Source organism: Talpa occidentalis, unplaced genomic scaffold (genome assembly GCF_014898055.3).
Source record: "Talpa occidentalis isolate TD23 unplaced genomic scaffold, MPIMG_talOcc4v2.1, whole genome shotgun sequence".
Lineage (NCBI taxonomy): Eukaryota > Metazoa > Chordata > Mammalia > Eulipotyphla > Talpidae > Talpa > Talpa occidentalis.
This window is the reverse complement of record NW_026555331.1, coordinates 6,828,584-6,963,792: the sequence shown is the minus strand read 5'-3', so window position 1 is coordinate 6,963,792 and position 135,209 is coordinate 6,828,584. Positions and strand designations below refer to the sequence as shown.

The 135,209-nt window shown below is 49.7% G+C and overlaps 3 long non-coding RNA genes across 4 annotated transcripts; all 3 read left to right on the top strand.

Annotated features, from left to right (window-relative positions):
* The first annotated feature begins 43,252 nt into the window (after window positions 1-43,252).
* LOC129145258 (uncharacterized) lies at window positions 43,253-82,238 on the top strand. The gene is made up of 3 exons (XR_008550505.1): window positions 43,253-43,492; window positions 67,600-67,684; window positions 82,130-82,238. It is a non-coding gene; the product is annotated as an uncharacterized LOC129145258 (long non-coding RNA).
* LOC119237071 (uncharacterized) lies at window positions 44,411-46,736 on the top strand. 2 transcript variants are annotated; one of them, XR_008550504.1, is made up of 4 exons: window positions 44,411-44,937; window positions 45,134-45,288; window positions 45,383-45,555; window positions 46,374-46,736. It is a non-coding gene; the product is annotated as an uncharacterized LOC119237071 (long non-coding RNA). The 2 variants fall into 2 exon arrangements; XR_005123193.2 differs by lacking the exon at window positions 46,374-46,736 and having other exon boundaries at window positions 45,383-46,026.
* Window positions 82,239-99,424: 17,186 nt separating the features above from the next.
* LOC119243732 (uncharacterized) lies at window positions 99,425-102,684 on the top strand. Its single transcript, XR_005124913.2, has 3 exons — window positions 99,425-100,167; window positions 101,136-101,293; window positions 102,274-102,684. It is a non-coding gene; the product is annotated as an uncharacterized LOC119243732 (long non-coding RNA).
* The last annotated feature ends 32,525 nt before the right edge of the window (window positions 102,685-135,209 follow it).

Below are 135,209 nucleotides of genomic sequence, written 5' to 3'. Positions count from 1 at the left end.
TGCGATACTGACCCTGTCCTCTCAGTGTGTGGTGGGCGTGTGAGGGATAGAGAACCTGCCCTTTTGGTTCAAAGGTTTTGTTCTCAGGAGAATGGACAATTGGGCTGGATGTAGGGAAGCCCATGAGGTCACAGGATTCATGCATGATACTATAACTGAACAGACTCTTTAGGCTGTTTTCCTTGCATAGGAGTTGCTAGATTTAGTAAACAAAATTAAGGGACATCCAGTTAAATCTGAATTTCAGATCAACCTGAATAATGTTCATTGATAAGCAGCAATCACCATGCAATATTTGGGAAACTTGTCCTGAAAAATTACTCACTGTTGATCTGAAATTCAAATTTAGCTGAGCATCCTGCACTTAATCTAGCAACTCTACAGAAAAGAGTAACTGAATTTCACTCAAATACTCATGACCAATGTCTTTGGTAGATTGCATTATTTATTCAAAAGTCTCCCCTTTTGGTGGCCTTTCTTGCAAGAAGTGTGTTCTTCCTGCACCACTGGCAGCAGGCCTGGTCCCATGTTATGTCTTGATTTGATCAATTTAAAGTACGTGAACTTGAGATTTGGGACTTCTTGCAACAGGCAGACATTTCAAGTGCCACCATGTGATTCTCCTTTTTTTTTTTTGTGCCCATGCTGCTGGTGTGCCCAGGGAGCGGGGTCCTTCAGCCTGGGTCCTGGAATACAGGAACACTGGGCAAGGCTGCTCTGATCCTGCAGGGGTAGGAACACAAACAAGAAATACACCTTCGTTGTTGGAAACCATGGGTTTGGAAGTTAATACTGCAACACGGTTAGTCTAAGCCGACTTACACAACAAATCTATGTATGTGTGTGTGTGTTGTTTGTGGGTGTCTGCATCTGGGTGGTTTAAAAAATCATGTGATCGTTGGGCCTCCCTGGTGGTGCTGGGGTTAAGTCTCAGCACTATCAAGCTATCGCCAGTCACTCTGGCATGAGTTCGATCCCCAGCCAGGGAGCTGACCCACATGGCGCAGCAGACCTCTCCTGTCTCACCACTGCTCCCCTCAGCAGTGTATTTCAGTAGATCTGCCTGGTCTGCTTCCTACTTTGTCTCTCACCCTCTGCACCTCTGACTTACACCCCAGTTCTTGTAGGCATAAATAAATAAAATAAATCTTTTTAGAAAAATCATGTGATCATTTGTAGCAGCAGGAAGGCACAGGGCAGGATCTCTATGATTGGAGCAGATGGGTGAAGGAGGAGTCCTGGAGCCCGCAGTGGCTTCTTCAGGCTTTTGAGTTTATGAGGTACATGGCAGGGCGGGGGTGCCGGGAGTTGCCTGTGGTCCCTCTCGGCCTCCGGCCTCTGGGCTCTCTGGTGTTCTCTCATGGGGTCCCTGCTGTCTCTGAGTCTCTGCTGCACCCACCACTACTACTCTTGCTCTCCTCTGGTCTTATAAGCCCCCTCTCAGCCCAGATGCGCCCACCTACGCATGCCCACGACCCACTCCGGGTACCAGCCCTCAGGCATGCATGCAAGACTGCAGATCTATCATCAATGCCAATGGCAGGAGGGCAGAAAAGCCTGACCATCATTTACCCTACATTGCTTTACGCCAGTTTCTTCATCTCTACGTGGGGATGCTGCTACCATCTTCACCTGCTCCGCTGGGTTGTTTAGGTCAAATGAGACAGGAGCAAAGTCTTCGTGTTACGAGAACCCCCTCCAGCGGTGCAGTGAGAGCACCTTGCTTCTCTCACGGTCACGCCAGTCCCTCGTATTGATTGAGCTCTTATGTTCCGGGCATGATTCTAAGTACTTTCCATCGGTAACTCATGTAAGAAACTAGTTGAAATCTAATAAAAGCAATAAAACATATTCCTCGGTTAGGTGAGAAGTGTTAATTAGCTGGGAGTGCAGGTACAAAATGGCTTTATTTTTCCAATAGTCACTGCTACCCTTGTTCTTGGATCTCCATGGCAACCCAGTGACGATCCCATAACTTTTCAGTTGTTTTTGGTGAACAGAACAGTTGCCTGCGGTCCCTCTGTGTAACGACATCAACCTCCACCTCTCCGCCAGCACAGGTGAGTCAGTGACACGGTGCCCTCCAGGGCAGCGGGCAGGTCAGGTCTCTCCTCCACTTCCCGCGTGGGGGTTGGGGGGCGCAGCAGGCGAGACAGGTGCTCCCGTACTTGCTGCTCATGGCACAGCTGCTGGCCCCTTGGGTGGAGGGACTGTTGCCTAGTTTGCTGGGCTTGATGAGCCAGGGGCACCTCCCTTGGACCCTCTGACCAGGAGCTGACTTGAGCTCTGTAGGGTAAGTGAAAATTATCAGGATGTTCCACCCTCCTGCATTAGCATTAACAACAGACCCCTGTGGTCCTATGTGTATGCCTGGCGGGTACCTGGAGGAGGGTGTGGGCATGCATGACAGGGTGCACCTGGGCTGAGAGACTGGGCTTATAAGGGCTGCGTCACTGGGCTGCCTGCAGTAGTAGAATGAGAGCAGAACCAGCAGAGCAGCAAAGCAGCAGCAGAGACCACGAGAGACCACACCAGAGAGCAAGGGAAGAGTGAAACTCGCTGGGGGCTGGGAGGCCTGCCAGCCTCCTGCCCCCTCCCCCTTCCCCCTGCCTGCCGTGTACCTGGTCGCCACACTACACATGGTGTAAAAAGCTCAATAAAAGCCTGAAAAGCCACCGAGGGCTCCAGGACTCTCCTTTACCCGTCTGCCCAGATCACAGAGAACCTGCTCTGTGTCTTGCTGGCGCTACAAACTCCCACCAGGAGAGCCGGTGATGTTCCTCTGAGGCCTGCACCTCCTCTCCTGTACTGCCCTCAGCCCTGGGGGCTGACACCACTGCTCTGGAAATCCTTTCCCCTGGGGGCTGACACCACTGCTCTGGAAATCCTTTCCCCAGGCAGCCAACCCCAGGGCTGAAAATCCTGTGAGGCGTTTGGAATTGCAAGCCCAGGGACTGCGCTGGCCCTCTCCATGCTGCTCTCCCCCTTGTTCGCCAGCGCCAGGACATAATCAAGGCCCCAGCCTGCAGGTGAGCGGCATGTGGGGGAGTTTGGGGGAGGCAGGCAAGGGAACATCCTTGGGGCTTTTCCCTTGATTGGAGGGAAGGAAAGCACTGACCAGCCCCATCCCCTTTTATGCGCTCCCTCTAGGAGTCTCCCTTTCCGCCTGGCCCTCCTCTCATTTTGTCTGAGAGGGGAGATGCTGCTCCTGCTGACCTGACTACTCCGCAAGGGTGGGGGTGGGCGTGGGGGCAAACCTAAAGAAATCTCCTTGCTGCAGGTCTCAGCTTAGAAAGGGGCGTGCTAAGGACCTGAGCGGGAAACAACAGATCCCACTTGTCGCTAGAACCCTGTCCCTGGAGTTGCAACCGTCTTCAAAACAATTCCATTCTAGCTTGAAAACTTTATGGATCAATTTCTGAAAAGCTTTTTTTCAAATCGGGGGAGGTAGATGTCAATTAAATTAATTTCAAGTTCTAGATTTTATTTTTTAAAAGCTTTTTTCAATTACTTTCCATGACCTTTCATCATGAATTTTGGAGACGCTTATGTAAAGGCACCTGTCTCCATCTCAATGTCATTGTGGTCATGGTCTCCTTGTTTGGAATGTCTGGAGTGATTATTCTTGCAATGGAAACTTGGTAATAGACAGCGTGGCTATCTACGATGACCTGCTGGCCTGTCTAGATGTGCACTCCTATGCTTTTCTATATAAATTGAGTAAATAATTTCAAGACCTAACTTTTAATGTCAGCTTGTTTATATGTATTTTAAAAAGACATCCTACGTTATTCCAACAACAAAATTGTTATGACCTCAATATGAAACTGCACAGAACGCTGCACTGCATGGGCTGGCTGGCTAGGGTGCTTGTCTATGCAAGGAGGCGGGGGGGTGGGGGGGGGCCTGGGACCTGGCAGTCATCTTATCTACCACATAGCGAGATGCCCCTTGGAGAATGAAGCCAAGGAAAACCAAGACAACGTCCTGATAGTAGCAGGGAGCCCCCAAATCAAGTGTAGAGAAAACCAAATGAGGACAAGCAGGGCTGAGGGAGCAGGGAGGCTCCACAGAACTCCCGGGTCTGGCCAAGTCTGAAATTATCGCATCCTACTTTTCCCACTAACCAAGTTATCTGAGGGATACATTCCCCTTGCTCTCTTGTTTTGGCTTTAACTAGTTTGATTTGGAATTCTATCACTTACAACTAAAAGCAGTCTCCGTGATAAACTGCATCGCAGGGTTATTGGCAGGGTCGATGGAGGTTGTACACAGAAAGCACTTAGCAAAGTTCTTGGCATATAATAAAAGTTCAATAAATAGAATTTTTTATAAAGTCTTGTTATGAGCTGAGGGTAGCTCTTATAATTAACATGGGTCAGAGAACAGGCAAGAAGCCAAGAAATCTCAGTGAAAAGGTTCAATGTTAATAACTTCTGTGAGTGGAAAGACCCTGGTTGCATCTGTGTGGTGCAGTGGGAAGTGCTTGGGTTGTGGAATCAGCTTGACTTGAGTTTGAACTCTGCCCCGCCACTTGGTGAGCTGAGTGGCGATGGGGAAAATTGAGTAACACATCTGGACTTTGGTCTTCTCTACAAAATAGGAATAATATTAGCCCCTTGTAACAGTGTAGATGCCACAGGACGGGGACCCACGCTTCTCACCTAGATGCTCAAGAAATGCTGGCATCTCCTCTCCTACGTCTTGCTCCCACCACCACTGCTTGCTGGCCCCTTCTTGCAGAATATAGCTTTACCTGTCAAGGCAGGCTCTAGGGTCTCTTGCCAAATGAGGAGACCCTCTTTGTTTCTGAAAGTCAGGAAATTTCCTGGAATTGGAAAGGGGTTTCCTTTCCACCCAAGGTGCCTTCTAAGGAGTAGTTCGTATTTACTCAGTATTTATTATTTTGCTAGGATTCAGACAAATGAGAAAACTTGATTTGCTTCAGAAAACAAAAGAGAATCACAACAACAAATAGTCGAGCCCATTTGTCCTGGGTACCCAGTACCCTGCTGCGACTCCAGCTCTGCCTCTGCAGTAGGTCCTGGGTAAAGTGTCATAACCAACTCAGAGCAGCCCCACTGAGGACGCCTGTTGTCTGAGAATGGCCATTCACCTAAACTGGTAGAAGAAAACCAAATTAAAGGCTTTATCTACATGTCTGTATTCTGACATACTCCATGCTAGGGGCAAAGATTGTGCTCCTTTGCAGGTCATGGAAGACCAAGCACAAGGTTTGAACACTGTTGGCTGCCATCTGGGGGCACTGAGGTCCACTGACCTTGGGATGAGTCAGGTGCTGAGGACAATAGCCCAGAGAACTTGTATCTGCGATGACGTCTTGGACTCATATTGGACCGGGACCTTACCCTGGCTCTGGTTGCACAGTGAGGTGGTGGATTTCCTTATTTGGACTCTAGTCTTTCCATCCATAGACACTGCTCAGTCACAAGAGGGGAACAGTGCCGTAGGGTGGGGTCTACCAAGCCAACCAAGGTCACAGCCCCGAATTCCAGCCACGTGGTTCATCTCCTGCTTCTACCTTTTGCTAGCTGTGGGACGTTGGGAAACCCAGCCCCTCTCTGCTTCAGTTTCTGCACCTGAAAAACAGCGTTAGTGATCGAGCTTAGCTCACAGAGCTGCTGAGGGAATATATCTGCCCAGCACACACAGGACAGTGCCCGGCACGTACTAAGTCTCAATAAAATCTGGTTCATTATGACAATTACCTCCAGAGGCAAAGAGCATCGCAGCATTTCCAGCGTGATTCTGAACCTGGTCTCAGTTCTCCTCAAGCCCGTCCTCGCCCCTGTGTCTCTCTGTTGCTCTGGGTTTTGCTCTTTCCCGTTACTGAACTTCCCCAGTTCTCTCGTTCTTCTAAGGAGCCATAATTGGCATTGATTTATGGCATTGTTTGCCATATTTTAAAATGTATCATTTTACATTTCTTCTTTTTAATTTAAGAAGTCAGAGAGTAGAACATTTTATATATCCTGCAATAAAAGGAGAGCATTTTGATTTGCTTTTTATATCTCCCCATTCCATTTCATCTGCTTGGCTTTGATCCAGTGTTCCACTCTGTCAAGATCATTTTAAATCTTGACACTGTCAGTTACTGGCTTTGCCATTCTTCCTGGCTTTATATCATCTGCCTTTTAAACCTTCACCAACTCCTTGACAAAGCCTGCAATTTAAGACTACTCTATCAGCGATCAGGTTAGGTGCAGAGGCTGGGAAGCTACATCAGCACCTCTCAAACTTAAGTGAGCCTAAGAACCATCTGGAGAGCTTCTTAAAACAGCTTCCTGGGCCCCAGAGATCCTGATTTCAGTAGCTCTGTGGAGGGTACTGGGATTTGCATGTCTAACAAGTTCCCAGGTAGGGCAGAGTAGGGGGGGCCCTAAGTATTAGCAGCTTCATCAAATTCATCGTTTATTTTTCTCTTGCATTGAAGAAGTCACAGGCAGGTGGCTCCGGGCTGGCACTAAGGTGTCAGAACCTAGACTCCCTCACTCTCTCCTTCCTGCTGATGTAGCATGTGATTTCCTATTCCAAAATGGTTGCCTGAGCTCCAGTCATTGTCCACATTCACAGTTATGAAAAGGTTCCCTTCACTAAATTTTTAAAGACAAGTCCCAGCAGTTGTACCTGGCGCTGCCACCTACACCTGCTTGGGGAGCACTTTGTTCCACAGCCAAATCATAGCGGCTGCCAAGAAACCCAGAAAACATCATTTTAATTTGGGAATGCCTAGTTAAACATCAGGTTTTATGACCCCATTAGAAAATTCATACTGATTTTTGGTGTATTTGTGACCGACCTTTTTCCCAGCTCTCCAGCTACAGGTTTGCAATTGTAACCCCATGACGTGTTGGGTAGTTAATACCAAATCTGACTTTCCAGGTCTGCTATCCCTGGGTGTCAGCCTTCTGGGGATGCTACACAGACGGGGGCGCTTCCCATAGGTCATTGATCCTATTAGATCAGAGCCCCACCTGATGACCTCAGTTAACCTTAATTGTCTCCTTACAGATTGCACGCCCAAATGCAAGCACACAGGGGGTTTGGGCTTCAACAGAATGATTTTTTTTGGGGGGGGTTACTGTTCAGTCCATGGCATCCCCCAGAGGTAATGAATATTTTTTTCATTTTAGGCTTCAGGAATTCCAGGTTCAGAGTGCTCCAAAGTAACAAAATGGTTCATATTAGGCCCACCAAAGCCCAGGTGTCTCCCAAGGCATCACTCTGCACCACAGAACTGTGCCTTGTGTCTGTCAACTGCTGCTGCAGAGCTTCCAGCTGCAGAAGTCTCCAAGCCCAGGCATCCATTTTGCCCCAAGTCTGCGCACCAGCCGGGCACTGGCTGACCCAGGCTGACCCAGCCTCTGCACTGCAGCCCCGGCCAGGGCTTGCTCCACAAGCATCTCTCACCTCCTTGGACTCACGGGCTGTCAGGGGACAGCTACGCGAGCTGGAGGCAGAGCTTACCCAGCCGCGCAGGCACAACTCAGCTCCTGCTTTCAGTGGGGTGTTTCTAGTCAGGGCCAAAGGTGGTCACATGGGTGAGAACAAGGAGTATCTTCGAGTGTATTCTAATCTGCCCCAAGCCCTTAGGCAGATGCATTAGAGTGGAAAGAGTAGTAGACTGAGAACATGGAGTTCTGAGTTCTGGTCCCTGATCTGTTTCTTAATGACTTGGTCAAATTACCCATCCTTTCTAGATTGCTAAAGTCTGTTCAGGCTTTGACTTAAGAAGCCATGGCTTAAGAAAATAAAGCAGTGCTTCTCAGACTTCTAATCTCCTCTCAATGTAGCTTAGTCTTTACTTATTGGAACAAAAATGCACACACAGCCCAGGAGCCCCTTCAAAATTGTTGGGCTAATATTCACGACTCTGTTAATGATCAACTGGAGTTTTGCTCAGCTGGTCCTGCTGGTCCCTGTGCAGGAGGCTCGGGAAGAAATCAAGCCACTGAGAAGCCACGGATGCTGTGGGCTTCTACTCACAGGGCCAAGTGCAGGCTGCACCTCTGCTTACACAGGTGAGCTGCAATTTTGGTGATGTATGATCATGCTTCTGAGTGCATGGGTAAACACACCATAGTTTATTTTGCAGAATTAATGAAGTCTGATTAATATCCCCACCCCCAGCAGATTCTATTCTGAGAAATGGAGCAAGACTGCCAACCTTTTGTGGCCTGGGGGTCACCTGGAAGCCTCACAACCCATGCATCTTCTTAATCCTGTGTATCTTAGGGTAGCTATCTAGTCACTAGAGCAGATGGCCACTGACCAAGGAGAGACTCTTCTAACAACACCGTGTGCAATGAATGACAGATGCCTTAGTTAACTGAGCCATCACCACGTGTTGATTGCTCTACTTGGCCCTCCACATGTACTATCCCCATGACTGGAAGCAGCAAATATTTTTGATTTAGAGAGCTACCATTCACATTCTAGTCTCAGGATGTGCCAGCTGTATGACTTAGGATGTGTAGCATGATCTTGGGTGTACAGCATGACTTTGGATGGGTAGCATGGGCATTGTTGGTGTCCCCCTCACGATGCCACCCCATAACCCTTCTGCCCACTCATGTTCTACAGTGTGGACATTTCCAGCGTGCTGACCTCCCGCATCTGGGTAGGAGAGAGAAATGTGTTAGCAGCAACTTTTATTGAAAATAAACTTCCTGGGTGACTCTGAGCTGCAGACTGAAACCCTCAACCTATACCTGACACTGGGGTTAAAGCATTGGAGGTTAAGCTCAGCTCAGAATGGAGGGTTGCCATTCCCAAAATACACAAATGAAGGGGAAGAGGTTTAGGACATATTGGAAGGAGCGTGGCGATAACAACCTGAAAACTTGAATGGAGTCCTGACTCTGCTGATTGAAATTGTGTGATAGCAGGAAAGTCTCTTAAATTTTTGAGCCTCAGGCTCCTCACCTGTAAAATAGGTCATGATAACGCCAGTCCTGCCTTTTGCACAGTCTTCTTATAGTGATCCTATGAGATAAAAGCTGTCAGTGAATAACACTCCATTTTACAGATGGAGAAACTGAGGCCAAACATGTAATGCCAACCTCACCTGGTTCCTCTGTTCCCCACATGCTCTGCTCCAGTCACTCTGGCTTTTGGTCCTCCCCTTAAAGAAACCATGCCCATCCCTACCTCAGGGCCTTTGCACGTGTTACATCTTCCTAGAACATCCTTCCCTGACATCTTCAAACACAGGGCTAGATGAGCCCTAAGTGGGGTGAGAAAGCAATGTTCCTGTTGAAAGAGTGTGAGCAAAGGGGCAGAGGAATGATGTACAGACTCGCCCCAGGATAGTAGACAGGCTAGAGTGTGGACCACACACTGAAGAGTGTCTGGAGGAGGCCAATGCTCAGGGTATTCTTGAAATAAGGAATCAAGGAAGGAGCATTTAGCTTTTACTCTTTAGCTATTAGCTCCAGCAAAGAAATCTAAGCTACAGGGGACCCTGAATGCTGATTGTACGTCAATTACAGACTGTAAGCCACTGACATTCAGAGGTCAGGTACATAATGCAGACAGGTAAGGACCTAGGATTAGGCTGACTGTGCCAAGAAGAAAAGGTTGGCAGGCAACTTCATTCATAATTGTTGTTTCCATTGAGAACATAATTGTTAATTTAGCTATGTTTAACATCGTGCCAGCCCACGTTTATGCTCCTTAAATTTGGTGCAAACGGTGCTTGTCTTCACAGAAAAGATAGCAACTGTAGTGCTCAGAAGTCACCCTGCATAGGGCCTCATGTGTATCTGCATTTTCAGTAGAATTCATTAAAAAGTTATTTTGTGAGGTTTTTTTTTTTTCAGTATTTAATCAAATCAAGAATGTTAGCATTAACATTTCACTCATTTTTAAAAATATTTAGTATCATGCAAGGTGACACAGCTAGGAGTTAGAATTTTAGATCCCCTACTTACTGGCTGAGTGACCTTGAGCTAATTATTTTATCTTAATGAGACTCAGTTTCTTCATCTAAAAAGCAGGGTGAGGGCCTCCCCGGTGGTGCAGCGGTTGAACGCTGGGTTGTGAAGCTGCCCGCAGCCTTTGTATCGGCGGTTCGATCCCCGGCTGCCGGCGAGGGTCCCACATGGCGCGCAGACCTCTCCTGCCATCCGCAGCTCCCCTCAGCAGTGTACTTCGTCAGTCTGCCTGCTCTGCTCCCTGCTCTGACTCCGTGAATTCTCTCACCCTCCCGTGCTTCTGACTGTACCCAGTGCTTGTATAAATAAATAAATCTTTGGAAAAAAAAAAAGCAGGGTGAATAAAATCTACCACATAAGGGTGTCACAGTGTTTCAAAGAGCTAACGCCCTTGGAAATCTAAGAGCAGAGCACGTGTGTCTGAACACAGTGGAGAAATGAGGCCTGTGCCCTCAGTGCAGGGGACTGTTGCCTTCTGTCTACTGCAGTGGGATGTGCATGAGTAGCAGTCACACTGCACTCCCGTAGCCAGCCTTTGGCTGCCATGTTCTTGAACTGTGCCCCCCCCCACCCTAAGGTGGCAATGGAGAGTGGCCCCCTAGCCCCAACTGTGTCACTAGCCCTTCTCTGGGATTTCATACTTATTCTGGGGTGGAAAATGGACTTACTCCAGGCTGTAGATCACTTATAATTTGATTTGTGTGTGTGTTTTAATAAGAGTCTCATATATACACTTTGAAAGTAGGAAGGACTCTTTGGCCCCTGCAGCACCTCTTTTCCTCCCTGAGGGGGTGATGTGCTTTTATTGACCCTGAAGTGCTGTTTATGCTGAGCTAGCTACTGGGTGGATTCTCTTTATTGAAGGGTATAGACTGGATCTCAAGTTCCTCTTTCCTACTTCCTTCTTTCCCCTGGGGGCTGGTTGGGTAAGCTGAGTCGTGCTTGACCCCTGTGAGAGCTTACTCTTCCCTTGTCATCTGGCTTCCTCCATGGCCAGCACGGTGTAATGGAATTTTCTGCAATCATGAGGATGCTCTACATCTGCACTGCCTAATCGGGCAGCTGCTAGTTGTGTGTGGCTGTTAAGCACTTCAAATGTAGCTAGAATGACTGAAGGATTGACTTTATTTTATCTAATTTTCATTAATTTAAGTTTAACATTAACTATCCCCATGTAGCTAATAGTTACTGTATTGGACAGCACAGCTTAACAATAGAAAAGGCTGACAGGCAATTTCATATATTTTATTGCTTTCATTTAGAAAACCAGTATACATTAAGCGAGGTTCAACATAGTGACAGCCCCACGGTTTCATTCTTTAAATGTGGAAGAGACAATGGGAAAAAGCAAAATTTGGATATGGATTTTTTTGGGATGAGGAGGCTACACTTCATTTCTGGTCTAACTTGTGTCTTTTAATTCATCTTCGTAGAGATTGCTGAATTCAGGAATTCAGGTGTTGGCTGCTGGCCCAGTTAATGCAGACAGGTGTTTGATGTCCTGCAGGCTGATGTTTCCTGCAGCTTTTTCAGGAGCTCTGCAGTGAGGAGGGGTGATTGGTGGGGTAAGATTCAGGTACTTGGTGACCCAAAAGACTGCATTTGTAACTCCACCCCAATACCAGCACAGGTCACAGCATGAGCTAGATGGTGGCACCCCGTAACAACTGTGACTCTATTAAAACACTTGGGACAAAGTGGGTGAGAATGAAGTACTGGTCCAGTGGGGGTTGGACGCTGTCTGTATTTGGGGTAGAGGGACTGGGGTGTCTTGAGCCTGTTGAGCGTGTGTCTCCAGCTAAGGTACTCCAATTTACCCATGGGCAATTCTCCAGAGAAGGTTACAGGTATGAAGTGTCCATCACATCCGCTCCACCTGCCTCCCAATTTGTACGCCCCTTATCTTCAATTACCTTTGCCAATGTTGACATAAACACTTTCACTAGATGCCATTTCTTTCCTTACCAATAGTTACTTTCTAGTGTGTTCATTCTTTATCAAAAATGGTTAACACTCTTTGACTTCCCCGCCAGAGCAGGGATATTGTTTGTATTTTCTACCTCTGTGTTGTTAATATGCAGAAATGTGATTTGCAAGAGGAGTTCCATGAGGAAACTTGGTGTTCCTGACTCCTGATGCTCAGGTGTTTGGTGTTGAACAGACCCGAGGTCCAGTCTTGGCTGTGCTGCTAACTAGCTGAGATTGGCCAAGAACTGGACTCTCCCAAGTCTGTTTCCTGACCTGTAGCATGCAGGTGATTGACAGCTACCCATTGTCTTGGATATGTTGTCTTTCCATTTTCATTTGTTTTAAAATATTTCTTAAATTTCCCTCTTGATTTGTTCTTTGATCCTTTGGTTATCCGGAAGTGTGTGTTTAATTCCAGCATATTTGTTTTCTAGCTTTCCTTCTTTATTGATTTATAGTTTCATATGATTGTGATTGGAAAAGATCTTAAAGTTGCTAGGACTTGCTTTGTGATGTATCATATCATCTGTCCTAGAGAATGTTCCATGTGCATTAGATGAATGTGTGCTCTGTAACCCTAGATGGAATCTTCTTTATATGACTGTTAGGTCCATTTGGTTTAAAGTTGGGTCAAGTCCAATGGTTCCTTGTTCATTTTCTGTCTAGAGGATCTATCCATTGCTGAAAGTGGGTTGTTTTCTGATTCTTCCTTTAGATCTGTGAGTACTGCTTAATATACTTAGGTGCACCAATGTTGGGTGCACATATATTTATGATTGCTGTATCTTCTTGATGAATTGACTCAGTATTATATAATGACTTTTTTGTCTCTTGTTACCATTTTTGACTTAAAGTTTATCTTGTCTTATGTAAACGTAGCTATCTCTGCTCTCTTTGATTTTTTACTAGCATGGAATATCATTTTCCATTCTTCACATTGAGACTGTATGTGTCCTTACAGAAGAAATAAGTATTTTGTAGTTGACATATATATATAAAATGGATCTTATTTTTTTATGCATCCAGACACTTTATAGCTTTTGACTGAACAATTCATCCTTCTACATTTACAGTAATTATTGATAGGTAAGGATTTAACTAATGCCTTCTTATTATATTTTTTTGTGGGGGACTGTTTTATAGTTCTCTTATTCTTTTCTGCCTTATTTGTGATTTGCTGATTCTCCATAGAAAAAGGGAATGAAAGAGGTTTGCTTTCATCCCCTTCTCTTTATCTTTTGTGACTCTACTGTTGGTTTTTGTTTTGTGGTAATCATGAGGCTTACATAAAATATCTTATAGTTACAACAGTCTATTTATGTTGCTAGCAATTTAACTTTGCACACATACAAAAACTCTTAAAGGGAATTTATGTAAATATACTCAAATGCCTTACATTACCTAAATGGAACTGTTTTGATAGTTGCAAACACTCAGCCGTGTCTTATAAAGGAACTGGTTGCTTAATTTGAGAGACCAGGAGAGAGTTAGGTGGCTGAGGGTTTGAAGGCAGGGCTGCCAAAATTCCATTCTGCTGTGGATGATAAATAGCCCTTTTGTTGACTGATGGTTTTCTTTTACACAAGAGATAAAGCATTTTTCAGGGCAGGGCCTATGTTTTCCAATTTTGCACCTAAACACCCAGCACAGTGCATGGGTAAAGTGAGATATTTAATTTTATGTTGGTAAGTCACTTAATGTTTGTAGATGAATTAGACAAGTTGGTTTGTGTGTGCTCTATCACTACTGTTTTCATGTTGTTAGGCAGGGGTTCTCATCCTAAAGGAACATTAGACTCTCAAGGGAACTTTCAAAAATACCAGACCTTCTGACTCAGTCTAGGAAAGAACCTACCCATGGCAGTGGTGATCTCTACTGGTGAGGAGGAAAATGTAGGGTTAGGATGAGTCAATGAACTGGATTCTATTTCATGTTCTGTCACCAATTTGCTGTGTGATTTGGGCAAGTTATTCTCTTGATTTGGGTCTTGACTTACTCCTCTGTAAAACATGAGTATTGGACTCATGTTTTTAGAACAGTCAGCTTTAATCGTTTTATATCAAGAAGCTATTAAGATAACTGATCCCATATAACCCAATTCCCAGATACCCATTCCTAGTTATCTACCCAAATGACACAAAACCAGTAAATCAAAGGGAAACTTGCACTCCCATGTTTATTGCAGCACTGTTTGTAGTATCCAAGACATGGAAAGAACCTAAATATCCGGGTGAGTGGATCAAGAAGATGTGGTCTAAATACACAATGGAATACTATTCAGCGATCAAAAAAGATAAACTCATGCCATTTGTGGCAACATTGATGGATTTGGAAGGGATGATGCCAAGCAAAATTAATCAGGAGAAAGATGTATACTAGATGGGATTATTGATGTGTGGAATACAGAGAAACCAAACAAAGGGTCTGATAAAGCCGACCTTAACTAAGGCTTGAAAGTCTACAGAACTGAGGAATCCAGAGGTGCGGGTGAATGGGGGAGGGGCAAGAGCAAAGTGGGAGGGAGAATGATGGACTTTGGTGGTGGGCGCACTATTGCAACAATACCTGAAAGGGGGGAGCCTCTACAAAAGACATTGATGTAAACCAATATTACTTCAATAAAATATTAAAAAAAAATACTGATCTTCTCTCTAGGAAGATACCTGTGCATTTTTTTTTTAAATATTTATTTATTTATTTGTACAAGCACTGGGTACAGTCAGAAGCACGGGAGGGTGAGAGAATTCACCAGAGCCAGAGCGGGGAGCAGAGCAGGCAGAAGGACCGAAGTACACTGCTGAGGGGAGCAGCGGGCGGCAGGAGAGTTCTGCACGCCATGTGGGACCCTCCTCCAGAGGCCGGGGAGCAGCCGGGGATCAAACAGGTGCTGCAGAGGCCGCGGGCAGCTTTGCAACCCAGTGCTCAACCACTGCGCCACCGGGGAGGCCCTACCTGTGCATATTACATAAAAGTTACATGCCGCTTTCAGGAATTCATGAAATCTCTTGTACTAGTCAGGATTCTTTCAGTTGCAAGTGATAGGGACCTAGCTCTAGCTGGCTCTGTCAAGGCAGTGTAATCATGCATGGTCCTCAAAATTTCTGGAGAAGATATAGATTTGGACCTTCTTTATCGAGGCACCCAAAAGTGCCACCCAGAGCCCGTTTCTATCCTTTGAAGTTCTTTTTGTGTTGTGGACTTTTTTTTTTTACAAGAAGGTCTCCCCAAGTGATGGCAAATATGTCCAGCAGGAGCACAGTCTGACGTTTTTTTGCAAACCAGTTGAGCACAACTAACAGAAAAAGAAGAACTTATTCTCATGATTCTCAAGTCCAGCCTGGGCTTGAGGCCATCTCCATGGATAGAGGGATGGAGCTGGGGCTGGACACAGGTCACTGTAAATGGAGCGGGTGGGCCCTGCCTGAACCATGTGGAGAGTAGAATGGGAATGACTTCCCAAAAGAAAATTAGAGTATTGTTGTCATAAAGTAGACACTGGGGAGGCAGCAAAGACCACAGAAATCCATTTCACATTTGAAGTCTGCATGTCTATAGAACCACTAGCGACCCTGGCTCCAGGCTGATGACTTCTAGTCTCATGAGCCCTAGGTCTCTCAGCTCTGATAGTCTACGATGATGGATAACACATGGCTCTTATGAGTCCTGTTTTGAGAGGTATGTATGTGTGTATTTATAATATACATGTATGTACCCATGTATGTTTATATATGTGTGTGTGAAAGGTTGTTGATTGCTTCCCTTGTTTAATTATATATTTTGTTCACATTTTTTGGTGAAGTCAGTCTCTTAACCCCATTATTTTGGCAATAAAGTAAGGTAAGGAGGTTTGGGAACTTGCAAAACCACAGAAACGGAAAAAGTGTACAAACTTGGGGTTTGAATCCCAGCCTCCCAAATCGAGCACAATGCCACTTCTATGAAAATACTGTCTGACGACTTGTACTATGTGCTTTTTCTGTTTTGAAAGATGTGTCGTATGGAGTCCTGGTTTACTCAAAGGAACAATTCCTTCTCCATCATGTAGGCAGAATTGTTTTCCTCATGTCAATGGCTTTGTACTCTACCACCTAAAGAAATGGGGTAGTTTTGTTTAAGTTGACCCTTTATTTAAGAAAATAATACATCCAGTAATTTTTACCTATCTCTTGGGTCTCTACTTAGCGAGGTCATATTACCTCCTTACTTATCCAGGAAGTGAGCTTCAGCCCTGGGGACATGCCTGCAATTAAGGAGTGTGACAATTAAGGCCCCTGAAAACGCTGGGTGTTTCAAGATGAAGGCCATTATTAGTTTTGGCATGCTGGAGTATCTTGGGATTCCTGAAATGCTAAGACCAGGATAAGCGACCTATCTTTTAAAAAAAGAGTATAATTTCAAAGGCCGTGATCCAGGCTGGAGAAAAAGAATGTGCTTTTTGTCTGAACTACCATGTCAGTTAGCTATTTAATCGAGGACCTCTAATGATGATCTAATGGAATAAATAAAAAGATTCACTGCTTAAAGTGCCAAAGATTTATGGCTTAGCTTCCACAGATATTTGGAGGATAAGTCTGAAGATAAGCCAAACATGGCTTCTTAATGTGTGCAGAAATTTTGCTGAAGGCAAAGAATAAAGTGAATGATCTGGAAAAAATGCATTAACTAACTTTATTTGATTGTATTTCAGGGTAAAGTACAGGCAGATAACACTGAAGACTTCTCTAAATAGGTTCTCTCAGCCCACGTCACAATTCCAATACTCATTTATCTTTGAAGTCCTCAGAGCACTTGAAGTTTCTCATCCACACTATTTCTCTAACAACTCACCCACCTTCTCTCCACCCAGGGCTAGATTGGAGACTCAGCGCTGATACCTAGCAGACTGAGTCAATAAATCTTTGTTACCATCTTGTGAAATTTCCTTCAAGCCTTGGTTTTAGGCATTTTAATTATTGAGATATTATTACATAATTTTGCCCCTGTCTTTCTCACCTACACAAGTTCTTTATTTCTCCATATTCCCGAAAGATCCTTTGTAGACTCCATTTTATTTTATTTTAAAAAATTTATTTATTTATTTAATATTTTTTTACATCATTCTTCATTTTTGTACAATGTATGCTTTCTCATCTCGGCTATAGTCCCCGTGAAATTCCCACCCCCCATTCATCCGTGCACCATCACCATGGTCCCTTGTGCTCTTCCCTCTCCTGTTTTGATCCTACTCCCTTCTGCCCGCCCCTCCCTCCCCAGCAGAATGTCTCTGGTGTATAGTTGCCTGTTGATTTTGAAGCCAGAAAGAAAAAGAAAAATACTGGATTGTTTCACTTATAGGAGGAATGTAGAGGATCCAAATAAGGGATCAGGAAAAAAAAGGAATTATAATAACGTAGACTCCATTTTAAACGACTGCATGTTATACCTTTGTACGGACACTATGACTTTCGTGTCCCTTCCTCTGCTGTCAGAGGAGTTTCAACCCGGCAGCCACATGGCTGGGTTCATGCTGGTAGTTGCAGGGAGGGTGACTGGAGAAGGACGAGGGCAGAAGGGACAATGGTGACTGAGAAGTACTTTTTTAAAAAAATTTAATTTTATATATTTTTTACATCATTTTTCATTTTTGCACAATGGATGCATTTTCATCTTGGTTATATTCCCCATGCAATTCCCACCCCCCTTATTTTGACCCTAATCCCTGCTCCCCACCCCTTCCCCCGCCCCCCAGTACTTTCATCAGATGATGCGTGTAGTGGAGTCAGCAGCATTGCTCGAGAGGACCCTTAAGATGGTTTAGTTCACTCCCCCACTTTATGGTGGAGAACTCAGAGACCCAGACCCAGACATGCCGTGCCCTGGGCCCGCGGCTCTCAATCCAGTGCTCTTTCTCTTCTAGACCAGCTTGTAGCTACACCATGCAGAGCTTGAATGTGGTCTGAAAGCCCCTCCCGGGAATGTTTCATTAAGAAATAGTGCTCTGGTCTTGAAACACATTTGATAGCTCATTTTTATAAATTGTCAGTGTGATTAGCGATTACTGGCTGCTGGCTGGAAATAATTTCCTGCCTACCCAAACAAAGTAAATTAAGGGGAACAAATGATGTAACCCTGTTTTAAAAAAAGCCATTGAAATGTTCTGTGAGAGGAAGCTATTATTATCCCAGACTTATAAATGGGAAGATGAGAATAGAGAGGCTGGAAACTTGTCCAAGGAAACCAGCCCAAATTAGAACTCAGAATTCCTGATGACCACCCAAGGTCAAGAACTCTGCTGGCACTTGGCTGCACCGGCTCTCGGGAGGCCGAGTGAAACAGGACATAATTAGGGATAAAATTCCCATGCTTTCTCCTGCTCTCTGACCCCGGCCGCAAAGCTCTTGCCAAGTTCCCTGGCGGCAGCCTCAGTCTTCTGACCCTCATGCAGTCGGAGGGATGAAGCAGAAACAATGGCTGCTTGCTCTCACACGGCCTCCCAGGGGTGCCCCCCCGCCCGGCCCCCGGAAGTGGCATCACTGCTCAGATGTCCCACTTGGGAAGGGGGAAGAGCACTCGTTTCCTGCCCGGCTGAGCCATCCAAGAATTACATTTCCAAAGACATTGCAGGGCTCTTGGTGGCAGGTGGTAGGACGCCAGGTCACAGGAGCTGAGGCAAAGGAGACATTTACAGCAAGACTCAGAGTCAGCAGTTTAGTGGCCTGCGAAAGTGAGGGTCATAGGAAGGATGCTCCTGATGCTCACTCTGCTGATGACGATGGTTATGATGCTAACATTAACACTAATACCAGTACTAGCACCAGCACTAACATTAATACCAATACTAGTACTAACTACCATTACTAACACTAACACCCACACTAATACTACTGTGAGCATTAACGCTAATCCCAATACTAGTATTATCACCAGTACTAATACCAGTACTGATGCTAGTAATACTTGCTTATACCCCCTGCTAGAGAGGCTTTGTGTGGCCTATCTCATTAGGGGAGAGAAGCATAGAGTTGTTCTAAGGCATTGGCTCATGTGATTGTGGAGACTGGCACGACTGGCATCTGTAGGGCAGTCTGTCCATTTGGAGACCCAAAGAAGAGTTTATGTTACAGTTTGGGCCCAGCGACCCTCTCGAGTCTCTCATTCCTGGCACATCTTTTCGCTCACTCAGCCTTCAACTGATTGAGCGAGGCCCACCTGCATTAGGGAGGGTGATCTGCTTTACTCAAGGTCTACTGATTAAACTATTTGTTTTAAAACGATTATTTATTTATACAAGAACCAGGGTACAGGCCAGATGTGCGGGAGAGTGAGAGGATTCACCAGAGACAGAGCAGGGAACAGAGCACGTAGACTGACGACATACACTGCTGAGGGGAGCAGCGGGCGAGACAGGAGAGGTCTGCTGCGCCATGTGGGACGCTTGCTGGCCGTCCGGAATGGAACCGACGCTGGAGTCTGCAGACGGCTTCACAGTGCGGCGCTCAACCGCCTGAGCCACCAGGGGAGGCCCCTGATTTAAGTATTGATTACATCTGAAAAACACATTCACAGCAACATCTGGACTAGTGTTTGGGTTCCATGGCTGAGCCATGTTCATGTGTAAAATGGCCCATCGTGGGGCCTCCCCAGTGGCACAGCGGTTGAGTGCTGGGTTGCGAAGCCTCTGCAGTGCCAGTTCGATCCCTGGCCACCGGCGAGGGTCCCACATGGTGCTCAGACCTCTCTTGCCGCCCGCTGCTCCCCTCAGCAGTGTACTTTGTTGGTCTGCCTGTTCTACTCTCCCCTCTGGCTCTGGTGAATTCTCTCACCCTCCCGCACTTCTGACTGTACCCAGTGCTTGTTTAAATAAATAAATAAATAAATAAATAAATAAATAAATAAATAAATCTTTAAATAAATAAATAAATAAAATGGCCCATCGTGTGCTCCAACACAGTGCCTGAGTCTGAGGGGCCTCTGCCTTCTGGGGACTGAATGCAGCACCCTGCACAGCTAATGCTCAGGACATGTGGGTGAATAAATAGTCAAGTTCTAGCTCTCCCAGGATGACATTGGGGAAGCAAGGGAAGAGAGAATGTTATGGTTCAATCCAGAAGATGGATGTGGGCCCAAGAGACCTGGGGAATCATGGAAGAGCCATGGGCTAGGGAGAGGACTTGCAGGGATGTGCTGGGACATGGCAAAGAGTGACCTCCCCACGACCTTGGAGGTGTGTCTCGTTGGACAGCCCCGGTGGGGATCCACACCAGCCAAGATACTGCTGAGTGGGGCTGGAGTGGGAGTGTCCTAATCTGCTGCTGTCTCCATGCTGTTCCCAGCAACCAACAGGCTGTGTGCCTGGGAGGGTGGTCTCACTGGGCTCAGGCCCTGCTTGTGCGGACAGGTCACACGCTGGTTGGCTGTTGGAAGGTCTAGCCTGTGATCGGTTGGTAGATCCAGGTGAATTAAAAAACATACTTTAAATAAACACACACACACACACACACACACGACTTTACTGAAAAATTGACGACTCTGGGCCTGGCTTCACTTGGTACAACTGGGGACACAGGGACACTGCTGCCCATGAAGCTCCCCTTCTCTCTCCCTTCTCCCCAACACGGAGGCTGGAGTCAGCCACCAGTCAACACTGAGCTTGCACAGCTGTTGTTCTCTCTTCTGCACAACCCACCAGGCCTTGGGGCCCCTGGGCCTTGCTCTAGATCCCCTGAGGCCTTTAACACTGATGCCAACATGTCCCCTGCGCAGCCCCACCGGTATCAGGCACAGAGCTGGGAAGTCTTCCAGGGAGGCAGCACTCCAAGATCCCTCAGGAAAATGCTGAACAGGTTCCATGTGGAGTGCACGCAAGGTGGAGCCAGCACAAGAGAGGAAGGAGCCCCAGCTCCAAGTAGCAGCAGCACTGAAATAATTTTCTCCCATCGTCTGACTGCCTGAGAGTCCTTATGTGACATGCTGTTAAATATATACCTCCGCATTTACAGCATTTGGGAAAATTTCATTTATTTCCCCAGATGGTTCAAATACCTGGGCTGGACTCTTGCACATAATCACATCCACCCCTCACAGGAGGATGCCCAGGATGGAGCCTCACGACCTGCGCCAGGTCACCTTTGAGGTCCACTCCTGCTCAAAGTCTGTAGTAGAGTGTGCAGTACATTTCCAAAGAAGCTTTTCTAGGATTCTGTTGGTGGGTGATAGAAACCCTACTTGAAATATACTAGGCACAATGGAAATTTCACTGGCAGGAGCTTTGATCATATCTTATGGAAAATACTTTGGGGTAAAGAATTAGAAGATACAGTCCTTGGTCTCAAGGAACGCAGGAACATTCCCCAGGATGAGGGGAGCCTATAAGAAAATATATTACGTTTGTTTTTGGCTTGAAAAACAGACTCTGGAGCTGGGAGCCGCTGGTTCCTCCTGGACAGGCTTAGCAGACAGGGTGAAGTCTGTCTCTGCCTCCTTAGAGAGGGGAGCACCTCCATTCTTGTGGGGTCATGCTGGGGTTTTGGAATGAGCATGGTGTGGGTGAGTGCTCACCATGTCCCCACACTGGAGGGCGACCAAATGGCCAAGTCCACTGTTATTCTAAGAGCCACCAGGCGGTTCTGGAATTGGGGAAGTTTCAGAAAGGACACGGATTTCAGCTGGGCCTTGGAAGCTGGGGTGCATGAGGGTAGACGTCAGCAGGATGGAGTCACTCCCCAGGAGGGTGCAGCGTGTGCAGGGGTTGGGGCAGAAGTGAGCACTCTGTGTTCAGGGAGGCTGCCTGGCTGGAGAGGAGAGGTCACACGGGGGCAGCTGGATAGAACAGCACCGGCCCTCGTGACAACTGGTTAGAATTGCGCTGTAATCCTCTCTGAAATGCCCCCACCTTGCCAAGTGGAAATTGGCATCCTTGTCTCTGCCCAGAGACTGTTTTCTCCCTTGCTTGCTCACAAGAAGGCCTGGGCAGTGGAGACATGTATCACCCTCATTGTCTGCCAAATCTCCAATTAAGAGATTGCATACCTGGCATTTCTGTGAGCTGGCCTCAGGGTGCACCCTGGGGTGCGGAAGGGACAGCCAGCTCAGGGGGCAAGTTCAGGGGGCACAGAGCACAGAGCGGCAGGACTGGGAGCTCCCCCTGATTTGGGATGGGTTTCTCTGCCCCTCTGCAGACAGAAGGGACTGCAATACCAGACAGGGATTTAGCCACCCCAAGTCCCAGAATATTTTGCCTGGAAGAGTCCACCAAATACACACCCAATTTTCACCGTAGCAAGTGTAGTGCAGCTCCCGTTTCAAACCTCCGTGGGGGATTCGCTGCCTCCACGGCGGCCCTTTCTTCTCTTGAAAGTTCAGCAAGTTGCAAGCTTTTCCTTACATTGAATTGTGGGCCCGCCCTTGCCATTATCCCGTACCGGCTTTTGTTTCATTTTTATATTTTTCATAGTTATGAGGATAGATAACATTAGCTTAATGGTTCTTAACAGAGTCTAAAATCTAGGAAGGGAGAGGCCTAGTCAGCATGGAATGGTTGAGAGAGGAAGCTTGAGTGAGAGCCAGGTCTGCCTCACAGGTGCACTGAACCCTTCTTTTGAGGGGTCCCCTGGAGACAGGACCAAGAGGAAGAAGATCAGTCAAGTCAAGGGCAGGTGGGAGACCTGCTGAGGATGGGTCTTCCTTGGTTGCCTTCCCACAGCCCCCCTTTATAACCACCCTCTTGATTTTTATTCTCTGGAGGCAAAGATGTGCTCCCTCTTGCCCATGACAGCTTCTCTTTCCTTCCATGGATTAAATAAGACACGGCGTGTGCAAGGCGGCCATGTCTAATGGAAAGAGGCATCCTGAATGACAGTTATATTGACAGCCATGCCCTGAAATACACACCTAACGAGGTGCCCTGTAGGGTAAGGTAAAAAATATCAGGCTTTATCTGCTCTCCCACCATCAGGATAGATGACGGAACCCTGTGGTCCCGAATGCATGCCTGATGGCGGCACCTGGAGTAGGGTGTGGGCATGCGTAGATGGGATTCACCTGGGCTGAGAGACGGAGCTTATAAGGGCGGCATCATGTGGATGCCAACAGAACCACGAGAGAAGCAGAGAGAACGCGAGAGAACACCGGAGAGCCCAGATAGAGTGAAGACTCGTTGGGAGGCCTGCCAGGCTCCTGGCCCCCCAGCACCCTGCCTGCCGTGTACCTGGTAAATCCAAATAAAAGCCTGAAAAGCCACTGAGGGCTCCGGGACTCTCTCCTCCTTTACCCCGTCTGCTCGGGTCATAGAGATCCTGCACTGTGCCCTTCCTGCCACTACATGCCCCCACCCCAATCTGACCACCTACCGAACTTGACAGGTAGGACCAGTGGCCATTGCTGCTTCCCTGTCTTGGCTTTCCTTGTGGGAAGCTGTGGCTCCAGCAGGCACACGGCAGCTTCTCTATGATCCAGGCAGACAGGTAAAGGAGAGTCCTAGAGTGGCTTTTTCAGGCTTTTCTTGAGCTTTTTACATCATTTGTAGTGTGGCGACCAGGTCCACAGCAGGCAGGAGGGCCAGGGCCCGGGAGGTGGGCAGGCCGCACAGCCCCCAGCCAGTCTTCACTCTTCTGGGCTCTCTGGTGTTCTCTCGTGGTGTCCCTGCTGTCTTTGCTTCTGCTACCTTCTCGCTGCTTCTTTGCTGCTTCTTCCACTGCTGGCGTCCCGGTGACGCCGCCCTCATGTGCCCAGTCTCCCAGCCCAGGTGTGCTCACTTACGCATGCCCACACCCTACTCCAGGGGTCGTCATCAGGCAGGCGTGCAAGCCCACAGGTGTCTATCATTAATACTAATGGCGGGAGGGTGGGAAATCCAGATAATTTTCACTTACCCTACAGACGCCTTCACTGAGCTCCCTGCGCTGGGGGCTACACCCAGCCCTTCTGTGGGTCATTTGAGTCAACATCTGGAGGAAGGAGATGCTTATGGGTCCTTTATGGCCAAAGAAGCTGAGGACAGAGCCTGGAGAGACCTGCCCCACGTGCACAGGTACAAAGTGCCAGCGTCCTTGTGAGCCCCAGCCCACCCTGGTGCCTGGAGATGCTGCCAACCCAGTGTCTTCCAGCGAACCAGTGTTGGTTTTGGGGGATTAACTAGAAGGAGGTGGGACTAGAAAATAGATCGGAGGCAGTTGTGAAAAGCCTCCTATTTCATGGCTTCCCTTTGGCTGAGTCCTCCCGGCCTGGGCCGGCTGGCCGCGTTTGCAGGAACAGCGGCACGATGTTGCGCAGTTAAGGATGACGCAGCAGTAGCAGGAGTGGTGCGGGGACAGAGGGTGCAGAGAGGCCCCGGAGGCTGCTCAGGCTGCCCGGGCAGGAGGTAGGCCACGGGCAGGGCACTGGGCGCCTGGCAGCAGGCGACCTTCACAGCAGTCCTGGGAGGTGAGATGAGAAACGGCCTCTAGTTCTCACTGTTCCAGCAAGAACCTGCTGAGCCCGAAGACGGTGGCCTCCGAGGGTGGCACCTGCAGCATCAGCCCTCTGGGGACCTTTTCAGAAAGGCAGATCCCCGAGTCCACCCACTCGCAGTCAGAGGCCCCCGGGCAGGGCCCAGGCAGTTGTAACACATCTTCCTCATGGCAGCTGGGGGCTCAGGTGTGAGAGCTTTGGGTCTGAGGTCAGTGTCTTCTTCACTGAGGAGAGGTCACTTGGCCTCACCTCCACCTCCAGGGTGGGGACATCCAGTGTCCCAGAGGCCCCGGGGAGGTGCTGGAAGCAACTCTGCAGTCGGGACTGACTCAGTGCCCCGTGCGTGCCCCGCCTGAGGGCCAGGTTTCAGAGTCTGCCCTCAAGGATTTTTATGTTTTCATGTATAAAAAGTTTATCTTTTCATTCAACAAACTTTCTTCAAGTACCTGTTGCGGGACCTTCACTCTGCTGTGTGCAAGACACAGCAGACGAGGATAGGGAGCCGTCTTCAGTGTCTGAATTCTGGGAGGAGGCGCTGGAAAGTAAAGATGAACAAATAAATAATGTACAAGCAGTGTTTGAGACTATGAGGATGGAGCAGGGTCAAAGGTCAGAGGGTATCTGGTCTGTAGAAGGCAGAGGTGGATAAAGAGAAACCTGGGCTGAGATCTAAAAGACCAGCCAGGTCTGCAAAAAGCTAGGAATGGCGTCCAGAGAGGGAGGTTTGCGCTGCATGTGGGAGGTGGGGGGGAGGGGGACGGTAAGCAGGGACTGTGGGGGAGACAGGGGTGCAGGGTGTGGGCTCAGGATCCCAGCTGGGGGTCCTGGATGGAGTCTGTAGGACCCACAGGGGTGTGGATTAGCCCTAGGCTGGCCAGGCCCCACCTGTGACCTCAGGACCTGGAAATCACAGGATCTCATTGACCCCAAGATTCAAAGAACCTGTGGATTTTTTCAATTCAAGCTCAGCCTCCAGGAAACCTGTTTCTTTCTGTCTTTGTCACGTGCTCTCAAAGGAAGAGACCAGGGGAGGGCGCTTCCCTAAGAGGAAGCTGGAGGCCTGTCCAGGTCTCCACAAGCATCTCCAGCCCCAAGAAACCAGGGTTTGGCTGAATCAACTAGGGTCTAAGCCTAGAGGTCCAATTTCACAGACGCCTTGAGGCCTGGGGAGCAGAAGGGCTTTCCACAGCCACCCATGGGAGGCGGCTGGTCTGACCAGCTTCTCGCCTTCGTCTTCTCATGCTGGACACGAAATTATGGAATGGCTCTAAACTCCCCCTTTCTACTCTGCTGTGTGATAGGGGGCTGGGCTCTGCCACTACACTGTTCTGACAACCTGCTCTGTGTTATGGTCTTGGGTGGGGCGTTAAGGCGAGACCAGGAAGATGGAGGAGGAAGCAGGGCTTTCTCAGCCCGCTTCCAGGTTCCCAGACCCTGCAGCTTCTCCCCATTGCCACTCCAGGGGTCACCTTGGCTGTGGGGGCAATTGTCCTGCACCTGGATCAGCCTCATTGTGCCCCCAGCCAAGACCCTGTGCCGGCTGGCCTGAGGTCCTTCCTGGAACAATTGTGTTCTAGCTACACGGGGCCCCTCCACAAGGCTCCTAAGTCTCAACAAGCCCAACTCTCTTTTTGTCCCAGCTCTTTCCAGTGATTTCTCAGTCTCCCCTTTTACCTTTCCAGTTCTTCCATCTTTGGCCAACAATTCTTCAACCAACTTCTCTCTGTTACAAGAAACTGCAGGGGTTCCTGTCTCCTGCTGGAGCCGGCCAGCATGCTATTCTTCAGTTTCAAATATAGTTTGAAAAGCCCCTTTCTCCTCTGGTTGTCATTCCAAACTAGTGCAGCAGCGTTTGTTAATGTTATCAGGGAAACTGAGGCCTCAGCCATGCCTCCAGGGGCCCTCAAGCGGTAGGTGGTAGGGCCTGACCATGACCTCAGATGCCTGCCACCAAGGGCACTGCTGCTCCTTCCAAAGAATCCCTGCTGGTGCTCATTACCAGGAAAAATCCAGGATTTCTACCTTGTCTTTTGAAGTTGAGGCTATTATGTTTCCATAACGACCATTATAAAACCCGTGCTTGGAAAAATATATTTGCTGGAATAAAAAGGCAAGAACTAGAATTTGTTAGTAAATCCCCATAAGTTCCAAAAGGAATAAGAAATCTCAATAAAATAGGGTTATTATGAGATGCTTATACTACTAAAAGGAATCTTCCGTGAAAATGATGTAGTTTCTTGTTCTTTTCTATATTTCATTTTATCGGTTGTATGCTTTACAGCAAGTATTTTAGTTGTACATTTTTCTATGTCTTGTATTTATGAGCTTTGTATGTCTTGTATTTATGAGCTTTGAAGTGTAGAAAGAAAAATGGGTATTTTTCCATCATATCCTAACTTGAGTTTTCTGTTGCAATGATTGTAATCTTTACATTGATTAACCATTTGAAAATTGTTAGAATAATGTGGCAAGTACTTACATAGTATTTACAAGGCCAGAAATTGTTGTATTTTACTTATGATAATAACCACGAGAACCCTAAGACAGTATGGTAGCTCTTTGCATTGGTGTTAGCAAGGCACAGGGAGGTCCGGCTCACACAGCTGCTAACTGTTAGAGCAAGGCCTTGAACCCGTGCTCTCAGCTAGCACATGGCCCCTATTTCCAAGCTCGCTCCACTTTGGAATCTGCAGGTTATGTATGATTTCTCAGAAATGAGGAGAGAAGCGGACTAACATGCGCAGAGCAGGCAGTCGAGGTGGTGTGCTGTTTCTTGGGCTGAGTGCTGCTGGCATGGGTGCAGCTCCCAGTATTGGGGACTGTGATGGTCTGGGAGTGTCAGTGGCCCCAGGTGTTCACACCTTTCTGCAGCCCACTCTTTGGGGATGCTTCCCCAGGTGGACTCTTGGAATGTCCAGGTCTGAGACTGCTGGCTTAGATTCCACGTGCTGAGGGGTCCCTGTAACATCCGCAGCCCAAAACAACACCCACTCATCATGATCTCACAGCTCTGGATCGGGAGTCTGCCTGTGGCTCTGATGGTCCTTTTGCGAGGGTCCCACGAGCTGCAGTTAAGTCGCTGGCCACCTGTCTTATGTAGCTCAGATTCCCCTTCTGTGCTCCCAAGGTTGTCAGGATGTAGCTCCTTAGGCCTGTAGGTGTGAGGTCTCTGCTTTCCAGCTGGCTGTCAACTGGGGCCTCTCTCAGCAACTAGAAGTCACTCATGATTCCTGGGGTGTGACCCTCTTACAAGACAGCTTGTATCTTCATGGTCAGAAGGAGGCTCCTTCTCTCCAGTCTGCTCAAAACAGCACAGTGCAGTGACATGCCCTGACGCCAATGGAGAATGACCGTGCCGCTCGGGCCATAGTCTGGGGCCGGGAGCAAGGCCCAGGTCCACTGGCATCAAGGGCAGGGGCCACACAGGGCTCAACTTAAAATCCGGTTGACCACACTTGGCTGATGGGACAGCAGCCAGCTTGACACAGGCAGACGTGGGAAAAGCGCTTGCATGATTGTCCTGGGCTGGGCTCTTGGAGGGAGGGGAGAGCCATGTGAAAAATGCCGAATCATCCCAATGGAAGCGTCGACCAGGGTAGAGCCTGCCCAGCTGTGACCCGGGAAGAGCCCAGTCAACACGAGCAGCCCTGCCCACTGACCTGCAGCTGCCAACATGCATGAGCACGCCCAGGGCTGCCAGCTGGCCATGAGCTCACGAGCAGCAATAAGTGCTTGTTGATTTTAACGGCAAGGTTAGGTGATCTGTTGGGTGAGCACCGCGTGTTAATAGATAACAGAGTTACCCACTCTTTGCCAAGCACCATGTTGGTTTTTCCATGCATGCTTTCTCATTTGCTTCTCAAAACAGCCCTTCAGGATGGTTTTGGTCTAGTTTATATTTTCAAAATTGATGTGGGTGAGCAAAGGACACAAAAACATTGATTCAAAAAAAACTTGTTCCCCCAATGTTTATTGCAGCACTATTTATAATAGGTAAAACCTGGAAACAACCCAAATGCCCAAAAATAGATGACTGGATCAAGATGTGGTCTATACACACCATGGAGTACTATTCAGCCATCAAAAAGATAAACTCATGCCATTCGCAGCAACGTGGATGGAGCTAGAAGGAATCATGCTCAATGAAAAAAGCCAGAAGGGAAAAGAAAAATATCGGATGGGTTCACTTATAGCAGGAATACAGGGGAACCAAATAAGACATCAGTGTAAAAAATAACAGCACAGAACACAACAAAGCAAAAACAGACAATTATAAACCAGAGACACCCTGCCGGGGAGGAGCAGAGAGAGGGGTCAGAGGGAGGAGGGAGGAGCACAGGGGACTGTGGTGATGGGGACTGCACCTGGGGGGAGCAAACATTGTTTAAAAATGAACAATGATGTAAAAAAAAAAAAGGTTAAAAAATTAATGTGGCGGAGGCTCTCAAGGCAGTGATCGCCAAAGACCAACAAGCACATGTGAAGATGGTCAACGCCGCCGCTCAAGGGAAGCAAAGCCACCCGGGGTGCCACCGCCCGCCCCTGCACGTGGCAACAACCAGAAAACTAGACAATAACAAGTGTTGGCAGGAATGAGAGGAAACCGGAGCGTTTGTGCACTGATGTGGGCATGTAGGATGGGGCAGCTGCACGCAGGGCGGCGATTCTGTAAAAAGTGAGATGGAGCCGGCATAGGAGCGAGTGCACCCGCTGGTGGGCATGGACCCCCGAGCTCGGAAAGGGACGCTAAGAAACATTTTCTGCCTCTGTTTACACCAGCATCAGTCACGGCAGCCAGGAGCTGGGGCCCACCAAGTGCTCGGCTGCAGGTGAATAGACAAACAGGATGAGGTTTAAGCAAACACACGTGCTGTTCAGCCTGGAGAAGGGGGGGCGTCCATGACATGTGTGACATTCTGGGTGAATGGAATTGAGGGTGCGTTGAGAGTTGCTACCACAAGAGTGAGCCCTGGGGACACCCCTCAGGCCAAGTGAAACAAGCCAGTTATCTAAAGGACAGATGCTGTGCGGTCCCGCTGTGAGAGGCGCCGGGACTCCTCGCATCCTCAGAGGCTGGATGCAGAACGTGGGGCCAGGGTGGGGGTGGGGCGCAATGGGGAGCGGGTGTATCATGAGTATAGACTTATATTGCAAGATGGAAAAAGGTTCTGGAAATAGCTTAAGAAGGTGACACAACAATGTGAAAGTCCTTCATACCCGGACATGCACGGAACAGCGGTGCAGACAGTAAATGTGATGTGTATTTTATCACAGATTTTAAAAAAGGGTTATGATTCTTGCCTTGTCTTTTTGAAAAGAAAAATTCTCCTGCCAAATCCTGCCTCTTTTCCCAGATAGCCACCTGCAGGGTAAATGAAGTTGGTCAGGCTCTTACACCATTGGCCTCTGTGGGCCATCACTGCGGCCTTTTCTTGTTGACATAGTGGGTGCGCACCTGCCGGACCATGGACACCTGAGCGTGGGTGTGTGCGCATGTGCAAGTGGGCACACCTGCGCCTGAAGGTCGGGGCTTTAAGGGCAGCGTTACTCAGAGACAGGGGAATGGCTACGAGAGGAGTGATGGCTCCAAGAGGACGAGGCCACCAGAGAAAGCCCAGAGAAGAGTAAAGGGTCACAGGGGCGTCAAGTTGCTGCCTCCCCACTGGCTGGTTGCCCTGTATACTAGTAAAACACAATGGGGATAATGCCAAAGGTTCCCAAATTCTCTTTCAAGTTGCTGATGGTGACCCTACCTGGCCCGGGCTGGCTGCAAAACACCATTTTTCCCAGTGGGTCCTTCTGTGTATCGTGGTTAATATTTTGTCAGTGACACCCTTTCTCTAAGGGGAGACGATGTCCTCGAGCACACAGACCCTGAGTCGGCCTGCTGGGCGCAGAGCTGGGCCCACCAACAGGACGTGCCGTCTTGGCAACGTGGTTTCGCTTCCTGGAGCTGCAGGTGCCTCCTTTGGCCAAATCAAGGTAATCCTAGCACCAACCTCCTGGCATTGCTGTGAGGAGGGAGGGAGCGCACATGCGGGAATACTGGGCACAGTGGCAGCAAGAAGCAGCCCCCGGGAGAAGTCAGCTGCTGTTGGAACCTGATAAAAGGTCCCACCTACCGAGTGAGCCCAGGAAACACCATGGAGACTCGTCCTTATGCAGAACACGAAGAACACAACTAAGAATGTTGGCAACTGAAAACACAGCATATGGTTTCATACCTATTGTGTAGTCGTAAGAACAAAGGATGTATTCTTTTCCTTTGGGTTGGTTTTCAGAAAGAAGGGAAAATTGTCCACAAAGTCTGGGCACCGTGAAAGTGCGTCACAGTGCAAAGGTTTCCACTGTCGAGTGGCTGAATCGGTGTCAGGGGAACAGGGCAAGGCCCTGGGTCCCTGCCCTGCTCCCCTCTGGGGCCCGGGACCTTCCTCTGATACGTGATGGCTCGTATCGTGAGCTCTCGCTCAGAACAGGAGGACTGTGAGGGTGGCCTGTGTCGGGCTCGCCCGCGCCTGGCAGGAGAGGCTCTCCTGAGCACCCGCAGGATCGACTCCACCCGGCCGAGAGCACTTGGGGGACATTCTCCCTAAGAATGCGGAAAGAAGTTTACTCTTGAGAACACAACTTTTTTTTCTTCAGAGTCATTTAGTCATGCACACAAGAGCTGGGGTGCAGGCCCGAGGTGAGGATGGTGAGAGGATTCCCCAGAGACAGAGTGGGGAGCGGAACAGGCAGATTGACCGAGGGGAGCAGGGGGTGAGACAGGAGAGGTCTGCTGCGCCATGTGGGATGCTCCCTGGCCGGCTGGGGATTGAACTCGTGCTGCAGAGGCTGCGGACAGCTTCATAGTGTGCGTCCTAGCCCCAAGCACCACCAGGGAGGCCCCTCCATGATTTCCTCTTATTCGCTTAAGGAAAGCAGGCCCTCCAATAACATTGTTACAATGCCGTTTAATTCAACCATGATTACAATCCCAGCCACCATGGAAGGGAAGGACCTTACTCCAGGATGCTCTTTCCTTCAAAGTCGTTCTGCTTAAAGTCGCATTTCCAAGAACCTGTGGATGACCCTGGGGACTCAGCGCATTTCTGTGTGAGAATCTCCTCTAGGTAACCTGAGCCAGGCAGGTTTCACCTGCGCCAGGTGTGGGTCTCCTGAACAGGGAGATGGCGGCTGAAGAGCGGTTGGGGACAGCAGGCCGGGAAGCCCCCCGTGTGGCGGTGGTTCTGCCTTCCTCCGCGGAGAACCCCGAGTGGAGGCTCAGAGACACCGAGCACAGCAGCCAGGCCGTTTCCTCTGTGCCTCCGGGAACATGACTGATCTGCACAACAGAGAACAGATGTGGTTTGGCCAGGGTCTGTTCCAGGGGTCCAGAACATGGAAGGGGCAACCGCCACTCCCTGAACCCTCCCAACTCAATTTGTCAAAGAGGGAGCTCCCTGGAGGTCAGGGTGATGTGCCCAAGTTCATGCAACAGTGAAGTGGCAGGGCTGGCATCCAGATGCCAGGCTCCTGGAGCAGCTGCACTTCTGGGTCACAGCCTCTGGGAAACCCCCCCCCCCATGTGAGTCCCATGCTTGGCGTGTGCAAGGCCCCATCAGAGCTGGCACGAGGAGGGGCCCTGGCAGGCCTCCTGGGTTGCTCTGTTCACCCTCATGAGGACTGTAAACGCCACCCCAGGTGCCACTCCCGGTCTTGCAGCTGCAGCAGCACTTGGCTTTCTTCCTCCACCAACTGGGAATAGTCACCTCTGGAAGTCATTTGATCACTTCTGTTCACAACTCGCTCAAGAAGCTTTGCTGCTGAGTTCCAAGTTTTCCATCCAAACAACTATATAAGTAGAGAGGTCCCTGATTCCAGCCAAACCCTAAATTGCCACACTCCTTCCCCAAGGACAGAAAGCGAATGTGTCTGCACTGAGGCTGGGTTGCAGGGATGAGTCAAGTTCGGCGGAGGCGCCGATTGCTTTGGGGAGCAGGACGGTACTTGGCTTCATTCTCTTGTTCTTCGTGGCTCTGGGGACACTTGGGGTTTACTGCTCATGATAAGCCTCGGCAGAGGGGATTTGGGCCTCACCATTTCCCCCCTCATGTAGGTCCAGTGGATTCAGGTCAGTCCCAGAAACACTCACTGCCCACTGTGTCCAAGCCCTGAGGCAGGCGGCAGGGCACCTGGAGTAGGGTGTGAGCATACATAGGTAGGTACCCCTGGGCTGAGACTGGGCTTATAAGGGCGGTGTCACGGGTCTTCCCTGGGGCGGGCACTCTCCTAGCCCAGGGTAGGGCCCAACATCCTAGCCCAGACATCAGAGCCGGTAGGTTCCAGGGACCTGGCAAATCTGGGTCCCGCCCCCCCACCCGCCTGTGCCTTCAGGCGCTTTTCTCAGCCTTGCTGTGCTCCAGATGCGATGAACCCAACACGCCTGCAGAGGTGAAGTCAAGGGCATTTAGTGTCCTGTGGATGGGAAAATCCCTGAAGTCCTGATTCTGGCGGTCTGCAGAGTAACTGTGGGTTCTGTCGCCCCAGGGGAAACGCCTGGTGATTCTGCAGGAGGGGGTCATGCTGTGTTAGTCCTTGGGAAGCTCCCTGCGGGGGGGCTGTCTGGCCGCCTGTAGGGGCAGGAAGGGATGGGGCAGGATCTCTATGATCGGGCAGGTGGGTGAGGGAGAGTCCTGGAGCCCTCCGTGGCTTTTGCAGGCTTGTATTGGGATTTCCCAGGTGCACGGCAGGCACGGCAGGGGCTCTGTGCCCTCAGCGAGGCTTCACTCTTTCTGGGCTCTCTGGTGTTCTTTCTCTGCGGCTGGTTGTAGGGTAAAGAAAATGTCAGGCTTTTCTGCCCTCCTGCCATCAGGATAGATGATGGATCCTTGTCCTGAATGCATGCCTGATGGCGGGCACCTGGAATAGGGTGTGGGCCTAGGTAGATGGGATTCAGCTGAGCTAAGACTGTGCTTTTAAGGGCGGCGTCACGGGGACGCCAGCAGCAGTAGAAGCAGCAGCAGCAGCAGCAGCAGCAGCAGCAGCAGCAGCAGCAGCAGCAGCAGCAGCAGCAGCAGCAGCAGCAGCAGTAGTAGAAGGCCTCCCAGCCCCCCAGCCAGCACCCCTGCCTGCCATATGCCTGGTGAACCCCAATAAAAAACCTGCAAAACCACTGAGGACTCTGACTCCTCCTTTACCCGGTCTGCATGGGATCAGAAAACCTGCACTGTGTCCTGTCCTGCCCTTACACTGGTGCTCTCGCTCTCTCTCGCTCTCTTGTGGTTCTTTCGCTCTGCTGTTCCTTTGGCGTCCTCGTGACACCGCCCTTCTAAGCCCAGCCTCAGCCCAGGTGTACACACCTCCGCATGCCCACACCAGGTGCCTGCCATCAGGCACGCGTTCAGGAACGCAGGGATCCCTCATCAATCCTGACGGTGGGAGGGCAGAAAAGCCTGAATACTTTTACCTTACCCTACCCCGCCTTTGGCAGGTGTGCGCCTTTGGTCGGGGGACGAGAGGGTGGCACGTGGCCTGGACAGTGTCCCTGTGGGAGTGCCCAGTCCAGCCCTGGGGCCACCCCGACACCTGCAGGTGCTCGCAGCTCCTGTCCCACTCTGGAGGCGGTGGTCCGAATACTCATTTGTGGGGCCTGACGCAGTCCAGCACTGGGTCCATGATGGGCTGCAGGAGGGGTGTCTAGGGGCTCTCTTTGTCCCTCTTTGCTCGGCTCGGCTCCTCTGGTTCTAGGGATGGTTTCTTTCCTCTCTCTGGGGAGCGCAGGGCTGGCAAGGGGTGGGAGGGGCGGGTGGTGCAGGATGGCCTGGAGCACAGACAGTTTCCCTTGGACACCAGCAGTTGGAGGGACACACATGCCATTCCCCTTGGAGACAGCTTTTCCTGGGGCCTCTGATGAGGTGATGCTCTTCACTTGGGGGGTGGAGCAGAGAGCATCTGGGGAAAGGCAGGGGTGCATTTTAATTCCTTGCAGAGCTGTGGCTCCTGCAACCCAGCTCAAGCCCTGCCTTGTGAAGAGGCTCCTGAGAACGAGCAGGCTCCTTGCAAATGAGCAGCTGGTGGGTCAGTTCCAGGGAGGGGAGACAGGCAAGGCCAAGCAGGAACCAATCCCCGTCCAGCTGAAAGGGGGCCCCCGAGGTCCCCTGAGTGCGTTAGGGAGCCACTGTGAGCAGGGGCAGGCTCAGACGACGTGGACATGAGGCCATTCGCCGATCTAGTCCCTGTGCTGGTCACTCAGCTGGATGAGATGCCCCGAGGAAGGAGCTGGTTGTCCCTGCACATTGAGCCCTAAAGCAGGACAGGGCGGCCTGCTGGTCAGAGCCCAGCCCAGGGCTATCGATAGCGATTCCATCCATTCACTTTTCTTCACCCAGCACATGTTTTGGGGGCACTGACCGTGGGGCAGGCACTTAGCTAGACGCTGAGGACACAAGTAGTTACTGTCTACATCAGGGTGTTCCGCTTTGAGGGTGACAGGGAGAGGCTGACCCCGCAGTGGCCGGCAAAGGCTCCACCCCCAACAGGACACAGGTCAGTCCGAGTCCACTGGTTCTTCGCAACATGCACCTGAGACAAATTAGAGAACAAGAGCTCATTTCTGGCTACTGAGAAATCTCAAAACAACACAAACACTTGGCATTCAGTGTAAAGCATCTCAGTGGAGCCACTAAGTTTGGCTGCTTGTGGGGACTCAGAAAAGATGGTTCTGGAAAATGAGCCAAAACTTTTGGGGAGGAGAGGAGTTGGGGGGAGCCTGTGGGGGTGGGGAGGGGCCGCAGGCTGCGGGGCCTGGGTGTCCGGCTCTCTGAGGGGGGGCAGGAGGCAGGGAGGGCAGGAGAGGAAACGTGGGGAACTCCTGCAGCCCCTGCATGGATGGCCCCCACTTCAGCCAAGACACTTTCATAAACAGGGTCGCCAGGGTCACCCCGAACTAGCCCAGTGCCCAGAAGCTAGAAACTCCAAGGACCTTGCAGCCCACAGCCGGGAAGAGAAAACAAGCCCGAAGCACAGCTGTCTTCCAGACACCCGCGCGTGCTCCACTGCCCTCCGGCGGCCAAGGCCAGGTGCAGCCCCAGGTCCCAACAAGCCCTCCCACTGGGCTCTGCTCACTTGGTAATAAACAGATTTATTGCTCGGCACTTCCCGTACCTGCCTTTCCCGGACTTGGCAGACGTCGTCTCACTGTGACGTTCTCGTTCTCCAAACATCCACCCGCAAATAACTGCTGCCTGCCCGTCCACCCGCCTTCCGCCACCCGCCGGGACCCACGCCCTGCTGGACGCTCAGCCCTGCCTCTCTGTCTTCCCAGGCGCCCCACCAGCTCCAGGGGGCGGCGGCGTGTTTAATAGAGAGGAAGGACATCATGAGAACAAAACCCAAGGGGCCACATGCACTGTCAGGGGCTGGTGGGCGCAGCACGCACGCTCGCCTCTGCGGACACTGGTGGAGGAGCCGTGCGGAGCGGAGGTGACAGCCAGTCTAGCAGTCTGTGGTAGGGGCAGCTCTCCCGCCGCCTGCAACAGGTCTTTGGGCCTGGGATTGTGGTGATAACACCACCGCCCCCTCTGTGTGGGGGGCAGATGAACCTGGTAAGGTGGTGAGTCCTGCACCCCCGCCTGACATCCAGGGGTTACAACCCGCCCCTGAGCCAGGCCGAGGGGGACAGCAGGGGAGGAAGGTGTCAGGCTGAGCTCTCAGCTCACCACGGGCCTTAGATCCAACCTGAACACACTGACTGTCCAAACACGTCAGACAGCGGGGGCCAGTGGCACAGGACCTGGGTACCGCACAGGGCTGGGATGGAGCTGGCCCCCCTGCTGACTGCTGCTCTGTCAGTCCTTGTGCCCACTGAGGTCCCTGTTGGTTAGCTTACTGGCCAGCTAGTGACCGCAATGTCCCCAGACCACAAGCCTCACAGACTGTGCCAGCGGGCTCTGTGTGTGACGGGGTACACCTTCGACGCCCCTGCTCTCAGTTCGTGACTCTGCCTTAGCCTTCACTTTCTACTCACACCAGACCTCAAGGTCAGTGGGAGGTGAGTGCTTGGAGCCTGCACGCTGGGTCTTTCCTGGGCCCACAGAGAGTGTGTGAGTGAGTGAGTGAGTGTGTGTGTGTGTGTGTGTGTGTGTGTGTGTGTGTGTGTGTGGTCTTCTGGAACCCCAGGAGCATGCTGGAAGTTGCAAACTCCTCTATCATCTCTCCCTCTGCTTTTCCTTACACTATGTGGCCACTTGCTGTGCCCACCGCTCCCACAGCTGGCAGGTTGGACAGTTGCACTCACAGTTTCCCACCAATGCCCCAGGACAAAGGCCGCTCCCCTGGGTGTGCTGAGTCCAGTTCCGCGAACACAGCCTGCAAATGGGGTTTCCAGCAAACTGCCTGATGGCCAATTCAGCAGCGCTTAGAGAAGGAGGCTTTGGGGACTGCAGCAGCCCTGCCCCCGCCAGGCTGCCGGTCCTCACTGTGATTTCAGCTGTTGGTGCTCAAGCCTGCAGTGGGGCTGGGAGGGAAGGTTTGGAATAAGGCAAGTTAAAATGCCACATGCCTCCCACCACCACTTCTTCTCCCCTTAAACAGAGATTCAGTCTTTTTAAAAAAAAAAAAAAACAAAAAGCAAAAAACAAATGTTTCCCAGGCTGTTGTGAGCCTGTGTGTTTCATTTCCAGATTTTGGAATTCATTGATTTTTGACAGTGTTTACCAATTTCTTGTTGCTTTTACGGAGGAGCAGATTTCTGCCCTTCTCACTGATGTCACCCTCCCAGTAATTCCTAGGAACAACCGATTTAATGCTTTTGCATCATGTCTGCTGGGGCAACTCCCCCAATCTTTGCCTGCTTTGCCAGAAACCCACCAGCCTCAGGCCAGGAAGTTTCTTGATGCAAATCAAGAGAAAGGGCATGGGGTCACCTGGGGCAAGAGGCACTTAGAAGCTATTCTCTGTTTTGCAGCCCTCCCTCTTTTTCCAAATCCATGGTGAAATTGTAATGGGTGTGGAGCTCAAATACATTTCATTTAAATTTCAAAAGATTTGAGCACGAAGGATCAGCAGCTGCCTGGAATCTGCAGCCAGGCTTGGGTGTGCATGCACGATGAGAAATGGACTCTTCTCTGGAATATCTCTGCGTTCAGTGGAGAAATAAAAGGATGTGATTAAGGTAGATGAGGCGAGGGGCCCGACAGTGACATCTTGAAATTGTAGAGGCCCTTGATGCTGGCTGTGGCAGGGCAGCACCCAGGCCCCTTCCACCTTGTGCCTTCCTCTTCCACGAGCCCCTCTGGTCCTCTCCACTCAGTGTGGAAGTGGGGGGGACATTAGTGGGTTTGCTCTGAAGGGGTGCAGCTCATCGGCGCTCCCCCCGCCCACCCTGGCCTCATCATGAGCATGCATGTAACGACGTGTGGTTTACCTTTGTGCAAACACAGGGAGCACAGTAGTGGGGCACATTGCAGCCCCTGTTCCTTGAGTCTGGTCAGCTGTGAGGCAGCTAGGAAGCACAAGTGTGCAGGCAGGACCCACAAGTGGTGCTGAGTGCAGGGACTTCCCGTCAAGAGCTCTGGGGGGTTCCCTGGAGCCACCATCCCCTCAACTCAGCTTCGCAGCTCTGGCCTTGTGATGAAGAAGGGGGTAGAGTTGGGCACAGCTGAGCCTGGGCATCATCTTCCCGGGGGAATTGAGTCCTCCCCGAGCTTTCGAGGCTTCCAGGACTGAGCAATGTCAAAGCCCCCTCAAGGGCAGGCATCCCTCATTTCATTGCGTGTTGCTTTATTGTGCTCTGCAGATACTGTGCTTTTTACAAGACCCTCCACCAGCAAAAAGATTATGATTTGCTGAAGGCGCAGATGATGGTGTGCTTTTCTGGGCAATAAAGTATTTTTTATTTAAGATATGTACTTTTTTTTTTTAGATATAAAGTTTCTGCACATTTAATGGCCCGCAGTAGAGTGTAAACAGAACTTTTATGTGCCCTGGGAAACCGAGCATCCCGGCGACTCGTTGATTCTGGTATCTTCTGGGCTGTGGTGTCTGGCTGAGCCTGCTGTCTCCGAGGGCACCTGTGTCTCATCAGTCCGGACTCTCTGGACTGAAATATAACAGGTGCTTATCCGTCAGCATATAGTCAGGAGGGAAAAGAAACCGCAGTCCCTACGAACAGGGCCCATTGATGTAGAGACGTCCTTGCTGTAACAGGGATCAGAGAGTGTGTGGTGTTGATTGGAGCAAAGTAAGGGGTCATGGAGGACACAGAAGAGGTGATGCGAGGAGCAGCCGTCACCCCAGGGCAGAGAGAGCACCCAAGGGAGATCCCCCCAGGTTGAGACTTTGGTCTGTGCCGGACAAGGCTGCGGCTGCTGAATGGACAAGCTGCGGTGATGTCATGCCAACAGCACTTACTAGAAATGTGTCCTCGGGAGCTTGTAAGCAATCTGCTCTCCATGGGGGTCAGGAAAGTTGTTCAGACGGCAGTGTCACCAGGAAGCCTACAATATCAGCAGGGCGAGGTGCGGGGGGCCACAGGGAAGGTGCTAGCCACCGTGCCCCCCGTTGGACACTGGGGTAGTCACCTGGGTGCAGAGCTGTGCCCCAGGATGCTGGCGGCCCAAGGGCTGGAACCCGGACAAAAGGTGCCGCCTCCTGTATGTCTCTCCCCCGCCCTCTCCTGGCAAGCTTCAGCATTGCCTCACCCGGCGCAGGAAGAACGTTGGAAGGAAGAACATTGGACGTGGTCCTTGCTGAAACTGTAATGGGTGGGGAGCTCAGATGGATTTCATCTGAATTTTAAAAGATGGCGAGGAAGGCAGGAGCCTGGGATGCGCAAAGGATCGTCCACTGCCTGGCCTCTGCAGCCAGGGCTTGGGTGTCCTCGCACGATGAGACATGGACTCTTCTCTGGAATATCTCTGAGCTCAGTGGAGAAGTAAAGAGATGTGATTAAGGAAGGTGAGGCGCGCGGCCTAACATTTCACGGAGCCAGTAATAAAAAATAAATCTGGAGTCAATAATGGAAAATTGGCACGGCTGCCAGTGGGGACTTTTGGACCGCGGGTAAGGCTGGATCCAGGGACAGCCCAGAAGACACAGTAGCAGTGTAAACCAGGCAGCTGTTGGCAGCTCCGGGTGGATGTAGAAAGACGGACTTCTCTTATCTGCAGGGAGCTTGCTGGGCTGTGCCCCGCTTCTGAGCAACAAACGAGGCTTTGTCAGCTGGGGTCACCTGCTTGTACCTTGACTGAGACTATAGGAGAAGGGGAGGAGCCCCAACAGCCACGTAACTGCTTGGCTTTCCACACAGGAGCCTCCCTAGCCCACTGCACCCACACTGCCCACTTCATTTGGCACCGCCTCTTGCCCTTGGGGCCTTGAGGTCTCACACCCCATGTCTGATCCAGCAGGAAATCCGCCTGGCTGTGCTTCTGATGCCACCACCCCCCTCCGCCACCACCTCTGGCTTAGATGCTTGTGCCAGATCCAGCCAGCTCCTGCCCGGCCTTGGCCCTCCCTCCCCATCTATTCTTAGCACCTCTTTTCCAGCCTTCCTGTAAATTGTGACTCAGACACACCCTGGGCTGTGCACATTCCTGAGGCTGCCGCCTTCCCCAGAGCAGGGCCCTCATCACCCTGGGCCTGCTGACCTGGCCGCACCGTCTCACTTCGCGCCCCTGCGCTCCCTCTCCCTCTGCCCTTCCAGCCTCGCTGGCCTCCTCGCTGTTTCTTTTGTTCCTGTCTCCCCCTCCCTTGCTCCCCTACCCACAACCCAGTGTTGTGGCTGGAGGGTCCTTGTGCTTCTTATGATTCCAAATGCCCTTTGGCAATAACTGTCAGGAAAGGAAATTTTGAGAAAAACAGAAGCTTATTACTCACAAGACCTGACAACGACACCTCCTGCCTGGTGCACGGTGAGGTCACGGGCAGAGTGGGGGAGAGCAGGGGCTTGGAGGTCCTGCTTTTATTGGGGTCAAGGATCAGGGATCTAGGGTTTCATGAGCTGCCTCTTTATTGGTGAATTTAAAACCTAAGAGTGGGGATTTCAGAGCAGGGTGCGAGGGAGAGAAAAGAAAACAAATCAAGGGTCTCCGTGGTCATGTAACTCAACGAGGACCCTTACAGCAGAGGCGCTCGGCCTGGCCCCGCAGCGAGTCGTGTGGCTGGTCACGTGTGTGTCTGCCCTGGCCCTCTGCAGTAGAGGCTTGGGGCCTGACAACTTAAGCCAGGCGCTTGCATTCCGAGAAGAAAAGCCAGCAGCCAGGGTGTGCTGCGCACCATTCCTCAGAACTGCCGGCGCGCCTCCCTCCCCAGGACCTTTGCCCCAGCTGTTTCATGTGCCAGGAACACCCCTTCCCGAGTCTCCCTGCAGATACCACTGCTCAGGGAGGCCAGCGCGGCCGTCCCTCAGAACACTGCAGCCCTCCCTGATGCCCCGTCCACCCTGACAACCCTCTGTTTCCCCTTGGCACTTAGAATATTCTAAAATAATTCACTTATTTACTGTTTTTTTATAAGCATAGCTCCCACTAGACTCTTAGCTCCACAGGAGAGGAATTTTTATCTGCTCTGTTCCTGGCTCTGTCTTCAGAATCTAGAATCTGCCCGGGGCATGGCACTCCCATGCACACGTCTGCCGGATGAAGGCATGGCTCGGAATAGGCGGGGTGAGGAGCTGGGTGGGGGGACACAATTCATTCCATCTAATGCAGTGCATCCTTGCCCCAGCCCTGGACAGCAGAGTTTTCAAAGTGGTGGCTCAGCACCATCTTTAGTAGGGATGCAACCCACAAAAGTTAGTGCAAACTAGAGTTTCTACCATTGGAAATGGCCCCAAGACCATAACAAATGCTCTCAATCCGTTTCTGTGCCGCTCGTCCTAGGCTTCCATCTCCCAGGGCAGTGGGCCCGCGTGGTGGGGTGATTCGGACCTTCATCTCCACGGCACTGGGGCCTTCAGTTGTCTTTGTCCGGACTTAGTTGTTGGAATTGCTGCAGCTACTCTTGGTCTCTGAGGTGTGCTTGGTCTCTGCATATGCTTCCTCACTCACCCCAACCCTACACTGGAATCCCTGAAGTGTGACTACCTTCCTCCATTATATGGCAAACCTAGTTCCTCATGACGATTGGCATCATTCACACCCACCCCCAAATCCCCCCACCCCCATCAATAAGAAAGAAACTACGGTCACTGCATTCCTGGCCCAAATGGCTTCTCAGGTAATACGGCCTGGATCCTTACCACCAGGAGCTCACGCTTCTGGCCGTCACGCCAAGCCCTTCTCAAGCTGTGGCTGCTCCATGTGCACATTTAGAATCAAAAATTCCTTTAGGAAGCACCAAGAAAATCCACGTGGATAACTAGGTTTCATGGCTAATCACTCCTGCCAGGATCCTGTCTCCTTTCCTTGTCTAATTGAAGGATTTCTAATTGAAATGACAGGGCGGCAGACAAGTCACACACGTAGTAGGGTTCTTATTGCGTGGTACAAGCATCCCCTTGGAAAGCCTGGACCTCTGAATCCACAGACCTCGGAACTGTGCAAACAGGAAGCACCCCCAGAGGTTACTGGGTGTGATGGTCAACTAGGTCACAGAATTTTACCCCTTAGTTCTGGGACTCGTGGACTGGAGACCCCATTACATAATGATTGTTGGGCTAGAGCACACAGCGCCTTCCGGGAGCTGGAACCCCATCCTCACGGGTTCTCGCTTCAAGCTGCCGTCTAAGTTGTCCCTCAAAATAGGCTGGCCCATTGGTCAGTCAGCCCAGAAACTTCAGGGTCAGCCAGGTGACTGCTGGAAGTTTTGATCATAACCGCCCATTTCAGCAACCCAAGCAGATATTGCTTAATATCCATCCTCTTAATGTGAGATAAAATCTTGGTAAAGTCTCTGACTTGGGTCCACTCCCTCCTGGACCGCCGTGGTTCCGGGAGTGGCTACTGACTCTCCATTCTGAAAGCAGAGCTGGAAGGTGAGTCTTGTGATGACCAAGGGGATTTTAAATTTCCCAAGGGACTGTTTGGTGGAACAGGCGAACAGACTTAATCACCACATTTGCCACTATTCCAAATTGGCTTTAAAAATTCACAGTTTGGGTTTAAAAACTTACAGTTTGGGCATTGGTTTCATGAGAGAGAAATCCGTTCTCCTCTTTGTCCTTAGTAATAGATTTTCCAGTTTTTATCTGGGCATGTGAGCGCCAATGGGAGAAAAACATTCAAGGCCTCCTTCTTTGCAGTAAGTTTGGCCAATAAAATGTTAAGAAGCATTATCGAAGACTTGTGGGAAGCAAAGTTAAAGTGAGCACATTACCTTTTATCCCTTGCTTCTACCTTCCTTTTGGATCAATGCAAGTATAAATGGCTGGTGTTCCAGCAGCTCTTTTGCCATCATGAGGCAAACTTGGTAATCAAAGTCACACATAACAGAATATCCAGGTAGAAAGAGCAGAGTCTCTGTTACCACAGAGCATCATATTCAGCCTGGGTTAAATATTCAAGATTTCTTGAATATGTAAGAGAATTCTTATTTTTAAGTCACTTCTAATTTGGATTTCCATGTTTCTCATCCTAAATAAGACTGCTTCCTTTTTGTTTGCCCATAAGCTCAGCTGGTTTCTTGACAATTCTCTACTTGGTTAATGCTGATGATTTCTTCAAGGCCCAGCTCAGCTCTCACCTCCTCCATGCAGACTTCATTGATAGCTTCCAGTTACCTTCTCTGTCCCTGCTCTCTAAACTTAAGGCTAAGCTAGGCCACATTTCCCCCCTTAAAATTCCCACAGCACCACATAATAGCTTCTATTACGTGCTGTTATTGCATCCTATGCTACATCACTTGACACACAAATGAACTCATGTTTGCATGTTTCTTTCAACTGTGAGGGTCATTGTTCATTCACTGGTGTGGTGCTCAGTACCTGGTACATAGTAGGTTTTTGAAATGTTTGTTGAATTGACTTCTTATCAGACACAAGCATGATGGAGCCATGGAGCGATGGTACCCAGACCTGGTGGATCTCACGCTCGCCTTCCCTGTGATCCTTGCTGACAGGTACCTGGGACTCAGGCTGGTGGCACCTCCTGGGAGCTCTGCCTGCTCCCAGATCTTCCTGGGCACAGTTGAGGTTTCACAGCATATTCTTACTGGACTGCAAGGTGGGTGCAAAGTAAGGAAAGACAGAGTCTTAGTGCCAGAGAAAAGCCACCTGCAGATCTGCAGGGACCTCCACCCTGCACAGCCTTTCTCCTCCTGTCCATCTGCCCTTGAACAAATGGCTTCAAACCCAGGAGCTTTGAAAATTAGGAGATGTGTGCACCCCGCCTTTGTCTTTCTCGCTCTTTCAATGCTAAGAATAGTCTATTTTCCCTCCAAAATGCCTTTGGTCTCTCTCCTAGTCTGTCCTTCCTCTGGGCCCCAGAGGAGTCACCCTAGAGCTGAGACCAAAGCACAAATCCTTGCTTTCTGTTGCCACCCAACTAACTTCACAGGCTGAGGATGCTCCCCGGAGACTGGCCTGCCTATGTGTCTGTAATCGTGTGGGGCTGGGATGCTATGTTGCCCACCTGCCACCCAATGCCCACCTCCTACCCGGCCCCCACCTGCCTTGTCAGCCTGCAGGATTGCCACTGGAGCCTGTCAGATGTATCGAGGGCTCCAGATTCTCTTTTCTGTCTGCCCCAACCAACAATGAGCCTGCCTGGTCTGGTGTGGCTGCACCCCAGCTTCCTAAGTGGATTTTGCACCTTCTCTCATTGTTTTTAAAGATTTATTTATGCATAGAAGAACTGGGGTGTGGTTTATCCCCTGGAAATAGACTTGTACCATGTTGCCCCAGCATGGCCTCGTGCTGTGGCTCTCCTGGGGGCCTTCCTGCCAGGAGACCCCTTTGCAGCCACTGAGTGTGTTGAGAAGTTCCAGCAACACTGACTCTCCAAAAGGAACATCTGGGAATTCATGGGCCCTTTTGTTCCCAGGAGGCCCCTTTGGCCCCACGACAACTGTGCACTTTCTCCCAGCCTTGTCTGCAGAGAGGGACAACCTTTGTGAGGTCACAGAGCACAGGGCCCTGGCGCCTCCTGCAGGGAAGCAGGTGCATTGCACAGCAGGGACACACAAGGGACCTTTTGCAGAACAAAGTGGGTTTGCTTCAAGCTGGGACCTGATTCCACCTTGACCATGAAGCAAGACTACTTTTTAAGATCTAGCCTCTCTCTTCACAATCAACAGCAGGACTTCTCGAACCTTCAAGTATCTATGAATTCCCTGGGAGTCCTGTTCAGATTCTGATTCAGTCGGCAGAGGCAGGGGCCTGGGATCCTGCATTTCTAACACACCCCCAGGTGATATCTTTGTTGCTTTCCTAGGACCAGACTTTGGCAACCATGGTCTCTGGCCCCAGTCCTTAGTATCTGCCAGGTGGCAAACAGTAGGTGATGGGTAAATTTTTGCTGACTGGATTAAATAATTCATCCTGACTACAATGTTGACAACAGAAACCATGGATTGAGCTCTTTGTATCTGACAAGCACTGCGGGTGTCTACAGCAGAGATGCACCTCGTGCTCTGTATCCCTCGCCGACTCACAGATGAGCTATTCTGAGTATGTTGTGGGTGCTTGAATATTTTTCTTATTTTATTGAGGGGTTGCACTTACCTTTATGTCAGTGCTATAAAGCACAGATTTCCAAGTGATTAAGAATGTCGAGATCACGGACTCTGAGCTGGGTGTTTGGAGGGACACCAGGGAGCCGGGGTACCCCACAGCTTTGTGCAGCCTGCTGCTGTGTCCAATGCAGGGTACCTTCTGCGAGAATGAGTCTGCAGACCTCACCAGACTGTGTGTGTGACCTCAGAAGAGAGGGGAACAGATGCTTTAGACAAAGACGATGGTCTCTGTGGAGGATTATCCTGATGGATTTAATTTACTTTTCAGAATTTCCAGAGGATGGAGGTAATTTTGAACATGTGGCAGAACTGCTAGAGATTTGTGATGATTATGAATGGTTGAGGTTCTGGGATTGTGATTTCTCTCTCTGGCTTCTCAGTTCCTGCTTGAATTCTCTGAGCTACATTTGAGCCAAGGCCCATGTCTTCTTGGCCAGCGGGCCTGTGAACTTGGCTGTCCCTACGGCACATAACAGGACGTGCCAGTGGAGCAGGAATGCTGGCCTGGGCTGCAGGGGGCCTCTCCAGAATTCCACTTCCCACCAAGAGAGAGGTGGGTGCTGCAGGATGATCTAAGATGAAGGTGTCATCTTCTAGTTTGGCCACTAGGCCGCGCTCTTGGTCTGCAGTCGGGGTCCTCCATCTGCTCGGTGCCAGCGCTTCATTCAAAAGGATGATGGCTACCAACTTACAAAGTATAAAGTCACACCAAAATGATCAATAGTGAACGGGATGGGGCAGATGATTAGCTGCATCCCGACTCCCCTGTGTCTGCAGGATTGACAGCACCGTGCCCACGCTGCACACTCACATTCACCCCGAGAAGCCACAGGTTGCCAGCTCTTTCAGAGGGATCTGCCTTCCTCCTGCAAAGCTTTCTCGCTACTTAGCATAAGGCGGATGGAAAATGATCCCTCTAGGTACAGATTTCCAGCCCCAATTTAGTTTGGCAACATTAGACTGTGCAACTCACAAGAGCTTCCCCGGGGCATGAGCAGGAAGTTCTAAGTGTGTGGGCTGCAGGGGAGACAGAACCCGGCGCGTCCCTGCCAGGCTGGGGAGCAGGTGAAAACCCTCCCAAGGCTGCTCCCACGCCCCGGCCTCTTGCCTTCCTTGGGTCCCTGCTCCAAATTCGTGCCTGCAGGTGGCTGCAAGACATAATGAAGGCGCCCTGGAGGCTAGGCAGGGCATGAGGGTTCCACCTGGTGCTGGTTTTGCCAAGCTCTTGGCTGTGTGATTTGGACCAGTTGCTTCCTGCCCTGTGCTCCCTCTATAAAAGGGGCGCAGTATTACCTGCTCCAATAGGGCGTGGGGTTCGTGAATTGCCACGTGCTCTGTCAGTGGGAGGTGGTCAGAGGAACCCACTTCTAGGTCTTAAATTGCTACTTGGCTTGCGGCAAACGTCTCAACCTCTCCTGGCCTTGAATTGCTGTCTGTAAAAGAGAAGTCTGGATGAATGATGAGACGATGCTTGTGGGAGTTCCATTCTGCTCATCTCCTTCTGGAAGATGCCCCCTGCCTGTGCTGCTCACCTGTACAGACCTGGCCTGGGCCATCGGCAGGGAAACCAGGGGATTGTGGGAGCAGGTACACGGATGGGCATCAGGAAGGTACCTGCATTATTCCTCTCACCCCATTTGCCTGTGCCAGGGTGTGTGGGGGAGACCTTCTTTTCCTGGCCCATTGGTTACGGTTGCAGTTCAGAGACCATCTACCTCCCTGCCCTGCCTTCTCCAACGTCCCAGGCAAGGTCAAGTCCCCTGGTTCTGTGCTTGCTCTTGGCCTCAAATCACAAAAATAACATGGCTCACACCTTTGTGGTTTTTTCTTTTTACTTGTTTGTCTTTGAATTGAGCCTTATTTTCCCCTATTCTTCTTCCTCTTTCAGCTTGTTCCAGATGAAATTTACTTTCTATTGGGTGACGAGTATGTGTCTTTTTCACTGTCACAAAGCAGATGCCTGTCATGGGAGAGCCGAGCATTTCTGCACTCAGAGCCTGGCATGCGGTGATCTCTTGGGTAGAGATCTGTAGAGAATGAATGAATGAATGAATGGATGGATGGATGAGACGTCCCTAATAATGGGATTTCAGTCTTCCTGGCAGCGTGTGGATGAGGATGGATTTTGTGAAATGATAGGATGCGGCTTCCTCTACCAACACAAATGAAAATAATCTTTTTTCTGCTGCCCAAACAATTGATGTCAAGGTCACACATTTGCAATCCCAGCCTCAGTCTTATCGTTCTCTTTTTTGGCATTGTGTGTGTTGTAGTATAGACTTTGTGTTTGCTTTTATTTTCCTTGAAGGTTAAACTTTAGCTTTTTTCTGTCTATAAAGATGTTTTAAAAATCCCATCTTGAAGCTTTAAAGGGTTTTCTCCTAGTAGCTAGATAAAGATATATAAAATCTACCCACCTTACAAATGAAAATGATTGCTACACATCCAAAAAGTTATCTGCATCAGATAATAACAGCCAGCTGGAGTCTTTCTTTAAACACTCACTTCAGGAATTTACCTGAAAAGGCAGATTCCTTAGAGACCCAGCGGTAGGAGCGTCTAGGAACAGGGCAGGGACTCCTTTGTACAGGAGGCAGCCACAAGGCCATCGGCCTCAGCCTGGTTTGGCAGGGAGGGAGTCTGAAGCTTCATGTGTTTAGCACTTGCCAATTCATGGACTGGCCGCCAATCAGGGTTGATTCTGAACTTGCAGGCTGTCCACCCCTCCCCCATGATGCGGTCCCCCCACGAGGACCTTTGTGGAGACTTTGTGGAACTCTAGCTTGATGCAAACGCTGACTGCGTCTGTGTCTCAGACCATCTACCCCTCCTCGTGGGTGGCTGAGTCCAGCCTGCCTGTGTGGTCACGGAGGTGACGAGCCAGGACGGGGGTCAGGCAGCTGGGGATGCTCTCCACCTGGGCTGCCTTGTTGTCAGGGTCCTTGCGGGCCCCTCAGTCAGGGAATTGAGGCTGATGCTAAATGGCTTATAGGGTAAGGAAAAATGTCAGGCTTTTCTGCCCTCCTGCCATCAGGATAGATGATGGATCCTTGCGGTCCTGAATGCATGCCTGATGGCGGCACCTGGAACAGGGTGTGGGCCTAGGTAGATGGGATTCACATGGGCTAAGACTGGGCTTTTTTAAGGGTGGTGTCACAGGGACACCAGCAGAAGCCTAAGGAGAAGCCGAAAGAGAAGCCGAGAGAAGGCCGGAGAGCCCAGAGAGTGAAAACTTGCTGGGGGCTGGGAGGCCTGCCAGCCTCCCGGCCCTCCAGCCTCCTGGCCCCCCAGCACCCCTGCCTACCAGATGCCTGGTGAGCCCCAATAAAAGACCTGCAAAAGCCACTAAGGACTCTGACTCCTCCTTTAGCCAGTCTGCATGGGATCCTAGAAAACCTGCACTGTGGTCAGTCCTGCCTTTACATGGCTCAATTGCTCTTGGACCCTAAGAGCACACACAAAAACGAAAACTTCCTTAGTTTGTGAGGTCTGCGCTCACACACAAAGCAGGTGCCAGAAGACAAGCTTGCCTGCTGGGCAAGGAGTGGGGGCTCAGTTTTTAACCTTAGGAATGATACCCGGACATGGCCCTGTAACACTTCCCATATTGTGTTGCCTTGCTGAGGACATGAGTTCCCTCCAGGGACTAGCCGCGCAGGTGCCTTCAGTCCCTGAACACCGCCCTCCAGGAGCACTTTGGCCCTGTCCCCAGCTGGATTTGGGTTCTTCCGGGCCCAGAAACGTCTCTGGCTATGCTGCCTTTGGCCTGAGTTAAACGCCCCATCTTTTTCTTAATTCCTCTTGGCTGACTCGTGACGTCGGCAACGTCTCAGCACATAGAAGTCAACTCTCGGACGCTGCGGATACCGGGAAATGTCTTGATTTTGCTCCTTCACCGGGACGGATTCTGACAGTGTTCTGACTCCAGTTTCTTGGTGGGCGACCTTTTCTCCCCTTCCTTAGCTGATGCCCATCGGCTCTGATAACGGCGTCTTGGCTTGGGTCTGTAGTGACATGGTGGCCTTTCCTGCTGCCGATGCAGAGGCTCTGAGATGCCGAGCATGGAAAGTGCCCTGTTGTTCCTCTGCCCGCCTGGGGCAGTGTGGGTGTCAGTGTTCCTGTACTTTCTGCAGACTGGCCACCGCACGCGGCATCTTTGCTCCCTGACATATATGTATATTGTGAAATCCCCTCAACCCACTAACAGGTCTTTGCCAACACTTTCCTAGGGTCCCAGATGTGGGCTTCCCACAAGCAGAACTGATTCACCCTTGTGACGTTGTGGATTGTGTCTAATTTTGACGCTGTCCGTGAGGATGTGATATGCGTGTGTGTAAATCTCCGTGCACAGCTCAGAGGGTTTCCTTACATTCCGCCCAGTGTGTCACAGGTGGATCTCATTTGGGAAAAGTGATGTGGCCTGGTCTGCTTTCATATTCTTTTTCTCCCTGAGGGAGGTTGAGGCTGGAACCCTATTTTACCTGTAACGGAGCGTGACTGCCAGGGAACATTTGGTTTCCTTTGCCCACACGCAGAGTACAGAAATTCCCTTCCTGCAAATCACTTTTGCTGAAGGGAGGCTTTCTCACGCATGCCAGATGATGTCATCTCCAGGCCCAGCTGTCCACAGAAGCCCGACGCCTTGGAAGTCACGATTTCCCAATCCCTCTTTGAGTTTCTAATGCAACAAAGAAAAATCCACTCACCTTTCTCTTCTTTGCCACAAGTTCTGAACACTCAGAAAGCCCCGATACTTTCCGGATTCTGCTCAGCAAGCACAAGCACCACCTTAATGGTTGGCGGGTTTTCCTCATTAGAGCATTTTTATGTCGAGAAACACACCTGCCACCCCCTTCTCCTCTGCATGGTTTTAGAGCCGGCCTTGTGTTTCCTCCTTATGAGTAAATGGTCTTTTAGTGTCTTCATGGTCAAGGTCACAGATGTTTCAGGGAAGATCTGGGTCCCCATCCCTGGCCTTCTAGGCCCACCTGGAGCTGAGTGTACTGGGGAATGAAGCTGGAGTGTTTCCAGAATGAAGCTGGAGTGTTTCTGTGCATTTTTGCACAGAAAACAGAAAAAATACATCATGACTTTTCCGACAACCCAGTATGTTGGTGCAACTGTGTCTGGAAAATGGGCCCCCTCGCCGCCCTTCGGGTTTCTCTTGACTCCGACTCCACCTATCTGGTAACTGTTATCGACATGGGGGCTTCTCATTGCTAGTTGAGCCCCCACGGCTTGCTTCTGGCAACAGCACCTGATTCCCATTTGGGAAAGCTGCTTCCCCAGGATGAGACAAACCTGCAAGGAGGTCAGAGGTCAGAGATGGGCTGGAGGTTTAGCCAATCAATTAAGAATTTGAGCCTTGAGTGAAGTCACAGGAAGCAGAAAAGATGGTGTGAGGATGTAGACGTGCAATGGGAAGCCGCGGGTGACGGACGCTGTTCCTCCCATGGGGTCCGGCGCCCAGACACCCTCCTTGTTCTGTCTTTCGAGGCCTGGCTATTGAGCTTTGTCTTTGATTCCTGGAGCTTCCCCACATCCTTATATTCTTCCACCAGATTCATTTTTGCTGAAGGTAACCAGGGCTACTTTCTGCTGCTTGCGGGTAGGAAGTCTTGCCAGCACCATTAGTTTGAATTTGCTAGTAAATGCTAGTGCACGAGCACCCTTAGACTGGATCAGCTGCCTTTAACTAGGAATCTAACAACCAGGGGTTGAAGCAGAGCAGCGAGAAGTTGTGCCAAGTGGAGCAGAACCATTCTTTGTGGATCCACTGCGGTGAGAAGGAGGCCAGAGGAGTAGGCTTGAATCTCTGCTGTGCTGTGTTGCTTAACAAGTTACCTCACTTCTCTGAGCTCAGAATTTCTTGGCATAAAAGCTCATTGGATCTTCATGAGATATATATTCAGGGAGTTCAGGAATTTCATCTTATTCTCCGCTGTAGCATCACAGTGGCTCGTAATAGCTTCCATAAGTAGAGGTCACATGTAGGAATCCGTGGACAATTAACTCCCTTGTGAAGCTACCAGATGATAACCCCTCTCCACCAGCAACTGTCTCTGTTTTGTCTGTCTCCAGCCCTCAGCTCTGTGACTGACCCAGTTCTGGCCTCCATCCTGGTTCTGGTCTCTTGGCCATAAACCTTAGCCCTGGGCCCTTCCATCTCCCTGCAAAGGTGCAGAGGGCCAGACAGCTGGAAGCAATGCCTTCCACCCACCTGCCTCCCCTAACTCACCGCACTCCCTTAGCCAGCCTGCTTCTAGCCCTGAACAGGGTCCCACCTGGAATGATACTTCTGGAAACCTTCTCAGCAGAAGGCAAGACTGCCCTGGGTCAGGGCTGTGTCAGATCACAGACACGCTGGACTGGTACAGGTCCTCAGTCTGACCACAGAGCCCAGCGCCTCTCTGCTGCAGCCCAGCTCAGACAGACTCTACCCCTCCCGTGCCGGGTCAGCCAGCGGGAGCCAGCCCCTTACCAGCCTCAGACCCACAAAGGGCCACTCCAAGGATGAATAAGGAAACAAAAATTTCCTGCACAACAGAGATGTTGCTTCTCAGGGGAGAGAAAACACCAGTTCAAAGGGCTGCCCCAGTTTCCAGCAACAAAGTTTCCCTGAGGAGGGGGAGCGTGGAGCTTGCTTGAGCACAGGGGAGTCATCAAAAGGGATGTTTTGGAGACAGGGAGGAGGCCGGCTTTGATGAGAATTTTGGCATCGTCTTTGAAAAAGGAAACTTGGATTAGCGCAGAGAGCGGGATGGCGAGGGGATGCATACGAGCTACCGCGTTGGGTTCGTCCCCTGTAGGCCGAGTTCTTTACTTTTCATGCCGGTGAAACAGTCCTCCCAGGAGCCTGGGGGCTGGTGAATTACCCATGTTTTAGAGGTGAGGAGATGGATCCGGGTCACGGAGCTCTGAGCGGCTGAGCCAGGGCTTTTCTGAACCCCAAGCTGATGTCTCTCCGCTTTGTCTCACGTTACAGATTGCAGATTTTTCTTCTCTGCTAACACAAAACCACTGTCATCCTGACTTAGGTGTCAGTATGGGGTGCCGTGCTATGGGCTCACTCCCTAGATCTGGTGAGGCGCCTCCGGGACGGGCACATTCTGGAGTAGCCGTCTGAGGCCTCGGGCCAGGAAGGGCTGCAAGGAGGCCGTGTGACCCCAAACCCCCATCCTGCACCGTCCCTCTGCACCTGGGGTGGGGAATCCCAGCTTCGGGGCCAGACCTGGGCAGGAGCCCCTTTGCAGGGCCTGTAGCTCATGGTTTTTCTTTACATTTTAAGAATTATTTCAGGCCTCCCCGGTGGTGCAGCGGTTGAGCGCTGGGTTGCGAAGCTGCCTGCAGCCTCTGCAGCGCCGGTTCGATCCCCTGCTCTCCCCGGTCACCGGAGGAGGGTCCCACATGGCGCGCAGACCTCTCCTGCCGCCCGCTGCTCCCCTCAGCAGTGTACTTGGTCCTTCTGCCTGCTCTGCTCCCCGCTCTGGCTCTGGTGAATTCTCTCACCCTCCCGCGCTTCTGACTGTACCCAGTGCTTGTATAAATAAATAAATCTTTAAAAAATAAAAAAAGAATTATTTCCCTATTATAAATGGCTGAAAAAAATAAGATTTTGTGAAATATCTGAAATTATAGATAATGAAAATTGTATGAAGATTTCAGTGTTGGGTAAAGTAAAAAAGTATCAGGCTTTTCTGCCCTCCTGCCATCAGGATTGATGCTGGATCCCTGCAGTCCCAAATGCATGCCTGACGGCGGGCACCTGGAGTGGGGTGTGGGCATGCATAAGTGGGTACACCTGGGCTGAGAGACTGAGCTTATAAGGGTGGCGTCACGGGGACGCCAGGAGAACCATGAGAGGCAGAGAGAATGCGAGAGAAGGCCGGAGAGCCCAGGAAGAGTGAAGGCTTGCTGGGGACTGGGAGGCCTGCCAGCCTCCCTGCCCCCCAGCACCCCTGCCTGCCGTGTGCCTGGTAAATCCCAATAAAAGCCTGCAAAAGCCACTGAGGGCTTCAGGACTCTCTCCTCCTTTACCCTGTCTGCTCAGGTCCTGCTCCGTGTCCTGCCGCTACAGTCCATCACTAAATGTTCACGGTCACGTGGCCGTCTGTTCCGTGTCATACAAAGAGGCTACTGCCCTCTGGTTGAGGGGAGCTGGGGTGGACATTTTGTGCCTTGTGAAGGCTAACACTGGTACCCTTGGTGGACACAGCTGGCTGCCCCACTCTCCAACTCCCTGTGAGCGAGTGGAGGGCGAGACACTCCACATAGACCCAGGAGTCCAGTCCCCATCTAGGGGGAGCTGGCCAGGCCTAGGAACACTGCCCTCCTGCTTGGGGGCATGGCAGAGCCCAGGTGGGCAGCTCTGGGGTTCCAGCAGAGCCTGGGCCCAGGGAACACAATCGCTATGCAGACCTTTCTAGACGCTCAGCCGTCCTGGAGGGGAGATACAAATACCGACCCCATTTCTGGGTAGTCCTGGAGCTTTGGAAACGGGTGATGGAGAGTGGCACAGACAGTATGGAGCTTGGCTGGCATGACCTGGTGTGGAGGCTGCTGCAGAGTCTCAGGATCAGGGGCTGTTTGAACAGATTCCCCCAGTGTAGCGCCCTCTTTTTATAGATAGGGAGACCAATGTCCAGGCAGGACCAGAGAAGCCCAGAAATTTGCCTGTGGTCACACAGCAAGTTGGCGAGAGATTGGAACGTGAGTATAACTACCCAGATAATTTCCTTTCTAAACTTGCCCTTCCTAGACCTAAGACTTGAGTTAATCAACAATGACGACCACAGGTAGCATTTACTGGACACGCAGTGCTCGTCACCCATCACGCTAAGCGCCGTTCTGAATCCCCTCCTGGGAATCGTCCGCGATGCCCCGTGGCTTATAGCCTAAGGCCTGCTTTCTCTAGCAAGAGCCTCGCAGTCCACCCAGGCACCTCCCCACCCCCGTGACTCTTCCATGACTCCTCGTCATGTTTCCTGAACCACCTCATTTCCCCACAACCTTCACTTCTGCCCACTTCCCCTTCCTTCTGGTTTCATTTTGCTCTTCAGCCAAGGCCAGCTGAGCTCTGATTCTCTCCTTTGATGTGACCGCCCTGGACGTGGTCGCTGGTCCATTGAAAGCGAGGTCTGCAGATGCGTGTGGGGCAGCGGTGGGTGGTGCCGCGAGAAGGTAGGGGCAGGCTGGAGAGGAAGGGGCCACAGAGAAAACTGGGTGCGCTGCAGGGCGAACACCAGTCCCTTCTTCCTTCACTGCACACTCATATGGGGAGCAGCACGGGCTGTGTCTTGGGGAGCAGGGGGAATGGGCATGTGTACAGGACACAGTGGAGGTGTTGGGAGCCCCCAGGGAGCACATTCCCTATGAGGTAGGAGGAGAGGTGGTTGTTTCCACCATGGTGCCAGGTGCTTCTGATGGGATGTGTCCTGAGCCCGGAAGAAGGGCGGGTTCTCGATGTGCAGAATCCATGGGAGAGGCAACTCCAGGTGCAGTTATCAAACAGGTGCAGTCATGGTGTTATAGAGCAACCCCGATATTAAAACGGGTTTCTGGCTGTGGGTTCTCACCCGTGCACTTTAAAGGGACTTATGAATACTCTACTACACACACACACAAAAGGTTAATAAAAGGTTTATTTACAAGAGAAAAGGAAATAAGGAAAATGTACAACTCAGGAAAAAAATAGGGAAATAAAGTCTTTAATGCGTCCTACCCGATCCGACGACCTGGAAACCCAAGGTCACTCTCAGAGCTGGCCGGACGCTGCGAGCTGGCGGGGAGCCAAAATGGGGGAGCCCCCCAAAGCCCACATGTCTGCCTTCTGTATCCACCTGGCTGCTTAACCCCACCCTCAGGTCCCAGCCACCTTCCCTTTGGTGATGATGGGATTTGGAGTTCCCAGTGTCTTTGGCTTTGACCTGGGGTGGGGGTGGAGTCCACAAAGCCTATATGGAATTAGCTTTGGGACATTCTTTTTTCCCTAACAATGGGAGTGTGAGCGGTGGGAGAACGTGCATCAGGAGACAAGGCAGTGAGACCCGGACCTGGATTTACGTAGGAGTGGACAGAGGCACCTGGAGGAAGGACATGCAGGAGGGGCCAGATGCTCTTCCAAGAGCTTTCGACACAGAAACTCTTGCTTCCACAAACATTATCCCTGTCTTACGGGTGAGGGGACTGGGCACAGAGGAGTGAAGTAACAGCCTGAGGTCACACAGCCAGGAAGAGTGCCCGAGCACTGGGCCTGGACGCCTGTCTGTTCTGCTTCACTGCCTGTTGGATGGACTAGAAGGGCAGGGAGAATCGTGGCAAAGAGGTAGAATAAATCTGTTTAGAGGAATGTGCACCAATTCTCAGGTGTAAAGTGGATTTTCCCAGCCACACTTCCAAGCTGCAGACCTGTCATAAATGAGGTGGAACTGTTAGGGCCCCAGAGGAAGATTCTGAAAGATTCTGCTGGGTCTCAGAGACCTTCCTCTGCATCTGTGGGTTCCACATCTGTAGAGTCGACCAAGTGCAGATGCAAAGTGTGTGCTGTGTGGTCAGGCCAGCCGTGGTGGGGTCCATACTGAGCACGCACAGACCTTATTTCTTCTCACTATTCCCTAAACAAAGCCGTGAAACAGCTATTTCCAGAACACTCAGGTGGTTTTAGGTATTAATGGAGAGATCATTTGAAGTATATGGGAAATTGTGCATAGGTTAAAAGCAAATTCTGAGATTATAAGGGACTCACTCTAGCATCCTTGTCCTGGAATCCAGGTCCCAAGAGTTAGCAGAATCTGAGGAGGCAGAGTCTCCTGCTTTGTCCTCCCTCAGTCAGTTTCTTTTTGTTTATGGTTCCTGAAGGCATTTGCATGACAATTTCCTTTTGTCAGTCTTCTGAGGGCTTGGCTTCCTGCTGCTGATTCTCACCTGAAGCCATAATTCTCCATTTGTGGCTCAATAACCATCTCCCCAGTGGCTAATTATGGACCATATGCTCCTGGGGCCAGTGGGCTGGGAAGGCAGGCTGGCACGCTCTGGGTCCGCCTAGTGTTCCCATTTCTTTTCTGGACTTGCTGGCTTCCATCCTGCCCTCCACAGAGTCTCCCCAGGACATCAGGAGGTGGCTTCCTCCCCCTCAGTGCTGCCTTTTACAGCGCCCCCAGTGGGGTTTAACCTGGCGTAGACTAGTCTGCCCGCCAGCTTCTCAGGGTTGACCAGCTGGCAAAAATTAACCTAAGGGCAGATGACGTCTGCTTCGTCCCACTGGGCGGGGCAATGAAGGGGAAGGGCCTGGCCTGGGGCTCAGAGAGCAGAGTTCTGGGCCCAGCTTTGTTGGGAAGTTGAGGCCTGACTTTGGAGAAATGTCATTATTTCCCTTCTTAGTTTTCTTCCGATGTGACAGGAGGATTTGGGCCGGAGTAGTGGTTTCTAGCCTCACTCATTCCTAGGTGTCTGAAAAGGCAGTAATGGGCATAGCGGGCTGTAAAACAGCACTGAACGCCCAGCTGCAGACTCCTGGAGAGAAGTGGTGGGTGGCTGCTCACCTCTGGGGCCCGCCGCCTGGGACAAGGCTGTCACAGGAGGTGCACGCGGTGAGTCTTTGCTGGGACGTGAAAGCTTTTCAGAGAGTCCAATAGAAATTGTTCTCTGGCTCCGAAGAAGCCGGGTAGCTACAAAAACCTTGACTTCTTTAACGAGTAGTGAAGATGCACTGCTCCGCTTTCCCTGCCTTGGCACAACCCAGTCTGTCCCTATGTAACAGGGTGGTCCCCAGGAAAGGGGGAGGTTCCCTGCCCCACCCAAGGGAGGGTGGAGCTGAGCAGGAAGAGGAGAAGCTGAAGAGACTGAGGTAGGAAGCAGGATGGAGCCAGGAGACCTGGAGGAGGCGCATGGAGCCTAGAGACACATGAAGAAACTGCGCTTGTCTTTTGGTCGTGGACTGGGTGACACAGATGTGGGTGAGACCCGTGGGGAGGTGACCATGGCAGCTTTTATCTTGATGTTGATTTTGCTCTTTTCCTTCCGGGCTTGTCCGGTTATTTCTGACCCTTTGCTGTGGGTCCCCACTGGAAGATGCTTTAGACTTGTGGCAGGCTTTGGGGCCTTGCTCTGGGCCAATCCCATTTGGATGGACTTTTACCCACGAGGGGACGGGTCACTTTGGGTGCTTCATTTAGAAACTAGACTCTTTGCCTTACCTGTATTGTTTCCTAGTTTTATTAAAGTTCCTTCCCATTAAAGTGTCATGTTTTGTGTTGATGCGGCGGATGGCAGAACCTATTTAGAATAGGCAGGTTTGCGGGGTATGGGCTGACCCTCTCCCTTTCCTATAACACCTAGAGCAGGAAAGGAATCTTTGGGAAGCAGGCTGGTTACAGAGAGGAACAGGGAAAGGCTGAAACCCAGGCCTGGGGACACCGTGGCAGCCCGGGGGCCAGGGCGCCTGAGAGCAGTGCCCAGTGCGACGTGCAGGATGCGACCGGACCAGCCGTGGTGGGCACTGCCCAGCCTGATGGGGTGTGGCGGCAGTTTTCTTGAGTCCTTAGGTTTTCTCAGACTTGCCCTGTCACCTTCCCGGACTATCACACAGTTGGAGGATTTCTGTCAAACAGGAGGACATTTAGATTCTGGGTGGCTGAAAGATGACAAAGGATCACCGCACCATAACGGGTCCTGCCAAGCTTACCTGGCTCTGGCTGGTAGACGCAGGCGGCCTTGGTGAACGGGAATGGAAAATAATGTATAGGTGCATTTTGATTTAGAAAGAGCTCTGTGCGCCTTGAGGCCTTTGAGAAGAGACTATCAGGAACCTTGTGGATAAACACAGACCTTTGCTGGGCCACAAAGCTGGGGCTTTCTCCTGGGGGGTTCCCCATGGAGGTGCAGCTACAGGAGCCCAGGGAGGCCTGCTTTTCTGGATCCCTAGTTCAGGGTGCGCCCCAGCGACCTGTCTTGTCTAGTCTCTCCGCTGCACTGAGCCTCATACCCCCAAACGGATGAGTTCATTGGGGTTCTGTGAGATCTAACACGGACTTGCACATTGCCGCCAACACTAGGCGTGCCCACTCGTGTTTCTAATAACAGTCAGCGAGGTCGGCAATACCAGTGTCTGTGCTGGTGTTTTTCTGGACAGTGCGGGCAGGTGGCTGTCCATGAAGAAGCACTTTCCCTTCACTTTCACACTAATTTATATTCTCTGTGCTCATTTTGTTTCCACAGTTGACATATGTCATCTGCAGCTGTCCAGTATTTTGTGAATAGCCTCACTACATCTTAATTATTTTTCACATTACAACTCCTGTGCTCTTAAGGTAGAATCTGGAAAATTTGTATCCTGAGGCTTGCTTTCAGCTGGGATAATGGCAGGGGCCTCGGTCCCTAGAGCTAGAGGAATGTCTTTGAGCTGTGGGATCAGAAACGAGCAATATGAAGCTCAGTCTGGCAAAGGAAGGTCCGTGTATGGAAATGACAAAGCTTTTGGTTCTCCGGGGGTGGCGGTGGTCGACTTTCTGACGTTCCGTCCTGATCATCGTAGCTGCTCTCACTGATAGCAGTGATGTTTGGTTGGAGGATTCTCGCAAGTGTGTTTGGACCCCATCAGTGCAGTCTCTTCCTTGCTCTTCTCTAAAAACCTTTATTTTAATATTGCTGTGTCGGGCAACACACACTGATAAAGAAACAGGCATCGTGGAGCGGCTGCATAATGCAGGATGCTGCTGAAGAGCAAGCTCCTGACCTTTTTATTGATAGAAGAATTATCCAGCAGGGGTTGTAAGGGGAAGGAGGAGAAAAAAGAGAGGGGAAGGAGGGAAAAGGAAAAGGGGAAAATCTGGGAAAATCTAGAAAATCTGGGGTTGTGAGTCTGCCCTCTAGGCACTGCTCATCTGCTTGAAGACTCGGTGTTGTAGTTGAGATCAAGCCCTTGTTCCCCAGTCTTGGCTTCAATCTTATCAGCAAGGTTTTCCACTGATCAGCTTGTGGGGTCCCTGATTATACATTGGTCCTCGGCTCCCCCTAGCCCTGGATGTTCCTGGTCATACCTCGGGATGCACAGCCTTCCCAGCGTGATCCAGCTTTGTGCTTTTTTTTTTTTTTTTAAGATTTTATTTATACAAGAGCTGGGGTACAGGCCAGCTGCGCGGGGTGGGGTGGGGGGGTGAGAGGATTCCCCAGAGACAAAGCAGGGAGCAGAACAGGCAGACTGACTGAAACACACTGCTGAGGGGAGCAGCAGGCGAGACAGGAGAGGTCTGCTCGCCATGTGGGTTGCTCCGCGGCCGGCTGGGATGGAACCGGCGCTGCAGAGTCTGCGGACAGCTTCACAGTGCTGTGCTCAACCACCTGCGCCACCACGGAGGCCCCAGCTTTGTGCTCTTGATTGATCTGAAAGGCACCTTGCAGGGTTGGGCTCCTGTGCCTAACTGATGGGGCCATTCTGAACTTGCTCAGGATTTAGAACTGTAGGTAACAAAATAGTGGCCAAACAGGCTGCTAGGATTAGCAGACCCGTATCATATGTTCCTTTCTCGCTCACATTAGGCAAAACCATTTCTGTAGTTTGCAGCTAAGACCCTCTCAGGTCCAGGGATGACACCTGGACTGGATTCTGAAAGTTATAGGACCTTATATTCTACCTGGAAGTGACTCATTAGAGGCAGCCAGGCATTAGGAGGCAAGAGTTCAGCCACTGTCAGCTGGAGAGGATACTTTCACTTTTACATTGGTAAATCAAAGCCAACTGTGCTGGGTTAGTCAAAACTCTGTTTGCTTACCCTTCGACACCAGCCTTTGCCAATGGAGCTGCAGAGTTAGGGAAATGGTAAGAAAAATTCTTTTTAAAAATGAGTTCTCTTCCTTCTCTCAGGCAATGATTTGGGCAACTCCTTTGTTTTCTTTTTTTTAAAGATTTATTTATTTATTTATTTATTTATCTATCTATCTATTTATTTATTTATTTATACAAGCACTGGGCACAGTCAGAAGCACGGGAGGGTGAGAGAATTCACCAGAGCCAGAGCGGGGAACAGAGCAGGCAGAAGGACCGAAGGACACTGCTGAGGGGAGCAGCGGGTGGCAGGAGAGGTCTGCGCGCCATGTGGGACCCTCCTCCGGTGGCCGGGAAGCAGCCGGGGATCGAACCGGTGCTGCAGAGGCTGCGGGCAGCTTCGCAACCCAGCGCTCAACCGCTGTGCCACTGGGGAGGCCCTATTTTTTTTTTTTTAAGATTTATTTTTATACAAGAACCAGGGTACAGGCCAGATGCACGGGAGGGTGGGTGGATTCACCAGAGACAGAGCGGGGAACAGAACAGGCAGACTGAGTGAAATACACTGCTGAGGGGAGCAGCGGGCATGACAGGAGAGGTCTGCCGTGCCATGTGGAAATCTTGCTGGCTGGTCTGGATCAAACCCGCACTGCAGAGGCTGCGCACAGCTTCACCATGTGGTGCTCAACCGCCTGCGCCACCGGGAAGACCCTGCTCCTTTGTTTTCTTGATCCCTGTGGAGACCCATAACCTCAGGATCTTTATCCAAGTGAATCAAGGCTGCTTGTGTGACTGATAGACTGTGATGAAGGGAAGAGCGTGTGAAGCTCAGGACAGGCCATAAAGTGCATTGCAGCTTCTGCTTTGACCTCTCGGATAATTTTCTCTGAAAGGAACCAGCTGCCATATTGAAGGATGCTCAAGCAGCTCTGTGGTGAGCCCATCAGAAGAGAAACCAATTTAGTGGTTGTTGGCCATGGGGGTGAGCCTCCAGGGAGTGGTCTCCTGACATCAGACAGCCATCGCAGGAGACAGTTAGCACAGAACCCACAGCCAAGTCACGCCTGTTCCCGTGAGCTATAGATCTGAAAGAGAAAATCTCTATTTTTATTGTTTTAAGTCTTTAGAGGTCATGATATTTGTTGTCCAGCATAAAATACTTGATACAATTCTCTGGCTGTCCTTCCTGTTGGTAAAGAAGCTGTGGTCTCCAAGGTCCCAACAAAGGAGATTATGGGAAATCTTGTTCTTCAAGGGCAGAGGTTGCTTGTGCCTAATTTATCTCTTCCAAGACTGCAGGGTTACAGTGTCGTTCATGCTTCTTAAAAGAAAGAAAGAATGAGCGAGTACATGATGGGCTTGAAGAATGACATCTATGTTTCAGCTTGATACTAAATGCAAGGAAAATAAAAATTAATAAGATGTGAAGTAGCAAAAGCTTGACTGTGGTCTCTTTCGCCTCCTGCATATTCTTACTGGTTATGATGTAAGCCAAGGCGTGCTTGGTTCCAAAACCACATTCACCATTTAACCTTTCCCAGCTTGCAGGAGCCCCTCGGTGCTAGACTCGCCCTTGGAGAAAAGTTCTAGGACTTATTTCTAAGACAGATTCTCTTCCATTTCCCCAGCCCACCCTGCCCCCCACACTTACATACACAGGCCCCCAGTCACACCCCCGCACACAACAGTGTGTGCTCCTTCTCCTCAAGCTGTCTTCCAGGCCTGGCTCTCTGGCAAAAGGCCAGCTGTGGAGCCCTTTCTGCTGAGCACACGTGGGCGAGGATTTCCTGGCCCTTCACTAGTTTGCCTCACCGGGTGCGGACGCTGTGGATTTCTGTCTTCTTACATTTCCCGGAGCTGAGGAGTGGCGGACACCATTATAACCAGCTTGTCAAGTCTATTTGTTCAGCTGGCCATCTCTTTGCTGTGCCGGTCGACTTAACTCTTCATCCACATTTAGGCTTCCAGCGACCTAGTGAGTTAGAAGGAGTGCTGCTGTCTCCTGCCTGGCCCCATTCTCCTGCTCCCCCAGGCTCCCCCGGCTCCCCCGGCCCGGAATCGTGCAAGCAAGATGGACTCTAGAAGGGACAGCTCCTCTTTGAGAACTGAGAATTTTATTCTCCTTTCTGTGTTTCTCACACACACGCATAATTCAGTGAGCCGTGGGGAGGGAACCTCGGTTGGACATAGGGAGTCTGAGTCTCATCTCTGGAGTCTTTAATCATTGCTGGACTTCGGCCAAGACAGCTCAGAGGGGGCCAAAGGGAGTTCTTAGATGTCTACTTGGACACACAGTCACCATGCAACACTGACGGGGTCGTGCTTCCAGCTGCCCTGAGCTCTGCACACCAGGATGTGCTGGGCTGGGTCCTCTCATTATACAAATCTATTGATCTTCGTAGGACAAAGACTCATGTGATGTGTCCCTCTGGACACCTGATGTCTTTCGCCTCTTGGGGGTGTGGATCCTGTCCACCAGCTCCCCGTATGTAAGAGTCCCTGAAGGCACTAAGTGTGAAAGTTCGTGCTGGCTTCGGTCCTGGAACTCAATGACCAGCTCAGTTTGGGGGCACGTATCCACCCCCATGGCCGCACACAAGGGGGGTGTGGTGTGAGCACCCACAGGGCAGGTTCACTGTCGATTTGGGCAGATGAATAAAGAAATCTGGGGCCCGAGATGGATTTTTAGAAGCGTTTAATGTTGGCACAGGGAACCAGTTTACACAGGCAACCAGGCAGGGGCCAGGCAGGGGGCAGGGAGGCAGGCAACCGAGACTCCCAGCCCCCCACAAGTCTTTGTGCTCTTTCTCTGGGCTCTCTTGGGTCATCTCATGGTCTCGCCACTGGGAGGTCCCCCTCGCCGTGCTGCCACCGCCACCTTATCCCTCCAGGCACAGCTATGAGCATCTGCATGCATGCACCCCGCTCTCTCTGGGCCCAGGCGTCCACTGTCACAGCACGTGAACCCCGTGCCCACATCTCAGCCCCGGGCAACTGTGGGCAATCCAGGAGGAGGCCAGGACCACAGGTGCAGCAGGGGGGAGGCGGAAAATGGCCTGACGGCTCCATTTACCCTACAGGGAGACTCTGAGGGTGATGGACAGGATTTCAGAGTTGGATGTAGGGGGAGCCTAAGGGAGGGGGCTCCTGGCGAAGAGGCCCCCAGTTCAGGGAGGCTGGGAAACCAGCTGGCCACTGTGGCCTTTAGCGCAAGCCCTGGTCCCTGGGGTCTGGGCTGGGCTGTCAGGGCGCTGGTCTTGGGTTCCACCTGTGTGGGTGGGTGCTCCTTTAGCTCACCAGGAGACTTTGCAAAGTGGGGTTCTTCAGGCTAAATCCGGTCTGTCCATGTGTTTTAACTCAATTTTTAAAGCTGTGAATTAGATGAAGTCCAAAATCATGGAGAACTGTAAGTGAAAAAATCTGGATTTCCTTTTTTCTTCCCCCCAAAAGACCTCAGGATGCCTGGGCCCACATGATCCCTGCTGGGCGTATCTCTTGGAGCTAAGGAGTGATCACCCCCTTTGTTGTGGCAGGGGCGCCTGCCCCCTACTTCTCCCACGGCCCCTTCTGCTCTGCAGAGTCACTCAGCTTTTCCCACATCACCTGCCTGGTCCTCTGGGCATTTGAACCTGCAGTTCCCTGCTCCATTGCATGCTGGGTTTACCCTCTCCTGGCTTAGAGATGCTTTTGGGATTTTAATGTAAGGTAAAGACCTGTCTGGAGAGACTTGCGGTATTTCTTTCTCACAGGTGCCTGCACGAACAGGGGGCCCCAGACTCCCTAAAGCTGTTTAGAGCCTGGACCAAAAGATCAAACACCTGCTTTGAGAAAAAGGATCGCTCAGTATTTTCCAAACTTCACTGGCAGGGACACTACAGTTTCTAAAGCACACCCCTTCACAGTTTATAACGCTGTAGAGGCAGGACTGGCCACAGTGCAGGTTTTCTGATCCCATGCAGACCGGGTAAAGGAGGAGTCAGAGTCCTCAGTAGTTTTGCAGGTTTTTTATTTGGGGTTCACCAGGCATATGGCAGGCAGGGGTGCTGGCTGGGGGGCTGGGAGGCTGGCAGGCCTCCCAGCCCCCAGCAAGTCTTTACTCTATCTGAGCTCTCTGGAGTTCGTTCTGCTGCTTTTCGGCTTCGGCTTCTGCTACTGCTTTCTCTGCTTCGGCTGCTACTGCTATTGCTGCTGCTCCTGCTTCTTCTGCTGGCGTCCCTGTGACGCCGCCCTTAAAAAGCACAGTCTTAGCTCAGCTGAATCCCATCTACCTCTGCCCACACCCTACTCCAGGTGCCGCCATCAGGCATGCGTTCAGGACAAGGATCCATCATCTATCCTGATGGCGGAAGGGCAGAAAAGCCTGATATTTTCTTTAACCTACAAACGCACACCCCTTTCTGTGCAGAGTGGGCTCTGTCCCCCCTTCACCCTTGCCAGCGCCCCCTTCATCACCTGTTCTCAGACCCTGCATACGCAGGCCGGCAGGGGTCAGTGGCCCCCCTCCCAGGGGAGATCGGGGTGCAGGGACCCCGAGTGACTGAAGCAGACCCACACAGCTGGGGCTAGAGCCCCACTCACCTCACGGGTCTTGGCTTTGGTCTTCGCCTTCATTTGCCAGCCAGTTATAAATAGCTCAAAGAACATTTTATTTCCAGCCTGGAAGGGACACGGACCGTCAGAAACCCCACGACAACACTTCACTGATGTCTTCAAGCGGGGGGGATGAGCAAATAAACTTTCTCATTTGCCCAAAGCAAGGCTCAATGAGCTGACATCCTGGACTCTGGGCCTCCTCTTTGCCCCAGTGAATGGGGGTTCGAGTTTGGAACCCAGAGGACCTCAGGCTATGGCCCCCACTGCCTCCCCCTGCCCCCCACCTCTGCTGAACTCAGTCAAAGCCCAGCGGAGGGAGGGTAAGGACAGCCACGGCCCCTCCCCACCCTTGGCCTGGAGGAAACCGCGTGAACCCAGCAGGCAGATGCGGGGAGGTAGCTCCTACAGGCCCTGTCTGAAAAGGGTGAGCAACTCTTTCCTCGCTGCCTGTCAGGGCAGAGGCTGAAGGGAAAGCTTGGCTCCTGCAGCTGAAGCTTTCCAACAGAGGCGCAACCAGCCAGCCCTGGCAGTCAGAGAGAGGGGGTCGTGTTAGTATCCAGGAGATACGGGGTGCTTTTCGATGTCATCATGGTCAGAGGATTCAGAAACAAGCAAAAGGAGCCCCAGACTGGCTCTGTGGAAGGAGCGACTCCCACAGCAGAGAAAAGGGAACTTGGTTTTAGCTGAGCCTGGAACACAAGGCCTGGGGCAGAGGCTTGGCTGTGAAGGAAGCAAATGTTCTTGCAATGCCCCTCCAGAAAGAGCCTTGTCACACCAACTTTACACACCTACACTCTGAGAGCTGCCTCCCTGCTGCTCTTCAAACAGGAATCAGTGCTTCTGCACCCCCTTGGTGGTGAACGTAGGGGTGTGGGGAGCCTCAGGCACTCACTGGCAGTCACAGTGGAGTATGTGGCTGGGCCTGGCCTGGTGGCCTGGTGGTCACCTCTGTCTTATCACCTCAGGGAGCAAAGCTTGGAATAGAAATAATAAGTAGAGGAAAAAATGATGGGGAGAGGGGGAGAGAGAGAGAGAGAGAGAGAGAGAGAGAGGAGCAGAAGGAGCCTGACATTGTGTAGACCTCAGATGCAGGGAGATTGAGTCCTGAAGGTACCACTTGAGCACCTGGAGCCAGCCATGCCTGAAGCCCACAAAAAAAAAAAAAACCTCCAGAATTTCTTATTTCAGAGTGGAATTTGTGTAACTTGCAACTAATAGTCTTAACTCTTAAACTTATAATCTCCATTTATAAAGATTTATTGTTAGCAGCATATTAAACTCCCTTAGTGATTTTTCTGATCTTCCTTTCTGTTCAAGTTCAAGCTGCTTAGCCAAGCCGCCAGGGGCTCATGACCCGGATCATTGGCTTCCTTTCTCTCTGCACCCACGTGCTCTCTACTTTCCAACCTTTCCAAATTTGCAGTCCTCTGCCCATGCTGCTCCTTCCTTCTCTATGACTTTGCACATGTGTTCCCACCCCTGGGACTGCTCTTCCCCACTGGTTGCCCTCATGAGGGGCTCTTGCCTTGAGGGGGTCCTCAGGCCCCCTCCCTCCTCACACAGCAGGCACTTGCTCCAGCAGTGACTGTACTGCATTGCTGAGACCTGCTTTCTCCTTTAGTCCCTCACCTTCACCCTAGGATGGGGGTATCCTTGAAGGAGAGACCACTTCTCAAATTTTTAAATAGAATTTTATTGATTTATCATTAATTTAGGAAACTATAAAAATGTTGGGGGTGCATCTTTGCCTCTGTGTGAATAAGCCTCACCTCACCACTGCCCTTCCTCCCACACCCTCCCCTGCCCTTCCTTTGGTAACCATTTTTCAGAGTCTAAAATTATTTTTGTTTCTTGTTAGTTCACTTGCTTTGGTTATTTACATTCTACACATTAGGAAAACCACTCAATGATTGTCTTTCGCTTTCTGACTGATTTTGATTATATGATCTCTTCAAGTTCCATCCCTGTTGTTACAAAAGGCAACAACGTTTCATCTTTTTCAGAGCTGAGTAGTATTCCATTTAATACATATACCACCACTCCTTTACCCAGCATCTGTCAATGGGCATTGAGGTTGGTTCCACCACTTGGCTATTGTGAAGAATATGCTATGAACGTGGGTGGTATAAATCTTTTCAAATCAGTGTTTTCCTATTCTTTGGAGAAAAGCTGAGCAGTGGTATTGCTGGGTCACGTGGGGCTTCACTCGTAGTTTGTTGAGGACCTCCACGCTGTTTCCCACATAGGCTGCCCCAACTTACATTCCCACCACAGTGAATGAGGTTCACTGCTGCCTCGACAACACCTATTATTTCCAGTCTTTTTTGGTGTAGACCATTCTCATGGGGGTGAGGTGTCTCTCCTCCGGTTCTGATTTACATTTAGGAGAGACCATTTAGACAGGAATAAAATAGCTCCACACCCCCAGGGTCCAGCCCAGAGTCTGCTAGTGGAGGAAGCTCCATCCACCCCCAAGAAGGATGAGACCGTGTGAGTGGGGAGCAGGACCATCGAAATGCCAGCCTTTGATAGGCTGCGAGCTCCTTCTGCGACTTACTAAGAAACGTGTTCTTTAGGGTGCCCGAGGAGGCAGCCACTGGGCAGCTCCTCAGATGAGCTTCCTTTTGGCTATTGGCCGATGGCTGGCTTGGCTGTGGCATCTACATTGAGGCAAACTTCCACCTGACAGTGCTTGATTTAATAGAACCCCCAGTTTCCTATCAGCCCTGACATGCCCAGGAAACAAGACAGCAAATTAGAGAGACGGAAACCCCACTCTGGTGCAAGCCAAGATTTAAAAGCTCCTGTAGCCATTATTTATGGAGTTTGGGTTTCTCTTTAACCCTTGGGTGAGGACAGGGTGGCTTGCAGGCCCTAAATACTAATGAATTTCATGCTGTGTCCTGCCTCCTGGCGTGACGGGCCTAATAAATGTCCCTGCCTTTGTGTGGGGACATCTCTCTGCTAATTGCTGTCGGTGTCCATCAGGATCACCCAGAGCGCCACGTCTCAGCCACAGGGGTCTTGGGGCTGAGCTCCATTGCCAGGAGATTGTCGCTTTGGGGGAGGGAGGTCCACTCAGCAGGCTGTACCTGCTGAGTCTGGACCAGTCCCTGCAAACTGTGTACCTTGGGGTCCTGGGAGAGGCCTGAGCAGCCATGGGGGGACCCGGGGTGGCCGAGCTGGGGGTGCTAATTTCCATTAGCCTCATAATCTGACCAGTTCCCCTTTATCTCTTTTAAGATCAGAGAGACCAGCCCTAAAGGGGTTCCCAGGATTCCAAAAGAAGTTTGCAAACATGATCTCATCTAATTCTCATCTTTAAGAGGTAAATAGACACAGCCTGGGGGGCTGGCGGTGGGTCAGGAGGAAAAGACCACAAGGTCAAGGGGAAAATCAGGTCTGTCCGGGGACATGGACATTCTCCAGACTGTGCAGGGACATTTTCTCCCCTACCTTTCCCACGGCCCACGCCCACGTGCTTTACACTTGAACTAGAGCAGGCGCTCCTGCTCCGGACCTCAGAGACTGGGGAAGTGATGCGAATTGAGCCTCCGGAGGGCAGGACCTTCACAGGTGCAGCACCGGCCAGGGATCCGCAGACTTCCTCCCATTTATTTAGCAAAAATTTACTGGCTGGACATTAATCCCTGAGAGCACAGGGCAAAACAAGATGTGGGTCCTGAGCTTAGAGAGCTTATATTCCAGGGGGGCACAGGGAGAGAAACACATTCGTATGTTACCAGAAGAATAATCGCAAGCATTGTTTATCACAAGGACAGACACGACATACTGTGGGGGGCACCATGGGGCCGGGCCGGGCCAGGGCTGACCCTTTCACAGACAGGCTGGGGGCAGGGGGTGGGGGTGTTCCTTGGGCCAGGCCAGGAGATTCAGAGAAGAAAATGTGCCCCCAGAGGCCCTGGGCAGAGGGGGTGTCATTTTGGAGGCGCCTGTGGGGCCATGGGCCTCGGTTGTCTTTCCCTTCTCCCCAGGCTCCCCAGTCCCCCCAGCCACTCCCCTAGGATGGATGCTCACATTTGCACCACAAGGCCACCCTCTCTGGCCCCGCCATGCTTCTCTCTGGTGCGCCCCAGCTCTAAGTCCCCTCTCCCCACCCCTCCTGCCCCCATGGAAGATGCTCCTGGCTCTGCTCGGAGGCTCTGGGCTGCCAGCTTTCCTCCTGCACTGGGGCGATTCTGTCTTGTTTTGACACCCCACTTTACCATGTGCCCCCTGCTGGGCTCCCTGCCCTCCCTCATGGGATCACATCTTCGCGGTCCGCTTCCTCCTCATCTCCCATCCCTCTGCCAGCTCCCCTCCTCCTGGGCTGACTGGTCACCCTCCGGGAGCTGCTCTGCGGGGCGGCCGGGCCCTCCTCTCTGCCATCACCTTTGCGTCCTGGCCAGATTGCGGAGCTGGTGGCTTTGTTCTCTTGAGGCTCTCCCGGCTCCACCCTCCCAGCCAACCTGTCCTCCCAGGCTGCTCCTGCCGGCTCCCCTGCTCCAGGCTTGGTGTGGGCCCCAGGGTGCTGTTCTGGGTGGCTCTGCTTTCTTTCCCTGCACATTCTCCTTAGGTGACCTCATCCATTCCCCTGGCTTTAAATACCATCTTCCTGATGATGACTTCCAAATTTATACCACTGGCACTAACATCCTGAGCTGCAGACTCATATATCCTGAGGCTTGACATCTCCACTTAGATGACTAATGGGCATCTCAACTTAATACATCAAAAAAAGCCTCAAATCCCCACCTTACCTCCAGCAGGTTGTTCCTTCCCTACTTTCGCCACCTTGGTAAATGTCACCATCTTCTCCCCAATCGCTCATGTCCAAGTCACAGGGTCCTCTTGAATTCATCTCAGTGCTTCACACCCACTGCCAGCCCCAGCCGAGACCGGGGCTGCTCTTCCAGAGAGGGCCCGAGCTGCCCTCTGCCTGCGTCCTCCCTGCTCCTGCTGGCCCTCGCTGCTGCCTCACGCCCTCCAGCCCTCACGACCAACTGTCCCCACCCCGGCTCCACATGGCCTGTGCTGCCTCCCCATCAGGACACAGCAGACGGGTTTGGTGGGGGGGTGGGGTGGGCAGCAGTGGACGAAGGTGGAGGGTGATTGGTGGGTGTGGTGCGATAGGCAGTATTATGACCAATGTTTCCTCCACAAAAAAGATAGTTAAAAATATACAAAGGCCCTCCCCTGGTGGCACAGGCAGTTGAGCGCCACACTGTGAAGCTGTCCACAGCCTCTGCAGCGCTGGTTCGATCCCGGCCAGCTGATGAGGTTCCCACATGGTCCAGCAGACCTCTCCTGTCGCACCCGCTGCTCCCCTCAGCAGTGTATTTCATCAGTCTGCCTGTTCTGTTCCCCACTCTGTCTCGGGTGAATCCTCTCACCCTCCCGTGCATCTGGCCTGTACCCTGGTTCTTGTATAAATAAATAAATCTTAAAAAAATTTTTTTTTCTATCGCTGCGCAACAAATGGCTAGTCTTGCCAGCATGCACAGTGGCTGCATGAAATTGGCTGCCTCTCTGCTTTGCTTCCCTGTTTGCCTGGGAATCAGCCATCCTGGGGGCTGTGGGTGGGGAACAGAGGACAGTTTCTGACTGAGCCAGAAGCAGAATAAAGTCATCCAGAACCTTTATCCTGCCCCAGGAGAAGTACAGCAGCTTCAGGAGAAATATGTGGACGCACCAGGAGCAGGATGTCAGAAGGGCGTGCGGACAAAGGGAAATATAAACATCTGGGAAGAGAGTGGCGACCTGGGAGCTCCGTGGTGAGGGGTCCCGGCCCCCATCATTGTCGCCAGGCTGTGTCAGCGCCTGAGGCAGGGAGTCACTGGAGGATCTGCGGGGTGCTCACGCGCAGCGACCTGGCTGGGTCCTGCTCAGGGCAGCTCCCGCAGGTGCAGTGCGGGAGAAGGTGGTGAGACCTGCCTCCCCATCGCGGGGGGCTGCCGCCTCCAGGCTCTCCAGTGGGGCCGGCCATGCGGCTCTTCTTCAGGGAAACATCCCTCCCAGCGAGGCAGGGAAGAGGAGAGGTGGACAGGGATGGAGGGCAGGCAGAGGCCGGGGACGCAGGCCCAGGCGCATGTGGGTGTCGGGTGGGGACCCCTGCGAGGGGCCAGGCTGTCAGGCCAGGGCCCCAGCCCAGGGCAAGCTCTGCTCTCAGATCCTCTGGTTTCTTTGGAAGGATGCCCCGGGAGAATATCGACAAGATCAACTTAGGAACAAAGCAAAAGTCGATTCGTACATTTAGTTTCTCGACCAGTATGACAAGTGTTACGTACAAAATTGCTTTTAAAAGACACTTCTTGTTCTTTCATCCAGCATCAGCTGACAGAGTCCAGGAGTCGCTCTGACGAGTTAGAGGCAGGTGTCACCTGCCTCCTTGTCACGTCCTGATGAAAAGCCGCCCAGGGCGCCAGCCTGACGTCTGACACTGCTCCCCCAGGCCATGGGACCGTGGGCTTGTCACTCAGCTGCTCTGCACCCCCTCTTCATCCCAAACATTGGGCGTCAAGAGCAGGCATATCAGGGTGTCTCTGTGGGAAGGAAGGAGACAGCACTTCAAGGGCGAGGGGCTTTCGTCCAGAGGGATGCGGCCTGCGCCCCCAGACTCTGTGGCTCGGATGACCTGCCGAGCTCCGGGGAAGTGAACAGAGCAAAGCAGAGGCCTGGGGTGACGCCATCAGGCCCCATAAAATAGGTGTCTTCACATTTCTCTGTGTTTGGGGTTGAAACTGAGTGAGGACAGAGAGAACGAGAAAGTCTCAATAGTCTGTTGCTTTGGGTGGATTCTTTATACCGTCAGGACTGGGGGGCTACACTCCAGACTGAGCTGGGGACTCAGACTTCTTTGGTGGCCTAAGTGGGCCTGCACCTGGCCAGGTGTACCCTGAGGTGCCCACCCACGCAGGACCCGGCAGAGTCCACCAAGGGCCACCCCCTGCTATGGGTTCTGCCCTGACTTACGGGGTGGGAACTGCACAAAGGTATGGACTCAGGAGGTGGCGATCCCAGGACCACCTAAAGGTCCTCTGCTTGGCTCTTCCACCTTTGCCTTGGCTGGCAATAGCTTAATGGTGCTGAGACTTTAACCCCTGCACCGCCAGGGAGGCCCACATGGACCACCTTAACCATTGCCACGTGTGTCGTTCAGGAGGCTTGTAGCGGCGGGAAGGCCACAGGGCAGGTTCTCTGTGACCGAGCAGATGGGGTATGAAGTCCTGGAGCCCTTGGTGGCTTTTCAGGCTTTTATTGGGATTTTTCAGGTACACGGCAGGCAGGGGTGCTGGGGGGCTGGGAGGCTGGCAGTCTCCCAGCCCCTGGCAAGTCTTCACTCTGTCTGGGCTCTACGGCGTTCTCTGGTGGTCTCTGCTTCTCTGCTCTACTCGTGGTTCTTTCTGCTTCTTTGCTCTCCTCCTACTGTTTGCTCTCCTGGAGTCCCTGTGATGCCACCCTTGTTAAGTCCAGCCTTAGCCCAGGTGTACCCACATATGCATGCCCACACCCTACTCCAGGTGCCGCCATCAGGCATGTATTCAGGACCGCAAGGATCCATCATCAATCCTAATGGCAGGAGGGCAGAAAAGCCTGAAAATTACTTACCCTACAAGGTTCAAATATTCACATTGTCTAGAACTTTCTGATGCTGCAAAAGAGAAACTCCATAGTCATTCAACAACTTGCCTTTTCCTTCTGTAATTCCCACTGTTTCTGGGTTTGAGCACATTAGGTACCTCGTGTAAGTGGGGTCATCCATTGTGTCTGGCTAATTTCACTTGGCATGATGTCCTCAAGGTCCATCAAGGTGGTAACATAGGATTTTTCTTTTTTTTTAAAGACTGAATAATATTCCAGTGCATGTCCTATGTCACGTCACTTGTCTGTCCATAGTTAGACACTATTATCTGCATTTTTCAGGTGAGGACACTGAGCCACACAGAGGGCAAAGAATTTGCCTGTTAATAAGGGGTGGGGCTAGGTTTGAACTCAGTAGGTATAGGGTAAGGTAAAAATTATCAGGCTTTTCTGCTCTCCTGCCATTGATGATGGATCTGTGGTCTTGAATGCATGCCTGAGGGTGGACACCTGGAGTAGGGTGTGGGCATATGTAGATGGGATTCACATGGGCTGAGACTGGGCTTAGAAGGGCAGCATCACGGGAACGCCAGGAGAACAGAGCAAGAGGAACAGCAGAGAGCGGTAGAGCAGAGAGAACAGAACAAGCGAGAAGCAGAGGCCAAGGGAGAACGCCAGTGAGCACAGAAAGAGTGAAGGCTTGCTGGGGGCTGGGAGGCCTGCCAGCCTCCAGGCCCCCCAGCACCCCTGCCTGCCCTGTATCTGGTAAATCCCAATAAAAGCCTGTAAAAGCCACTGAGGGCTCCAGGACTCTCTCCTCCACCCGTCTGCTCAAATCATAGAACCTGCCCTGTGTCCTCCTGCCATTACAGTCAGACAGGAATAGTGTCCATTTTATCCACCACAATTTCCTGGAGCTAGAAGAATTTACAATACACAGACAGAAGTCAACAAAAATCAAGGAATTAACTGAAGACGGTAGCTAAAGCTGTTAAGATTTAGGGCTGATGATGTTTGGTGATTAGGGTGTTTGTGCTGCTGCCAATCGAGATCAGGAGTTAGGAGGAAGAACAGATTTGAGGGAGGGAAGAAGCTCACTCTGAGATGTGATTTAGACACAAGGGTGGGCCACCGGTGTGGCATTCTGCAAATTATTGAGTAAATGAAGAAAAATGAAGTACATTTCTCCCTTCAGGATGCTCAGAGATAGAATCACGACTCAGTGATACAATGAACTGGGAAGAACAGAAGAGAAAGTCTGGGACAAGCGGAAGAGCGTCCAATTTTGTGTCATTCTTTATCATCCTACCTCGAAGCCCTTCACATTGTTGAGGAGGAAGTGGAATCATTGATCAGACTCGGGGAGCTATTCTGGCCTTGAGAGCAGTGGGGTGTCTGGAATTGAATCTATTCTGGTTAATCGTTCTTCTCAATTGTTCTCCCAATTAGGTGATGTTTCAGCTCGCTGTCACCGAATTTCCTCATTTTTTTGAGTGGAGCCTCCCCTATAATAACCCGCTTTCCTTAATTGCTTTACAGGCTGTTCACCCCGCCTCGGGCTGCTGTCTCAGGGGTTTTGGTAGTCCGGTGTCCCATTAAGGTGGGCATGAGGGCGGGCCCAGGGTGTCCATTAAGATGCATCTTCAAATGGTCCTCCAAGGGCACACAGGGAGGGGACAGCTGCCCCAGAGAGCCCCAGCGAGCAGAGGACCTTTGAGGTGAAGCACTCTGAAAGGAGGGAAAGGTTGCAGGGCCGTTTACTCCCCCTGTCATGTTCGAGCATGTTCTCCTCTATGCTAATCACTGGAGTTGGGTTTTTTATGCTGGGAGAGTTTGGAATTGGGGGAGGACTTGGGTGGTTAACATGGAAGACTTCGGGCTAACATGGACTGTTCCTGTGATACAGATTTTGGGCCCCATATTTCTGCCTCTGTGTTGGCTCCTTGCCTCCGAGGACATTGCAGATTCTCCCAAAAGACTGTTCACCTGGCAATCCCAGAGACAGCTGATAAGGGACTAACACTTCCGCTGATACCCACAGTTCCCATTTGAGTCACACGGCAAACTTATGGCTCACCTGTTCCCAATCTCCTTTCATTGAACAAGAAATCGGACTCTCAGCGTGATAGACTTCTCTAGGGTCATACAATGAGCAGTGGCAGAATCAGAACTGGTTCACAGATTTTTTTTTAAAGATTTATTTATTTATTTATACAAGAACCGGGGTACAGGCCAGATGCACGGGAGGGTGAGCGGATTCACCAGAGACAGAGCAGGGAACAGAACAGGCAGACTGACCAAGTACACCGCTGAGGGGAGCAGCCGGTACGACAGGAGAGGTCTGCCGTGCCATGTGGGACCCTCGCCTGCCGGCCAGGATCGAACCAGCGCTGCGGAGGCTGCAGACAGCTTCACAGCTTCAACCGCCTGCGCCACCAGGGGAGGCCCAGGTTCATAGATTTCTTGATTTGGTCCACAGCTTATTTCCACCAACCCATAGTGCTTTGGGGCCGGCTCATTGACAAGACACCCTCCCCCACGCACCCTTGTTCTCTTCTTTCTTTACTTAAATGGTTTCCTCACTTCAGCAGGTAGGACAGGTGTCTGGCACTCTCAGGGTGGTGCTAAAAAGCACAGGAGCCCCTCCCCCATGCCCACACAAAAATCCACATGAACAGGAAATGATATGTGGGTAGGTCACACTACCGCCACGTGAAGCCCGGGACATGGGCGGGTTTGCATGATGCTCACATAGACGGAAAGGAAAGCATGCTGGAAGGCGTGGATCCCAGAACCATTCCTCCTCATCCTGACTGTAAGCCAGGTGTAAGGTCAGGAATGGACACAGGGCAGGTTTTCTGATCCAGCAGACCGGGTAAAGGAGGAGTCAGAGTCCTCAGTGGCTTTTTGCAGGTCTTTTATTGGGATTTAGCGGATACATGGCAGGCAGGAGTGCTGGCAGGCAGCAAATCTTCACTCTATCTGGACTCTCTCTGGCGTTCTCTCTGCTCTTCTCATGGCTCTGCTTCTCTCTCAGCTTCTCTCTCAGCTTCTGCGGGTGTCCCTGTGACGCCGCCCTTGAAAGCCCAGTCTCAGCCCAGGTGAATCCCATCTACCTAGGCCCACACCCTACTCCAGGTGCCGCCATCAGGCAGGCATTCAGGACCGCAAGGAGCCATCATCTATCCTGATGGCGGGAGGGCAGAAAAGCCTGACATTTTTCCTTACCCTACACCAGGTAACCTCCCTGGGGCCCGTATCCTTGTCTGTCAATTAGGGAAGGCACCAAGCTCGTCTCACAAAGATGTGAAAGAGCTTAGCACTGTGCTGGGCTCGCCACAGCTCCAAAGCCGTGCCGCAATTATCCCAGAGGCATTTGAACCTGAAACCCGGTATATAATTGCTTCTCTCCACATGGGAAATGTGATGAGGTACTTGCTCATCTCTTTCTCCCACGAGGGAAGAGTAGTTATCTAGGGGCCATTTGATTTGGCTTGTAATCATGTGCACGTATTGTAAGATTCTGGCAGAATAGAGCCTCTTGAGGTGCCCTTCCACAATCTCTGCATGTAGAGACAGAGATAAGATTATTTACACCCCATTCCATTATTCACAGACTCTTGGAATGTAGCATTAAATAATTCAGAGACCGTACAAGCGTGGGGATTGATGGTGAAGGTGATAGATCTTGCAAACACTGCATGCAGCATCTACGGAACAGTCCACATTCCAGCACAAACGCATTGGGGAACCATAGCTTAGCACCCAAATACACACCGGGACCTTGAAGAAGGGCCTTTTCTCTTGCATAAAATGATTACAGTTTACAAGGGAATGAGGGGCCTTGTCTGTGGGTATGGAGATGGCCCCCCTCCATTCACCTTCTAACCAGAAGCTTCTGAAGGTCACTCATGTTAGAATTATCCATTCACCTGGTGCTGCCCCAAGCAAGGTATTGGATGACTTTTTAAAAAGTGAGTCGTCATTTCTCTGCTGCTTGTACGACAGCAAACATGGGGCCAGCAGAGCTGCGGGGATTGGGGGTTTGGGTCCCAGTTCCTCTATCTACCAGCCTGGTGGCCTCACTGGCCATGGGGACAGACGGAGGACAAGGTGAGAGAGGCAAAAACTGAATTCAGAGAGGGAGCAGAGAGCCAGGAGAAGGCCAATGAGGGGAGAATTCTGTCCCCTGGTGGCCAGCAGCGTTGAGAGTGGGCGGGACAGAGTGTGACAGGGTCGTCCCCGGGAAAGGGGGAGGGATTTAGAAACTAGAGTCTTTGCCTTTCCTGTATTGTTTCCTAATTGTATTAAAGTTCCTTCCCATTAAAGTCTCATGTGTTTTGTGTTGATGCGGCGGATGGCAGAACCCATTTAGAGCAGGCAGGTCTTGGGGGGGTCTGGGGTGCACCTCTCCCTGCCCTGTAACAAGAGGACAGAGAGAGAGAGAGAGAGAGAGAGAGAGAGAGAGAGAGAGAGAGAGAGAGAGACAGAGAGAGAGAGACAGAAAGAGAGAGAGAGAGAGAGAGCGCGCTAGAGGGGCTCACACCTCTGGAGGTGAAGTGGCCGCTTCCCTGGGCCAGTCTCACATTCATTGGGAGTCAGATTCAAGGAAGGTGGGCAAGTTTGGGAGGGATGCATGGAGGAATGTACGGAGGGGATGTGGACTGGGGGTGCGTAATGGTCTGGCACAAGCTGGGGGTAGTGAATAGGGGCTGTTGCCTGGGGGGCTCCATTGTTGCTGCTGATGAAAACATCCTGTCTCTAGCCCTTGTGCACACTTGCCTTCCTGTCAAGGTGGTCCAGCTGGTCATGCTAATCTGGCCATAACGTCCGCCTGCTGTTTTCAGCAGATGTCCTCGTACTAAGACTTCTGTCCTGGTAAAAGGCCCCCTGCCTGGCTCCACATTTTACCTTGACCAGCAGCATTTTGTTGTTGTTGTTGTTGAAATACCTCTATTCCTGAAAAGTTGATCAATCATGAAGCTGGGTTTCAAATTCACTCTGGCTTCAGATTTGGCCCACTTGCTGCTCTTTGAGAGATTTAATGGTGGGTGTTGCTGGTGTTTGTAAGGAGAGAGGACGAGGAGGTAAATGTGGGATGGATAATTCCATTCAGGTGTCCCTGGGAGACCTCCGTGCCTACACGTGCTTGAGGGGGGCTCCCCTCTGCAGACAGGGAGCGTTTCCACTCACCACTGAGCTGGAAGATTTGGAGCCCCAGGCCTGTGTGCAGGAGGAAGGAGAGTGCCAGGAAGTCACGGTGTTACAGGGCAGCCCCGATATTGAACGGGTTGCCTGGCTGTGGGTCCTCACCTGCGCGCTTAAAAGGGACTTATTAGAACTCCACTGCAGGCACACACAAAAGGTTAATGAAAGGTTTATTTACAAGGGAAAAGGAAATAAGGAAGTTGTACAACTCAGGGAGAAAATAGGGAAATAAAGTCTTTAATGCGTCCTACCTGATCCGCCGACCTGGAAACCCCAAAGGCACTCTCCGAGCTGGCCGGACGCTGCGAGCTAGCGGGGAGCCAAAATGGGGAACCCCCAAAGCCTATGTGTCTGGCTTTATACCAACCTGGCTGCTGAACCCCACTCTCAGGTCCCAGCCACCTTCCCTTTGGTGGGGATGGGATTTGGAGTTCCCAGTGTCTTTGGCTTTGGCCTGGGGTGGGGGTGGAGTCCACAAAGCCTGTATGGAATGAGCTTTAGGACAGCCTTTTCCCCCTAACAACAGGACAGTGGCAGGTGCTGTCTATTTGCCTAAACTCTTGCTGCCCATGGAGACTGTCGGCTGCTTGGGGCTTGCTGGAAACTGCTGCCCTTTGGCCGCACACAGGAGCAGAGTGAGCTGGAACATCAGGGTGAGGCTTCAGCCCCCACTTGGACACCCTGTCTTATATTCCCTGTGCCTTTTTTATTGCTTATTAACTCTGTGTCTCCAGCCCCTACTGCCCAGCCTCCAGCTGCCCCCCCCACTTTTGGGGTTGGCATTGTGAACAAATGTACAGAGAGCATATTATGGGGATAGTTTGCCTCATGACACTGGACCTCAGTTTCCCTATTAGTCCCCTGGGGAATCAATCCTTTCTCACCAAAACTCATTGATGTGCATTGCCCAGCTGTGCCCCCGCCACCACTGGGTGTTTTGTTCAGGGTAAAGGAGGGGCCTTGGAGCCACAAGGCCCTGATGAGGGTCCCAGCTCCAGCCTCTCCTGCTTTGTGACCTGCTGACTCATGGCTGGCTCTTTGGGTTCGCCGGCTGCAAAATGAGAGTAGAGGGACATCTGCAAAGGTTTGCTATGAAGATTAAGTGAAATTATAATTGTAGGGTAAGTGAACTGGTCCGGCTTTTGCTCCGCTGGCCTCTGTTGCTGTCACCTGCGGCCTTGGATGCAGGAGGCACTTGGGAGTGTGGACGCCTGGAATGTGGTGTGGGCTTGAGTGGGCACAGCTGAGCCTGGAGGCAAAGGCTATGAGGGTGGCGTCACTCAGAGATGGCTGTGGTGGAAGGGCTACCAGAGGACGAGCGATTCCAGGGAGGCAGGACAATAAGATGATGCCAGACAGAGCCCAAGAGAAAGAGCACAGATTTGCTGGACGCTTGGCAGCCTGCAGGGCACCCAACCCCCAGCCTGCCTGCCCCATGCATCTTGCACAGCATAATACAGAGTACTTGGTACAGGGTAAGAGCTCTGTATGAGCACAGCTTTCATGGACTTTGCGATGTTTTCAGTATCCAATGGGATGAGGAGTTGAAATGCTTGGCGCAAAATCACAAGAGCTGTACCCCACCCTGTGTGGGCCCCATCCTCAATTACACAGGGCCCCTGAGGGAGCCAGGACTTTCCTACCTGTGTCCATGTGTTATCTTCTTTGCTCGGAATGGACTTCCTTGTCTGGTAAACTCCTATCCATACTTCGCTGTCTTCTAGTGTCACCTCCATGCAGCCTTCCTTGACTTTCTTGGCAGTGCTAGATCTGTCTTCTGCTTCTGTAATATCCAGATTGCAGGAGTTGCATGGTCTGATGAACTGGTTTGGTCAGCTTCTCCACACCAAGGCTCTGAGCTTAGAAACATCACTGTTTTACAATCCCTCCCAACTGGGAACTGCTATGGGGGGGTGGGGTGGTGGGGTGGTGGCGTGTATAGGGTATGAAGTCCACACCGCCTTGAATTGAAGTCTGGTGATTCACGGGAGACAAGAAGTCATTTATGAAATTTGAAAAGGATTATCTGATCTTTTGCAGGCTTCGATACAGAAGTATAACTAGGCTATGAATAGAGATTTAAATTACTTGCTTCGATTTTTAAAGAAACCTTTTAATAATGGAAGAAAATCCACAATGGGTTGTGTGGATAGAGGTATTTTTTTTCCTCTAAGAATTTGTTTTCTGTCTCATTAATAGAAGCTCCCACACACATTGCAAGGGAAGGAAAGTTAAGAAGTGACTTGAGGTTCATTTTTTCATGGCTTGAATAGGTAATTGCTGAAAGCTGAATTTCTGACCACTGATAATCCAATTAGGGTCTTTGGCATAATTGTTTCCGCCTGACCTTATGCCTTTTATTCTCCATGGTTCTCACTTCTGAAGCCGGTTTTCTTGGAACAGCATCTCTTTTCTGTGGGAGAAAGAAACACAGCCATTTGGGGGTATTCTTTGCTCAGCAGATAAGGAAGAGGTAACACCTGAGAAAATAGAAAATTGTGGGCATTGTTGGAATAATGATGGAGACTTCTAAGAATTTGTAGATCCATCAGTGTCTGAAACAGAATGGAATTTCCCGGAACCTGAGATGTGAGCTGCTGTGTCTCCCCCCACACTCCTCACCTCAGGAAGGTGACAGGAAGCGAATCCTCTCTTTGGTGCTTGTGCTTTGACCAACGGCCTGGCTGAGCGGGGGAGATGGGGGTGCGTTAGCTTTGCTGCCAGCTGTATTAAATTTATAATCTTCCTGTCCCGTGGAAGCAAAGGAGAACAGATAAGGTTTTAGGGAAGATTCCAGAAGTCAGTGACAGGACACTTGGATTTTGGTCCTGCTGGGAGCAGCTCACTCCATTCATTTCACAGAACCCATGTCCTCACCTGGGATGGGGTGGAGGAAAATGGGTTGCAATCAAAAACCATGGACTATCGGAACAAGGCACAAATCTGGCTCTCAGAAATGTCTGTTTGGTTGACATCATATCCAAAATAATTGGAGTTTTGTTGCTGGTATTTAAAACTCAGAATAGGTTTCATAAAAAAATTCTATCTTTGTTTGGTAATGGGGGAAACCTAGAAGTCCTGGGTCCATATTTCTGCATGAAGTTGGAACTCAACAGTTCTTTCAATGACACTCCATAGTCCACCACAATCCCCACCACTCCCTAATGTCTAACCCTGCATTTGTTCCAATCATTTATATTTTCTGCCTAACTACTATAGGCATCTGAATTTGTGAAACCCTGGACTAGGGGCTTTTGAGTTTCCCATCTAAATTTGGCAGTGTCTGGCTAAGACTTGGGGGCAATACTATTTTGGCCTTATTTGAATGCAAATTGCCATTTTAGGGATGCAGAAATGGAAGTTTATCAAAGTCAAAGGCCATGTCTGTGGTTGTGAGGGTTGTAGGTGGTAGAGTCAGCAATAAGATTGTGGGGTTTGTGACTCCCACTTCAGTGTTCATCTCTTAGAGTTAAATTTTCTACTTCATACATAAGACTTCATTGGTGTGTGCCTACCCCAAGCAATTAGATGAACTGGAGTTTCAGAAATATAAGCAAATGACTTTTAGAAACCACTTGAACTCAAGTTGTCACTTGACCAAAGTATTCCAAAGATGAAACTGTTGATTCAAATCCATTTTGAAGCTGAGAAAAATCCTGACCACATTGAATATTTAGAAAAAATTCATAATTTCTTAAATTTTGAGTGCTTTTACTACCAATTTTAAAAGTATAAAGATGTGACATTGTCAGAGTATAATAGTGTTTAATACCTACAGTTCCTGATTTTGTGAATTGTGTGTGAATTTTGACTGCATTTTCTAGTTTTGTTAAGTCACTTTCTTGGTCTGTAACAGAAGGATGATAAAAACAACTTCCAACCTCTTGTTCAAGATGTGGGGGACCTGTGACCTATCGCATGTGCATGTCACGTGCTTTGCAGTGTGTGATTGCTGTTGACTGCTGACTCAGTCCAGCACCTCCTCAGTATTTTCCAGACATTCCTTTGTGTTTTCAGAGTTGAGCCTCAGTGGAATACTCTTCCCAGGAGACAGCTCACTGTCAAATTACAAGGATCAGGTTATTATATCACCAGGGTTTTAAAGAAAGAAAAGCTTTATTGTAAAACAACTGCAAAGAGGCAGGAGAGAAACTCAAACTTGCCTCCCACTGAAGAAAGGCAAGGAAGTAATATAGGTTTTGGGGACCAGGCTCGAGAACAAGAGTAAATTTTATTGGCTGAAAAGCGGGCTCATGGGAAGAAATATGGACATTGTCTAGTTAAAGGGCACGTGAAGTGTGAAGAGGCTTTTCTTCAGATAACTGGAGTTTTGAATTTCTGTGGGTCCCTCTAATGTGGGCCCCTCACCTCCAGCTCAAGCCAGCCTTGGAGTTCAGCTCAAGGTTGGCTGATAGGTCTGTAGACTCTGATGTATGTATGAAAGCAAATCTCAGAAAAATTTAGGTAAGTTTTTTTTCTTTTGTGTGTAGTGTCTGAAAGCAAGTCAACCATGTAGTGTTGGTTAAAGCAGGGCATCTACTGAAGGTTAGATTGTCCAAAAAAAATCAAAATTCTACAAAATTTGAACCATGCAATATTTTCTTTATATCTGCTACTACTCTTCTGTGTTTTATGCTATTTCCTTTACTAAATTCTGTACTGACCCAGAATTGAGCCTCAACGTCTCTCCTGCAGAATGAAAGTCTTGATCAGGTGAATTTGGGAGCCTTCCCGGTTCTGAGATTCTGTTTCAACTCATGAACAAAAAGGTAAAGGAGAGAGTTAAAAAATAAAAATACAAGTCTTAATTCCATTTTATTTCATTGCTTAAAAGGATCAGATAATTAAAACAATTAGCTGGCGTATAAAGAAAATAGTTTCCCCCCCTGTTGTATTTTCATTTTCTCTCTCTGTCTCCCTTTGAAAGCCACTTGTGTAGGACAAACACTGGGACCTGATCAGGAATTCTCCTTCTCTTCCATAGGCCCCGTTTTGATTCAGAAAATCGTTCTGACAAACCATTATTGATGAAGATAAGCCCAGGGTTACAGGAACAAAAGCCCAGCAACTTGTTGGAGCCCTCAGCCACAGAGACAAAGGCGAGTGACTATAAAAGGGAACTTGAACACATCCTCTGGTTTTTAAAATTAGTCACCAGATCGGTTCCTTTTTCTTTTTCCTGAGGAGCTTATTACAGGGGCAGCAATGAATAGTCTGCAGTGACTTCTTTCTTCTTCTTTGTTTGGTGGCGACAAGGTTAAGTTAGATCCTAGTTTGGGTGGTGACATCCACAGCGTCATGGGGGCTGATCGAACAGACTCCTCTTTGCCCCATCAAACCTGATCAAGGGGTTGACCTTGATTGGTGAAGGTCATCAGATTTCATCACGGTTTGTTTGATCTGGTGCTTATTGGTCTGGACATGCCCAGTGAGCGTGAGTGTATGGTTGTCTTTGCTCTTCCCCCGGCTGACTCCGGGGCAGGGGGGAGATGAAGCCATGGCGGGTGAGCCTGTTTATTCTGGGGAACTTGAGACTTGGGCTGCCAGGAGAGCTGCAGTGTCTTGTCTGCTGGACTGTGGGGCCATGTGGGTTTCTTTTCTCCCTTCCTGTGGGCGTCTTTCAGCACTGCCTCGCCTTTGCTTTGGCATCAGAGAGAGGGAGAGGCAAGGGCTTCCTACACTTTCAGCTCCATCGTGGTGAAAATGTCCTTTTCTTTAAAATCACTGTTGCTCTTAAGTAAAAATAGGTAAAATATTAAGCAAAAATAAATTTAAAAACTCTAAAAGATATTTAAAAATATCATAAACATGTCACTAAAATCTATGTGTGTGCATGAGCTTGCAGCTTTTTCTATAGTGAGTATTTACGTCCTGCTGATTGTACAGCCTGTAGCTAGAGTTTTCCCCCAACTCTGTGTGCGAGCATTTCCCCCGTCACCATGCAGCCTTCAACATGACTTTGAGGGCTGCAGCCTTCATGTCTGCATCTGCTGCAAGGTGTGCGATCTTTTGTCCCATATTTAGCTGGTCTGCAGTCCTTCGCCATTATGGATAGTGCCTGAATATCCTGGGGTGTTGATCTTGACTCACATCCCTAACTGCTTAGCTGGCAGGCATTTCTCAAGACTTTTGAAGTGTGTGACTGAGTGTTCCATTTGCTCAAACCCAAGTCCTGACTTTGCAGAAGCTCTGTCTTCTCCCCAGTGCTCTGTTCCCATCTTAATTATACCTCAATCTAGGCCAGGCCCTTGGCCAAATTAGGAGTCTTTCTCTGGGTTCCTGGAGCCAAAACAAGACAGAAGAGGGCACTGAGCCCCTCCAGGGCAGTAGCCACCCTTTGCCACCACTACATGCTCATGTGGAGCCTTGCACGCTAAGGAGTCTGGGAGCTCCTGGGCTATTTGGCAAATGTCTGAAGTCTTCTGTGATGTGGTTCCTTCCAAGGTCACCTCTCCACAGTGTCCCCATCCAGTTCACAGCCTCACAGGTCCGTGTTGCTGGTTGCAACTATCTGCACTGTGCTGTTCTACACCGCCCTGCCTTCACCCAGACTCCAGGCACTGAAATATCACCTGCACAAGGTGGCTGTTTTCACACGCCACCTGCATCACTATTTAGTTCACACTTGTATTTTAAGATTGACTTTTACTTTAAAAGTAGATTATAATGTAGCTACAGTGGGTGTGGAAGCATGCATTGGATGCATGAGACACCTGTGTATGTGTGCAAATGTATGTGTATGAGTTTCTTCTAATTCCTATAAAAATAAATTCATAACTATTGAAATAAAAGAAAAATAAAAGTTCTCCCTATATCTAAATGATACCTAAAAATATCATCCATGATGGCATGCTAATTCTATTCTGGGAAACACTACATGAGTGTCATTTCCGCGTATATCATACCCTCCTTTCTGATACACTAGGTCCTACTCATCTGTCCTAGGAAATCTGCCCTGACTGTAACTTAGAGTTAGAGCCCTCCTTCCTCAGTGTCCTTCAGCACCATTTTTCATGTTGGTCCTCTACACACAAAATTGCAGTTGTCTACTTACCTATCATAGTTACCTCGAAATCATCATTTATTAGACTCCTTAACGTGCAAGGGTCCATGTGAGCATGTAGTGGTGGCAAAGGGTGGCTACTGCCCTGGAGGGACTCAGTGTCCTGTTCTGTCTTGTTTTGGCTCCAGGAACGCAGAGAAAGACTCCTAATTTGGCCAAGGGCCTGGGCTAGATTGAGGTATAATTAAGAGAAATCTCCAATGTGGAGATGAACTTGGGCTGAATTTTGAAGGTTAGAAAATATCCATTTAACACACAAAAGAAGGAAATAAAGGAGAAACAGATGAACACAAATGACATGAGACATATAGAAAACAAACAGCAAATGATAAACATACATTCAACCATATAATTGTCACGGTAACCATGCCAGTTAGGAGGCAGAGATTGTAAGACTGGATAAAACAAATTGAAACAAAACAGGGTTCAACTATATCCTGTCTAAAAAATAAACACTTTAGACTCAACTAGGTTAAAAGTAAAAAGATAAAGAATACACACCATTCAAAAAATAACCATAAGCAGCTGTAGTTGCTAAACGAACAGCACAAAACATAGGTTTGAAGTAAAACAAGTGACTGGAGACAAAGAGGGAAATTTTATAGTAATAAAAGATCAATTTATCAGGAAGCTATAAAAATTACAAACATGTGCACCTAACAGCAGAATTCTGAAATAGAAAAGACAGAAAGGAGAAATAGACAACTCACAAATAATCACTGAAGACTTCAGTGCCCACTCCCAACAACCAGTAGAAAAATCTACTAAACAGGAAAACAGAAAGGGTATGTGAGAATTGAATAATACTACCAACTAACTTGACCTAATTGACCACCTCAAAGGCTCCCATTCAACCACAGCAAAATACACTTTCTTCTCAAGTACACCTGGAATGTTTTCTCTTCTCCTTACACTAGGATGTAAAACAATTTTTTGTATATTTAAACAAAGTAAAATCACACAAAGCAGGAAATCTGCGCACAACAGAATTAAATAAGAAATCAACAGTGGAAGGCAATTTGGCAAGTCTTCACAGGAGCTTGCAGCCCAAATTTACCTTCTGTAGGAAGTTCAATAAAATTTCAAGCCCTTAAGTTAACTAAAAGTATTTCTGAGTTCATAGAAGTTCCAGGAAAGTGGTATATGGAAATGCAAAATATTTCTGTAGGAATTCACCTGTAACCCAGGCCTCATAATTCTCATGGATCAGTTTCCAAGAAATATGAGCTAATATTCAAGATTGCAAGCCCATGAGGGAATGAGTCATCTTGAGTGAGAGCCAGTAAGAAGCTATTGAAATGATCAGACCTGGGATATAAAATAAAGATATTTTATATATTTAAATAGATAAAGTTGAGAATTGAAAATGACAAAGAGCAAGAATAGTAAGTGTGACAGATTTGAAAAAGACCTAAAATGATTTCTAGGGATGAGAAATCTTGAAATTCACACATTAGATAGGTTTAGCAGCAGATTGCACTCAGATGAAGAGAGAATTCATGAACTAAATGAGATTTGAAAACATTATCCAGGTTATGCCAAAAAGGGATAAAGAGATGGAAAAAATAATATAATTTTATGGAGTTTAAAGTGAAGCTATGACACATATCATTTGTAATTTGAGGTGCAGGGGAGAGAAAGAAGCAGAGGCCATATATAAGAAGATACTGCACTGATGAAAGACACACTTCTACAAATGTGAAGGGCTCAGTGAACCTTAGGTGAGATAAAATAAAAGGGAAAATACACTTAGGTAAAGCTGATAAAATTGCAGAGTACCAAAGATAAAGGGGCGACCAGAAGGTACCGCAAAATACAGATAATTTTCAAAAGAAGGACTAATCTACCCTAAATAGCTTCTTTCTCCATAACATAATGAACTATGGAAAACAGTGGAGTAATACCTTCAAAATGCTGCAAGAAAATAACCCATCATTTAGATTTCTCCAATCAGGAAAAATTATCTTTCAAGAATGCAGGAAAAAGAAAAAAGGAATTTTTCAGATAGACATTGCTAGGAGAATTGATCACCAACTTGCTATCAGTGAAGTGATCGCATTAGGCAGAAGGAGGTTCATCCTGGAAAGAGGTTGGAGATCAAGAAGAAATAGTGATGGAGGAAGGTGGTAAATGTGAGGGAAAGCAAAATACATCGATTATATGAAACAGCAGAAATAATATCTTGTGCAGCTAAAAAAATAGAGTAAAAATAGACATGCATCATAGAATATGGTTTGAGATGGGATGAAGGTAAAGAGTATTTTAAGAACTTTGAAATGCTGAGTGTGCTAGTAAGTATACTAGGATTTTCAGGAGGGGCCCTGAAAGGTGGATATAGGTGATATCACGTCAAAACCAGAAGATGGAAACATATGGAATGTGAAAAAATATCAGCCTAAAAAAATATAAGTTAAGAGAAAAAATAACCATAAAGAATAACCAAATAGCACAGGATGATGCTGGCGATAAATCCGAGTATTGTGTCTGTAGGTACAGCCTTGGGAGGAGAGGCTGTTCCTGATAAAAGGTAATGATTGTCCCACTGGCCTTAGAAAAAGTCTATGAGGTTTGCATAAAGACCTTAAGCATCAGGACATGAAAAGGATGAGGAAGAAATGCAAAACATACATTCTTGGCAAATGCTAAGCAAACCAACGAACTAAACCCAGGTACAACTGCCTTAATATTAGGCAAAAATTAATTTAAGGCTGAATCTCTTCTAGAAATGAAATAGCTTCCCACTCCCAGTGAGATAGAATCCTTGTAACTTTTATGAACTAAATTATATATTCTCAGTGGATAGGATGCAAAGATGGGCAGAAATGAAAAGAGTAATAGTTAATTCCAGTACATTGGGGATTTCTATCCCATTACTCTCAGCAATTGATAGTGTAAATAACTAAATAATAAGGATGAGGAGGATTAAATATTAATAAACTTGCATTAAAAAAAAACCTAGAGTATTCTGGTCAGCAATCACAGAGACCAGGAACATTTTAGCCACACAAGCAGCACTTTGGAAAACATACATATTGAGTCACAAAACAAGACAAAACATTCACACATGTGGTATCAGAAATGCCATGTTCTCTGACTTGAGTGAGATTAAGTAGAAATTGCTAATAAAATATTAACTGAAACTCCCATATATTTGAGAAATAGAAATAAACCATCAATCTATTCAGCTCATGGATCAAAGAGGAAGCATTTATGATGAAATGAAATAAAATAATTCTATTTGAAAGCATGGAGGTAAACTAGAGGCTTGTATTTGTAGTAGGAAACTAAAAGACCAAACTTAGCTAAGATTCCAACTTAAGAAGTGAGAGAAAGAATAATGTCATAAATTGGAGGAGCAAAAGGCAGACAATAATGTTAGGAAAAGAAATGAATAACATTAAAAGCATAAAATCCAAAAGTTGATTCTTTGAAAAATAAATAACAAAAACAGACAAATCTGTGGCATGTGGGTCAAGAAAAAAAGGGAAAATACTAACACATATGAAAGTAATAAAAGATGTAGCTGACATTAAAAGATAAAACAAGGATATTATGAGCAACTTACACCAATCAATTTGAAAATTATTTGAAAGGACATTTATTAATCAAAACCACTTGGTGGTGGACCAAGGGGAAATAGGAGGTGCCTTCGTGAAGGGGAAATGTCGGCACTGATATTGTTCAGAATTCCAGAACCTGTGATACTTAACAGCAGACAGACATTTGCCAACTTTGCTGCTGGTTTTCAAGTCTCCACATATAATTTACTCTTATTACCAGCAACTGGAGGTTCTGATCTCAGTGCCTCCTGCTCCCCAACTTGAAACTTACAGAATGAATTGAACACCAGCTACCAACGATATGACATTGAGTGACACATTGTGGGTTTTTCTGTTTGAATAAAGTTTATAAACATGGACTAAACGGCAGTGTTAGCTTCAGAGATGAAATTCTATGTGGTAGTAAAAACAATGATACAATAGACACAAAATTTGAAATTTTATGGGGGAGAAGAAGACGTACTTAGGAGGGGGTACATGCAGGGGACTTGAAAGTTCATTTTTTTTTCATGAACCGGGCGGTGGTGTATGCGCTTTTATTGTCTGTTGTGCTTGTCAACTTTCAAATTGTTTATGAATATGTTTTTATATTTCCATAAAAAGAAGTTAAATTCAAATAGCCAAAAAATTGGTAAGTGGTCCCAGAGTTGTGATGTGGAATACATCTGTGAGACAAATGAACCTTCAGACAAGACTTAATGTTCCATTGGTAGCTTGTATACAATGCCGGTGACAGCATCATTTGTGTCTTCAGAAAGTCCTGTGTCTTCAACAGCAGAAGATGGGGTATTTGAGAACACAGGGGTGATTGACCTGAAATGCCATTGTCTTGTGATGAAGGGGACACTGATGATGTGTGGGGAGAGCCCGTAAGTGCTGATTTCATTAAAAGTGAGGGGTGATCAAGATAGATGTTTATTTTAGATTTTAAACATACATGAATACTAAACCTTATAGATGGTAGACAGTTGGGTACAATCACCAGAAGTTCATCTTTCTTAGGATATTGTCACAACCAGTCCAGGTTGTCTGCTGTTGGGACACACGTAGCGTTGTCTTAATTCATACTCTTGGTCAGATATAGAACCTGATGCTAAGGCCTGTGTGCTTACTGTCGACCTCCTAGCACATACTGGGGAGTTGGAGGGAAGAAGCCAGAAACCATGGGTCTAAGAGATACCAGCCTTCCAGGGCAAGACATGGCTGTGGGCTTGGGTTAGAGCCACAGCCTTTCTGAGAACACTGACTTCAGCCATGTGGCCTGAACCCTAAGAACAAGACCTGGCTCTAGCTCTGGCTCTGCCACGAACTGTTACTTTGTCCCATTCTTTACTTTCTTGGGCCTTGAGTTCATCATACATGGTACAAAGGGGTATTTTACCACCTATGTCTGTTACTGTGGAGTGGGAATATATGCCCTGGCTTCCTTCCAGAGGCGTCCAGGTCAGTGTCTGAAAACTGGCATTCTGGAAATAAAGAAACAAGATTTTAAAAAAAGGAACAACATTTTTGGTAGAGTTTTTAGCTTTTGCCAATTTCCATGGTGTAAATATTTCTATGAAGGCTGACTTCAAGCTACCGACATGGTCACTGATAATGGGCTTGGGGGTGCATGGTTTGCATGCTGGTGCCCACAGTGGCCACCAGGTCACATGGCATTCAGCAGCTCTCTCCTCAAAGGACATAAGAAGGTAGGCAGAGCTTGAACCCCTCGATCAGACAAAGCAAGTTTTGAATTTTGAATCGACCTCTAACTAGGTGCATCATCCTGAGTAGATCATCCATCTCTCTCTCTCTAGATCATCATCTGCCTTACCAAGTAAGGCACCTTATACTAGTATAAGTATAACTTATACTAGTGCTTGCAAAACAAAGTTCATGCATTCATTTATTAGTTCATTCCACAGATGATAACTGAGCAAGAAGAGGTGCAGGCAGACCAGGAGGACTTGTTGGAGTAGTTAGCTGAGTGCCAGGTGCTTTTTCTGAAGAGATTTTCCCCACGTTTGGTCCTTGATGGCTTTTACTTCATTGCCTGCATCCTTTCCTCCTCTGAGGTCATCCACCCCACTTCACAGTCTGAGCCTGCTTAGGCTGGCTCAGCTGCCCCTCACAATCTCACAGGACACATCTCTGAGTATTACCCACTGACTACCCACCCTGAGATGTCCCACGGGCTCTGCCCCCCAATCTTTGACTAGATGGATACCTGGTCTCTTTTCCATGCAGTCCATCTGCTCTTCCTCCCCCACACCTGTTCTTTTTCTCAGGAATGGTGCCATCAAGCTTCCCCCCACCCCAAGCCGGAAGCTCTTCTGGAAAACCTTCCACAGGTGAGTGTGGCCTCCCTCTGAAGATGCATCCTGCAACTCTGCTCACACGCCTTGAGACAGGGACCCACTACCCTCCAAGTTTATCTCCTGCAGTTCTTGTCACGATCAATATTTGTTGAATTAAATGAGTAAACTAATGGTGAGAATTTCATGCACCATAATGGGATTTGAGGGAAACTATTTTGGGGCACAGAGACCGTTATCGATCTTTCTGAAATCATATCACTCTGACAACTATGAATTTTATCATTCCCAAGCTCAGAGCTGGGCTTAATAGACAATGAGATTGGCTTACAGGTGATTGATTGATTGATTCTTTCATCAGAGAGACACATTTTGAATACCCCAAAGTGCCAGACATTTTCTGGGTTCTGAGGCGACTATGATGAACAGAGTAGAAGCTCAAGGATCTCATTGTCTGGTTGGGGGAAGACTTGAGAAACCTGTGATAAAAAGTGTGTCCTGCTGAAGGGACAGTAGGATGAGGTCAGCATGCAGGGGGAACATGAGAATCAGGGCAAGTGTTTGGCCATATTTTTGGGGGGTTTTCATAGCCAGGGAGTGTTTGCCAGTTGGAGAAAGGCAGGAGCATGGAGGGAGGAAAGGAAATCTGAGGCGGAGACAGCATGTGTAAAATCTGAAGGTGGAGAAGGACGAGCATTTGGGCACTGGTGAGACTTTCTCTGTAGGCCATACGTGCGCCATTCATGAGATATGCGGCAGGAAGGAGGCCAGGTGGTCCTGCGGAAGGGAACACAGTTTTCTTAAAAGCAAGAGGGTGACCCTGCAAAGGGGAGAGTGATATGGTGCTGGCTGGAGACAGGGCTGAGCATGCACAGGTGCTGAGTACAAGGCCGTGAACCTGAAACCTCTATCCTGATAGAGACAACGTCACTTCAATAACCAAACATACCCAGCGACCATGTCAAGCTCAGGGGTTCTCAGTGACAGCCTGCACCCCAATCACTGGGATGTGGTCTAAAGGGGTTACTCTTGGGCCCCTCCAAGTCCCCAGGAAGTGCTGCGTCTCCTGTAGAAACTCCAAAGATGACCCAGACGTGGCATCTGGCGTTAGGTTTAGCTGCAAGGTCAGAGACCATCATGTTCCAGAGAGCACAGCCCACCAGAGCTCCCTCACCGGTCCCCTGGGGGATTATCAGGACACCAAGTTACAGGCTGTTGTCCCACCGTCTGCCGCCGGCCTGATTTTCTTGGAAAGGCAGTGACTTCCCCGGTCTGCCTTGAGGTAAATACTGCAGCTGAGTCCAGAAATTGGCATCCCCAGCCTCGCTGGTTCCTGAGATAATGACAAATCCCTTTCGTTTGCTGCCCATTATTTCACTATAAATGAGAAAGTAATAAAGCAAGGCTGCAGCTGGACTAATTAAATCAGCATTTCTAATCCCATCGATCCAGGGGAAGAGAGTTGTGGAGGGCTGGGAGGGAGAGAGACTTTTGATTCAGAATAAGCCACACTTATTTCTGTTACTAGGTGAGGACTGAGGCGTGAGAGAGAACAGCTTTGGATCCGGGATCTGAGTTCTGCAGGGGTGGGGGCAGCGAGCCTGATGGTGAAAGCTTCCTCAGTGCCGCTGCCTTGGAGCAGGGGCCAAAAGCAGTTTCCTTCTCAGCATGGAAGGAGGGGGTGGGTGGGCGACACTGGCAAAGGGGGCAGTGGCATTGTGCTGGATGGAAATGGGGCGTGTGTGGGACCAGAATGGAGCTGGTGCAGATGCTGAGGTACAAGGTGGTGCATCTGACATGACAGAGACAATGTCACCCCAACAAGCCACACACCAAAAATCAGGCTGCGAAAGGTAGGGCTGTCAGAGAGCATCTGTTTGTTGTGGGGAATGGATGAAGGCGAGTTGAGCAATCAGTAGCAAAGGTGGCAAAAGTAAATACATGCATCAGTAAATAAATATTAAAGAGAGTCGCAGAAGCCCAGCTGGCATGGTATTTATGGACTGACTGATCCTCACTGGTCCACATCGCCTCTGGAAGTGTCTTTTCTATGCCTTTTGTATAGAGGGTTACTTTTGCCCATCCTGGGGACTAGCCCAGTTCCTCCCCAGCTATGGACCCCAATTTCACCTCGCTGGTGCCCCATTTTGAAGGGTCTGCAGTTCCTTGAAGGTGCTGGATGATCCCCACCCTATGCACTTATCTGTGAGACATCCCTGACCCCCCTCCAGAACTTCTCAAAGCGTGACCTGTGTTCCTTTGCCGCGGAAAATTTGGGGAACTTGGAAGATTGCAGAAGCCAAACTCCAGCACATTCCTGCTGAATTAATCCCTGCAGGGGTGGGACACTGGAGCTCAGGAACCAAGATTTTAGCAAATATGATAGGCGCCATTCTTAGCGACACTGGGGATTTAGACCCACGGGCAGACCTGTTTTCTCTGCGTGGGAACATCTATTCATCTCTCTCTTCACAGCCCTAGCCTGCTGAAATATGAACAGAGTTCCTGCTGCTTTAGGTTTAGAAATGGCCAAAAGCAGTTTTATTTGATCTGAGCTTGTAAACTTCTGCAGAAAAAAGGCAATGAATTGCAATGTCCATCTCAGAAATGAACACATTTTATAGTGGTTGGAGAACAAACATCTAGAGAGGAAGCAAAAAGAATTTATTTTAAACTGGGTGAATTTGAGTTCACTTGTGCCCAAAATGAGTAACACTAAGTAGAATATATGAACTATCCTTATCTCATATTTTATGACTTTCCAAAGTAAGCCATAGCATATTTTGCAAACTTTGACAGCCCGACAAACATAAAGATTTACAAGTGAGCTGGGTAAGGGCTGATTGGCACAAAATAATTTGCAACAGTCCTTGTCTTTTGGAGAATAATGCATTTTCGGATTGCTCAGCCCCCTCTCTGTCTGGGGGAATTTCTTGTCATACGAGTTTCATGGATGCAGAAGCCAGAAATCTCAAATTCTCAGCCTCCCTTGCAGCTAGAACTCAGGCCACCTGTACTTTTGTTAAGTTGCACTGCTCCCTGGCACTTGCAAGAAATTTGATTTGACAGTCAGTAATAGGAGACATTAAACTCTCCCGCAGGTCCATTTTGCTGCAGAAGGTGGTGGCAGAAGCACAGAGGTTTGGGATGGTCTTGGGTAGAGGTGAAGTTCTTAGAGCAGATGGCGCTTATACTGTGGGTCACCCATTTCCAGCAGTGCACACACTATGGCACATCCGATGGGCTCCTGTGGTCATTTCTACCCCAGGGCCATTGAGGATGATTTTCTGGAAGCTTCAGCTCAAGTCTGGGTCACCAGCTGTCTCTGCAGTCCCTGAGCTACCCCCTCTCATCGCTCTGCATTTTCTGCTCTCACTCTTAGTACAATGGTCACAATAAGGAAATCTGCACTCATAGTCTATCACCTTAATCTACAAACCCTAAGCAAATGCCACCAGTTGAACTACGAATGTTCTCTGGAGAAATCAATAAACAAACACACAAGCAAACATTATTTTCTTGTCCAGGATCCAACCTGGGAATATACATTCTATTCTACTGTCTTGTGTTTTTAGTCTTCTATCTGGAAGTTTCCTCACTATATCTTTTTCTACCACAACCTTGACCTTTGTTAAGTGTACAGGCAGGTATTTTATTTTATAGAAGTGTCTTAGCTTGGGTTTGTCTGATGCTCCCTCAACATTAGAGCCATGTTCTGCCTTTTTGGTGGAAATATCATACAAGTGCTGCATACAAGTGTCCTCCTTGGTGTATCGTATGCAGAGGCACATGATGTCAGTGTGTTGCTTCACATGTCAGTGTGTCCCTTCACATGATGTCAGCCTGTTCCTTCTCTTGATGTTGGCATGTCCCTCTACTCACGGTGTTCTGTGATCACTTGGTGAAGGTGATGATTGCCAGCTTTCTCTATGAAGTTACCATTTTCCCTTTGTCATTTTTTTTTTAAAGGAGAACTCTTGTTTTTTTGTTCATTTATTTATTTATTCATACAAGCACTGGGTACAGTCAGAAGCGCGGGAGGGTGAGAGAATTCACCAGAGCCAGAGCGGGGAGCAGAGCAGGCAGAAGGACCGAAGGACACTGCTGAGGGGAGCAGCGGGCGGCAGGAGAGGTCTGCGCGCCATGTGGGACCCTCCTCCGGTGGTCGGGGAGCAGCCGGGGATCAAACCGGCGCTGCAGGGGCTTCGGGCAGCTTCGCAACCCAGCGCTCAACCGCTGCGCCCCTGGGGAGACCCTGTTATTTGTTTTTTTTTTTGCACCCAAATCCTTTAAATAACTTCCTTCCTGTTTCCTCAGTCAGAGTCAGCTTCAGTTTCTTTGAACTGAGAGTTCTGACGGTGATATCTCTTTACAATGAAAGGAGAGAGCAAACCACCAAGGACATTTTCCACTTTGGATCAATTGTTGAACAAGTTTAAATCCTGCTTGAGACCTTCATTTTAGCTCAGTTAATCAATGTTTAGGACAGACACTTTGGTTGTGTTTCCATATCAGCAGATCCTAAAATATGTTATAGCACCGCTGCTAAGTAACAAAGCACGTTTAATCCAAGTGATTTGCCTCATAGGTCCCCTATAATTAAAATTTGATTCCTTAGAGGAAGATTCACAGTTCTGGTGGGTCTTTCCTTCTCTGAGTTGGGGGCTTACATTATTCTGCAATGACAGAGCATCGCCTGCACCTCTGGGGGCTGAGCTGTCCTCTCTGGGCTGCTACCTGCTCCACACAGGAGACGACTCAGGACACCTCACATTTACCTGTGAACCGCTCAGGTGGACTGTCTCATTCTGGTGTCAGGGAAGTTACCTTCCTCACGTCTCAGCCCTGGCACAGCACCTCCTTGGAGCAAGGGCTCAGAGCTGTGGAAGGGGACAGGCCCGAGGCTGGTTCTGGTGGGGCTGTCAGGGCAAACCCGTGGAAGGGGTTCAGGAGAGCGGGCTTCTGAGCTCTGCTCTGTTTTCAGCCAGTGCCCACCGCTTCACACTCATTGGCATGTGTTTTGTGGCCCTTCATAGCCATTCTGGAGATATATTCAGGGGAGTGGCATGATTTTGTCTTGGGTTCGGGCAATATCTCTTTGGCTACTCCAGGGGGCGGGCAGGGCAGGATGACAGGCAGGGAGCCCCCCATGGTGGATTCTGCAGAAGTCCAAGCCCAGGCACAGAAGGACAGGTGGAAGGAGGGGCTGTCTTAGAGGGTCATACAAGAAATGTACAAGGCTTCAAGCACCCCTCAGCACTAGGCTCTCATGTACCCCATTTCTGTTCTTCACTACAGCCCTAAACACTGTTGAGTCCCTTCCTTTCCTGGTGAGGAAACGGAGGCTGCGAGACTTTGCCCACAGACACAGGTAAATGTGGAGCCGGCATATGAACCCAGGGCCACCTGCGCTGACCCCAAGCCCACCCCATGAGCCTCAGCTCTGACCTGATGCTGCTTGAGGGGACTCCCTGATGCTCCTGGGCACCCCGGCATGGCAGTGACCAAAAAGATGCAGCTTCACCAGGCATGCGGGTGCTGGAGCAGGAGAACAAGCAGTGGGTCGTGGCCGCAGAGCATGCTGCTGGCGCCGGAGAGCAGGCCGGGGACAAGGCCTGTGAGTCACGGATGTCAGATGGCAGCTGGGATGAGGGTCTGCTCTCTGCTTGCCCAGGTCCAGGGTGCATTTTGTAAATGTAGCCAATCTGGAGTTGCGTGGTCACTGCAAAGCCTGATGAAGCCTGTGAGCTGTGATGGAACCAGCATCCTTGCACCCTGAGTGGCCAGGATCGAACACAGAACAGGAATCAGCTGGCGCCCCTGTGTGTTACCAACCCCCAGGCACCGTGGAGGGTACCTACAGCTCCCTTTCCACCTCACGTGCCTGCTGGGCTAGTGCTAGCGAGAGGCCAGTTGGATGCCCAGGTGGTGTCTTAAGGCGGGCGCCCTCCCAGGATGGCAAGCTCGGCTGGGCCTCACTGATCCGAGCCCGCTGGGCGATCCTGCTAGTCAGAACAACAGAGTTAAGAATGGACATTCTGTAAGGCTCCTGCTAGTTGAAATTTTATAATTCTACAAATCTCCTCCAAGTCTTTCACATCTTTCCCCACTGTGTTGCTTCTCTTTCCAGTGTTAATTAATATTTCAGGAAACCTTGGTGTTTGAAGCTTAACCTTGTGATTTTGACTATTTGGCAGAGTCTCTGAAGATCCATGTAGTATGATAATTCGTACCTTCCTGGAGGTGAAGTTTGAATTTCAAGGGCTGCAGGACCTGCTGGCTGGGGCGTGCGTTTGGCGGGTGAGAGAGCTGTGGGCTGCCCTTTCGCTGCTCACCTGGCTCACCTGCTGACCTCTCCATGTCCCCACGTAACAATGACCTGGTGGCTACCGGTGCTCACGTGTGCATTCTGGCCCAGACACCTTCGTGTGCTCTGCCTGCACGATCTCGTTTATGCCTCACTATTTCGCGGCGAAATGTAGTCTCATTTTGCAGAGAAGTGGCAGCTAAGACATTTTAGGCGGGGAGGACAGGGAACCCCACAGAGAAGGCCACATGAGTGCACAGGCTCAGAGGTGCAAGAGTGCCCCATGCACTGGGTAGAATGTGCTGGAAAGAGGAATGACAATGCATATGCCTGGTCTCAGGCAGTGTCTGGAGTCGAGGGACAGCCAGGTGGCCAGGAAGAAGGGGTTGGGCAAGGGATGAGGGGGCAAGGGAAGGGGCCAGGAGAAGACAGACCAGCCCCTGGGACATGCCATCCTATTGATTTCAGGGTCCACCCTGAGGAGAATAGGAGTCCCTGGGAAGTTTGCAGCAGCAGAATCAGCTATTGTGAAACACACTGGCAGATGGGGAGCTGACTGAAGGGGACAAAGACAGGAGGCCAGGAGTCCAGGGAGAAGCTAGAGGATCTGCTGGGGTGATGGCTTGCTGCAGGTGGTGACAAGTGTCAGTCTGGATGTATTTTGAAGGCAGAGCCAATAGAACTTGTGCACCAGTGTATGTGAGGTGCAATATTGTGAGGTGCAATATTGCATTTCAGAATTAAATAGTTTTTAAAGTGTCCTTCACTCTAAAAGGATCACTAAAAGTCATATGGGGGACTTAAATGATTTGTTTCTTCTCTTTTAAAACTCAGAATTAGATTTTATTATTGCTTAAGAGATTTTAAAAAATAATAATAATTTGTTGTTTTAACTGTGGTAACATTAGGATTCTCCCCATCAGGTGTCACCACCTTAGGGAAACTGCCACCCAGTCGCCCCTAGTCCACCACCATAGTCCAGATTTGCTGGTATGTCACTGTGTAGGGGAGGACACAATTACCACCACGAATGTGCTCGTGACCCTCACCATGTCTAAAATGTGGGTGACCATCACCTGGCTCGGGACTTGGATGGGAGACAGGGACCAGGAAGATGCTGTGGCTGGGATGGTCTCACCTCCTCAGGGGAGAGAAGCCAGACTCCATGCTCGGAACAGGCTGAGATGGCGACAGCATCTTTCTGTGCTGGGTGAACCAGGAACCCACGGTTCCAAGAAGGGGCCAACGGAGGGGGAGGGGCCCATCTTGGCAGCTCAGGCCCGCAGATGTCTTTAAGTTAAAGCGGCAGATGGAAGAGTTGTCTGCCTCAGAACAATCAGGACAGGGCTGGGGAGCCCAGAATCTCTGTTCTGCTAAGCTGGCTAGAGGACGCTTTACTGAGCTGGCCCTGTGCTGCGGAATTTCAGGGCCGTCCGTGCCCGGAGTCCAGTGTGCTCAGGAAACCTGGGGTCCCCCTTGGGTATCTGCAGTAGCATTTCCAAGTCTGACAGGTGCCCAAGAAAGTGCCCAAGACCTAGAGTTGGAAACCCCAATTCTGCCCCCTTTCAGCTGGGAGACCTTGGACAAATCATACGACCTCTTTAAACTTCTGATTTTTTACTTGACAGTGGAGTTGCAGGGTACGCCACTGAACCCATGTTTGAGGCCCCTGCCTGCAGGGGGCTGACAGTTGTGGTCACGTGATTTGTTTTGATCAGTGAAATGTGTGCAGAAGTGACATTTGACCCTTTGGGGTAAAATATCTAAAAAGTCCATGAGGACTTGATCTGCTTTCATTCCCTTGTCTCTGACCGTGGAAACTGAGGAATTACAGACTCCCCTGCCACCTGTAAGGGATATGTAAAAATGAGTGAGAAATAAACAATTTCTTTTTTTGGCTTTAAACCCTTAAAGATTCTGCGATGTTTGTTATGGCGGCATACCTTCACCCGTACTCACTGACACTCCTGGAAACAATCACAGTTCTTTGTGTACATAGCGCAGGATTGTCCGGAGGCTGGGATATAAGTCTTCTGTCTCCCTGGAGCTTTCTGGTTCCTTTGCCGCTCCACAGTAACTCCTGTTTATTTCTAGGTGGCAGCTGCAATGCTGCTGGATCAGAGAGACCCATCCTGGCCCCCTCCATATGATCCCCTTCTGCTGTTAGAGCTTCTCAGTAGCACCTTCCTCTTTCATAACCTTTATCTCATCTAGAATCCCTTCTTGACTAGCCTGCCACACCACACCAGTGTCTTTAAAACCTGGGGAGAAATTCTTGCCCAGCTGCGCCCCCTGCACAGTGCCAGGCACAATGGGCTGCAGAACAAATGTGCATGAACGACAGAGCACCCAGGACGGTTGGGGGGGGCCTTCGTTTTCTCTTTCCACCACCAAAAATTCTTTTGATAATATCTCTCTCCTTCCCTCAAGGCTTCCATATTTTGGAAGATTTCTGACTTCCAGGCAAACTACATTTATTACAAAGCACTTCATTTGACCATTTCTTATTACCAAAGACACATGTAGTTACTGATAAGAGCTACTGATCAGCAGGAGATAATCACCATGACCACATCAATAGATACAATTCAAGCCCCAAGCGAAGCAAACAGATGTTAGGATTCATGCAGCTTAACAGAATCTTGAACTAACAGTTGCTCCAACCAAAAGGACATTTAATTTTTATTTAACAAGAGGTCTGGTGGGAACACGGGGGGCACTTCTGAAGTGGGTCTGGCAGCTCAGCCGTGTCACTGGGGACTCCAGCTTCTTCTGTCTTTCACCTTGGCCTTCCTTAGATTTCTTTTCATCCTTGTTTTCTCCTGGTTTTCCCAGAGCTTGCGCATACTTGAGGCAGGTACAGGGGTAGAGCCAGGAAGCTCGTCTCTACTGTCTGTGGCTTTAACCAGGAAATCAAAGCTTTCTTCAGAAACTCCTCTGCAGAATTGACTTTGTAGTTGCTTCATAGGAACTGGACTCCATGGCAACTCCTAGCTGCAAGGGACTCTGGGAAAATGATGATCTAGCAAAGGACCCTGTGTCATCACCCAGTCTGGCCTTTGACCATCTTGGGAAAGAGTGGGTCCCAGAGAGAGAAGGTGGGGCGAGCAATGCCACTATCCACCGCACCTACTGCAGACAGTGGGAGCCACTGCTTGAATAACTGCCCTCTCCCCCATTTGGGCAAACCCACTCCCAGCACAGATGAAGACAATGAACACTTAATTAGGGAAGACGTCTGAGGCCTCATGGTGATTTAGGGGCGATAGGGGTTAAGATATAGTTCCTCAAGATCTCATTCTTTTAAAGAAATAATCCAAAGACACCTGCAGCCAAGTCAAGTTGGTTAAATATCAATGCAAGCAGAGGGGCTGACCATGAGTATCCACAGGGGTAAGGGCCTAAGGCAGGGACTTCATTTCTGCTTCCATCTACCGTTGGTGAATTATGCCATCCATTTAAGGCTTGGTTTCGTTTCATTATTTAATTGGATTTTCAAGATGGGAAAATTGAGATCTGGAGAAGTTCTTTGCCTAAGGCCTGGCAGCTTGTGAGAGGCAGGGTAAGGATCAGAGACAGCCAGGAGGTTTCCTGGCCACCCTGGGGGTGCTCCCCCCCAACATGTGGAAGAGTTTGGAGTACGGGCCTTGTACCGTTCATCGTATGGGACGTGTGGACTTACTGTGTTTGGGGAACTCGCCTATTTACATGTGGGGGAGTCACTGACCAGTCTCAGCTGTTCAGACACGTCAACACTTGGCTCTTGAGCTGGGTTTGTAAAGTGGCGCTTGGCAAGTGAGTAAATCTGACTATCATGCTTTATTGACACAAATGTTTGTGCTAACCTGTGTGTCGGTGAATTACCCATTGCTGCTGTCATAGGGACAGCGAGAACGGGACCGTTTTGACTTTTGGGAATAGGGAAGGCAGGCCCTGGCGGCGATCCTGCTCCCCTATAAACATCATCATCTCCTGGCGAGATTTTAAAAAAATACCAACTTCAGGGTCTCGCCCCTTTAAGGACCAGAAAGGACCTACAAATATGTATCTTTCCAAAGCTTGCTCAGGAGACTCTGGTAACTGCTAAATATCAGGATTTCAATCGCTGAGTGATGGGATGGAATTCTAGACGCAGCCCTGGGACCTCTTTGAACTGCTTTCAAACAAAATGTGTGTTTGAACCAGGTGGATAAGTGCGACCGGTGATGGCCAGATGGTCCAAACCACGGGAGCAGTTTGCTTTGGCCTTAAAATATATAATTGGAATTTATACTAAACCTTATTAGGGGAAAAAGGGCAGACATTTAATAACATTGTTATTCCAGTCAAATAGCTAGGGGATGCCATCAAAACAACATTTCAAAAAGTACTTTTAAAACGCCGAGGTTGAACCCATGCAATGTTACCAATCATTATTTTAGACTAGTGGTTCTTAACAGAGGTGGGGCCCTTACTAGGGAACTTTTGGTTGTCATAGTTGGGCAGGGCTGGGGATGCTGGGAGCTTGTGGGTAGAGGTCAGGTTATACACTCTGTATTGCACATGACAATCACCCCCAACAAAGAATCGTCTGGCCCCCCAATGTTGATAGTGTTGAGGTTGAAAGACCCTGCAGTAGAGGCTCTAATTCAGTCTTGAACATGAGCTTCTCACTGGCCATCCTTTATCTGGGCATACGTGTGTGTATGTGTATATGTATGCATGTAATCATGCATGTGCACCTGTGTATACGTGTATGTGATCTGGTGTGTCTATTTATGTAGGTATGTATATCACATGTTCCTGCACATGGTGTGGATCAAACCATCCATGACTCTAGGACATTCTTGTGTGAATTTATGTGTGAAATCTGCCATCTTTTGGCTCTGCTGGCAAGACTCTGGGGACTCCTCCACTCATACGTGACCATCACAACCACCAGGTAAATAGTCATCTCTGCCTTGGATTTCTGCTTGGAGAGACCTGTGGGCTCTCCTTTCCCAGGAAAATCACTGAACATCTGACTACTCCTCTCTGACTAGGCTAACCGCCTCCCTCCTGCCCCCTCCTCTCCAACGTATGTGAACATCCACCTGTAGTCTCTTGTCAATCAAACTACAGGAAAATACGTTCTTTATCTTTGATGGGCTTAGAAGAAACCCCATAAACTTGAAAAGTTCAGCAAAACAAAGGAGGCATTTCAAAGCATTGCATGAGAAGTGTATATCCCAGAAGCTCATGGCCATAATTTTTTTTCTCTGTGCAATGAAAGGCCACTGAGAAGAGTTTTCAGGTTGCTTCCTGGTCTTACATTGAAGATTCTGAAGTTGGCAGAAGTTTCTCCCCCACAAGGACCCACAGATCCACCAGAAAGAACACAGCCTGTGAATTACAGCCCGCACTCATGTTTTCCTCCTAAATACTAAGAGGAATGTTCAAGCTTATCATTCTGGCAGAACCCTACACCCACACAGACAGATGTCAATTCTGGCATTTATTGGAGTGCCAGTAAATCTTGAAAACAATAAATATCTCATTACTTTGCTGATGATGTGTCTTTAAGTGCTACTTCAAAATGCCCGTCATTGCTGTGCTTGATTTATAACAAGGACTCATTTTAATCTTGCAATCTTTCATCATTTGCAAGCACCTTGTTGGACTCTAATCAGATTTCTGCAAATCCTTGAGCACAATTGTGTATTCCAGGGAGGGTGCCATCCCCCATACTGAGGCTTTGGGAGTGGATTTCATGACCCTGATTGTGTGTTGAAATGATACTGATTTTGATGTCGGTCGACCTGATCAATATCCCACGTCCCATCTGTCACCGGCTTGCTGGGTCATCGTGAGCAAACTCAAGGTCTCTGAGGCTCAGTCTCCTCATCTGTAGAATGAGGGCTCATGGTTTGTTTTGTTTTTCAGAGTTAAGGTTGAGAAGAGAGGACCTCTCCTGATGACTGGACTGAGCAGAAGTTCAGAAAATGAGGTCCTATAAAATGCTCATCCCGCCGAAGAATAGCTCGCTCCGTCTTGGGAAGCCAGCATCAGAGGCTGTAAATCAACTCCTCTTCTGTTTTAATACTGAATTAACAACCAGGCAGGGGGAGAAATGGAGCATTTAAATATTTAAACCAAACATTTAATTTTTAAATACGGACATTCTTTTTATAACTCGGACTGCCCTTCAAGGCCTGTGGAAAAATTCCCTGAGTCTACGCAGTCAGCCCCACTTCATGGTAAAGAGCTTGGCTAACCTTGAGTGCCTCTGGACCTGGCAGGGCTAACTCTTTTGTTTTATTCAGAAAAAGGCACATTTGTGTCCTAATAAAGATATTCCTGACAAGTTTCTCTCTAGAAAGAGCAGTAAATCCCTGTATGATAAAAATGAAACTACTTCTAAAAGGAAAGAAATTATTTCATGTGACTCTCTTGGTTCTTGCTGTCTGCATACATGGTTCCAGGCCTTTTATATATTATCTCTTTCAAAAGGCACAAAAATCCCTGCAAGGTGTTCACATCATCATCTCTTTCTGTCCACTGAGGTTCGGGGAGGCTAATTAAGTCACCCAGGGTCACGCATTTTGGACAGTGACATTTATGCTTTGTCTCTCTGGCATCCACCCCCTCTTCTTCCTGCAAGGACCTCTGAATTTTTATCTGGAGACCCACTATTTCCGCCCCCATTCCCACGCCCCACTTCCTTGCTGTTGATATTATTTGTGCAACAAAAGCCACCTGCAGTTGGGAAGTGTTGGTGGCCCTGAGGCAGGGCCTGCTCTCACGGAGGCCGGGGCAGTGGGTTTAGATGTGTGACTTGTGAGCCAGCAGGAGCTCAATAGCTGCATGGAGACTTCGCTGGCATCCAGCTCACCCCCTGGAAGGGGAGAGGCAGCTAAGGAAGAAGCTGGTAGAAGCAAGAAAGAGTTTATAGCTGGTCTGGTTGAATCTCTGGCATCACCGACTCCTTGTCTCTTGATGACTTTTTTTTAGTCATATGTACCTTCTCGTAATTAATCCATGCCTCACCGCTCTGCGACTAGAGGGAAGAGGGCTGGTTCCTAGCCCAGCCTTCCTGCTTCTGTGCCGTGTGGCCGGGACAGATCACACCCCTGGGAGCTCTAGTTCCCTCGAGGTAAAATCCCAATCACTTCACTGGGTCAAGGTGGTCACTATTGTTCACGCTTCTCGTGCCCAGACCCTTTGACATGTATGTGGCTTTGCTACTTTTGCCTCCAAAGCTGGAGTCTGTTTCTCCACCCCAGGAGGGGCTGCAGGTTTGGATTTGCTTTTGTAAGAGGATGCAGTGAATGTGACGGGGTCAGTGTGGAGTTTGAAGTTCAGGAAGCCTCAATGCTTCTGCCAGCGCTTGGGACTCCTGGCCCACTCTGAGCGCGGGACCGTGTGGCCCTGCCGGAGGATGAGAGCCCACGGGGAGCAGAGGCGCATCTCCAGGGACGGGCCCTGGGCTGTGAGGCCCGCGGCAGTGACACACCGAGTGGGCTCAGCCTCTTTCCCCCTACCTGCTTCAACCGGGTGCAGCGGGTGGGGAGCCAGTGTCTGCAAACCTGCCGTCAGGTGCCTCACACCTTAGTGTTGACGGCAAACTCCGCACAGGAGGCTGGCATGGCATGGGGAGGGGGGCAGTGGGTCAGGCCAGTTAACATGATTTTTGAGGGTGTGGCCAGTCAGGCGGGAGGAGCACCTGGCACCGTGGCTGCTGAGGAGCACAGGGCCTCTTCTGAATGAGCGTGGAAATCTGTGTTTGGGTCTCCAAGACTGATGTACCAAGCTGAACTTCCAAGAGGTGAGTGATGACCTCGCAACTCTGGGGGCGGGGGAATAAAGGGGACCCACTGGAATAGAAGGTCACAAAGATTAGTGTGGGGGAAGGAGAAATGGCCCCAAAACAGTGGACCCAGGTCCTCCCCTGGTTCATGTGCTCTGTGAGCTCAGGGCACGGCTCAAACTCCCGTGCCCTGCACTCGCCGTGTGTGAAGTGAGCGTGGTCTCTGGGTAGATTCCGGAGCCCCAGCGCTACCCACAGATGCAAAGCCATCCTTCCTGACCTGCCCTCACCCCACCGGTGTCCCCTGTTCTGCCTCTGCACGGGGAGCAAAGGAGACCCGAAGAGAGTCAGGCTCCCCAGGAGGGCGTCCTAGCGGCTAGTGACTAGCCAAGGTCACGAGCAGCCTCAACCTGCCAGCTGTTAGGGACCGAGTGAAATGCAGCCACCGAAGACTTCTACCAACGCAGACCAACTGAGAGCAGCTAACACATCCCGCGGCGGGGCATGGCTGCCCATCTCGGCCTCGTCAGCCGTGGATGTGCACGAGGCCGAGGGCGCACTCTCCTGGTGTCAGCACTCACAGCTGGCGTCTGCAATGACCCAGAAGCGCCCGCAAGCCCGGTCGGCTGTACGTTTAAAGGTGATCCTGGATTTATTTATGAGGCAGTGGAGTCCTTTTCCTTTTGAACTTTCTGATGGGGTGAGCCTGCCAAAATGTGACTCCAGAAGCATTTTGAGTAATTATTTTTGTCCAGAAGCACCACTGCCACTGCCTCCCGAGAACTGTGTGCAGCCCTCGTTGCATGCAGGCAGGGGTGTGGCACCTCCCTGCATTGTTTCATTGCCCTGCTGCCACGTCTTCTCACCAACAGTTGACAGATAGGGAAACCAAGGCTGAGGCCCGCTAAACGGGCTGCACAGGGGCAGCAGCCCCCCTTGTGTAGTCTGCCAGTGCGTGTATTTTGCAGAGGGACTGCCGAGTCCTCAGGAGAGAGATGGTGGTTCTACCTCTTCTCCCATCCTGGCCTCAGTTTCCCAGAGCCCTACTTCTGGACAGGCCGGTGGTGTCCGTGTTCAGCGATGCACCTGTTTATTCTCCCCGGTGTGCTAGTGGTCACGCCGTGCCTTTCCTGGGAACCGTCTTGCTGTGGCCCTGGAGGACAGCCAGCCTCCAGTGCCACGATGCTCTGCCATGGGCTGGGAGGTCCTCAGGGAAGGACAAGCAGTCACTGCAGCATCCTTCACGTACTCCACGTTGGGGAGGCGGGGCCGGATTTTAGAAAGAAGTGTGAGTGCTGAGGGGAGGAGCTGGCTGCTGTTCTGGTCCCATTTGGGGCTCAGAGGTCACTTTTCATCCTTTGACCTGGGAACGTGGTGACCTGTGTCGCGCAAGAGCTGCCCATATAGTCATGAACGTTGACTCCATAATTCCTTTGCTGAGAATGACCCCGAGGGGATCATCCTAAATGCAGAAGTGGTTCTCTGCAGTGAGGGCAGGAGGCCAGAAGAGTCAAAAAGAGAGAGACCGTGGAGCAGGAAAGCCTTCTTCATGCTGTCGCCGGGAAGCGGCACCGGGGCCAGACTCACGTGGGTCTGCATCTCGCTCTGCCCCGAGGACAGTGGTAGTGGTCAGGCCTTGGGCAGGTCACTTAGCCCCACTGGGGTTCTTTACTGTGTGTGTAAAGCAGAGATAATGATGCCGTCCCCACCTGGGGTTGTGAAAGGATGCATGGGAGTAGGGCTCGACTAATATCTACCCTTACTTCACAAAGTATTTGAAGTTTTCTATGAGAATCGATAAGTGAAAAAAGAAAGAGGTGAGATAAGGTTGAAAGAAAAGACATCACTATGCAAACCCAGGAGTCATTAGCCTTGGGCCATTACTGGTTCTTGGCTTCCTGCTGGTCAATGTCAATGAGGAGGCTCTACGGTGACATGTTTCCTTTAATCCTCAATTCCAGGGGACATGTCACACAAGGTAGTGCCTGCACCACCTGGTACCATCGCTGATGAGCTTTCTTCTGTTTCCCTAGCTGGCTTATAAATACCCGTGACCACTGGCCACTGGGTAATAGACTAGGGTTCTGTGTCTCGGAGCTGGTGTGGGGGCACAGCGGGGCAGAGAGACTTGAGAGGGTCCCCACGGTCTATTTTCTTAGAAGAGCCCACCTGGAATGCCTAATAGGCCAGCCGGCCTCCCCTCCCACTGAGAGGGAGATTGGGATGTGGTGCTATATTTCTTTGTGTGAGCTGAGGGCTCACTGATGGAGCCCGGCTCTGTGTCAGGCGCTGAGCTAAACAAGCATCCCTGCTCTGTCCTCACACCAACCCTTTGAAGACACTTTGATCACTCCCATCGTATAAATGGAAAATGGAGGTGCCAAGAGAATAAATAGCAACTGAACATTCAGTGCCCTTGGATAGCAGAGCTGGCGCTTCCATCCAGGACTCTCTGGTCTGAGGCCCTTAGCTTAGCATATGAGCAACACTGCCTGCTTCTTCACGTGTTACTTAGCTGAAGACTGGAGAGGGAACCTGAGTTATGGCTGATCTTTGGAGTTTGTAACCTAGTCTGTGGGAAGAGAAAAACCACATTTGAAAATCTAATGCTCCAGTGACCAAAGAATAATTTACTCATTGGTCAAAGAAATGATGCCACCTCTCCAGACGCTGGGAATACAGCGGCGAGTTACATACACCCAGTCCTCACTCAATGGAAAGCATTCTACAAGGAGACTCAGCTCAGGAATGGCTTTCAGGAAGAAATGATGCTATTTAGAGACTATCATAGGTCCTGTTTTCTATCACAACCTCTATCCCTGCACTGGAATAGTTTATGGTTGTCTTCTGCTGAGTGCCTGCTATGTTCCAGCAAGTCTGGTAGGTATTTAACATGTTTTCTCATTAAACACCACAATGGCCCCATTAGAAGGGTAAAGCAGGCCTTTTAAAAAGATGAATAAAATAAGGCACAGAGAGGCTGGATATTTGTCTTAGGTTACACAGTATACTGGATAGAACTGTGAGTGGAATTTAGGTCAGACTAAATCTAAAGCAGCTTCTGTTGTACCATGAAGCCTTCATCCAAGTTCTAGCACTGGTTCTGCTGCTCACCAGCTCCATATAAACTGGGTTACACAGCTTTCTTCTCAGTACTTCAATTGTCCCTTGTATGAAATGGCAGACTTAGGCAAGATGATGAGCCGGGACCTACTAAGTGACATGTTCTCTGAGGATAGGGCTCTGAGAAAGTCAAAGTGGGGATCTTAGGGATGCCTGAAGCTTCTGAAGAGGCCTCTCTGGCTGGCGATGTGGAGAATCCTGCTGGTTCTAATGCCGTCCTGGGCCACCCCTTCCAGAGAGTGAAGGAAATTGCGGCCCCTGCCACGGAGGCCTGAAGCTCGCTGAAGGCAGGGGCCTGCCTTTCTGTTGCGGTCAGTCTGTATCTGGAATTGAAAGTTGGTCACCTGACACTCAGGTGAGGCAGAGTGACTGGTAAGCAGGTAACCGTGAAGCTGCTTTTGTTGCCACTGCCTCCTGGATCCTTTTTGAACAGCTCAACTTTTGGATTTGTTGCGACCTAATGTGAACCAAGCTTCTAATTAGAACTAATTAGGGAGGTGACTCCAAGTCTGGAGAACTAATCCTGGAAAGTAGCAAAATAAAGCTGCTGCCACCTCTTCAGCAGCCTTGACGAGGCCTTGGATAATGAAGGAGAGGAACATAAAGTTCCATCCATTTGCAGACGTAACAAAGTTTGCATGAAGATGTTTGTGTGGCTTCATCAAAACTGGCTTTGTTTTCCTTAATGTAGGATTAAGGTAGCCTGACAAGACTGTGATCTGGACTTTGAGTCTAGAATGGACTCCTGGTTTGGTCATCACCATCTATTTTGAAGGTACCTGTGAGGGTGAAACCAGCTGCTTTGCTGTTGGCTGATTGCAAGGGGTCCTGATAGTCTGCTTCTCACAATTTGATCTTGCTTCTCTCCCCATCCAAGCAGGTGATGAGTATCCTGAGTATGGTAATCCTTGTGACTTGCTTTGGTCAATAGAATGTAGCAGAAGCGATGCTGGTCTATTTTAAGCCAATCAAGAGGCCCAATACATCTCCCACTGTGTCTTTTTGACCCATCACCACCACCAGAACCAGCCTGGGCTACCCTGCTGGAGCCAGAGTCGCCACATGGCACACAGTGGAATGACCCTCGCCCAGTTAATTCTAGACCATCCAGCCTACTGCTGACATGGTAATGACCTGAGGTGAATAAGTTCAGCTGAGATCAAAGGAAGTCCAATTCAGATCAGCCAGATGCACGCCTGGCCCATTCATTTGTGAGCCATCAATGGTGGTTATTTCAGGTTATTTCAAAGGTGGTCAGTTCAGGCCGCTGTACCAAGATACTGTGTACTGGGTGGCCAAAAGAACAGAAATTGAATCCTCACAATTCTGAGATTGGGAATGCCAGCCTTCCATCCCAGCAGGGAGGGGTCTCCCTCCAGAGCACGCAGCCCGCCTGGGATAAGGCTCAACATCAGGTCTGTCCGTCGAGCTTTGCTCCTGCACCATGCGCCGCTGCCCTGACAGCCGGGCGCACATCTCCCTCCGTGGCTGTGCGGGGCTTCCAGGCCTTCTCGGCTGCTGTCTCCAGGCTCCCGCACGCTCCACCTGAGAGGCTCAGGCAGACGAGATGTTTCAGAAAGCGTCGCTGATTTTCAGGGCGAAGGCAGGGACGTCGTCCTTAAAGGGTCAACCCCTGGACATGGCCTGGGTCTCCCCAGCAGAAAAGAGATGGGGCAAGTCCCCACTGTTGGACGAGGTCAGGCAGGAAGCCGGGGCGGGCCCAAGCCAGTTCTGATGCTCTTCTCCCCTTTTCTTTTTCCCGTCCTCCTGAAACTTCCACGCAGGGAACAATGACTTGTACCACAATTAGTTGGGGCTGGAGGGGAGAGTGGGAGGAATAAACTGGAAAGCGTCTCTCCACATGTTGTCCTAAATTTAGCTTCACCGGAAGTTCTTCTCTGTCAGTGCAGCTCTCAGCCGGGCTCCCTGGAGGTGGGTTTGCAGGAACTGACGGCTCTGTTTTGCTGATCCAGCCCCCAGGAAGGCGTCGCTCTGAGTTAGGGAGGTTTTATAACTTCTTCATCCAAACAGAAACGTGTTTGAAAAGGAAAGAAGCCATCATGGCTAGTTACACCAGAACAACCACAAGGAGCCATGGCTAGGGCTGCTCTGGACAGGGGCAGAGTCCCCGCTCACATGGGCTTCCAGGGTGAGGACAGCCCGTTGAGCCCCCTGGGCCCGAATTCGCTCATATGATGGGCTGGAAAAGACTGGAGTCTGGAGTCGCCTCCAGCTGACCTAGATGCAAGTCATACACACGAAGCTCCTTGTCCTCATTTATAGAGAGGGGTTATGGTAACCCCACGTCAGGGCCGCTGTCAAGGTGAGGTGATGTCACTAAGAAGAGACTTTGCAGATGTTGTTCCTCTCCAGATATTCTGTTCCACCCTTTTCATTTTCCTAAATTCCTTCAGCTCTTTGCATCCTGGTCGACAGTGTTGAATACTTTTTCCTACTCAACTCTGCAAAGTTTCCTTCAATAATGAACCTACAAAAGTAGCGCTTCCTTTCGAAGGTTCTCCACTATCACAAGTGCGATTGTCCTGCCACTGAGTGACTGTGTGACCTTCAAGAAGTTCTCTCTCTGTGCCTTAGTTTCTTCATAATAGAGGGCACAACGACACCTACTTCATGGTCACAGTGAAGACTGGTGGGCACGTGTGACGACATACATTTGTAGAGGTGAGAGCCTATGAACTTGTACCCCTAAAACATACAGTGTAATGAACTAACATTACTTCAATAGACAGTTAAAAAAGAAAATAATAAATGAATCAATACCTATGAAGGGCTTAGCACAGTGCCTGCCTGGGACTCACATTCTAACTTCTTTTTTTTTAGATGAAGGGTTAATTTTTTTTAAAAGATTTATTTATTTCTGTGCAGAAGAGCTGGGATGTAGGCCAGTGGTGCTGGGGGGTGAGAGGATTCAGCAGAGACAGAGAGGGGAGCAGAGCAGGTGGATCTACTGAGAGACACTGCTGAGGGGAGCAGCGGGCGAGACAGGAGAGATCTGCAATATTCAAGCTGTAGTTCAGCTCCTTGCCTGGGGATTGAACTCAAGGCCATAGCGGTGATAGTGCTGAGACTTAACCCTCAGGCCACCAGGGATGCCCAAAGGGTTAATCTTTTCTATGAGTTCAAACAAATAGATGAGAAAAACAGCTTAAAATGTGAACACGAAGAGGACACGTACAAACACTTCACCTAAAATGGGGAAATAATTCTAAAGCAGGGAAAACTGGAGCGAAATAATTTTTCGTGTCAATTTGTCTATTTGGTTAGAAAGGCATGTTGTATTTATTTTCTCAGCGAAGTACCATTGCTTCACATCTTTGTTAATATCTTGACAATGTAGGATTTCTCCCCTCAGGTGCGCTTGCGATGGCTCTCCCATCGCCAAGGCCCCGAAGTCATCCGCCACGGTCCAGTCTGCTCACCCTTCTGCCCACCCCTTCCCGTCTCCCTCCCTCCTCCACTCCCCCCTGGAGGCCTCAGCTCTATGGTCAATTTTCAAGGGTTGGTTTTAAAGTTTAGGCCTTCTAACTTTGATGATTGCTGTGAATATGGGTGTGAATAGAAGAAGCTTATTGCTGTGAATATGGTGTGAATAGAAGCTTATCTGGCTTTCAGGGTCCCCTCCCTGCACCAAGACCCCATGTATCGACAGGTGGCCTCCATTTGGGAAGACTATGTAATCCCCTAGTGGTTTATATTCACTCTCACCAGGAAATATGCCACGGGAACACAGGCAAAGGAATGTCTACGAAGGCTCTAGGTTCCTCCTAAGCCCAGGCACCAAGATTTTAAAATAAGAACTGAGTTGACAAAGGACATGATATTGGAAGACTGGGTAGAGCCTCACAGGAGTGATTTGTTTGCCAGCAGTTGTGTGTGGGGTGGGGGTGGGGATGTGATTATTTGGATGTCAAGGCCCAGCAGAGGGAACACATTTGGTTGGTTAATTACCCTTGAAAGAGTAAAGAGGTCAGAGGAGGGCATGACTGACAGAGTCCATTGAGCCTCCTGGATGGGGGCCAAATCCAGTCCTAATTGACCTCTTCTTTCTCCTCTGGAGGAGGCAGAGATGGGGGCAGGCAACATGCATGCATCCTGATACCCTGGATGAGGCTGACCTTTGAGGGAAAGCAATGAACTTGGTACTAGAGACCCTAGTCCTAACCCTGATTTGTATTCTACCCCAATGTAGAATAGCAAGGCTGGTCTGTCTTCAGAACTCTAACTTTCCCCCTTAAAAATGAAATGTGATAGAAATGTGATAAGAAATAAGATTGGCCATATGTTGAAAATTGTTGAAACTGGATGATTGGTACATGGTGGCTCCTCGTGCTTTTTGCATTATTTTAACATATGTTTGAAATTTTCTGTGATAAAAGATTTAGGCTATTGTAAGTAAATAATGCTGCAATAAATGTGGGGTGCATATATCTCTTTGAACTAGATTTGTTGTGTGTTTTGGGGGTAAATACCCAGAATTGGGATAACTAGCTTGTGTGGAATTACTATTTTTAGTTTTTTGAAGAAGCTGTATTCTGCTTTCCATAACATAAAACCAATTTATATCCCCAACAACAGTGTAAAGGGTGCCTCTCTCTCTCCACCTCTTTTCCAACGCTTATTGCTTTGGTTTTGAAGAATAGCCTTTCTCAGGTGTGAAGTGATACCTCATTGTGGTTTGATTCGCATTTCCCTAATAGGAAATGATGATCATTTGTTCATGTACCTGTTGGTCATCTCTGTGTATTCTTTGGAGAAACGTTTATTCTGACTCTGCCCATATTTTAATTGGGTTTTGTTGTTGTTGTTGTTGTTGAGTTTTCGGAGTTCTTTTATATGTTTTTCATATTAACCTGTTACGGAATGTATGGTGTGAAAGTATCTTTTCCTATTCAGTAGGATGCAGTTCCATTTTCTTGCAGATTTCTTTCACATGCAGGAACTTTTTAGTTTGATGAAGTTCCATTTGTTTATTTTTGCTTTTGTTTCCCTTGTTTTCGGAGTTGAGTCTTTAAACATATCTCCAAGGTCAATGTCAAAGACCATATCACCTATGTTTCTTCTATACAGTTGATATTTCATTGGTTCAGGTCACACATCCATGTCTTTAATCCATTTTGAATTGATTTTTGTGTATGGCATTAAGTAATGGTCTAGTTTCATTCCTTTGCATGTGCCTGTCCCATTTTCCCAGCACCGTTTATTAAAGAGATTTTGCTCGCTTCCTCCTTTATTGGAAATTATTTGTCCATACGTGTGGTTTTATTTCTGGACTTAGTTCTGCTCCATTTATCTCTTTTTTTGTTCTAATATCATATTGTTTTCATTATCATGACTTTATAGTATAGTTTGAAATTGGGGAATGTGATAACTCCATTTTTGTTCTTTTTCCTCAGAATGGTTTGGCCATTTGGGGTCTTGTGTAGTTCCAAAGAAAGTCTAATTCTGAGATAAATGCCTTTAAGGTTTTAACTAGTGTCTATCAACAGATGAACAAAGAAGGTGTGATGTATATATACAGAATGGAATATTACTCAGCTATACCAAGATAAAATCCTGCCATTTACCATAACATGGATGGAAATAGAGCGTATTATGCTTAGTAAAATAAATCAGATGGATGAAGACAAATACCAAATGATTTCCTCATATGGGGTATACAGAGAAAACATACAAATGAATGAACTCAATAAACAACTATAAATTAGACTATAAGACAAATTAGTGGTTTCTGGGAAGGGAGTGGAGGGAGGTTGTGTAAATCAGGTCAGGGGGTAAAGACCAGGTAAAATTGTGTGGTAAACCATAGAATCGAAAATTCAGTGGCAAGCTTCTGGTAGTGAAGCCACATGTTTTCAATGATACACACCTGAAGCTAATGCTGCCACCTAATGTGGCTTCACTTGAAAATAAGAGGAAGCCCTTTTAGAGTTGTTGGGAAGAATGATCAGATCTAATTCATTTGTCAATAGCCAGAATTTGTCAAGCACCAACTCTGGTAGAATGTGGTATAATTCAGAAATCCCACTCAGCCCACCCACTTCCATCCTGCCTGGAAGACTTCCAATATTTACTCATCTACTCTTTCAAAGGGAACAGAGAGAGAGAGAGACAGAGAGACAGGGAGAGAGAGAGAGAGTGTGTGTGTGTGGGGGGGGTGTTGTGATTTTAGTATTCTAGCTAGGCCTGGATTTGTATACTCAGCTTTAGATTTTTGCCTGTAGAAAAATCATCCTTAGTGGGTTTTGGTGAGGATGAGGAGTGGAATACAAAGTACTAAGGAAATAGTTGCTCTCCTCATGACATCTTGGTGTCCAGGAGATTCTTTAAAATACAAATATCATAGGGAAAGGATCAGCTTTGTACTGACTTGAATGCATTTTTGAGCCATAAAATAATGTAACTCAGTGGGGGCTGGGGTGCCTGATTTCTAGGGCTTGGAGGGGAAAGGGAACTAGGCAGAAGGCTAGAGAGAAGTGATGGGTGAGGGACTCATGGGGATGCTGAGGTGTTCCTGGCATGGCTGTGCTTCACCAAGTCTCCTGACAAATGTCTGAACCTGGGTGCACCTCTGTTTCTGTGAACCTGAAAGGCCCTAGAAGCAACAGGATATGGTATCAAGAACATGGATTTTGGTATTAAAGAAATTTGAGTTCAAATCCTAGCATTACCATTTCTACTCTGTGAACTTAAACATAGTCATTTCATCCTTCTGAGACTTATTTCCTCATCTATAATGTGGTAAGGAATGCATTTTTGAGGAGCATCATATTTAATTCATAGGAGGTACTCAATATCAGTGCCCTTTTTTACAGACATGGGAAGCTCTAATGATTAAAATGTTCTTCCTTTTGTATCATGTGACTTGTGTCCATTAGTCATAATAGTCCTGTCTGAACCCATTCAGAACATATGCGATTCTTCTAATTCATAATGTCTCTTTAAATACTTGCAAAAAGTGAACATGATTTCATAACACCCTATTTATTCCAACATCCTTGCCATCTCCATCTTTACTTCCCCAGGTGAAATCTCAGTGAATTTAAACCAATGCTTATGTGTTGAGATTCTAAAATTGAGTGATTGTTAAACTGGCCAAAAACCTTTACCCTCTCTGTATCTTCGTATTTACATCATTTTTTTTTTTTAAATGCTCCTCCTAATCAAGAATCTTTCTCCACCCCTTGAAGGTAGACTATCCCTATGATTTGTTTGGCTAATGGGTCAAAAACAAATGAAGACTTGAGAGGCCTTTGCTTGTTGGCACTTGGCTCTTTTGGGGTCCTTTGCCCCCAATATCTGAAAAATCCTGAACTATGGTCCATGACAGTCCATGTGGAGCTTAAATGTATCATTGCAGCCAAATCCCTGCAGAAAGAAAGTTCAGTCAAGAGAGAAAAAGCGACCAGGTTCCCTGAACCAAATTACTGACCCAGAGAATGATGAGTTAAACAAGTGGTTGTTGATTGAAGCCACTAAGTTGTAGGACAGTTTATTTTGTGGAAAGTCTGATATATTAGGATTTGGGAAGATTCATTCTCATCTGCCTTCTTGGATATGCCCATTCTGCCTCCAATTGTTTTTTGGCATTTTTGAACCATCCGTTTTTCTTGGAACTTTCTAAATTACTGGGTGCTTGGCACAAGTAATTTGCTCTGTCTGTTCTTGACTTCTTCCTACTAAATTCAAACCATATGGTATACAAGTACAGATCAATGTCCAAAAAGTCTTTAGAGCCTCTTTGGAAGCTTAAAAAATCCTTCCCAAAACTTTTGCAAGGAAATCGTGCTTGGCCATGAAGAAGGAAACTTGAACAGCTTGAGTTCTGTTCAGTTCTTCCTGCAAATGGTAAATAATTCTATACTTAGGAGGATTTCATCTCTAGGTTTGAATTAATAAGGTGGCCTCTACACAACATTAAATGGGTCTGCATAGAATTTGGGAGCTGGAAAAAGCCTCCAATATTCTTTGGCATAACTGTCTTTTTTACATATGGAGAAATTAAGGTTATGGTAAGCAACTGTTGGACATGACTCCATAGTGAAATGACCGCTGATCACCTAAATCAAAATCTAGTGACTTTAATGGTCGTACTGAGTCTATATGGATGCAACTTCCTTCTTTCTGGAATATTAGACTCAAGAATGTATGTAAGGGTTTGGAAGTGAAGGCATGAAGGAAAGGAATATGGAGTTGTTGGTTTCCTATTGGTCATTCAGGAAGCCCTTGTACACAACCATGAAAGTGATTTATGTTTTACTACATCTTCAGGCTTAACGTTCTGGGCAGAGGCAGACACTCAGTGTTGAAGGAAGCCACAGCTTGTAGATCTGACTCCCAGGATTAGGACCTTGGACTTCATTATGTCAAAGATGAAGAGATGAATAAGATCTGACCCTTGTCATAGAGGAGTTCGTAGTCTACTAGGAAGACCAACTCATAAAAATATGATTAAAAGGGACCATTGACAGAGGTATTACATCTGAAACCTTGGGAGAAAGAATCTTTCAATGAAACTAATAGTGGGGAATTTTATTTTAGCCCCTCTCTTTATGCAGCTGTGCTATCCTGTCACTGAGATGCCGGTGAGTTCTGGGATTTCAGATCTGATAGAAGCCGCCATATGTTGAGTAGGCACAGAAGGGAGAATGGACAAGCTCAAAGGCAATCATAGCTTTGTGACTGTCCTTAAACCCCTGTCCCCACAATGAGTTATACTCTCATTCCTACATTTACTTAAAGCAGCAAAAATCTACATTTGAATCCAGACTTTGGTTCCCACCCTCCATTGGAGTTTTCTGAGTCTTGATCCTTTCTTCTCTAAAGTGGATGCTGGTTGTAGGCTTTATGATTACTTGAAAAGTGTTAATGGTGGTAATGTTTAATTTTAGAACTACCCATGTTTTAAAATCTAAACTCCTGGGCAATCCATAAGAGCTAATTAAGAAAAAAAATCAATGAAAATTTAAAGCTATTTATTGTTATGGTATGGTTTTATTGGCTGAGGGAGAAAGGATAAAGAGCTTAGGCAAGAATATCTGTTCACAAAAGACATCATCTGGAAGAAGAGGGAAATACAAAATACATCCTGATAAACTGGTTGGTTGTGGGTACATCACCAAGTTATGAACATGAAAGGGACATACTGATAGTTATGCTTTAGAAAGAGCATAAGGATGGAGATATGTGGCAGAGAAAGTGGATGCACATTTGAATATTCACGAGCTGTTCTCCACTTCCCAGGCTTCTGTGAAGTGAGTTGGGTCCATGTAATGGGGTTCTAGCCAAATGGATGTGGACAGAGAATTGTAAGCCACTTTTAAGGTTTACAATCCTAATATCCTCTATGTCTTTCTTCTACTTTTATGAAGTGCTTGGAGGCTACATGTTTCAGAGGGTACAGTGAAAAGGTGGAAGAAGCCAGTCTGACTTATATCAGGGGAGGGTGTATGTGGGAATAGTCACTGATTTTGGTGAGTCACCAACGTTCCAGTTTTTATCTGTTTATCTCAGAGCTTCTCCTATCCTATCTCAGGAACCAAAGTAGAGCCGGCGAGGTGAGTTAAGAAGCCATTGTAATAGCAAAGGTGAGTGATGATAACTGTGATAGAGACAGTTGTGATGAAGAAGAAATAGTTTCAAAAATAAGGTAGAAATAGCAAGGCGAGGTTGCAAATCTCCTAGGCAACTTGCCTGGATTAAGCCATAGCCTGGCTTGTACCCTGCTTCCACCTGTCCTCTGTTTTAGTTTTTTTTAAAATTAATTTATTTATTTATACAAGCACTGGGTACAGTCAGAAGTGCGGGAGGGTGAGAGGATTCACCAGAGCCAGAGCGGGGAACAGAACAGGCAGACTGATGAAATACACTGCTGAGCGGAGCAGCGGGTGCGGCAGGAGCGGTCTGCGCCATGTGTCACCCTCGCCTGGTGGCCTGGTTACGAACCAGCACTGTAGAGGCTGCGGGCAGCTTTGTAACCCAGCGCTCAACAGCTGCGCCACCAGGGAGGCCCTCCACCTGTCCTCTCTTACAGTCTAATTTTTAATTCAACAATAAGAAGCATCTTGTTGAAATACTAGTCCAAATATGCATTTCCCTTGCACAAAACCCATCAACAGCTTCCCAACTCTGAGTAAAAGCCGAGAAGGTCTACGAGACCCACAAATCTGTCTCATTGCTTTTTGACCCAGTCTCCTCTTACTGCCCTTTCTCCCATTCACTGCTCTTGCCCCACTTTGGCCTCCTGCTATTCCTTGAATCCACAGGCACAGTCAGACCTCAGGACCTATGCACATTCTGTTCTCTCTACATGAAACGCAGTTCCTTCAGATTTTGGCATGATGCCTTCAGTCTATTTATGTCATGGCTCAAATATCATATTTTTGGTGAGGTCTTTCCTGAGTGTTCTATTTAAAATGGTATCCCCACCTCCTGCCAACACGCCTAACTTCCCTTTGCCGCTTTATTTTCTTCCTAACACTTAAAACTTCCTAAAATATCCTAAGCTTTACATATTATTTTGTTTAATTTTTGTTTCCATTCACTAGACTGTAAGTTCCAGCAGGGAAGGATTTTCCCTTCTCTTTCTCTCTCCTTTCCTTCTTTCTTTCTCTTTTTGTTCTTGTTCTTGTCCTATTATTCCTCCTCCACCTCTTCTCCTTCTCTTTCTTCTTTGTGCACTGTTCTATTCCTGACACCTGGGTTATAGAAGCCCTAATTCAATACCGACTGAATGAAAGTTGACTACTCAATGAAGAAATTAAACCTGTAGACTCTTATGGGCATTTAAGCATAGGCAGAAAAAACATACTTTACAAACAACGTATGGTGTAGTGAGCAGTGAGACTATGGAGTCGGACTGGGGAAAATTTGCTTTGCTTTCCATGAGGTTTTGTTTGACAGTTTACATCACTAATATGACTTCTTCTCTTGGACATTCTGCTCCCAAAGGCCAAGAGATTAAATCTGCTGCCCTGTTAAATGCTTTTTACCTCTTTTTTATCCTATCTGTCCCAGAAAGATTATTAATAATTGGTGGTGGTGGTGTGGTGTGGTGGTGGGCAATCTATCAAGACTGCTCTGAGAATTATAGGAGAAGATGTATGCAAGCTGATGCCTTGAGAGGTGCCTTGCATACTGCAGGGTATCACTTAACCTCCAGTTTCTTCCTTCAGACTTTTCTTCACCATTCCTTCCTTCCCCTCCTCCTTTTCTTTTTCTTTACATATTTCCCCTACTTCAGTAGTGAATTAATTGAACACTATTGATATATTTATTTCCAGGCTTAAGAATGAAGGCTGAGAAGAATCAAGGAAGGGGAGAAAGACTTGTTGGAGCAGCTCTGGGAGCTCTATCTATGATTAAGTGTTATTTGAATGTCATTTCACTGGATTTAGCTAAATATTAGGCCATCTCATCGTGGTTGAAGATTTAATTCCTAGCTTTAGAAAGATGGCTGCATATTCCCCAATCGCTGCGCCACTCGGCCATCATAGACTATTGAGAAACCCCACTACAGCATTCATTGAATTATCCTAGTCCTGATAAATTCTGTCAGCTCCTTCCCAGATTCAATTTGGATGTTGTAAAGCCAAAAAAGATGATGACTATGACGATGAATCTAATTTCATTAATGGATGCCTTCATATTCCACACTTCCAATAAATATCGACGTGGGATGTGATGAAAATGTGTGTAGCTGGTGGAATTTTTCCAGTCTTCTGTGAATGCTTTATAGCAAAGTCAAGAAAATCAGCATAACTGAATCCAATTCAAAAGTCTTTGGGTCGAGTCCTGACTCCATCAGTTAGAGCTGGATGACTTTATGTGACACAATCTTAATTTTTCCATCTGTAAAATGGGAGATAATAACAGATTATCCAGTGAGAGAAAGCATTCAGAGTGCTGTCACTGGACCCTTGGTGTATAGTTGTGCTTAAGACATACAATTTCCTTTTATTCTCTTACCCTGATCCAAAGACTTCAAAACCATCCAATTATCTGGCCCACGTTACCAATGATATTGATCTCATGTTATGTATCATGGGGTTTCTCGGCCTCTGTGGGGTTTCCTCTGACTTGTGGGCCTCCTGATATGTGCCTTGATAAGAATATGTGAAACTCAATAGCACATGCAGAACTGGGGCTAGAGTTCTGAATTGTTCTCCAATAGTGGGTGTAGATTGTTCTGAACTAAGAGCATCTCTTTATCAGATCCTGCCATGGCCTTTTGTATTAGTCAGGATGGGCTATATAATGATGCATTAACAACCAACCATCTGTGACTTGCAAGAAAAAAGCTGTTTCCTCATTCATGTTTTCTGGTAACGTTGGCTTCATTGTAGTTTTATTTCATTTTGTTTTCAATCCAAATCCAGGCTTGCGGGGCAGGTTTTTTATGTGAAATAATTTGTCCTATAGAAGAAGAAGAAAAGATATGACAAACTTCATAATTGCTCCGGAAATGACAAGCTACTTCTGCCCCAATATTATCGACCTGAAAGTTACATGATGATTTCAGAGTTCATGGGAGTGAGACCTCTTGAAGAGAAAGCCCCTAAAATTGATAAATAATAATACAATATTATTTTCTTATTTTTCTTAAATTCAATCTTTTGTATCCACCTCATAATTTCACCATAATTATGTGCCAACTATCCTGTTGTTTTCCATTTTTCTTTGAAAACCATCATTACTAGAGAGGTTAACATAGAGACTAAAACCAGGCATAACAAAAACAATGGTTTTTGTCTGTCTCTATCAATTTCTCTCTATTCATGTCTCTCTATCTCTGTTAGGAAGGGAAATTGCCAAATTTTAAGAAGATATCAAAGACATATGGCATTTGAGACTCTATTCTTAAAGTAATCAGGGAATGACTTTCCTATTATGTAATTTAGTTATGTAATGTCTTATCTGTGCAGAAGCAAAAATGCTCTATAGAATTAAAAAAAAAAAACTGGTATCATGCTTGTCTTCTCTGTCTACACTTTTAGAAACACTGTGCTGTGGGGACAATGGAATGGCCTAGACTCCTGCCTCACCATCTTTATCTCTCCACGTAGGACCTGGCAAGTATGTGCTCAATAAATGTTTGTTGAATGAAGTAATGGCAATTTTTTCCTGGTATAGATTCTTGTAATAAGAGATGCTCAAAAACAAATACTTGTCAAATAAATATATAAGTGAAGATGCTCAGGATCCCCTCTCTTCTGCCTCTTTTCAAGATTTAGGGCCTCCTGACAGTCACTTTTTGCTTCTTTTCACCTTGCTGGGCAGTTCAGAGCGGCTCAGTGTTGAGATGGGCTTAGATCATCCCCAGCATCAAGGCTGGCTCTGGTGTGTCATGCACTGCTCATGGATCATGGAAGGGTCTCGAAGAGGTCACACCAGCATGCGTTTTGGCCACGGGTGCCCTGTGGTGTCTACGATCTCTAAGTTTCTCAGAATATCTAGGTCGGGGAAACTGCATTTTGAATTATAGGTGTCTTAGCACCCACTCCCCTGCCCTGGTCAGGTGGCTGAGAGCAGTGGGCCTGAGGGTGAAGGCAGTGGGTGGTGGTGGCAGGAGGACACTCAGTGGCTGCTTGTCAGGAAGCCTCACGGTGACATTGTCCTCCTGGATTTGACTTCAGAAAGGTCTTTTGCAGGTTCTTCAGTAAGAATTCTGGAGCACAGAAGGGGGAGTGTCAGTGATGAGCTGACATGAACCAAATACCTCTCCCTGCTACACACGCACACACACACACACACACACACACACACACACACACAGAGAGAGAGAGAGAGAGAGAGAGAGAGAGAGAGAGAGAGAGAGAGAGAGAGAGAGAGAGATCTCAAACCAAATATCAGAACACCCATTTACAAAGAGAGATATTTCTTTTAATGAGAAATATGATGTCCTCTACCCGGGGCACTGTGGCTTCTGCACTGGGGATGTGCACTCACAGTCTAAATCCTCTGGGGGATCCTTCCCCAGTGGACCTCGTTTCTGTCACAGATACAGTGGTGCTGAGACTCACATTTTTCGTTCTTGCCAGTTTCTAGAATCCGGTGCTTAGAGCATGCTCGCCCATATTCATACAGCTCGTCAGCAGAGGGTGTGGGACTTGAGCCCGTTCTCCTTGGCTCCACACCCGTGCTCTAGACAGGCCACGTCATGCTCTCTCTGACAGTAGTGCTCACTCTATGGGTATCCGTGTCCAGAAGTCATGCAGCAGCAGTCTGGCCGCGATGGCAGGAGGCACGGCCATCCCCATGCTGAGGAGCAGCACCTGACCTGCCGGGCTCTCCCAGGTCAGTTTGTGCTCCATCTTGGAGGACACAGCTATTGACATTTTGGTTGTGATTAGGGGAAAACCCTGGGAACTCATTGCCATTGAGCTGAGCAGCAGAGGCAGAGCTGCGTTGTGGTGGAGAGGCTTTTTCAGCAGCTCGCTGACGTCACCGGCGCCTGGCCTCATTCTGTCTCTCCACGCCGCCTTCGGGGGTGCCTACCTCACCCTCACGCTGGCTCTCTCCATGGCCCCGGATGGTGGCCCCCGCATCTTTGGGCTTCTGCTCTTCGCTGTCATATCCAGAAGGTGATGATTTGTCATTTCCCACATGTCAAGGGAGAGTCATACAGCCAGTCCTGCCCTGGGCCCGGGGACGGACACTCCGAGTGGCTTAGCCCAGCTGGCCTCTTGCACACCTGCAGCTTCAGTCTCCGCGGCGCTGTCATGGAGAGGGAGGGGGACCTGGGTCCAGAGAGGCCACCGAGGCGTCTCCACTGAAGATGTCCCCTTGCTTTCTCATCTCTAAGAACCTCGTAGGGGTATCAGGGAGGGATCCAGGGCCTGCTCCACCCCCACCCTCTCCGTCCCCTTCCTCTGCCTGCGGCGAGGAGCTCTGGAGCATGAGGTCACACATCATACTGTACTGTGTGGAATACATCAATAAGCCCAACATGGACTCGGAGGTTTGTCCTGTCGGGAGCTCAGGCAGGAAATTCGAGGAGGGGGCGCCTGAGGGCGGAACACTCAGTCTGGCACTTCCCCGACAGGGCTGTCCTCGGCGGGGCTGGAGACCCTGCCTGTGGCCACTCTCCCTGATTCTGGTCTCCGCCGCCTTGGTGCCCCGTGGGCCTGGGGTGGGACTGTCCCTGCTTTGCTGGCCCCGAGGTTCCGCGCAGTCCTTTCTTGGTCTCCTTCTGGCCGTAGTTCCACTAGGAGATGGTTAGGGCAGCAGCTTCCAGCTGCCACCGCCTCCCTGCAGGGCCAGGGCTGAGGCCCCTTTCGGAGTTACACTGGGATATGTCCAGGCAGGTGAAGCCTGTGCCGGCCTGTGGCCACTTCCTCCCAGGGTCTTGCTCTCCTGCTGCTTGGCCTATCGATTCACACCACAGTCTTCACAACGTGGTGTGTTAAATACCGGGCTGCAAGGAACCATTTGCAGAGGACGCCCCCACTGGCAACGCTGACGCTCAGGGCTGGCCTTCAATGGTCAGGCGGCTCTGTGGTGCGGGCAGGTTGACCTTGAAAGAGCCAGTGACCACAGTTTGATATTTTAATTGTTGAGACAGGGCTTGTTCCTGAAGGCAGAGTGAGCCAGCCCAAGTTAGGACGGAGCCTCCAGAGGCTTCCTGCTGCGACTGACTGTTTTAACAGCAAATGCACCTTTACAAGAGCAAGACTTCCCCACGGGGGGCAGTGGGGCTGGGGGTGCTGGGGGTTGATGCCTGGGGAGCTGTCAATCCCACTCAGCCTCCATCCCACGCCGGGCCCCAGCCCCAGCCCCAAGAGAGGGGGCTTGTCTCCTTTGACGCTCGGTCCCTTGTCACCGGGGCTCATTATCTGCTCAGTGTGAGTCACCGGGTCCCACTCAGCGGCCCCCACACCCATTAGCTGGAGGAGCCCGTGAGCCTTCCTGGTGGGAGGGCCCGGTGCAGGGAGGGTCCAGGCCTGAACCCTGGGGACCCTCTTCCTCTTCAGAGAGGTGGGGATCAAGGGAAGGCAGGAGACGGAGCAGCAGTGGGAGGGAGGGAGCTGCCTGGAAGGGCCTGGGCTTCTGAGTCACACAAGTCAGAGCAGAAAAGGGCCTGGAGCCTAGGCTCCCCTCAGGCCCTGGGCCTGCTTGGCAGTGCGCTTTCCCTCCTGCAGGGGCAGGACAGGACATGGAGCAGGTTTTCTGATCCCGCAGAGCCAGTAAAGGAGAAGTCAGAGCCCTCAGTGGCTTCTGCAGGCCTTTTATTTAGATTTACCAGGCACATGGCAGGCAGGGGTGCTGGGGCCGGGAGGCTGGCAGGCCTCCCAGCCCCAGCAAATCCTCACTCTCTCTGGGCTCTCTCTGGTGTTCTCTCTGCTTCTCTTCTTCTCTCGGCTTCCGCTGGTGTCCCCCTGACGCCGCCCTTATAAACTCAGTCTCTCAGCCCAGGTGTACCCACTGCAGGTGCTGCCATCAGGCATGCACTCAGGACCACAGGGTTCCCTCATCTATCCTAATGGTGGGAGGGCAGAAAAGCCTGATGCTTTTTACCTTACCCTACACCTCCCTCCTGTCTGTCACCCTATGCCTGTCTGTTCTGCCTCCAGATCTCTATCCCGCCTGCCCCCATCTGCCCATCTAGGCTGCCCCTCTCTGGCTCAGGCCATACTCACTCCCTCGGGCACCATGGCTGCCTGCAGACCTCATGCCAGCAGAGGACCCCTGGGCCAAAGGGCTACAACATGCATTGTCCCCAAGGCTAACTTCTCGCCCCGTAGTGCACCTGCCCAGCTAGGTGTGGTCCTCACATCTGCACCCTAGGCTGGAGCGGCTGGGGTGGAGCGGAGTCCTGGTCCCTTTCATCTCTATAGCCCAGCACCTGCCATACCTGTGACAAGTGTGGCCTTGGAGTCTGGGAGGGGTGGTCCCCACTGACAATGACAAGCATTGAAAAATGATTAAAATGGCAAATTTTATGGTAATAAATACATGACCACAATCAAAGCCAAATGAAGAGCTAATTATTGGTTTTTCAAAAGAATTGGTGCATTTGGTCAATTCATCATTGCGGCTGGCAGAGGGGTGAAATCCCTGGCTGTAGGATGACGTGGTAGGAGGGCCCCAAGGGTTATAGGGATTCACCTGGCTGCCTTGCCTGCAGGCAAAGGACCCTGGTCTGGGGAAGGGTCTCTGGTTGCCAAGGGAGCTGCCTGCGAGGAAGTTGGGTCTTCCTTGCTTCACTCCATGGGAATTAGGGTCCAGGCGAAGACTATCGCAGGTCAGAGGGCAGCAGATACAAGTCTGCACAGGCCGGCAGGGTGCTCCTGTACTGTAGTGTGTGGCCATGTCCACGCCGGACTGTGCTCAGGCGTCAGGTGGGCATGGCCATTGTACAGCGACCCCAGAAGCACAGGTGCATCCACCGCAGTGCTGATATGGACCCCAGAGTTTGTCCAGTGTCTACATAAAGAGCACACACCTTGGATGGAGGGAGCTGGTGTCACCCGCGTCAAGTGTCAGAGCGGCCAGTCCTACCAGACCTGGGTTCAGCCACTTACCTTGCCCAAGGCTGTTCCCTCCTCCTAGAAGTAGTTAAGAAAACAAAACCAAACCCTAAAAGAGGGAAAAATATAGCACTTCCTAACTCACAGGCTCATGGGGGGCTCATGTAGAAAGGCGTGAGCTTGCACTCGCTTATTAACCTATTGCTATGAGGTCCTGCGGTGTTAAGCTTGGACGGTCTCCTCCAGTCTTCCCTCACATCTAGGCTGTCACGGGGCTTCCAGATTATGTGTGGCAGGTGGAGCCCTGAGCTGGGGCAGGTGAAGGACCACCCTGTCCATGGTAGTCCCAAGTGGTGCAGTTCGTGATGTCAGGAGAGACTCTAATCCTGCCCAACTTCAGGTGTCAGGCAGGTGCCATCCTTTTTTGCTCAGTGTTTTCAGAATTGTTGCGATTTCCACAGGGGACATAATGCACAACAGCATGATGTCGGGTAGTAGCCATGTGAGGTGCAGTCGTGCGGGTACCCAGTGAGAGGTTCCGGCCCTGGTTCCCATGTTTGCTGCAGGAAGTGGGGTGCACACCCTGGGGACTGGGGGCCTGTGTGACCCGGGAGCTGCTGTCCCCAGAGCTGCTGTGCTTCTGAACTTTTCAGGAAAAAGGCCCTGCCTGCTCGCAAGACAAGTCTATAATTAAAATTTTTGATTTGGAAAATAGCTTGACTCCAGCTTGCAGGGGTGGGCAAGGTGAGCAGTCAGGCCTTGGTTTCTTTCCCAGAAAGTCCTCAATTAGGTACAACACACCTTTGATGAAGGTACAGTAGAGCCTTTGCTTTCCTCGGTTTCGAAGACCTCATGAAAGCACTCAGAATAATAACTAGTTCTATTTTCAGTCACGGAGCATGAGCCCGGAGCTGAAACTTTTCTGGCTATTTCCCACTGCAAGTGACTTTCTGCACCAGCCATACTCAGCTTTGGTCATATTAGCACAGGCAAGGCGTGGGGAGAGGACTGGCTATGCATGCAGTACTCTGCAATTATTATTTCTTAAACTCACTAATGCTGGCAGGTCACCACTGTTCTCATGGTAAAATTCGGGCCACCGGGACTCAGAGATGTGGAGTGAGTTGACCAATGTGGAACCAGGCATAAGTATTCTTAGCCATTGCTTTGTCATTTTGTGTGTAACTGCCATTTTAGAATTTTAGGTTTTGCTGTCCCGAGAATGATGACTGCATTCCAGAGATAGTTTCGACAGTTTCGACGCTCACTCCACCCTCGCCCTCCGGTCACCAATGAGGGCGAACTTGCCATAATTGGAGCTGCATCTCGGCCGGACCAATCGGCTTAGAATTATAGCCGCGCAAAGTTGAAGAACGCATCCCTGTAGCCAATGAGAAACTGCCAGCATGATTTAATTTTTAAACCTGCTTGTAACCCTATAAAAAACCCCTGTGTCCTTTGTTCGGGGCTCTCTCGATATCTGCCGCTGCGTTGGTAGGTGCCGTGAGCCTGGACTCGAGTCTGAAATAAACTCCCTTTTGTGTTTGCATCAGCTGTCTTTGGGTTCTTGGAGGCTATGCTCGCCGAGTCCGCCGATCTTGGGCACAACAACCAAGATCACATGGTCAGGGACCTGAGAGATGGGGTGTGTGGGATCCAAGCCCCTGCTTTCTCCTTTGTGCCGTGAGGCCTCAGACCTCTCCCCTGGGATGGGTGGATGGGGGAGGGAGCGGAGAGGACACAGAAAGTAGGATGATCTAAATGAATGGCTGGTAACAGAGACAAAATAGAAAAGCACCCCAGACAGTCTGGGTTCAGCTGCTTAAAATAGGCAGAGAAATTCTTTGGCTAATGCATAATCACCACAGGGATTAATGCAGCTCTGCTCCTCAGGGTTAATTTATACTCCACGAGCCCCTATTAGATGAGATTTCGAGAATGCATGAGAGTACAGGGCTTGTGAGGGTCTTTCAGAAACAGCCCGGTGTGGAGAGAAGAAAGGGAGCCTGGAGCCACAACACGGCCCAGAATAATCTGGGCACGGCTGCCTGTGGCGCCAGGTGCAGAAGCCGCTGCTGCCTGCCAGTCACCTCTCCCCTGGCTGTTTAGCAGCCACGGGAAGCAGTGAAGTGGAGCCCGCAGAGGTTGCTCTCTGCAAACCTCAGAATGGCGGGGCCAGGAGGGACTTTGGGGCTCCTCTTGTCCAGTACTCCTCTGTGTTTCCATGCTGGACAGATGGGGAAACCAAGGCAGAGAGAGAGAGAGGAAAGTTCACTGTGGAGTGCTTCTCTTTCCCTTCGGGCTGTTTAACTCCCTGACAAGTCTGGACTCCACCTCCTTCCCTCCAGCAGCGATGATCTGACCTTCTGGCCCTGGAAAGCAGGATCCACTCACCCCTCATTCACTCACTGCTTCATTCACGCATCCCAAAGGGCCTTAGGGCCCACCCCAGACTGTGCTCAGTTCTGCAAGCTACAGTTGAAGGTTGCACCACATTTCCCTCTGCGAGCTCAGGGGAGTCACGCCTGAGGATGCCTTAAGTTTTCTTCCAGCACTCGCTGCCCACGGGTGCTGGGAAAACTGAGGCATCTCCTGGGCCCTCCCAGCCGGGTCTGGCCACGCAGGGAACATGCACTGTCAGATTCATCTTCCAGGAAAAAGGTCTGATCTCTCAGAACTCCCCGGGGTGCCCCCTTGTCCAAATTCCTCCACTTCTCTACCTACAAGGACAGAGGAGGGTCCTTGCTGGCTGCCCCTCCCCCAGCAGGACCCAGGCCCATCCCCTCCCGCCCCGCACCTGCACCCACACCCGCACCCGTGAGCCTGCTGCTCCTCCGGGAGGACTTTGCTCATCTGTAAAGTGAGGCGTTAGCAGTGCTCATCTCAGCAGGGGAGACTGGGTGTACAGGGGGTGGCTGTAGCAGAGTGGCTGCGGCAGTGAAAGGTACCATACTGTTATCGTGATTATTTTATTATTGTTACTGCATTTTTGGGTAAATAAGTTGAATCAGGCTTGCTTACGCCCTCCCCCACCAGCCTTTGTGGCCGGCACCTGTGCTCTTGCAGGCCCCCAGGACTACGGACACCTGGGCCCGGAAGGCGAGGTAAAAGGGCTGGGTCGCTCCAGGAGCTGTGGAGACTCCAGGCCTGGGAGTCTGAGGGAGGGGCTGCTCAGCAGAGAAGGGTGCCTGGGGTGATGGAGTAGTCATTCCCCTGGTGTGGCCGTCCTGTGCCTCATCCTTCTTGCTGTGCTGGTTTCCTGGAGGCTGCGAGGACCCCCGTGGACCTGCCCGGCCTGGGGTGGCTGCACAACACACCCACCCACTGTGGCTGTGTGTCATGGTCCTGTCATGATTCCTGGCACCAGACTGGTCAGTGTTACCCATCCCGTCATCCCCTGGATAGAGGGGAACCCGTGGCCTGTGAGGTAGCAGGTTGTTCCGGGCCAGGGACATGAGGGACAGGACGCTGAGGCCCTGTGAGTTCAAGCAGGGGATGCAGCCCCGCTGGGAAAAACGCCATGAGTCTGAAGAGGAACTTGGATGGTGTTTTTCTTGTTTCCTAAGTTCTGGCTGAACTCTCAAGTGCTTACGGCTTTGGCGTTAAGTGGCCACAGATCCCAGACAATGAAGAGAGAGAATCTCCGAGTAGCTGGCCGAACCTGGCCCCAATTGGTCTAGTGGTCCTGGCCCTTCACTCCCTTGAGGGTTCTGATTACGATGTCAGAAGATAAAGACAGGGAGAACATCTTAATAATCAAGTGTCTTCTAGGGGGTCTGTAAAGACAGAGGGGATGGAAGAAGGGGCTTCTCTTAGCAGGGAGACAGTCGCTTGCTGGGCCACCCGGACTCCTCCCCTGGGTCGCAGGACAAGGAGGAAGGGCTTCCCGAGTCCACTGGGGAGTCTGACTTCAGGCACTTGGAGTCCATGGGGGTGGAACGGGGCCAGGAAAGCCAGCTGGTCAGTGGTCCAAAGGTGCCCTGGGATGCTCAGCTGGGGGCCAGGGGCTAAGAGGACATGGAAGCCACAGACAGGGGTGGCATTGTCCAGTGTGGGGACTGTGGTCAGAGGTCCCCTGGGGTGTGTTTCCAGCGGGTTCTGGAAGAGCATGAGGTGAGGTGAGCATTCAGACACCGGCCGCAGCAGGGAGCTTGAGGCCTACTCCGCGGTCAGAGGACACCTGCTCCCACCCATCTCTCCTCCCTCCTGCCCCCACCCCGGGGCGCCAGAGGAGCCTGGAGGGAGGAGAGGAGGAAGAGCAGAGAGAAGGGCAAGCTCTGCCCCTCCCTGAACAGGGCCTCAGCCCAGGGATGCGAAACAAATACCTCGTGACTGAGGTTACCTGGCTTACCACGTCACCCACATCTCAGGTGTGATGTTTTAATCGAATGGGCCCGAGTGTTTGGGGTTTGATAGCCTGGATGGGTGAATAGCTGCAAAATGGAATCATTTGTTGGCACCTCTGGGCTGTCTGGAAGTCAGCACCCTTCCCTCCCTCAGACGGGGAGTGCGGCCCAGCCCAGCAGGGACCCTGGGCATCTGAGGGGAAGAGCAGCTTCCTGCTGCTGGAGACCCCAGGTCCAGTCCCCTCGGCTTCCTGCAGGAAATGGTGTCTGCAGTGAGACCTGAATGAGAATGGGGTCGGGATCCATGCTGCAGGGTGCAAGTGATGGGTGGGGGGAGGCGGAGGGTGAGGTTAAGGTCGGTGCAAGCAGCGGGCAGAGGACTCTGAGCCTCGAGGCGGCCTGCCGAGAGCTGTGCGCCTGGGGAGCCCGGGTGGGTGGCCCCGGTGGGGCTGCTGCTGCAGGGGTGTTTCTTGGCTGTGTCTGTCTTGGCCGTGGCAGGGTCACTCCACCACCACACGCTGCCCACGACGGAATGACTGGCACAGAGGCGAGCTCTCAAATACACGCCTTCAGGTGCCCGAGACAGAGCCTGGCCCAGACGTTGCCTGATAGTAAAAATTATGCATCATCACGCCTCTCGAGGGCCCTCTCTCCGGCTCCCTTGCTCGTCAGCTCTCTGCCGCCGTTACAATCTCCCCTTCAGTCTCTTCTTTCTGCGCCTGAAAGGACCCAACCACCCCCAAGCACCCCATGGAGGAACAAATCCTCTCACGTAGCCAGGGAGAGACAGATTCTGCCACCTGGTTCCTGGTTCCTTCAGAGGCAGGAGGGACTGGCGGAAAGAAGGTCCGTCTCCCGACAGGGGGTGACATTTTATGAGGAGTGATGGGATGTCTGTCAAGCGGCAATGCTGACTCCTAACGATGTCCGGGTGTTTATATTTGGGTGAACGTGTTATAGCAGCATTGGCAGAAATGAGAAATCCCTAACTGGGCACACGGGAGGGCATTTCTGGGCTGGGAGACTTTGATTTTCTGAACCGCAGGATGACCCAGCAGGTAGGGTTTGCAGACTGGAGCCTGAAAGAGGGCACCAAGGAAAGATCTGGTGGCTTCCCCAGGTGGCCAAAGTCTCCTGAGGAAAGAGATGGAGAACGTCTGCTCCCGGTCCCAGCGTGGGCACAGAGCTTGCCCGGAGGGGAGGTGCCGCTTCTTTCCGCATTACCTGTCAAGAAAGGGAAGGGAAACACTTATTGGTGGTCTGCCATCGTCCAGATGCTTCTGTTACCGTGACGTCCTGATCTTTGTGGCTAACTTTGCCTCTTGTAATGCCCTCCAGTTCCTTCCATTTTGCTGCAAGTGGTACCATGCCATCTTTCTTCATCCCTGAGTGGTATTCTGTTGCATGGACGTACCGCATCTTTGTCTCAACCTTCTATCAGTGGGAACTTTGTGGCTTCCATGTCTTAGCTATCGTGTGTCCTTCCTTTATCACACAGAGCCTCACCCCCCCATAGGATGGCCTCTCCTCTGTACCCCACACACCCTTTTGGGCAATCTCCATTCCTGGCTGTCTCCCATATGGAGATCCAGTTCACCCTTTCCTGATCTCCTCCCAGGGAACATGTCCTTTTTAATTTGTAGCCTGCACACAGTGGATACGCCACAGACTCGTGGCATAAAGAAAGGGTCACGTTCTTGCTTGGGAGATCTGGGGAGCTGGGTGGGCGAGTGTTTGACCTGATCTTGGTACTCATGAAGATCATGCTACACTCACTGCATGTGCAGCGGGGAGACCATGGGCTCAGGAATCAGACCGGCTCAGGTTCAAGTCCTGCTCTGCCCTTATTAACGCTATTGACTTGGTTAATTATTTAGTTTCTCTGAGCATCAGTTTTCTCAGCTATAAAATGGGGCTGGTAATGACTCTCTCCTATGACTCTTTGGAGAATTAAAAAAGAAGGTGGAGATAAAAGCTCCAGTGCATAGTGGCTGTTCACCAACAGTGATTCATTCCCTGCCTAGCGACAGCCCTCCTCATCGCCAAGGCTTGACCACACGTCAGTGTCCTTGACCCAAGTGGTCATTTTGGTGGTTGGATATTGGGAAATATGACACTTTGCATTTTGCAGTCCTCTCAGCTGACTAGAGCATCTGCCTCTACTTTGGAAGGTGAGCAGTATTGCAAAGAATTTGCCCAGAGAGAGAGAGAGAGAGAGAGAGAGAGAGAGAGAGAGAGAGAGAGAGAGAATATGCATGTGCATGCATGTGCATGCATGTATGTTTGAGGGATGGGGAGACAGAGAGCAGAGAACAATTACTCTTCTCTTGTGAATGTAAACAAAATCAGACTGACTCCTGTTGTCAGTTTGACGCTGTGGTTGAGATTTTCTAGGAGATAAACAGATTCGGCTCCTCCCTCAAGGGTGTCAGAGCGTCCTCTATGGGACACTTCCTTGCCTGTGGGGTCATTGGCCCTCGTGAGTGGTCCCCTGGCCATCATGTTCCAGACCTCACAGTTCGGGTGGAAAGCTGCTGGCAGACTCTGCACAATCATGGAATAGATTGGTCTGTCCTCATGGAGGACCCAAGGAGGGTCTTCGTGGAAAATTACTCCCAAGGCATCCTGGCTGCCTGCCTCAGACTCCCTCCTGGGAGACTGGAAGGGGTTGGAGGGTGGTGCGGAGTCCCAGGCTAGGAGTCTGCAGGTATGACAGCCTAGAGCTCCTCCCTAGCCACATGCTCTCACTGGGCGTGGAGTAAACTCAGCCTGCTGGGCTCCTAGCTCCGGCAGGTACACATGGAAGGCCAAGGCCCAGGTTGTTATGCTGGGTGAAATGCACAGAAAGTGAAAGCATTTGGAAGAGCACAAAGCACTGGGAATAATGCCGTTCAGAGAAGCCACACCATCATAGCAATGCCAGTGGCCGCGGTGCCGTTCCCTCACGCCCCCGTTAGCATTCGGCTGACGTTGCTCTGACTTGAGCACTTCATGAGACTCGGTGTCTAGATCCACTGCTTTCTAAACCTTTTGATGTTCACCTGTCGGCATCAGACCTTAATGCCATGCGTCCGTAGACATCCTTGCTTTTCATGCCAGACATTTTTTTGAGACCCTGTCCACGTTCTGAGTTCACAGTTGTGAACAAGCTACCCGGAGAGGCTGGGTGAGGGAGCTTTGCGACCTTCTGCAGGTCAAGATCCATTTCATCATTTTATAGATGGACAAAGGGAGGATCTGAAAAGTGTCCCTTGGCTGAGGCCACGGGGAGGGGCGATCCTGAGCTGGAGGGGCCCCGTTTTTTCGCCCAGCGCCCGTGTCATGTCTCATTCACCCTCTCTCTTCTTCAGGATTTTCTAAAATCTTCCACAAGGTCTGCTTTTCTTTGGATGCCCAGGTGTTGAACTAAAAGGGAGTTGGGAGAAAAAGGAAATGCGGAGATGACATTTTTAGAGGCAAGGTGGTTTTTTTTAAAAAAAAGGAAAGGTTTTTCTCCATTTGCAGGTGAAGCAAAACAAGTAAAGGGGAGAGGATTCGTCTGCCAGTTAAGAATATCTTCCTGACTTTTCCTTTCTCCAGATGTCCGTGCCCCAGCTGAAAGTGACCTGTCAAGGAGAACACAGCATGCGAAGGAAAAAAGCTTTCAGCTTCAAGTCAGAGGGGTGAATGCTCGTGTCCAGTTTCTCCCGAGTAGGAACTTGAGGCCGCTTCATCTTAGGAGACCAGGGCTTGGTCAGGTGCATCTGTGCTGTTGATGAAAGTTCTAGAACTGTGAGCAAGCACGGTGAGGTCATAAATTTATAATGCAAATCCTGCCCAAGTCTGAGATGTCCTCAACTTGAACTTCCCTTGTTGCTTGGCACAGGGCTGGGCTCATTGCAGGGGTAGACGGGTTGTACGTAGTCCATGCACGCTTCTTAGGAAATCAGTTGGAGGAGGATGGGGGTGGGTGGCGCCCTCAACCCCAGCCCTAGGTAGACACCCGGAGTTCAGCGGCATTTTCCTGGTGCCCTTTTCTGAGGGGGGTTCTCTCTTCTCTGCCTCACCTCCTCCCACCTCCCCGCCCTGGGGCCTAGTAGGGGAACCTGTATTTCAGGATGGATGACTTCACTAGTAGAAATGGCTGGGCTGTAGCTCGTGTTTGTCCTCCTATGACAGAGTTACAGTGAAAGAAGCATGTTCTTAGACCAGCGCCGAGGCACTCGCCTCTGGGGGGCTCATTGGTATCAGCGAGTTCTGAGCAACAGATAATGAAGTATCCGGTGGGCATTTGCTGGGTGAGACCAGGCCTTCCGCTCTCGCTGGTGGCTCTGGAGCAAGGGACCCAGCTCTTGGGAGGCCGCGGTCAGGGTGTGCTCCGGGGAGACCCAGAAGCTGAGTGTTGGGGAAGGTGCTCAGGTCTGGGAAGACACCAGCCACCCCACTGTCCTCTGTCCTGGCCCGGGTGGACGCAGGCACAGTCCTGCTGGGGTCGTGGTCCACCAGCTTTGGGGACAGAGAGGGATCAAAGCGGACACCAGGGCCGGTAGCCCAAATGGGAAGCAGGGCAGGGGACATTTCGCTGAGGGTGGGTAGGGGAGAGCCGTCAGAAACACCCAAACATGTTCCGGAGGAGGAAGCAGCACTGATTAAACAAGCGAGCAAACAAGCCAGGCCATAATCACGAAGCACGCTTTGTCTGAGCGTTCACCCAGGAGGGGGGTAAGTTTGAAGAATAAGGAGCCGTCCGCACAGCCTGAGCGGGTGTGAGAGCGAGAAAACACGGCTGGCGGCCCCCAGCAAGGGGCTGTGAGTCTTTCCCGCCCCGTCGAGGAAGCTGCTTACTGGGCTGGCGGGGCCGTGCTGCCTCCGGAAACCACCCCAGCCGCCTCTGCGTGAGCTCCCAAGACGAGGCGTTTCTATAACTGCAGTGGGAGGGAGGGGAGCAGGATGGGCAGGAAAGAGGGGGGACTAACCTTTCCCAGACACTTTGTAGGTGCAGCTGGGGGTCCTCTGTTTCTGTCGCCTCCATCCCGGACCCGGTGGGAACCCGCTTGCTCAAGGGGCAGGCGCAGCCCAGCTTGGGCACGGGGGTAGCGGAGAGAAGTGTTGGAGCCCAACTGTGTTTTGGTTCTGCGTTCTCATCCTCCCTTGCACCTCTTCTAGAAGGCGTGGCGGGGACAGGTAGCCGACAGAAAGACTTGCACCTTCTACGTGGTGACCCCACCAGGCACGTCGGCAACTCCTCATCTCAGGCTGGTCACCCCTGCCCTGTTTGTGGGTCCCATGCTTCCTGCCCACCACCTGCTCTTGCACTAAATTCCCTCCTTGGTCCTCCAGAGTCAGAGGGCATGGACGGCGTAAAGATGTGCAAGGGGAAGTCACAATGACTGTCCCTCCTGAGCGTCTGCACTGAGCCCCTGCAACTATTTCTTCTGGATGAATCCTTCAGGGACCTGGTGGGAGGTTGTTAACCCCATGTGTTAGCTTTTTCTCTTCTGCGTGCTGGTAGTAATGAAGTCAAAATAATTTAAAACCTGGAACAGGTGTGTGTGGGGCTTACTATTAAGATAAAGGAGTGTCACGCGCAGCCCGAGCGCAAGCTTCAGCAGGCTCCGGGGAGTCTGGAACCACAGCCGGTGACCCCTCAGACGTCTCACTGCTGTCCCATGTGAGCCCCTCTCTGACGCCTGCACCTGCTGCCCCTCTGTCTTAGCAAACCCACACCCTCCAGGAAACAGCAGCCCCCTCCAAAACAAAAAAGGTGGTTGCAGCGTGGGTTGTGGGTCCTGGATCCAGCCACTCACACTGTTTTTGCTGTTCCAGTTGGAACCGCCCAGAGAAGGGACCGATCTCCACTGCAGCACGGGAAGGGGCCTCACAACAAAATGTGGGCCTGCAGTAAGACCCCTGGGGCAGGAATGGGGTGGCAGGCAGGGTTCCGGGGGCGTGGGCCAGGAGGTGTCTGCCGCATCCCAGCACACAGGGAGGAGCCTGGGCGCTAGACAGGTCGCCTTGCAGGGTCAGACGGGTCTGCCGGCGGGATGGGGGCTGAGCACATGTCTGGTCCCAGCGTGATTTCAGGCTCCAGGGCCCACCGTGGTGTTTGAAATTATTTTTGGTGCTACCCAAATGGAC